Genomic DNA, 109407 nt, shown 5'->3' with positions numbered 1-109407 from the left:
CATTATCAAAAAACAAATCAGGTCGGAACTCAAATGCTTCAAAATTGTAAAAAGTTTGGTATACAAGTAGTATCGGTTCTCAATTCTCATTCGATAATGGCAACACACAATAAATGCTTGAAAATTTAATGGAAACGGTTACTTGATAATTCTGCAACGTATCCCGCAGATTTTAATTACAGTTATCCGTTAACATGTACAGTGGAAGAAAAGGACAAGGCAACGACATTAATAAAACAAACAGTATTTGTTTTTATTTTCTTACAAATTCCGTGTACCTCAATAATACTAAATGCATGTTGTGATACAATTTTGAAATAGACACTTATCTTAACATATGAATTCATGACATGCTGACAAAGTCCTGGAATATACCCCATGACATATATTATCTTTATCGTATTTGAGTTTGCTTTCTAAGTGTTGTTATTCAAGCGCCAGTGAAAAGTCTATTACAAAAGAAACACGGGTTTGGCCTAGAACTTCTAATGTTTGGTTTTTGTCATTCTGCCACGCGCACGTATTTATGTGCTGGTCAACAGTTTACAATCACGACAGTTGTTATCTTTTGGCAACGTGTTTTATGTATTTGTTACATGTCTTTTTTTTTGCCGTAATTTTAAAACAAAATTAAATATATATCTTTTTCAGCTTTAATTGTTTTGTACAAAAGGACTATCATGGGGGTACATGAACAAAATTAAAATATCTTGTATAGAAAAACGATATAGGCAAGTCAGTATAATTACATTTGAAAGTGCATTTTTCAAGTATCAGCAGTAAAGTTGTTAATGACTATATCATGTATATTTTAAAATGCATCACAAGGAAACTACGCAAATATATTATAAGCAAAATATAACAAAATCACAAAGAAATCACAAAATTTAGCACATATGCAAATAGAATGTAATGTATTACTTGTTTTCTTGAATGACAATTTTACAAGGCATTCTACTTTGTTCGCTATAAAGCTCATTGTTTTCGTCATATGGGGTTGATTGCATTCATTATTTCTGTTTATTCAAAATTCAGTCATATGACGTATGTAGGTTACATCAATGTCTCATTTATCACCTTTAATTATTTCAATGAAATCATAAATTTCAAATGTATAAGACCTCTTTAAAAGGTCATGGATTTTATCATTATAATACAGCATGCATATTTGCACATATGTAATTTTACTCTTACACATTTGTAGTACATATTGATAGCACTTGGATACATCGTCAATTACAAAATCTTATCCAATATATTACATATAAACAGACAGTTATTATACAAAACAGCGGTGTAGGTTTTAAAGAATATTCGTGCATAACTTGTATTTTGGTTACTCCAGTTTCTGAAAAATAAATAGTGATTAAAAAGAAACAAAATGACTACAAAATAAAATGAATAATCAAAAGAGGTTAAAAGTACCCAATTAACATAAAGAATAAAATATATTTGAATAATAATGGTAGTCAGCGATTATACCACACTCTTCTTCTTGTGTTTTTTATGTTGTTCTGAATTTGCTTAAAATAATTTCAACTTGATCATGTTGATGTTAAGGAAACAACAATCAACTAATCCGTGAATTGATCAAATGAAATAACTTGTTTGTTCAGCCAATTTTGTCTTTCGGGATCGTGTTATTTTTTATTGAATCTTCTATTGCAACTTCAGACCTCCTAATTACCTAACTAGCTTTTATCATTTTTGGTATATTCAGATATAATCCACATTTAAACATTATTAAATTTTAGAAAAATTGTTTTGTCAAATATTGATATAACTAAATTTTCAAAATTTGCAAAATAATGAATTGTCAAATATTTCAAAGTTCTTTTATTTGTATAATGTTTTGTCCAATATTTTATTATTACTTACCCATATAAGCTGTTTCAATATCCATGAATCAATCAATATTGTTCAAGTCTGTAAATTCAAGTAAAAAATACAAGCTACATAAAAGTAATATATTTATCATTTAAACTATGAAATTTTGTCTTATTTCATAACTTAGAAATTCATATTCATCTTTTTTTAATAAATAAAACATAACCCGACATCGTTGGTCAGCGACAGAATTAAAGTACTTATGCTTATTCTTATCCCCGATGTTTAGTATTCGTCTCGTCATCTGATAAAGTCATGCTGATTATGAGGTGCAGCACAGTTTTTTCTGCTTCAGATACTTTCTGTTTGAAACCGACCTCGTTATCTCACTACGACCGACAACTGCATGTGGCATTGATTGCATTTATTAGTGTCAATCCCTGTATAATGACTAAGTTCATGTCCGATTAAGACCCGTGTGTATATAGGACATCCATTATCCACAACTTTGGTTGGGAGGCGGAACGTAACAGGCAACATAATTCAAACAAAAACAAAAATGCCTTGAATGGTGTAATATTTAATCGTGATCTTTGTCCTTTGTTATCTTTATATAAAGTTTAATTCTATAATTCGTCGCTTTTACGTCATACCGGTTAACAAATTGAACCTTGTTATATAAGAAGTATAGATACTTGCAGATAAAGAAATACAATTTGTTTATTTGTTACGATACCCGATTACATGTTATTAGATGCAGTTTTTTTCTCTCGAGGTTCGTGCAATGCAATGGTTTAATATTTTCTAATTTTATAGTCAATTAACATACTCATCATATCTGAAATGGTGAATAGTAAGAAAAAATACAGAACCACTTACATTTTGTCAAGTTTATATGTGGCTTCCCAATTAACACGGTTCCTCTGACCACTGAAAGCTAGTCCTGTTGAGCAGTAACTGGCAAAATGATCACAATTAAATTCTCTTAGGTTATACTTTACACCGGATTTGACAAAAAGAGAAACCAGCGCTTCGGCTCTATTCTTAATATTTACATCCTTATCAGATAAGTGGTTGTAATCAAAGTAGAACAGATCTTTTGATGTAAACTTAATGCTAGTGGTCTCAATTACTGGTTCAATATTTTTTCCTATAAGTGAGGGTATTGTTTTGTGACCCCCGGTCAACGCAACCATTTCAAATGTCTTGTTTATCTTGGAAATCGTTATGACAATACCATGATGTATGTACGTATACTTGTTTTTGTAAATTGGTATTTTTCCAACTCCTACTTCCAGTCCAATCTTCAAATGTTTCTCAACATCAAGGTTGAATTTTCTTTTGTAATTCTGGTGATATGAAAAAAAAAGTAATGACATTATACAGTTACCACTTTTACTATTTTGATATTTTGTAGCAACCAAGCTTTTGAAATTACATTTGACATGTTTCCCCCTGGTAATTACAGACTGTATGATTGTCTATTTATATCATGTGGTTGTTTTTATCGGACGTTGGCAGTGGCATTCCTCGTTATCTCAAAGAGAGACGAAAGATACCAGAGGGAGAGTCAAATTCATAGATTGAAAACAAACAGACAACGCCATGGTTTAAAATAAAAAGACATTCAGACAAATTAGAGTAAAGAAGACACAACATAGAAAACTATAGACTAAGCAACACGAACCCCACTAAAAAGTTGTGGTGATCTCAAGTGCTCCGGAAGAGTAAGCAGATCCTGCTCCACATGTGGCACCCGTCGTGTTGCTTATGTTATTACAAATCCGGTAAATAGACTAATTCAGTAGGTCACATTCGTGAAAAGGGAAGGGTATTGTAGTTACGACATAAGGAACATATCCGATATCATGTGTGAAACGGTTATTCCATAACGGTCTACCAACTCGTGATGGCGTCCGTAAAATTTACGAAAGGATGATTTCAACTTTCCCCCTTTGGAACTCTTGGTTTAATAACTTCATGGTGAGTAGCAATCCCCTAGCAAGGAAATCATGATAGGAAATACAAGCCCGGGAATATCGTATCAATTGGGAGATATATACTCCGTATGCAGGCGCTGCTGGAATGTTGCTACATAGAAATGGAAAGTTCAAAATTGAGAAGCTGAAATCATCTCTTTTGTCGTAAAGTTTTGTTTTCAACCGACCCTCATTGTCAATTTCTAGATGTAAGTCAAGATATGAGGCAGACGTAACTGTATCTGTAGTATCTTTTATCTCTAGTTCGATGGGATAGATTCGTTCAACATAGTCACCAAATTTTGTATTATTTGGTGAGAGAACATCATCTATATAGCGGAACGTAAAGGTAAAGGATATTGCTAACTTCTTATCTTTCTTCCTAAGAAGTTCCTGTATGAAGTTAGCCTCATAACAATAAAGAAACAAGTCGGCAAGAAGAGGGGCACAATTGGTTCCCATTGGAATTCCGACAGTCTGTTGAAAAACACGTCCTCCAAACGTAACAAATATGTTGTCAATCAAGAAATCAAGCATCTTTTTCAGAGAGTTTTTTGTTTGAATCAGAGTGAGGGAATACAAGCCCGGGAATATCGTATCAATTGGGATATATATACTCCGTATGCAGGCGCTGCTGCTGGAATGTTGCTACATAGAAATGTTGATATATCCTAGAATGTACAAAATAGTGAAGTACTGGTTAAAATTATTATCCACAAGCAACTGTATTCTTCAAAACTGTTAAAGGGAACAAATACGTTCAATCTTCCAGGTGTAATTGAGAACAGTATTGAATTGAATTGTTTGTAGGATTTGTTTTTCTTTAAAGAAAATATATGTCTTTGTCGTATCCCTATGTGGATATTTAAAGCTTGACTTATGATAGAATCAAATAGGTCGATAAAATATTCCAAGTAGCCACATTTGAATTCCGGCACTACATCATCACTGAAAATAGAATAACTCGGTATAACCATATGATCGGGTTGTTAACACTGCCAACTATCGATAGGACCATAACCCATTTTTCGACATGATTCGTACATGTAGGCGTGAATTTTATAACAGGTATGAAATTTTATTGATATTCAGCCTTTAACATTAAACCTGGCATGAAATATAATTGTGAATTATGGTTCAGGTTTGCTTGACATACATTGTGACTTGTTATCGTAATAATAAATCGTGCCTTTATGTGTCATTTAATCAACATATCGATTTTCTTGTATTAATACAAGTTGCTTGTTATTAATTTACACAATTTATGAAAAATATACAGGCATACGTTTGTCGTGTTGAATGGTACTCTGTTTGAAAAATATTAGGCCATTACTTACCAAGAAATCTTCCTTTCTTCATAAAAATGTAAACATTCGTCTGAGATTTCCCACAATGCAACTCGTTCATAATTGACAATATCGCTATTTGATATTAAGAAACTTTTTTATCGATTCACTTCCTCCATAGACTGTGCAACATTTGAAACAATGTCACAATTACAGATTGTTCTTTTTTTTAAATGATAAGGTTCGATAGAATCGACCTAACAAAAAAAAAAATGAAAATATTGAATCGGCTTTGAATCAATTAAATTTTGTAATGTAAATTACAAATAAATTACCAATTTGACTTTATAAAACTATACATGTATTATGTATATTCATGTTGCTTAACATCCATTTTTAATACCAACAAAACATACAGATCTATTAAGCAATAGAACTATCCCATACATAAGTTCTCTATATCAATGTTATCAAAATACAACTATTTTGTAGGATGCGTTTAAGGATTCAATACACAGCATTTATTCAGTTACTTAAACCAACACTACCTTATATGCATGATGCATCATCCAAGGAGAATAAATCAGTTCAGATTGGTGTGCTTCTTTATGGTCAGCACAGAAAAATTCCCGTTTCTTTATCAACTGCATATATGATTTAGTATCTGTATGATAATGCCCTTTGCTGCATTTAAAATGAATCTCAAAATCAAGGGTCAACTGATATCTCTTTGTTATGTCTTTAACTTTTGTAATCAGTTCTTGGCAGAGAATACTACAAGTGCTTCCGAATTCTGGCGTTTCTGTAGAAAACGACAACAGCTGAATAGCAATTGTGTTGCTTGACATTGCAAGAAAAACCTTTTCACATTCAGACCTATCTGTATCAAAAACACAAATTCCCCGGTATAATGCAGGAGGAGATTCGTTAACGTCCCTTTTGTATTTTTGTATCAACCACGCAGATAGATGATTAAAGAAGGCAGGGGGGAGAAATTCGAATTTCAGACAGAGCCAAGAAGTCCTATTGCAGTTTGGTCTTTCAACCCCAATGGCAGCGCAGACTTTGTCGAATGAAAGAGATGGCATTTTGCTTGGCATTATGTAGTAAGATGTTTCCTCAATTTTGATCAATATGTCAAACTTTACCATTACTTTCAGTAAATCTTCTTTTTGATTGAAAAACTGCCTTTTAGTTTCACTTTGAAAGAGTCGCGATATCAAATAATCACTCGCTTTCCCTGATCGCGTCAAAATTGACCAATCATCTAGGTGCTGCAGTGTGGCATCAATTTTATCTGACACTAAACATCGAAATGCATCTACCAACCATTTAGGATTTAAAATGATTAAATCCTGTATATCGTCAAAAAAAATAATGTTTCCTTCCTTATGCTGAAACCGAAGAAATGTTAATACTATATTGATATCCACTATGTTAATTTCACGATGTTTAGCCATCTTAACAATGCCAGATAAGTTAGTGAAGTTCATGCCATTTTTCTTATTAATGTCAATTAAATGTTCTAACAGAATCCAAACTACAGGCATGGGTTCGCCCCAATTATTCATTAACTCGACAGCTCCAAAAATATCTTGTCGTAATTGTTCAAATTGATTATCAGATTTGTCCATATTTGACACAAAATGAATATTTCGTAAGTGGTGATATTTTCCCTGTCGTTCTAAAACGTCGTGAAGTTTATTTTGAAGTTCCTTTTCTCTTTTTTTCTCCAAAAGTTCCTTAAAACATAACAAATATGTCAACAAAACACAACATAATTTGTATTGTTACCAGTTTCATTGTTATGTCTAGTAAAAATTGACTGGTCAAACTGCATAACACAAATGACCTTTTAACATTAAGTCCTAGTAAACTAACTACTAGTAGACAACCAAGTAATCATGTGCCATTTTGAAATACATGTTATTCTAATATTCAATCAAATAATTCTTCTAATCAAAATATTTGGTGATAGAAAACGTATTTATAATGAGTTAAGTAAACCCACAGCCGATGATGCAATAGTTTGTCTGTGCCTCAAACATCTAATCATACGTTATATTAGCCTAGCTATCAGGTTTTACTCTAATATTAACAAAACTTCACTTATTGTTCCTCCTCTCTCTTCCCTAAGTCAGGCATTTGCTTTACTTAACAGTCCTGCTTATATAACCGATCAGTGACATGGTGTTTTAAAAAAAACTGAAGTGTCCATCAACTTGAAAACTCCAGGAATCGTTCGATTGATATAATATGACAGTACGTCTTTCATTTCATGATTGTACTATATAAACCTTTGGAACTTTCTGAATATTATAGATAATAAAAAATACGTATGTTCACCGATTTAGTTCCAGCTTAAAGTAAACAAAAACATAGAGTACATTCTTCAATGTTTACATACTTATTAAATGTAATTTCGGAATTAAATTAATTTATTTGTTTCAAAGATAAAGGCCAAATTTTTTAGAAATTTTCGTCCTCAATGCTCAACTCCGTACTTTATTTGTTTTGTTCTTTTTTAACTTTTTGGGATTTGAACGTCACTGATGAGTCTTTTGTAGACGAAACGCGCGTCTGGCGAATATTCAAAATTTAATCATGGTATACATAATGACTTTTTTTTAAAACCACTGGGTCTATGCCACTGCTGGTAGAGTTTTAATTCCCCAAGGGTATCACCAGCCCAGTAGTCAGCACTTCTGTGCTGACATGAATTATCATTGATATGGTCATATTTATAAATTAACTGTTAACAAATCTTTTGAGTTTTTAAAATACTCAGGCTTTTCTACCTCAGGAATATATTACCTTAGTTATATTTGGCAAAACTATTAGGAGTTTTGGTACTCAATGCTCAACTTCGTACTTTATTTGGCCTTTTTAACTTTTTGGGATTTGAGCGTCACTGATGAGTCTTTTTTAGACGAAACGCGCATTTGGCGTAAATAAAAAATTTAATTGTGGTATCTATGATGAGTTTATTAACAACCACTGGGTCGATGCTTTTGCTGGTTGAGTTTTAATTTCCCGAGGGTTTTAGCAGCCCAGTAGTTAGCACTTCTGTGCTGACATGAAATATCATTGATATGGTCATATTTATAAATAAACGGTTTACAAAACTTTTGAATTTTTAAAATACTAAGGCTTTTCTACCTCAGGAATAGAATACCTTAGCTGCATTTGGCAAAACTTTTAGGAATGTTGGTCCTCAATGTTCAACTTCGTACTTTATTTGGCCTTTTTAACTTTTTGGGATTTGAGCGTCACCGATGAGTCTTTTGTAGACGAAACGCGCGTCTGGCGTAAATACGAAGTTTAAATCTGGTATCTATGATGAGTTTATTTACAACCACTGGGTTGATGCAATTGCTGGTGGAGTGTAACTAATACGTTATTTTGGTCTCTAGTGGATACATGCCTCGTTAGCAATCATATCATATATTCAAATTCTATATCGTACTATAATGAAAAAAATTACGCATTGTTCGTTTACAAATAAATAATCACTATTGGTATACATCCTAGTTAACTAATGCCATTGTCGAATTAAAGAAACCATTGCAGCTATAAAAAACCTAAAATAAAATGCAAGCGATCGATCTATTCCTTATCATAATACTTATGATTTTTGTCATTGTTTAAATCATTTTCTATAAAATAGTTACCTCTTTATATTTATCTTTACAAGTAAAGACAACGATAATTGGAGGGTCCAACGAAAAGTCCTTTTGTATGTTTGTAGTTTCGCCGACATGGCAATGTATCGAATCAAACCAAAAATCAACATACTCTAAAACAAAGTTATATGTTGATGTTAAATCAGCTTTTTATTCTTTAAAGACTTATATTGAGAGGTAAACTCAACAACATATTTTAAAGTATTACAAAATATATGACAACTAATGTTTAGAAGTTTGTACACAATTTCAAGGTTGACACGCTGGAGTATTTTAGAATATAATCTATTTAGCAATACACAATAATTTATTTGTGTTTACAGTAGATACACAGCTTGTACATGTAATGCTGCCACAATAAGACGCTCAAGTATTGTACCTTTTTGTTAAAACAAGGTACAGGAAAAGAAAAAAAAGGTTTAGATTTATAAATGTGTTGCGTCAGAAGCTTTTGTTATTCATCAAGTATGCTCATAAACAAACAAAATATAAAGAAGTATAATAAAGATTTCAGGTGGGGTTAAGTATCTTGTTAATTTTATCAATTTAACAAGTGAAAACTGAAGTGCAACAAGTTGTAGCGGTATTACTATGCATCATCCAATAACCAATGAACATACCAATCGTTTATCAGCATTTGTTTTATGACATAATAATAAGCAACCAAAAAAAATCTAAACAGTCTACAAAACAATGTGTTATACTCAATTTGAGGTATACTTGTTCAACATTTACAATAAATCTCGACTAATTTGTGTCCGTAGGAATTTTTGTGCGACCGAAAAATAAAGTAACGGTTTTCATGATACAGATTTTAATTTTTAAGTATTAAAAGAGTATACTTGTAATTGCTATTTTTCATCTACTTGCAATGTTGTATGTTTTGTTCTGTTGTTTGTCTTTTATTCGTTTTTTTTTTTGCCAGGACGTTTTGAGATTATTTTCAACTGATGAGTTTAAATATTCATTTGGTATACTTTACCTGTCTTTTACTCTATATGTTGTTTCCCTGGTTTTATAGAATGTTGATGTTAAAAGCATGACGGGTGCTGAATATATAACTGAAGTGTTTACCATGTTGTTTCATCCGGTATTTCGTTGTTCGAAAATCATGTAATGGTTTAAGGTTTTGTGTATTTTAATTTTGATTTTCAAATTAAATTTGAACAATGAAGGTCGATATCAGCTGTTGCTTCTGATTTAAAAACACAATACTGTTTATTTGTTGTGAGCTCTTTTTTTTTTATTCTTTTGACCAACATTATTCGCTAATATATATTAAGTTTCTTTTTTTTAAACCTTTTGCCTTAATTTTTTTTATTTATGTTGACTATATGTATACTTGAATAATGCTCGATTACCTCCAATATCGGGAAAATCAGCAAAACATTGCTTAACGCCTTGCTTGCAAATATCCTCCTCCATATTTGCAACCACGAGGTATACTGCGTTTTTTGTCAGAAATGCCTGATGTGTAGCATAGAATTCCCTTTGTCCCGCAAAGTCCCATAATCCACAGAGTGCATGTAAGTTGGCAGGATCATTTGAGTTTGGCGTCTCGGAAAATACATTAGACATCAAATCATCTGGCATTATCAAGGATGATGGTTTTTTCTCATGTTCATTTTCATTAAAATGATTCTCTCTGTTTGCTAACCTTGAATTGACTTTAGTGTCAAAATCCATTTGATCAACAGTGTCTAATGATACCTTAATACCGTTGGAACTGGTGGACACATTATCAATAGGATTTACATTTCTTCCGTTTGTCACATATTCAGACGGGTTGTCAGCCATAAGGATGCTAGATTTTAAATCAGAGTCATTGCCTCTACTTAAATCAGAATGATATAAATCATCGTCGTCAGTAATTTTAGTGTCTGCAGACTGTTTATGAGTTTCTGCTCTCTTTATACGGTCTGCCTTGTTATCTGAAATATCTACAATACGAAAATCCAATTATTTCAAAAGTATTAATTTCTTGTTCAATTTAAAAGTCATCGATACTGGTTACACTTTCTTTCAAAATAAAATAAATAGGGTTTACAAATCCATAGAATACATTCAGAATATTGCTTCCACTGTATTGTAAAAGCGAATTATGTAACTCGTTTGTTTACACTTATACATAATAAGAGTCATTCCACGTCTGCTTGTTGTGATGTTGTATTTTGCGGCATATAAGGATTTTCTTCTCTTAGTGCGATATCATCATTCTACTGAAGTTGATACTGAAATATGATAATCCTTGAATAATAATTTTATTAGAGAGACATGCATTTTCTTCATGTTTAGTGCTAGAAATAATTCTCCGACTTGGAAGTTGGAACAGTGTCTTATCCTTTTATTATAGTATTTGTTACATCGAAATTAATAATGGTGTGAACGGTATATTTTCGATATGAAATATATTAAATATTGAATACTCAACAATACAAATGAACACTGTGAAAACATTCCAATAAAATGCACATATATAATAACATATGCATTTGATACACATCATTTTGTAGAAATTATAGAAAGTCCTATTGTTTTCAAATGAATAAAGCGTAAACAGCGTTATTGGATACTGTTTGTTTATTCGAAATTGACAATTAAAATGTGTTTGTGATGTTACGCTGCAAAACAGGACTGGTATATTTTGAAGTTTCCTCATCAACCTAAAATATCTTTAGAAAAACTTTTAACTTTTATAGTCGATATAGTACATTCACAATACTGACGATACAACTCTACATATAAAAATGTCTCTTGTAGCTTTCAATTACTGTAAACCTACTTATTTTCGAGGATACTTTATCAAACCTAGGAATTACTTCTGATAACTTATACAAAATCTCTGGTGACAATGTTTCTTTACTTGGGAATAACAAGTGCACACACTCAAAACAGATGGAATTGCGTACAAGGATGGTTGATTTATATAATATCAAATAACTTAACCCAACTAAATTTAACTTAACTTAACTGAACTTACATTTCAAGTAAAAAAACAACATGATGATTTAATAACTTAAATTTCAATTTACAAAAACACCAGATGACTTTTTTTTTTTTTGCATTTCCTCATCCGTTTAACGTCTTCTTTTTTTAAACATAGGTAGGAATTGTAAAATAAATGTTGACTTTGTGACTCTAAAGTGTTTTTATGGTTAAGTTGCTGTTCAGTAAAGCACTGTTCCGGATAACACATAGGATTTAACACTTGCTTAAGTACAAAAATAAAGATATTTCTAAGTCTTTTTCCGTTTCAATTGACATTTTCGAGACATAATTGACATTATTTTAAATACTAACATTAATGTCAAATGTTTCTGATAAAACCGTGTTTCAAAAACATTTTTATGAACTTTAACATAATAAATTAACACGTTATTAATTTATTGTATTTAAAGCGCTTTTCTCTCGATTTAGATTCACCAGGAACGCTTAAAGCTGTGTCCAGTAAAGTTTATCAAATAAACTGTTTGTACCTTTTCGCTTAGACTGTCTCAATGTGAAATCACTTGACGTGACTAACAACTGTCAGAACTTACAAATACCTTTTTATGGTATGAATCAACGTTGATATTTATAAAACAATAGTGATTGTAATGAATATCTTTTAACGCACAGGATCTAATTAACATGCATTGTGTCAAAGTGCATTTTATATATTTGAAGGAACAATGCATTGGTTTTTGATTTCCATCATGATAATTAACCACTGAAATGTCAAGTAACATATGAAGTGAAAAATTAAGTCAGATTTGTTTCCAAGGTCAACGTGCTTCTTGCAATTCTTGATATTGCCCACGAAACTCTGCGATTCATTAAATCATTGAAAAATCCTGCTATCCGATTTGTTTTCCTCTTTTTTTATAACTATAATTTATTTGTTAATGCTGCGATTGATTGTATGTTTTTCTTTGCCTTGGAATCAGATTTTTTCCCTCTGAAAAGCATATATCCCGCTTTAAGTAGCAGGTTTTCAGCACATACACTACCTTTACATCCTAAAATTTTACTTATTTAATATGAACTGATTGTCAATCTGAACTTTTTACGCAAAGTCTGTTTTGAATCCTAAAACTTAAATTTATTTTCAAACTGGATTGTTTTGAACGGTAAAATGCATTTGGATAACTTGATTGTTAGTAGTATTTGTCACAAGATTATGCAATTGAACAACATTTCCAAAAAAATGTATCGTTTAACATTTATTTTTCAAACTAGTTCTCTCTAGAACTCAATTTAAACACAGCTTAATTTATTCCAATGATGTTTGCTATGGTAAATAACAAAATACACTGTTAATTCAGTATTTACATAGAAGAAAAATAACAGGACAGTAAAGTTGCAAGGATCATTAACATTTTCATTAAAACAGGTATCAAAGGTTGAATATTTACATGTTCATTTAAATAAAAGAAATGTATGACACAGATGTTCAGGCTCGTTAGCCAAAACGTTTTTTAGGAACACCTTTGGAAGAAAACTTGGATTTTTTCGCAATAGGCTCGATTCAATTTATTTATTTTTGTATCACCTTGCAATATAAATTTAAAGGGGTAGTTATTCTAAATTAACTGTTGGTTGACAATCAATTAAGAGGTAATTTGGGTTATCTGATAGGTAGACTCATATATCAATAGCAAAATAGTATCCAAGCATGACCAAAATATGTCTGCACTACATAACCCTGAAATATAACATCGATTATGGTGACAGGTCATTATATTATAGTTAGAAATTATAGTCTTCCTCGACTTGGTAAATCAATGAAACTCATAGCATTTTTTTTATTGATGTCAATAACTTTTTCAATGAGAGATTTGTGGTGGTCGAGCTAACAAGATTTATCTGTTGAACTGTACCGTGTAATGACACATGTACCAGCTTGTATGTTTATGTTTAACTCAAACCCAAACGTTGGCATTGTTTTCCCCAACTTATTACAAATTATGCTGTGAATGTGTTCATATATGCAGATGATCTTTAGTCGTGAATCTTTATGTTGATCTTTGTTGCCCGGATATTGCAACATCATTTGTAGACTTACGAAGTAGTTTTTTTAACCACGTTAACAGCATTTTGTAATATAGTGCACACATAAACATGTTTTGGTGACACAAGGTAATATATGAAATTCCCCATTAGTTACCCACCTTTGCCGATTGTCCATTTACCATTTTCAATATCAATTTTGCATCGATTAATAGCGATGTCAACACCATCGGTACTTGACACACCAGCAGTACTATCCTTTAGTAATCTCCTCAATAAGGTAGTCTTTCCCACCTTGTCCTGACCTACAATCATTATTCTGGCAAAATACCGCTTTTCAGTTTTTGTACTTTGCATCAGTTGATTATATCTTTTCTTATCCGCATCTGTTAATCGTTTCAAAGCTTCTGGTAAATATCCATCTAGCAAAAATGAATTAACACTTTTTCTAACAAATTATTTGTCAAAATTGACAGGATGAGTTTGAATGAATGAATATATGCAGAATAATGAAAAAACACAGTGTCACTCTGATTAATACATTTGCTAAAGTCATTATCAAGATTTGTTGACAACATATACTTTGAAAATATTGGGGACGTGTTTGTTCACAAAGATCAAAATAGGAACCAACTTTCCTTCTTATCTTGTCGACTTGAGTCTTTATTCACAAGGCTCTCTTCATACCAAAACATGTCATGAAAATGAAAAAAAAAAGAAGCTAGTACTATCCGTTAACTTCACGTTCTGCTATATAGATATATCCTATCATTAAATTATTATAGTATTGAACGCCTTTTGTAAGGAGTTTATTGGTGTATACACTAGACAAATTCACTCACAAACAAATAAAAGTCTTTCGGACATTGAGAGTTTCAGAGAAGTGAGCTTTAATTTAGCACAAGTTACACATACCGACGGATTTTTTTTTTTTGCTTTTGATAGCAGTACCGAATATCATCTGTACAATGGGTTAAACGGTAGATATACTAAATGGTATCGTATACCTCATATTATCTTCTTAATACAATAGTAGCACGATTTCAGTCTGAAACGGTTATTTTGGTATGATCATATCTTAATCGACTGGATTTATCGGTAGAGAAAAACGTCAAGACTTTTAAAAACTTTTCAGACGCCGTTCCGATCGATAGTCCCATCAAGTAAATCAGTCCGTTAAGGCATGTCAAGATAAACAAGACTGCTAGCAAGCTGTTTAAATCCGTTACGACCTCTAATGACTGATTCACTCGAAATCAGACCATGGATACAAAATTACGTCAAGATGTTGTCAGACCATGTTCAGTCGTGTTCAGATTTTAATAATTTGGACACAAAACGGGTGAAACTTTCCAAGTGTGTATCAGGGGTTGCTCCCCTTTAAGAATAAAATAAAAATAAGAAAGAAGACGGTTTATGTTACTTTGTCTACTTAATTAAATAAAAAAATGAACAATTTTAATTCTTACTTTTTCCTAAGTAATTATTTAACATTTTTTATATTAAATAAATTATTGTTGTTTTTTATTTAATTATTTTGCGATCGTATTTGACTTGTGCGTTCGACTTTCCTTAATTTAAAAAATAGAGTTTATATATTATTGGAGATGATGACTTATGAATTCATGAATTCAAATTTATATTTGAAATAGTTTTGATAAATTATCATGATTATGCGGAAGTGAAAATGTTGCGTCGGTGTATCTGAAGTAAATTTAAAGAATATGACTAAGTTACATATATACTATACAACATAATAAAACTGGTTTAATATGAATTACTATCTATTAGGGACATTTCCGATAATAATAAACCAAATATGTCAAGTTTATTTAAAAACGGAAAACAATTCTTCACCCGTAAACGATTTAACGTTACTGTACCCTCTTTATTTTTTGTTGCATTTTTGTCGGCAGAACGGGTCGACAACCTATATTTTACACAAAATCGTAAAAGGGAAACTTACAGTACAATGTAAGATGAGCAGAATATTGCAATCGGTGAGTAGAAATGAACAATATTTTAAAACATGTCTATCAGAATAATCATTGATCCAAGATTTTGAAGGAAAATGAGCACATTTGTCATGTGTGACATTTGTTCCTACAGGTATGAATCAACGTTCTATATCATCGCACTCGTGCATAGTGGCATGTTCGAAGGCAAAGTTAGGATTTAGGCTTTTAAAAAGTTTATGCATCGTTGAAATTCATGTGTGACACCATTCCCCTCCCCTTTATCATGTTTATGAAATTATGTCATTTAATCCCTTCCCAGGAGACATTTGACGTTGTATAAACATCAGTTTGACGTCAGACCCTAACGTCGCGACAACGTTAGATTTTGGTTGTATATGAAATTTTTTAGACGTCAAAAACTGACGTCTACCCAACGTCTTGACATACACGTCCGTTCAACGTCTGTACAACGTGGTTACAATATCAGTACAACGTCGGCATAACATCCGACCAACCAACAGGATGAACCTGAATAAAGATGTTCAACGTCTGTACAACGTCCTAACAACCACATCAAACCTCTTTAAATATCCTCTAATGTCTGTACAACGTCTTAACAACGTCCTTACAACCAACAGTAACCCTCTTTAAATATCCTCAGTTGTCTGTACAACGTCTAATCAACTTCTTAACAACCAACATTAAACCTCTTTAAATATCTGCAGATGTCTTCAGAGCTGATTAAAGACGAAAGTAAATCCTTATCAACGTTCTTAAATTGGACAACTTTAGGTAATAAAACAATAAATAAAGATAACGTCCTGAAAAAGTGCTTCAACATCTTCTTTTAACTTGGTGTGCTGAGCCTGAAGTGGACATACATGTATAAGGTTTTGTTTAGTAGGAGAAACAAACAAATATCAATTAGCTAGGTTCTAAAAAAAGAGAACTATAAGATTGATCACTTGTAATTGTGTTGAAACAAAACAATAAATAATTGAAAGAATCTACATATTTTAATGTGGTATTTTTAAAAACATCAATGTCAATTTTCTGCTCCATTTCTTTTGATGTCTGTTGCTCCATCGGTTGATGATGCAGCTTTTGTCTTCCGACCACTCCTCCTAATCTGTCCGGTGGATACTTCAGGTAAGCTACTGTTACCTGTATGTCATGTTCTGTTTCTAAAATAAAAAATATATAATTTTATATGTGAAAACCAAACAGTTTAGAGGCAAAGAGTTAAACCCTAGGTATATTTAAAATATTCTTTTTATTTGTTTAAAAAAAGCATTGATCATACATTGCAAACACAGATCAGTGATGGAAAATATGAAGTAATTTGTTTTCAAATTATCTTGAAAGGAGTAGGTCCGGTAAGGGCCGATTTCGGCCTCAAAATTCAAGTTCATCTGATGAAAGATTTTGGACACTTTTTAAACACTTAAGTGTCTACTTCAGTCGATTCAATCAGTTCATGTGAAAGATTTGAACTGATTAAGTCATTAAAGGCGCTCAAATTCAAGCTTAAATATGAAAAATTTATCAAATATGCCATAATATGTCACTTTTCAGATGGTTTTTGTCAAAAACGAAAGTAGCCGCATCCGTGTTCATTCTCAACCTTTATATATATTATGTATTATCATCAAATACAACTTACATTTAAATACTAAGAATGAACACAAATGCGGCCACTTCCATTCCATACGGAAACCGTCCAAAATTAATCAAAATGCTAAAATTTCGAAGATTTCAGTAATGTAGCATGACTTAATGATGCTAGTACCCGATACATGTGCATTGTATTGTCAAAAACAGCCTATTTTTATGTAACAGAAGTATTCCTCTTTCCAATAAATAGCTAAAAATTTACATTTAAACAATTTTGTAAAACTGCTATATTTTGGGGCCAAAAAGGGGTCTTACTGGGTCTACTCCTTTCACCGAGATCTTGACAGTCATTCACTCAACTAGTGACTCAATTAGAGAAACAATAATTAATGCACCGCAAGCACCGAGAATTTTACAGTCACACATCTTGGGGAAACAATAATTCACTGCAAGCACTAGATCTTGACAGCTATTCATCTTTAGAAACAATAATCCCCCCCCCCCCCCCCCCCCCCCAAATCATGGATATCTTGCCAGTCACTCATCTTGGGAAACAATAATGCATCAGAAGCACCGAGAACTTGTCACTCATCCTGTGAAACAGTAACGATCCACAAACACCAAGATCTTTGCAGTCACTCATCTTGGGAAACAATAATTTATGCACCGCAAGTACCAAGATCTTTACAGTCACCTAAATGCACCACAAGCACCGACATCCTGACAAACACTCATATTGTAAAATAAAACACCAATAAACAAGAATGTGTCCATATAGTCCAGTCAATCTAACATAAATTTGACCCTAACCTTAAAGTAATTGCAAAAGAAGATTTTTAAGTTTTAATCTTTAGCATTATACCCCAAATATACACAGAAAAAAAGTACCATAAAATCTTACAAAAGGAAGACTAAACAAAATCTGATTTAAAATTCCTATGGAGATTTGCATTGAAAAGGGAGATAACTCTGCAAAAAAAGGCACAAATATCAATAAAAATTGATACAAAGTTATAACTTTACCGCTTCTATTCAACATAATGTATTGATTCTTGATATTTTAGCCGTCTTTAGAGTATAACAAACAACTCTAAAGGTGTTTTCATATCTTTTATCAAGCTACCATCTGGATTTCATAATTCATTAGTTGACCATTTATTGAATTTTTCAACATGTCAAGGTAAAGAATCTCAAATTTGATAAAAATAATTAAGCATATATTCTTCTTTTTGTTGTTTAAATTTTCTTTAAACAAGGTAGATGCTGAACAACTATAATATACAGATATAAACAATACCAATTTAACATTATTTTTTCAAAATGGTCACAAAGCCACAAATTTGCAATTTCTTTAATGAAAAATGCACAAAAAAAAATATACCCATAACACTTGGGTTTTGCACATTTCATGAGCAGAAGATTATATAATATAGTCAAATATAAACTTATAACCCCATCAAAGTATCATCCTTTACATAGATTTTAATAAAAAATCAACCAAAAACTGACAAAAGAAGACTCATTTTTGCGGAGTTATCTCCCCTTCCAATGTTAATTTCCATAGAAAATTTAAAATGCTGATTTTGAGTTTTCCTCAAGTTAGATTTTATGGGACTTTTTTCTGTGTATATTTAGGGCTTAATGCTATAGATTAGAACTAAAACATTTTCTGTTGCAATTAGTTTAAGGTTAAAACTTAGTTTGACTGGACTAATAGTACACGGATGCCGCAATCCCACTATCCTTTTCTATGTTCGGTGGACCGTTAAATTGGGGTCAAAACATTATTTGGCATTGAAATTAGAAAGATCATATCATAGGGAACATGTGTACTAAGTTTCAAGTTGATCGGACTTCATCTTCATCAAAAACTAACTTGACCAATCACTTTAACCCGAAGCGGGACAGATAGACGGACGAACGGACGGACGCACAGACCAGAAAACATAATGCCGATAAATGGGGAATAAAAATGTATCCTACATTGCCAGATTGACCCCTATAATTTTAATATAATTCGAAGTAAATATTATTCATGTATAATAAATTATATTGATATATTTTATTATATTTATATTCTTCATCAAAAGAAAATTTTTGCATGTTTACTATACGCAAGAAATAGATAAACAATGAAACTGTGTTTACTTTTTTTTTCAAACTGTAATAAATCCCAGTCTTTTTTTATACTTCTTTTGTCTATGTTTAGATATCTAAACTATAGGAATATTTGCGTTTTCCTTGAATTGTTAGTGGTGTAATAATTAAGTATGGTCAATTGATAAAGCATCAGTATCAAATACATCATTTATTTCGACGTTATCATATATACCACTTTGAAATTGGTCAGGATTGTGTATTAATTTGCTACGGTCACACGGGTTCCTTATCTGCACATTACTTTACTAATAACATGTTGGAATACATGCTGTGAGTGACAGCTAGTGTCGAGAAGAATTTGTTTGTTCTACATGTATTTCAAGCTCAGGAATGTCATGTGTTGTAAATCTTTGACTTTTAATTACATTAAAATATAAGAACGAAATTTTATCGTCCGAGATTACATACTAGGTGAACTTCAGTAAGGTGTTATAAATAACTACTTACCAGACAAGTACATTTTTCTATTTCATCCGATGTTCCATGATAATTTATGAATCAATCCTCCCTGTATCTGCAATGATGGAAATTTTGAGAAGGCGTAACAATTTAGTTGCAAAACATGTGTCTTATTCATTCGTCCATTTTTAAAAATTAAAAATATTTTTACTAATGATGGAATTATATACGTTGGCAAACGCCTATATGTAATTAATTATTATCAAATCATTATTCATATTTATTTGAAAAAGTTAATTAGTTCTTTTACCCATTATTTAATGTATAAGTCAAATATATCTTAAGGTCAACATAATACTGCCATGGGTCAACCTTTCTGCAGGAATATGACAGACTACGTGCATAATTGTAAACCATATTTAATCGGAGATCTGATCTACACAAATCACTTAACTCAAACTTGCGGGGACAGTGAATAGTTACAGCTACAATATTAATACTGTTTACACTAAATCAATATATATTTATTATTAAAGCAAACAATAAAAGAAAATTGCACTTACTTTGCACGTTTTACAGCTATGATAATGTACATCAAACGTCGTAGAAGTTGTTGTTGTAATCAAACTGGTCGCACAAAAATTCAAAGCCTCGTACGCATGCGCAAATTGAAATCAAATCTGTATGTGTAATTGAAATATTTTACTTTTAAAAAAGTGATTCATTCACTTTAATCGTGTCAATGAGAAGATTTATATATAAAAGCAGAAGTAACTATTGAGTCGATTTGAAAAAAAAATCAGTAAATCAATATAAATAAAAAGTTGCGTGCCTGCAGAAAATATTTGTCTGTGTACGTGTGCTTTCAATATTTTAGATTAATTAAGACGTATAACTGACATTTGGAATCCGACGTTGTTTTGACGTTGTATAAGGTCGCGACCAAAAAACAATGTTATTAGACGTTATTCTATAACGTCCAACAGACGTTTGCCAGTTGACGTTGAGCCGACGTTGAATTTAGGTCGCCGACGTTGCGACCTATTTTCAACCAAATATCGACGTCTGTACAACATCGGGTGCCTGCTGGGTTATAACTTATGTACTTTACATAGATCCGAAAGGTGACATTGGAATACAAAAAAGGTTACTCTTGGTACTCATCCAGTGGCGGATCCAGGGGCCGGAGGTTCCTTGGATTGGAGCTCCCTTTTTTTGAGGATCAATGCATTTGAAAGGGTACATATTGTTTGAACCCCCCTTTATCCTGGGTCTGGACCCTAACCCCCTTTTAAAAATGGCTGGATGTTCATCGTCTTACTGTTAGACCCTAACATGTGGTGCATTGGTTTGGTTGTGCGGGATGGGCTAGGCTATTACAGAACCTATACATATTGTATGTTAATGTATTGATAACTGTCTCGTTTTAAATTTGCATAAATATGTTGTCACTGGATTTTTTTATAACCAACAACCAACCAATCTTTACATGTCCATATACATATAATAACTTTGCTAACGCTGGTTTATAAGCATGTCGTTGTTTTCCCTAATTACCTTGTGCCCGTTGTGGGTGTTGTACAATAATTACTATTATAAAATTATTAAATAGAATTTGAGAAAATTTTACTACAAATCAAATATCTATATATAAAATGTTGTGAAAATTATAAATTTTAGTGACTTATTTAGAAAAAATGAATTGTATAATTTTCAAATAATTCCTGAGTCATGGACAACGAAATGTGAATATATTTGATAATAGAAAGCATTGAAAGTGAATATCTATTAGATAGTTCAAAATAATATTAATCATCAAAATAAAACAATGTTATCAAATTAATATTCCTGAAACAATGTAACAGAGTCATAACAGTTGTAATTTAGAAAATAGTTGATAAAACAAACTGAGTTAATTGTTTCATCATGTACAGTACCCCAGCATGTACCTAAGGATTCTTATCGCACTGCGCGTAAATTGTCACGTTTTGATAGGTTTAAAGCCGTCACGTGGTGACCCTTATGGATCAGTAGGGGTTAGTTAATTTTATAGGGGGTTCATGACGTCATATCTGCTGTTTATGGTGACGTCATTTATTACTGTTGTTGTTTTTTCATTGTTTATTTTTCAACAAAACGCAGCAGAAAAAGTAAATTCGTTATTCGGTTCGCCACTGACCTCCTACGGACCATAGAGGCTGGATAAAATCCATAGGAGATTCGGCCTCCGGTCTCACCCCCTATGGATTTTACTAAACCTCTATGGATCCGTAGGGAGCAGTAGCGAACTATATAACTTATAGTATTGAATAAGTGTTGTGGAGGTTTCATCTTTTCTCAAAATGAATGATTACATTGAACATGATGAAAACAATATCTGTAAATATTTTATCATGTTATAATGGAGGGATGACACTCTGCACACGGCACATGTACACTAAATTTGTTTTATATTATCAATCTTAAGAACTATTTATCAAATAAGTGTGGCCTAAACTATATAGTGTCATGTGAACGTTGTCAGTTATTACATTAATTTTGCCCTGTTAGTATGGTTAATAAGAATTCATTCATGCCTTTTTTTTGTCTTGGTTTGGGGACTGTTGTCTCTTTGACATATACCCAACATCTCCTTTTAATCATGTTTTGGAATTGGCATGAACATCAACAAATATGTTACATGTGAATAAATGTTAACTTCATGTTATTGTAACATTCAAGTGTCTTTTAATTTATTCCACCATTAACATGATTAAAGGACTTCCTATTCACCAGTCATATTTTTCTACATGTGTTAAATCACACACGTATTTTGGTTACTTTATTATTGGGTTGATGTATCATTGATATTTATTCCACATCTCCTTTCATCGTGCTCATTCACATTTGACTGCAGATTTTGTGCCTTTTCGAAATTATTTAAATATCTTATTTATATTTATTTTATGTTTAACATTCAGTGTGTAGGGAAAACAAATAAAAAAACATCTATCTTTAAGCATATTTTTTTATGTAAGCATGGTCTAAACTTAGATATTTTATGAAGCTTATAATATTTTTTAAGTTGTCACAAATTGACCTAGTTAACTACATGGTATGTCTCACAATTTAAAAAAAAACTGTACTTCAACTTCGAAATCAATTACTATAAAAATATAATTTTATTAAACATGAATTCATGACCATGTGATTTAAGAATAGGTAATAATCAGGATGTCGCACTGAAAAAGTTAATTATCAAGACTTCTAATGTACATGTTATATGTAATAAAAAGATTGAGACACAACAGTTTGTTGCCTTGAGGGATGAATATTAAACTATCATGGGTATTGAGATGATTTTATAATGATGTTCACAAATCTTAAATGTCCTCTCCAAATTGTGGATAAAGTCATAATCAATTGAAAATTTAAGAAAAATATGACACAACAGGATATTATTGTATTCTGGTATTTTGGATATACATGATATATATAATATATAAAAAATACAGGTTTTAAAAGTTATGTAAGCATCCATTTATCAACATAAAAATGAGTAAATAACTAATATAAAATAAAGAAAAGGTGTGGTCTGGGGAATATAAACTGCAAAGCACTATTGTATGATGTACACCTCTGAGGTGCCAAAAATTTCTAGAATTAAACTTTTTTTCTAAATCTGATTTATGGGATTATATGACTGTAAAAAAATAATTGGTGAAGAAAACATCATATGGTGGTGCACTTCTTTTTTTGCTACGGCCCTTTGAAAGTATCCAATTATGGTTTTCACATTTTTCATCAATTTTTTCCTATTTTTGAGCTATTATCATGAAAAAAATCACAATTCCACAATTAAACTTTTTATCATACTTTCAATAAAGATGAAGGGGACCAATCTGAATAAATTTGAACTAAAAAAACTATAAGTAGGTGTTAATATAAGAAAGTGTTATCATATTTTGATGCTTTTTTGTGTCAAATTTACCATGTTGTCAATTTTTTTTCAATTTGTGATTTTTCTCCGTTTAAAGTTCAATTTCCATATTTTTTCAACTTCTTTGTTATAAATGATTGAAAAAATACATATCTAAGAAATTTGAAAACAAAAAAGTGATGTGGGATGTACATGTTTCTAAAAAAATCATTTTGTATCACTCACCCATTTCCTCAAAATTTTGCCTAAACAGACTGACTTGATTGGTAAAAAAATTTGAAAAATTTATTACTCAAAATTTACTCATTGGAACTACCCAAATTTAAGTTTGATTATAACATTTTTTAAATTCATTGATATTTTCCACTTGAATCACATATTTTAGAAATAATTCCAGAACGAGATTTCAACGAGACTGAAACGTCAGAAGAATACATCCTTAATAAAAACTGTAATAAGTAAAAAGTATACCGGGTAACTTTGAGTATGTCAAATTAAGCTTAAGGTTTAATATAAAATATAATATGGAAATATAATCCTTTTTCAGTTTTCTTAAAATGTTAAAATAGAGGGTTAACCTTTGGATAATGATTCTACATTTACATGATTTACCTATAAAAAGATTTATTCATTTATGACACAAAATTCTTTACCATAAAGTTTCTTTTACCATTTTTGATTAAGCACTGTTAAAGTCACAATGTACAACATAAACCTACCTACCTACCCTATTGTCAGCACGTGACAGTAAACACACATACTTTTTTGTTTGGCCTTTATGCACTTGACAAAAGAAAAGTCTGTAACTAAGGTAACAACAGTGCATTTAGTTCTGGTTTTTGTTTTATCATTCTTTAAACTTATATTTGTAGTGATTTTATTCCTATCAAAATGATCAAAATGTGTTTTAGAGAGAAATAATCATGTCAGACTTTAAAGAATTGATCAAAACAAATATAAAGTGCTAGCCTCAACTAGACAGTAACCCTTTAATGAAGTACACACATTAGAAAACATTAATGTAGAAAGAGAAACAATATCTGTTAGGGAATAAAACCCCAAAGAAAGATTTTATTCTTCTTGTTATATGGGACTTATATATAAGTTCAATTGCATAAGTCATAAATACAATTTTAATAGTCATAGAACTATGTTATCAAGCAAATTAGACTTGCGGGTTTTCTTCAAGATAAATGCAAGTAAATATAAACAACATTAGATTCGTTTCAGTAATTAATTCTTAATTTATATATTTTTTTGTAGAATTCACATTGGTTGGAGCATGATTCCCAGCCAGATTATGAAGCCGGTATATACATGATATAGGAAATATATATATTTGTCACTAAGTAACTCCCATAGCTGCTAATTGTTAAACAGTTGATTAATTCATAATTTTGTGCTTACTTATTGCTTTTGGAAATAACAAATAGGGCTTACAGCATTATGCCATGATATTGATGGGATGTTCGATTAGATTGGACAAGAAGAAAATTGTACATTGAACAAATAGCAAACTTACAATTTGTAAGAAAGACTACATTACTTGATGACAGTGAATATCTTTGATATATTATTCATTTGAAATAACAATTTTAAATAAAGAGAATTCATAGTTTTCTGGGATATTAATATTACATCGTATCTGAATTCCATGAAAATTGTGGATAGATATACATTTAGAGTAGCAAATTGGAATAATGAAAATTCAAAGTTTCAGTGATTACTAATTGTGCATCATATTTGAATTCATGAATACCTTGGATAATTATTCATTTAAAATCAGAATTGGGATAATGAGAATTTCTGGTTTCTGTGAAATTTATAGTACATTACATCTAAAGTTAATTCTGTCATTACTATTATGAGCCATATGTACCACCAGGGGTGTTAAACAACATTGACTGCCCGTGAGGGTCTGTCACAACTCTATCACGCGTGTGATATGAAATGAAATGAAACGTAAGGTAAAATGATTGAAACATATTGCATTATCTATAACAACTGTCAACTACTGAAGCAATAAATGTTTTCTTTAATTGTTCACAGAAATTAAAGGATTTAATTTTCATTTGAACCTAACATTCTTAAAAATAGAGAATGGAAATGGGGAAGGTGTCAAAGAGACAATAACCCGACAAAAGAGCAGAAAGCAGAAGAAGGCCACCAATGGGTCTTCAACAAAGCGAGATGGATTGGAAATGTTCTTAGAAGACCAGATGAGAACTTGACCAGAGTCACCCTTAAGATGGGCACCAGGGGGAAAAGGGACAAAAGATGCCACGAAACAGCTTAGAGAAGAACGGTTGAAGCTGAAATGAAAGACCATGGAATCAAATGGGACAAGTTCAGAAAGCAAATAACAGAGGTGAGTGGAAATATTTAGTCATTATTCAATGTGCACCCGGGCATACAAAGTACAATGTAGTGAGGTAGGTAGGTATGATAATGTTACAAAATAAGTTCTATAAGTTGACAGAACATGTATATGTAAAATACACAAAACAGTCTACATGTCATGTGTTGTCTTCTCTAGTTCTTGCTAGAGACCAGAAATTAATTCAAAATATATATTATCTCAAAACTAAAAAGAATTGTAGCTATACTTCTGGAGCAGTAAATTTAATAACTTAACTTTGAAAAAAAATCATGTTAATGCATGTGATGCACCGGCTAGCTGCAACGACTCTCAACACAGATATCGCATGAGTGGAGATGAATAAATGATTTCCTATATTAACTTCACTAAACATTAATTTCAGTATGTGAACTTAATGCGTGTAGTAGGAAACGTCAAGTACATAAGTTTTGTTTTTGCTTTTTGTTTATATTTTTCGTGTGGTCCATTGTACCTTTCTTTGCTTCATTGTTATAGTCTAGGTTACCCCACAACAACAAGTTATATCTATTCATTTTTAATAATTATTCCTTGTAAAACATGAACTAAATTTACTGCTTAAAAAATAATGGACACTATTTAAACAGAACTTGTGTAGGCGATTGTATTTGGCCAAACATCTTCCTTTTCATTTTTCGAAGGTATAAGGTGTCGATATTCAACGCATATCACACGTATTTGTTATTTCAATAACATTTGAACCTAGTCTGTGTCTAAAATACTTGAGTTACTCCTTCGGCCTTTGACGTACTGTTCTCATTCAGTTTAATGTTTATATAATCGTGACCGTTCAGACTCCACAATGTATTCTTAGACCACAAATGTTAAAGGGGAGAATTCAATGTTTTCTGTGCTGGACATGTTTGCTCCGGTATAATTTCCTTGTTGAAAAGGATGTCCGTTTAAGTGTGATGGATTTGATAATTCAGAGCCAAGTCGAAATGGGGACTTTCAACTACTGCATCATATAATGAGAATGCAACGATATCTGCACGTTTGGCAACAAAAATCGAAACAACTCTCTGAGGTGTCCGTAGGTGGCATGTTAAAAAGCAAAATGTCTGGCATTATTTAACATATCATTATTTACAATGATAATCGGAACTACCACCTGTTGACTAAGCTTGTAGATCCTGTTTATTGTATAAAATTGGGAATTTGTTATTGCACCAAATATCAATCAACATTTGAATGGTTTCTGGACAACGTTAAGCAAGCTACAATCAATCAGTATATCATATACTTAGTATGAATTTCAGACGATCATGTCTACGGTTGTAGAGATTTGGTTTTGTTAAAAGTAAAATTAAACTGAGTTTATGTTTTAAAATAAGCAAAACAATCGACATAATGTTAACATGTTTCTTTTGTTACTGCATCAGTTAAGAATAAGCAATACTATGTGAAAATGTCCACCCTTGATCGGCTATTTTTAAGAAATGATTTTTAGACAGTGTAGACTGTATATGCATTTGTGAAAACTCGGTTTGCACAATCAATAAGGATAAATATTTAGCGTAGGTATTTCACTTACAACAAATTTGGAACCATTGCCTTGACAGTCTTCTCAGTAGAATATAAAGCCCCGTTAAAACTACTGAAAAGAGATCATATTGTTTTATGTAAGGAATGCATGTTGACTCAGAATAAATGTCTACAGTAACTACAATGGTATATATAAATGACAGCAACTCAAAACCTCCCAAACAAAACATTAAATCTAGAGGGTAACGTTTACAAACCAAATAAAAACAAAATGGTTATTATACAAATTACTGTCAAGTTTGGTAAAATCAGTTAAATAGTTTTGGAAAATCTAGTTTATTGTTAGACCACATCTACAGAGATATAACATAACTTCTTCGAAAAATTCAAATTAAGCCGCATCATGATAGAATATTGTATGACCAATAAATGATTAAATATCTATCTCATCTGCCTACAAACAGTTGAATATGATACGAAAGGTGACTCTTTGATGATAAAAATCTCTCTCATTTCTTTCAAATTTCAACTTTGTAGGCCAATAAATAAATATTTTAGGGTAACTTTCACTCTGAAAGAAATGTTATAATAAATAACTAATTGAAGTGTTCAAGCTGAATAAACTAACCATTAAAAGGTTTACTGAATCCATGGAAGTTTCATTTAGTCCATACGTAAAACTTAAATGTACGCCGGACTTCAGAGAAAGATATAACAAGCCTGGCATTTGGTGCATAATTTGTTTTTTCTGCTTCAACAATAATTTGATTTACTTCAAACTGTATATTTATATTAGTGTTACTTACAAAAAAAATGTTCTATTATAGCAAAATTTGAGACATTAGGAGAAAAGTCAGCAAAGAATATCCCCAAATCAATGAGCATGGCTTGCTCGGTCGACAATTGTTCATTGTAGAGTCCTATTTTAAGGGAACCTTCTCATAAATGTGTTTTCGAGACTCAAGAAAGTATTTTTCAATTTTTGTAATATTTCATTTAAATAGCAAGATGCATTCACAAATGAGAGTTCCGCAAGAATCAAATGTGCACATGCAGTTCCGTATAATTGGTGTTATACCACCATTTTGTCCTATAAGTCTAAGTAAAATTTGCTCTTTTAAAAAAACTGTGCAGATTTTATGTGTGTTTCAAATAAAGAAATACTTGGCATGCGTAAAGAAGTACCTTGTCCAGGACCATAATCAAAATTTCAAAAAAAATGCATTGGTTGTAAGAAAATAACCAGTACTTAAAGTTAACCCATCAAATGTTCATCCCGTCTTCCTGTTTACTATACATACCAATATGTTTACTTATTCTTGGAAGCCGTACGGTCGCTTGTGATTGCTTAAATCCAGCGTATTTCAACACTGATTGATTGTTTTCTCATTTAACATCAAAGTACATTTTCTTATTCTTATAGCAATAAGAGATGCATATCTATTGGTAAATAGTAGATTATTTGGCATTCTTTGACATTTAACTGTTTACTTTTTAAACAAAGTGATTTAGATGGCGATTTATCTCATTTGCACACATAACATATCTTCTTATTTCTACATATTATTCAAACGTCTATTTTGTGTACAGCAATGAATTGCGTATTTGAACTTTGTATGCAATCGGAGTTATAGTTCACCTACCGGTGTTAAAGTGACAATCATCACAGTTTCAATATACTAAGATATTTACGCTTCTTATCAGTGACTGAAAGAATACTATAATTTGGTATTGATGGTTTTATTTTCTTACTATTGCCTGGTGTTTTTTTGTTTTTGTTTATTGTATTAGTTTTATTGAGTATATTTAATTAAAATTTATTGGTATTCTTTTTTTTTTTTCATTTCTAGTGAAGATAAAATAAAAAGGCGAGGTTTGCGGTTTGTTTCTTTCTTTATAACTGTTTGTGTTTATACACGTAAACTGCTATTCCCTGCTGAGTTTATATCTATAGAAGGGTTTAACTATCGTAACTTCAATACAGAAGTAAAATTAATTAATTCACACTTTTTTCAGATTTTGACCTTGACGAATTGTACAGACAGTTTCTATTGTTGAAGATGACTTACGCATTTATTTTCTTTTTCTTATTTTGTTTTATTCTTAACAAAAAAAAAACCAATAATTTTGAATAGGATAAACCAAAAAATTAATATGAATTAATTGGAATTCTTTAACTTGATATTTAAGTGAATTAGACTTTAGTGTTAGACGAGAGACTTAACAGATTGTATATAACGATTCGAATTATTAACGTTAAATAAACATATAATTATTTGGTATTAAATGTTGTATATAGATAAACATATTTTCTATATTTTACTTACGGGGGTATGATAATACCAATGTAAAAACTAGTCTGATTGCTTTGGTACGATACTCATCTGTAATAATACAAAAATACAAACATGCACAGCAATATTGTATGTCTCTGTAACAAACAGGTAGGTGTAGTCCTCACCTGTACAAAAGTGAACTTGGAGCAGACTTTTTAACGGCTTTCCAAGTTAACTTGAGAAATTTAAAGCAGACATGCAAATTGACTTCGTCGTTCGTAGACCCCAGTTTTCTGGTAAATATTTCATTGATCGAAATGTTCAGCCAATCTTTGTTTGCCTCTGTTTGAAAGTTATCTTTTTGACAATCATAGCATACAAGCTGTTTAGACAAGACAGCGGATGCATAATAGGGATCAGGGTCTGTTTACCATTTGTACTTCGTTTTTTTGTATCGTTCCTGTTGCTCAGTCTTAATTCATCCATGTTATGTTGTTTTTTTATATAGCTGTTTGTATTTTGTTTCCTTTTGTGTCATTGCCTTTGCATGTCCTTGTGATGTCTTTTGTCTCTCTTTTTATACTTAGAAACAAAAATACAAAACAAACGTAATGTCTCTATCCCTTTCCTATCTACATTACACGATAAAGATATACACCCATTATACATAGTAAATTTGATTGTTATTTTTTTTTATTTCACTTAAGTTTTAAACAATGATTTCTTCAAGTAAAACAAACAAATATTGCAATGAGATGAAAACATGTTGATTTAAAATAGGACTATAAATAAACTCATCATAGACATCAGGATTAAAATTGTAAACGGCAAAAGACACACCAATAACGCTGGAATAAAAACAAATTTAAAAGGCCAAAAACATGTACAAACTTTGGTAGCATCGAGGACCCAAAACACCTTAAAGTTTTGACAAATTTATTTAAGTTGAGTTATGCCCTGGTTACAAAATTAAAAGTATTTTGAAATTTTCTAGAAAATTCAAGGTTTTGTGAACATGTCGTTTATAATAAAGACCTTATCAATGATTTTTTATGTCAACACCAAAGATGCCGACTTGTAATCTTATGACACCATCGGGTTGAAAATCAACCAGCGATTTATTGACCCAGTGGCTGTAAGTTAACCCATCATAGACGCCAAGATTGAAATTTTGTGTGCCAGATGAATAGATGCAAATAGCTGCAATTTATATTAAACTTGCCCATTTCACTACAATGATAATATTCTAGATCAATTATTTGTTTGCTATCCATACAAGTAACGAAGACTCCAACAAAATTGTTAAACAGGTTAAAATATAGAAAAATACTTTAAGGATTTACGATAATTAGCCTGTTATAACATTCAATAAGTTCTTGTAACTCAAGTCAATAAATGACCAATGCTTGATTTGAAAAAAATAAATAAGAAATGCGCAGGGTATATCGTATAATTATATGCATATATACGTGTATATACAGTTATGTTGATGGGGCTACGTTTTCAATGTATAATGCTTTGAATGTTGGTCATTGAGTTTTGCGGAAGATTATCTCATCCATTTCAATCCACACTACATTCATCAAGTTCATAATGTAACCTAAAATCTATTTTAGAGTATTTGGCTACATGTCTTTAAGTTGATTTTTTTGGGGATTTCCCCCCTTTTATCAAGTGTAAACTTACCTGTAGGAAGACAAGCTATGTTGTATTTAAAGTTGTCGAAAAGAATTGTCTGTATTTCTTGTGATATATTAAACCTATTAATACAAAATTATTTTTTTAACTATCTTGTACAGATAAAATCCTGTTACTGCAATAAACGTTTTTTAAACTATTTTAAAGTCTACCAAAAGGGACAACCTGGATCAGGTATTTAACTTGGATGTCACAGATACAAGATTATACATTGTAGAAGAATTTGAATATGGCCTAGTAGTAGGTCTTTCTGCTGTTTAGCTGCATTGCAAAAATAAACATAGTCTTTCTGTTAAAATTTAAGCTTCTTAAGGCAATATTGGTTTGGGTATTCTAGATTTTGTTGTTGCAGCTGGTTGGTTTAAACATTGTGGTTTTCAATTTCTCTATTTGTTTATCATGGCTTTTCAGATTTCTCTTAAACTTATATGACAATAAAGATTAAGTATCAATCCATGACACAAAATCAATAAATGAACAGCAAAAAAGGCAAAAGAACAGGGCTTCGATTAAATGTTCTCCTTGTGTCTTTCGCATCTTATTTTCATATACGATGTCATTGTTTTATTTAAGCGTATTACACGTTATAAAATGGAGATTTTCCAATGACTGATAAACTATCTATTGATAATTAAGATATACCAACTAGGAAAATCAAACATAACAAGACATACCTTTCATCCGTTGAAAATCTACGATTCATACTGAATTCCCTATTGCGTTTCGAATCTGAAAAAAAAAATTGGCTTGTTTTTCAAGAAATTATCTGTGGTATTTTGTCTTTTTCATTTTATCCGGCTTTTAATAAAATAAAAACACTTTTCCTTTCTTTTATGATAAATGTGAATATATTTTGTAGGCACTATTGATACAATGATGTACTCAAGAATTTACTGAAAAACGTTTAATTGTATTATGTACATATAGAGTCTGAAGTTTTGGATTAGACATAATCCCCGAATGTTTTTATAGCATACATGTAAAAAAAAAACTGTTCTAGGGCAGATCTGTCAAATGTCAGATCTGGACGAGACATGTCAACAGATCTTTCTGGAGCTGACTTGTGAATAGATCTGCAGCAGTCCTAAAAAATGCAGTTTCCACATCTCTCTTAACTTGATATTCTCTCAAAGATTCAGCTTGTTTTGTATATTATTTGACTTTTGGTCGTTTTTCGGGTGTTTTTTTTTTTTGTGCCATGGCCTACATGAAATTTATAAAACAATAATCAATATATTTTATGTTCGATACCGATTTTAAATACATTTAATATAAAATATGGTGCTCTTATAAACTAGTTTTAACTAAAGAAATTAAAAATAAAAATCAATGTATTCAAACTGTTTGCTTTTAAGGATGTTCGCTCCTCTTGTTTTTAAATTTTTGCCAGATCTTTGGAATCCTCTGGTTTTATCCATGCTTTGCCATTAAATAATTTTGTCCACTAACCCCTACTTTTCTTTTCATAATTTTATTTCATATAGTTTTAAAAGTCATATTTGAAAATCTTATAATATCCTTGTTATTTTTTCATAGTTTTTAAAAGAGAAAAGCGGACAATGTTAAAAGTATGAAAAATCTAGAGAGAATCATTTCCCGCCAAATTTTCAATGGCTTATATCTCAAAAACAAGCACACAGACCCTTCATTTTTTTCTGCTTTTTTAGTTCCTTTATTTATATACTATCAATTTATAACCTACTTTTAAAAAGCTTGTTATTTTGAAACAGAGTAGCGAACATCCTTAAGGAAGGGAGGGTAACATACTTGTTTGTATGTTTTAATTGGGTTGTTTTATATTATGATGGTAATGAATATCAAATAGTTATAGTGATTGATTAAACAATATCACGTTAGGTCCGCTTAATTGATTTTTTTCTTTCTTTCAAGTGTAATAATCATACAATTTAAAAAGATATTGAAACTGCTGGAATTTACCTTACTCTTAATTTTAGAGCGATCACATAATAAGACTAAGTCCTTTACATGCGAATTAATAAAAGTTATGGAAATATTTTCAAACAGGCAAATAAATACTATATAAGATTACAAATAATATTGTTTTTTCTATTTTCAATTATGCTTTAAATTGATGGGGATTTTGGTTATATCTCTACATTACAGCTGTACAAGTCTGGTTAAAAATAACTCGCCATGCTACAAAAAAATACGAAAAAATTTGTTCTTACATTTTTATCTCAGGGCTATAACATGTATGGCATTTCTTTCGAAAAAAGAGTGACGAAAGATACCAGAGGGACAGTCAAACTCATAGATCGAAAATAAACTGACAAAGCCATAGCTAAAAAAAGACAAACAGACAAATAATAGAACACAATACACAACATAGAAAACAAAAGACTAAGCAACGAGAACCCCACCAAAAACAAGGGATGATCTCAGGTGCTCTGGAAGATTAAGCAGATCCTGCTCCTCATGTGGCATCCGTCCTGTTGCTCATGTTATTACAAACCCGGTAAATAGGCTGATTCGCTAGGTCATATTCGTGAAAAGGAAAGGGGATTGTAGGTACGACATAAGTAACATATGATGTCATCTGTGAAAAGGTTATTCAATAACGGTGAAACAACTCGTGATGCCGTCCGTAATATTCACGAAGGGATGGTTTCAACTTCACCATTTGGAACTCTTGGTTTAATGGCTTCCTTGTGAGCAGCAACCCTCTATCAAGTAAATCATGATAGGACATACAAGCCCGGGAATGTCGTATCAATTGGGAGATATATACTCCGTATTCAGGCGCTGCTGGAATGTTGCTACATAGAAATGAAAAGTTCGCGATTGGGAAGCTGGAATCATCTCTTTTGTCGTAAAGTTTTGTTTTAAATCGACCCTCATACTATACGTTAAACTATATTCCATATTTAATACATTTTACGAAAGAGATGTACTGACCAATTCACACAGTAATTTCAATGATGAATTAACTTTGTATTTGAAGAATGGTAGAGTATTTAAATTTCTCTTTACTGTCTTACTATTGTTTGATGATTTAAAGTCATATGCAACTTCAAATTAAACAAAATTGATGCATATGTTTCTTTTTTATAACAAAATGGGTAGTTTTTATTATAAAACTTATGTACGTATACTTTTTCCCGAAATCAAATATCCACGAAAATGCAAGTTTTCCTCCAAATTGATACCCACGAAAAAAAATGTATCCACAGCTTATTGTACATGTTATAAACGTGACGACCTAATTATCCATGCTTCTTTATTGATTGCTTACAGTACTTGCAACCTTAGGCGTTACTGTTTGACGTGAACTTGACTGATCGGTGAATGATCGGTGACGGATGTTTGACTGATCGATGACTGATCGGTGATCGATGACCCATAGAATCCGTCAGATACGTCAAATAGGCTATGTGAGAGTTACCGTGACAACGGTCAGCGATCGATCAGTAAATTAATTGTATGTACGGATCGGACGGATACGTATATAATTAACATTCTTATGTAAAACGAACTCCACAGTATTTACAATCGATTAACGCGGACCTCTACGAAGACACCTTTACTCGTTAATTATGTACCACTAAACAGCGATAAAATGTTATCATTTAAAATAAGTACTCTATTTGTTGTCGTTAGATGATGAATATAGTAGAACAGTAAAGATACATACAGCTTTGTTTGGATTAATTAATTTAGAGTGTTGTTTTAATTTTTGTTCTAGATTACTAATATTTCTTAATCTTATAACATATAATGCAATGTTATTTCTTATTAGTTATTTAAAAGGCCTCAAGAAAAGTTTCTTTGATAGAATTTACAAAAAAATAAGTATTAAAATACTTAAACTTTAATTTGTGTTGATTAAAGATGCAATCATTTCCTTATTTTGTACTTTTTGTACATCAGGTTTGGTCGTTTTTCATAAAATATGCTGAATTTTAGGAAAAAGATACTAAATTTTTGTTCGAGTTGCTTAAAAATGCAAATATTTCTTCTTTTATATCAGAAATAATGCACGTCAATTGCAACCAGTCATAATTAATGCATTCAGATAATTAATTTTGTATAAGATATGAATAATTTAAGGATAAATATACATACACTTTTGTTTTTATTAAATATTAATTCAATAATTTCTCTTTTTTAATGGAAATTATTGGAATGCCTATGGTTTTTTGTACTTTTTAAGGTTTAGGATTGGTTGTTTTTTATAAAACAAAATAATATCTGAGAAAATATACTAAAATGTTGTTTGCATTGTTTAAAATTACCAATTTTTCTTCTTTTGATAAAAAATAATGCACTGTTATCTGGAACTATTTATTTCAAAGTTCTCCAATAAGATTTTTTTTGTAAGAATTTTGATAATGTAATGAGAATTTTACTTAAACTTTTGTTTTGTGTTCAATACAAATTAAAATAATTTCTTTATTTTGACAGTAATTATGTACCTTCATTTGATTTAGGTACATTTTGTACATCAGGATTAGTTGTTTTTCATAAAATATGCTGAATTTTAAGGAAAAGATACTAAATTTTTGTTCGCTTTCTTTAAAAATGCAAATATTTCTTCTTTTATATCAGAATAAATGCAACGTCAATTGCAATCAGTCATTATAAATGCCTTTAGATAAGTAATTTTGTATAAAATGTGAATCATTGAAGGTTAAATATGCATAAAGATAAGATTAGATAAGAATGCAATAATTTCTTTATTTTGATAGAAGTTATGAACCGTCATTTGATTTTGGTTCTTTTTGTACATCAGGATTGATTGTTTTTCATAAAATATTCTGAATTTCAGGGAAAAGATACTAAATTTTTGTTTGCATTGCTTAAATATGCAAATATTTCTTTTATATCAGAAATAATTCAATGTCAATTGCAATCAGTCATATTTAATGCATTCAGATAAGTACTTTTGTATAAGATATGAATAATTTACTGATAAATATACATAAACTTTTGTTTTTGTTTGATAAAAATTAAAAATTCCTCTATTTCAATTTAAATTATTGACTGCCTATGGCTTTTTGTACTTTTTAAGGTTTAGGATTGGTTTTTTTGTTTACAAAACAAAATAATATCTGAGAAAATATACTAAAATGTTGTTCTCATTGATTAAAATTACCAATTTTTCTTCTTTTGATTAAAAATAATGCAATGTTACTTGTAACTTGTTATTTCAAAGTCTTCCAATAAGATTTTTTTTGTAAGAATTTTGATAATGTAAGGAGAATAAAACTTAAACTTTTGTTTTGTGTTGAATACGAATGCAATACTTTCTTTTTTTTTATGGAAATCATGAACCGTCATTTGATTTTTGGTACATTTTGCACATCAGGATTGGTTTTTTTTTATAAAATATGCTGAATTTCAGGGAAAAGATACTAAATTTTTGTTCGCATTGCTTAAATATGCAAATATTTCTTCTTTTATATCAGAAATAATTCAACATTAATTGCAATCAGTCATAAGTAATGCATTCAGATAAGTACTTTTAAATAAGATATGAATAATTGAAGGATAAAGATGCATAAACTTTTGTTTTTGTTGGAAAAAAAAAGCAATAATTTCTTAATTTTGATAGAAATTATGAACCATCATTTGATTTTGGTTCTTTTTGTACATCAGGATTGGTTGTTTTTCATAAAATATTCTGAATTTCAGGGAAAAAATACTAAATTTTTGTTCGTATTGCTTGAAAATGTAAGTATGTCTTCTTTCGTATCAGAATTAATTCAACGTCAATTGCAATCAGTCATAATTAATGCATTCAGATAAGTTCTTTTGTAAAAGATATGAATAATTTACTGATAAATAAACATAAACTTTTGTTTTTTTTTAAATAAGAATTCAAAACTCCTCTATTTCAATTTAAATTATTGACTGCCTATTGCTTTTTTGTACTTTTTATGGTTTAGGATTGGTTGTTTTTTATAAAACAAAAAAATATCTGAGAAAATATACTTAAATGTTGTTCACATTATTTAAAACTACCAATTTTTCTTCTTTGATAAAAAATAATGCAATGTTATTTGTAACTTGTTATTTCAAAGTCTTCCAATAAGATTTTTTTTTTGTAAGAATTTTGATAATGTAAGGAGAATAAAACTTAAACTTTTGTTTTGTGTTGAATACGAATGCAATAATTTCTTTATATTGATAGAAATTATGAACCGTCATTTGATTTCGGTACATTTTGTACATCAGGATTGGTTGTTTTTCATAAGAAATGCTGAATTTCAGGGAAAAGATGGTAAATTTTTGTTCGCGTTGCTTAAATATGCAAATATTTCTTCTTTTATATCAGAAATAATGCATCTTCAATTGCAATCAGTCATTATAAATGCCTTTAGATAAGTAATTTTGTATAAAATGTGAATCATTGAAGGAAAAATATTCATAAACTTTTGTTTTTGTTAGATAAGAATGCAATAATTTCTTTATTTTGATAGAAATTATGAACAGTCATTTGATTTCGGTACATTTTGTACATCAGGATTGGCTGTTTTTCATAAAATATGCTGAATTTCAGGGAAAAGATACTAAATTTTTGTTAGCATTGCTTAAATATGCAAATATTTCTTCTTTTATATCAGAAATAATGCAACTTCAATTGCAATCAGTCATTATCAATGCCTTTAGATAAGTAATTTTGTATAAAATGTGAATCATTGAAGGATAAATATGCATAAACTTTTGTTTTTGTTAGATAAGAATGCAATAATTTCTTTATTTTGATAGAAATTATGAACCGTCATTTGATTTTTGGTCTTTTTGTACATCAGGATTGGTTGTTTTTCATAAAATATTCTGAATTTCAGGGAAAAGATACTAAATTTTTGTTCTTGTTGCTTGAAAATATAAATATGTCTTCTTTTGTATCAGAAATAATTCAACGCCAATTGCAATCAGTCATAATTAATGTATTCAGATAAGTACTTTTATATAAGATATGAATAATTTAAGGATAAATATACATTAACTTTTGTTTTTTTTAAATAAGATTTCAATAATTTCTCTTTTTTTAATGGAAATTATTGAAAGCCTATGGCTTTTTGTACTTTTTATGTGTCAGGATTTGTTGTATTTCATAAAATATGTTGAATTTAAGGGAAAAGATTCTAAATGTAATGTTCGCATTGCTTAAAAATACAAATATTTCTTCTTTTATATCAGAAATAATGCAACGTCAATTGCTATCAGTCATTATAAATGCCTTTATATAAGTATTTCCTAATAAAATGTGAATAAATGAAGGATAAATATGCATAAACTTTTGTTTTTGTTGAACAAGAATGCAATAATTTCTTTATTTGAAAGGAAATTATTGACTGTCATTAGATGTTTGCACTTTTCATAGTTTAGTATTGGTTGTTTTTCATAAAAGTAAAAGAAGATCATAGAAAATATCCTTAAATGTTGTTCGCATTGTTTAAAATGACCAGTTTCTCTTGTTTTGTTAAAAAATAATGCAATGTTATTTGTAACTAGTTATTTCAAATGCTTCAAGATTATTTTTTTTATAAGAATTTTAATATTGTAAGTGGAATAAGGCTTAAACTTTTGTTGGTGTTCAACTGTTGAAAATGAATGCATTAGTATCTTCATTTTGATAGAAATAATGAATCACCATTTGATTTCAGTACTTTTTGTACATCAGGATTGGTTGCATTTCATAAAATATGTTGAATTTCAGGGATCAGATACTAAATTTAATATTCGCATTGCATAAAAATACAAATATTTTTTCTTTTATATCAGAAATAGTGCAATGCAATTGCTATCAGTCATTATAAATGCCTTTAGATAAGTAATTTTTTAATAAAATGTGAATAAAGAAGGATAGATATATACATAAACTTTTGTTTTTGTTGAAATAGAATGCAATAATTCCTTTATTTGAATAGAGATTATTGACCGTCATTGGATTTTTGTACTTTTTATAGCTTAGGATTGATTATTTTTTATTAAGTTAAAAGACTATCAGAAAAAATATACTATAATGTTGTTCTCGTTGTTAAACATTACCAATATTTTTTATTTTTAAGAGAACTTGCAGAATTTTTATTTTTATTTGTGATTTGTTATTTTAATGGCCTCGAGATAAGTTTGTTTAAAGAATTTTAAGATTATAAGGATAAAATACTTAAAGATATTTAAAAATAATACATCGAAATTTGCAATAAATGATCATTTCATTTTATTTTCAAGAGCATTTTCGGAAAATAATAAAATCACTGAAAATCGCGATCAACACCGTTTTAGAAATGTCTGGGTTTGAAAAAATAAAACCTAAATTAAAACGAAAATGGCCATTCTTTAATAGTAATATTTAAATTTAGTTTTATATGCATATTTATTTTCTTTTTAAATTCTTAAAACTGTGCTAAATAATTAATAAAAAAAGATGTTGATCATTTGTACTTGAATGTTTCGTATTTTCCATGTCGCCATTTTAATTAAATGAAACGAAACTAAGATTTCGTAATTTGTATTAGTTTATCATGTGACGTAGTAGAGTTCAATCCGTCAGAAAGGTCGATCGGTCATATCCGTCCGATCAGTCAAATACTTTTACTATAAGTCTGACGGATTGGTGACGTGAGTTTGACGCGAACTTGACTGATCGGTGACTGATCGATGACCGCTGATTGATCGCTAAAACAGTAACGTCTAAGGTTGCAAGTACTGTACAAAGGTGGCAATCGGTAAGCTTCGGCTTCAAAACAAGACCAAGTGAAATATTTTTTTTTTACAATTATACGAAATGAATGCATACAAAATGATCAAATCGTGAACAGAAGACTAGATTTATGATATTTACATGCATTGGTTCATGAATTAGATTAACATTACTGTTTACCGGTCACTCGTTTCATATGACTTTAAACCTAGCAAGTCAAATTAACTGGAGCGGGATGCTATTTTTCTTTTTTTTTTAGCTGGGAGGGAAGACAACTTATACACTTCACACATGTCTTAATGTTAACATGTTAACAAATAATGTTTCGTCAAATTTGGTTTTCATTTACCCAAGAAGTCTTTATAAATGAAAATAATAAACAAATTAGGCCTTTGAATTATGTACGAGCATAGTCACATATGGAAATCAGTCCAAACAATCTTTATTACATTTTCCCTCCATTTGAACAGTAAATTCATATAGAAAACAAAAGTTCTAGCTCACCCATCAGGTCTTTTGTTTTGTTTGTTAAATCAATGGCAATATAGCAGGAGCAGTCTTCTGTTGAAGGATTGCAGAACAATGAGTTTTGTTGGTCCTTGACCAAAAAATAACCCTTTTCTGTATTGCAAAAACATGTTCTGTCGGACTTAGTTGTGCCATTATGGACAGTTTGTTGGCCTTCACTGCTACATAGTGACTTCAAGAAGGCACACCGACTGTAACCAGTTGTGTTAAATCTGAAAGGTTGATATCGGGACGGACTGCAAACATCTCTGTTTAGATTAGGTTCAAAGACGTATTTATAACCTAAAATCATAAATAAATGTCAATTGCTCCATATGAATAAAAAAGTCATAAACCAGAAAAAAGCATATAATTAGTATTGGTATTAAACATTTATGTATACTACTTAACAATTCAAATAATGTAACTATACTTTTAGTGCAACAAATGTTTTTTCGTTAATCACAATATTCACCATTTTGAATATAAGAGCACATAAAACGAAAAAAAACAACACCCAACCCCTACAGACTGACTCTTGTTCGTGTTCTTTTTTCTAAAACATGCAACAATGGAAAAAAAGACTGTACAGTGTGGAAGTACTCGGATCCACTAAACATTACATTGAAAGAGATATCATAATAAATGTGCATGTTAATGTTTTAAGATAACATCTAGAGCATAGTTAAAATATTAACCTGGTCCAACAATTTCAGATTTGTAACATTTATCTTTGTATACATTAACTTGACGATTCACGTCAAATAAGCAAATGTATCTTTCTTTAGTTGTGCACATAGATATTGCACGAAGCTTCCAGTGTGCTTGGGATGGGCAGGAAAAGTCATAGGCTTCATTTAGAGCCAACACCTGAAAAAAAGAACACATGTTTTGCTATTCAAATCATATTATGTATTTTAAGTATATAAAACTGATTGTAAAGCACGTATGGGCGCTATACATTTCCAGAACTAGTTTATTTATGAATATGACTGTTGCTATCTTTTCGTTTGATGTTTTTGAGCTTTTGATTTGGCCATAAGGGACTTTCCGTTTTGAATTTTCTTCGTTGTTTAGTACTTTTGTGATTTTACTATGCTATCTGCTTTCGTTGTATGCCTTTTGTGTATAGAGAAATAACAAAATACATGACATTGGCACCTCTAAGGTTTCGATTTCAATCAAGATTATCTAATACCCTCGTACTGAATGGTACTTGAATCGATGAAATTGTCATATATATATATATATATTAATACTCCTAAAAGAATTCCTAAAATAATAAAGAATATAAAGGAATAGATATATAAAGGCCATTTTGAACATTTTTTTAATTTTGAACATTTTTTTAACGCAAAGTATAAAATATGTAAAAACCTCTAACAAACGTTCTTGCCATATTTATATGAAATGCTCCTTATTTGCATTCCTGCATGAATTATCTGATAGCCAAATATAATAATTTAATTCTTTTCGGCAAGATTAATTTGGTGAAAAAGCCTGAGGGAATTACAATTTATCTTCAAGGGATGCGAAGGGGAGCCAGGCTATGTTTTTTTTATAAATAAAATATTCTTATCCCCAATTTGATGGAAACAATATATTTTGGTCAGCAGATAACAAGAAGATTATTCTGAATCCAGAGTTTCTACATACTTTATAGTGTTAATTATTGTAAAAAAATTTGATTGATAATGTTGACAAAAAAAACATATCCCCCACTTTTTGAAGTAAAAATGTTGCTCCCTAAATCACCTTGTTCTCCAAATCCTACTTAATGTATTAATAGATCTACTTAGTAGGAAGAAGTTTTATGTGCACAAGTTTTGAGTCATTCTTTAGTAGTTAGAGAGCACTCAAAAGAAATAAGGTGCACTCGAATCTGGAAATTTCATTTTGTTCTGATTTCTATATTTAAATATCATTTTTTTGGTAGATATTTTCAGTAACTTAAAGCTTTCAATTTTTAAGAATTATAGTCTTTTATTGAACTTTCAAAATTTCGTCGTGACAAAAAATTATACATTAACATTAAATTTTATAAAGACATACACACATTGTCCTGAACATGCATGAAATATTTGCCACTGGACGTTAATCAATCACATATGTGAAATGAAGAAACCTGAATATTTCCGAATATATTTTTCAGGTATATCTGGAATATCTGGTCTATCGTTTTCTTGATGGAGAAAAACAAACATTATTTCATATACTGTGAGTTAATTTATCAAAAAAAAAATGTATTTATCGAAGAGTTTCGTGCAAGATCACAAAAATATTATATACATACAGGAATATAAAAATACAAAAATTGCGGACTCTAAAATTATAATTGAAATAAAAGAATTGAAGGGGGGTATTGATAATTTTATTAATTGTCATTAAACATTTACAATGTTTGTGGCACTACAAGTTTAAACAAACATTCTAATATGACGTGCTTCTTTTGCTTTATGAATTAACCCATGCTCTAAATCTTATAATTTTGTTTTGCACATGCGTATATTGACTACTGCAGAATAATGAATTTATCAAATTGGCATACATTTAATATATTTCATTAACTTAAAACACTTCCAAACTTTTAAATGATGAACATGTTGTTACTAATTCATTCATAATGACTGTAATGTGTTGCATTCCGAAATTAACATATTTGACCTAGATACGACAACCGTTCAGGCTGGCTGTTCCAAAACTCCTCCCTCTGAAAAACCACAGTGCCAGCTGTTTGCTACTTTACAAACAAAAAAGGGAGGTTCATGGAAGAGCCTACAAAATCGCTTTACCCTTATACACATCAGACATAGAAATTACCTCAATTGTCCTAATCAGAATCGAATTAATTGATGCAAGCTATACTTTATTGTAGTTTTAACATGGGTAGGCATTATATTTGTGTTATTTTAGCCCTCACTATCGCTCTACAATAAAGTATAGCTTGCATAAATTATTTCTTAAATAAACAACAAAATAATATACGAAAGTTATTCCAATAAACACAAAAACATAAGTGATAAATTTATTATATTACAATATTCAATATCCATTTTACAATAAGAACTTTGTCCTCAATTCTAATGACCTTTTAATAAAAAAAAGCCAATAATTCTAACATGTCTAAAGGAAGCGGGGTTTCATATATAAAATAATGTTTGATCATCAGGTAAATGAATAAAATGTTCATCATCTAATTGTATATCATTATATAAATTTTGTCTGATATTTTCGTTTACCTTGCAATGGAGAATAAAATGAAATTCCTCTTCGATGACTTTGCAGGTTTTACACAGTCTTTGTTATCGAGGAATTTTAATGAAACGACCATTTTCTATTTCAAGACCATATGGTCACTTATACGAAGTTTAGTAAATATATTCCTGATAGAAAAATCATTAAACAATAAGTAATTATTTGCTTCAAGTGAAGGTTTTAAGTTACTTTACAGAAAAAGTTTGCTACTTTTGTCAATTTTTTCTATTTTACTTTTATAAACATCTTTATAATAGTTATTTATTTCATTTTTAATTTCTGATTTTAAATGAGTTACATCTGTAATATTCTTACAATTGGCAGCTTTGTCTGGGAGGCTATTGTCTGGTAAGACATTTTTAACATGTGTATACCAAGAATATACACCTCTTAAATCAAGGGATTTTGAAAGTTCAAAGGCCTCTTTCATTTATGGGTTTAAATTATCAATATTTAGTCTAGCAAGGTATAAAATATATTGGGTTAACATAAAATTTTCAAATGGAAGTCTACTTAGTTCCAATCTCACTCCTATATTTGATGAGGTTATGTATTTCTTTTTATATTTTTAGAACAATTATGAATTACTAAAGCAAATATTTTAATGTCACAGCCTTTTCCATTGTCAGTTTTTATGAATATATTGTAAAAAAACTTTTTCACGTAAAATTAAACTCTTCGTCGAACATTTTTTTTTTCAATTTACAATTCAAACAATTTCTTTATCCCAATTTACACATACCTTTTAAATAAACATCTATTTTATTTATTGATAATTTTTGATCAACCTGAACATGAAATATTTGGCACGACATTAAACAAACAATAATCAATCAACATATATAGACATCTCTGTACACAGTGGGATGTCTTGATTTTAAAGGTTCGGTAATGAATGTATATATATACTTGCTGTTGAATTCACGGCTTGCGCTTTAAGGATGTACTTAGGTGTTCTAAGGTAAAATTAAATAAATTAAGAATTCAAAATTGATACTTTAAGCTGGAAGAGTATAAGTTAAGGATCAAAATAAACTAAAAATATTGATAGGTCATGGAGCTCCTTTTCGAGATATTTGATTTATAAAATATGGTGGGAAAAGGGTGACTCGGACTTTTACCTTATATTTGCATTGGTATTATTTGTGACTCAAATCAAAAGAAAGAAAATCAAGTATCTGTTTAAATTTTGTCAAATGATCTTTTATTAGCTATTTTGTTTTATGTTAAAAGATAAATAGGTGTTATGGGGCAAACTATTTTACCTTGTATCGTATGGAAAAACACCAAGGAGTCCGATTATTTGACACTTATTCCAAAACCTCACATAAGTACATCCGTAAGTTGTGCTGAAAAGGAGCAAATATTGTTGGCCCTTCTTATCATAGAGAGTTTTGAATGTTACATATCTGGAACACCACCCCATGTTCCGTTGTCTGTGTTTTTACATTTATTAAAATATTGCCCTCCCTTAAAAAAACACTCTTTAAAGCGGTTCATGCTGATTTTAACAGCCCTTTAGTTACACTCACTTCAGAGATTGGTTTATACGTCAAATACAGCTTGGGAACATTCCATTTAACTCATCGTTCGATGTATAACGTTTGCTTGGTTGAGTTAAACCTTAAACTTCGTAAGTACATCGGATACGTTGGGGGAACATTCCATTTCACTACACTTTCGATGTACAACATATGATTGGTGGATTTAAACAGCATTCATTCCATTTGTGATGCTGTTTTTAATTGGCTGTTCGATACGTTTAGAAGCTTCACAAGAAGGTTCAATTTTACTTGTGCTTATCAAACGGACCTTGCTCAAACTTTGGTGTAGTCTCATCTAATTGGTTTAGTCAACATATATTGGTTTAAAGAAAGTTTTCTGTAATATTCTGTTTTAAGTCTCTATGGAGTGATATTCAATCATTCTTGGTTTATGATTCTCAATTTTTTAAGGTTCATCATAACAAACGGACAAATATGGATGTATTTACATGCCAAAAACTACTCTGAGTACAGACTTACCTGTGAAGTTGGAAAAGTTTTAATCCACTAGATATATTAAAATTAATTTTTTCCTTCATTTTCCGGTTTGTATTGCTTTGATTGTCCTCAATTGACATGGACAAGAGGTATCTTCACAACTATAGGTGAGTTAAAGAGTGTATCTGAGTCAGTGAGTGGACAGTATCAAAGTAATTCAGGTGTTTGTTTATTTTTACACCTTCTTCAGAAAGGAAAACAAAATGCCCATCAATATCCAAAAAAGATTTTATCTTTCTTAAACACAAAATGCATTTAACTTTTATATATCTAGTGGATGCTAGGCCTTAAAACTTTCCAAACAGCACAGGTAAGTCTGTACACAGAGTAGTGTTTGAGGTGAAAATACGGCCATATTTGTCCATTTGTTATGTTGAACCTGGACCAAATGACCCAGGTGGTTTAAGTTATTGAACTTTTTAAATTGAGGCCCAAAGTTGGGGTATGGCGGCCCTATCACCTCCCTATTCAAATTCATAAAAAAATCCCTTCGGCAAAGCTTTTGTCCATACTAGGACCAAATTATAGGCAATTTCCTAAGGTTGCCTGGACCTAAAGACCCAGGTGGTTAAAGTTATGGATTTTTTTTAATTGAGGTCCAAAGTTGGGGTAGGGGGCCTTGCCATCTCCCTTCTTTAAATTATAAAAAAAAAAACCTACGGCAAAGCTTTTGTCCACACTAGGTACAAATGATAGGCAATTGCCTACGGTTGCCTTGACCCAAAGACCCAGGTGGGTAAAGTTATTGAACTTTTTTAATTGACATCCAAAGTTAGTTTAGGGGACCCTAACCACCTCACTTCTTTAATTCATAAAAAATCACTATGGCAAAACTTTTGACCATTCCAGGAACAATTTAGTAGAAATTTCCTAAGGTTGTCTAGAATCAAAGACCCAGGTGGTTAAAGTTATGGAACTTTTTTAATTGCGGGCCAAAGTTGGGGTAGGAGGCCCTACCATCTCCCTTTTCAAATTCATCAAAAAATCCCTATGGCAAAGCTTTTGTCCACATTAGGTGCAAATAATAGGCAATCGCCTAAGGTTGCCAAGACCCAAAGACCTAGGTATGTAAAGCTATGGAGCTTTTTAATTTATGTCCAAAGATTGGGTAGGGGTACTCTACCATCTCCCTTCTTTAATTGCCTACGGTTGCCTAGACCAAAAGACCCAGGTGGTTATGGTTATGGAACTTTTTTTATTGAGGTCCAAATTTGTGATAGGGGGGCCCTATCACCTCCCTACTTTAATTTATAAAAAAAAAATCCTATGGCAAAGCTTTTGTCCATACTAGGAAAAAATGATAAGCAAATATCTACGGTTGTCTAGACCCAAAGACACAGTTGAGGTCCAAACCCTACCACCTCCCTTCTTCAATTCATAAAAAATTCCTACGACAAACCTTTTTTCCACACAAGGTACAAATGATAGGCAATTGCCTAAGTTTCCCTTGACATAAACAGACCCTGATTGGTAAATGTATGGAACCTTTTGAATTGAGGTCCAAAGTTTGGGTAGGGGGACCCTATAACCTCCCTTCTTAAATTCATAAAAAAAAACCTAGAGCAAAGCTTTTGTCCACACTAGGTACAAATGATGGGCAATTGTCTTCGGTTGCCTGGACCCAAAGACCCTGATTGGTAAAGTTATGGAACTTTATCGATCGTGGTCCAAAGTTGGGATAGGGGACCCTACCACCTCCCTTCTTCAATCTATAAAAAAATTCCTACGGCAACGCTTTTGGCCACACAAGGTACAAATGATAGGCAATTGCCTACGGTTGCCTGGACCCAAAGACCAAGGTGGGAAAAGTTATGGAACTTTTTTAATTGAGGTCAAAAGTTGGGATAGGGGGACCCTACCGCCTCCCTGCTTTAATTCATAAAAAATTCCCTACGGCAGAGCTTTTGTCCACACTAGGTACAAACGATAGGCAATCGCCTAAGGTTGCCTGGACCCAAAGACCCAGATGGAAGTTATGGAACTTTTTTAATTGAGGTCGAAAATGGGTAAGGGGAACATACCACCTCACTTCTTTTATTCATATAAAATTCCTACGGCAAAGCTTTTGTTTATACTAAGAACAAATTATAGGCAATTTCCTAGGGTTGCCTGCACCTAAAAACCCAGGCGGTTAAAGTTATGCAACTGTTTTAATTGAGTTCCAAAGATGGGGTAGGGGGCCCTATCATCTCATTTCTTTTATATATAAAAAAAATTCCTGCGTCAAAGCTTTTGTCCTCACTAGGTACAAATAATAGGCAATTCCCTACGGATGTCTTGACCCAAAGACCCAGGTGGGTAAAGTTATAGAACTTTTTTAATTGAGGTCCAAAGTTGGGGTAGGGTGACCCTACCACCTCCCTTTTTAAATTCATATAAAATTCCCTACGTCAAAGCTTTTGTCCAAAATAGGTACAAATGAAATGCAATTGACTAAGGTTGCCAGGACACGAAAGACCCAGGTGGTTGAAGCTAATAAACTTTTTCAATTGAGGCCCAAAGTTGGGGTATGGGGACCCTACGACCTCCCTTCATTAATTCATAAAAAAATCCCTACAGCAAATCTTTTGTCCATACTAGGAACAATTTATTAGTAATTTCCTAAAGTAGCCTGGACCAAAAGACCCAGGTGATTAAAGTTATGGAACTTTTTTAATTGAGGTCCAAAGTTGGTATAGGGGGCCCTACCATCTCCCTTTTCAAATTCATTAAAAAAATCCCTATGGCAAAGCTTTTGTCCACACTAGGTGCAAATATTAGGCAATCGCCTAAGGTTGCCTAGACCCAAGGACCTAGGTATGTAAAGCTATGAAACTTTTTATTTAGGTCCAAACTTTGGGTACGGGTACCCTACCACCTCCCTTCTTTAATTCATAAAAAAATCCCTACAGCAAATCTTTTGTCCATACTAGGAACAATTTATTAGTAATTGCCTAAGGTAGCCTGGACCAAAAGACCCAGGTGGTTAAAGTTATGGAACTTTTTTAATTGAGGCCAAAAGTTGAGGTATAGTGACCCTACCACCTCCCTTCCTCAATTCATAAAAAAATCCCTACAGCAAAGTTTTTGTCCATACTAGGAACAAATTATAGGTATTTCCCTAAGGTTGTCTGGACCCAAAGATCCAGGTGGTTAAAGTCATGGAACTTTTTTAATTGAGGTTAAAAGTTGGGGTATGGGGACCCTACCACCTCCCTTCTTTAATTCATAAAAAATCCCTACAGCAAAGCTTTTGTCCATACTAGGAACAAACTATAGGTAATTTCCTAAGGTTGTCTGGACCCAAAGACCCAGGTGGTTAAAATCATGGAACTTTTTTAATTGAGGTCCAAAGTTATGGTAGGGGTCCTACCATCTCACTTCTTTAATCTATAAAAAAAAATCCTACGGCAAAGCTTTTTTCCACACTAGGTACAAATGATAGGCAATTGCCTACGGTTGATTGGACCCAAAGGCCCAGGTGGGTAAAGTTATGGAACTTTTTTATTTGAGGTCCAAAATTGGTTTAGGAGGACCCTACCACCTCCCTACTTTAATTCATAAAAAAAATCTCTACGGCAAAGCTTTTGTCCACACTAGATACAAATGATAGGCAATTGCCTAACGTTGCCTGGACCGAAAGACCCAGCTAGGTTAAGTTATGGAACCATTTTAATTGAGGTCCAAAGCTAGGTTGGGAGACCCTACCACCTTCTTTTTTAGATTCATAAAAAATTCCCTACGAAAAATATTTTGTCCACACTAGGTACAAATGATCGGCAATCGCCTAAGGTTGCATGGACCCAAATACCTAGGTATGTAAAGCTATGAAACTTTTTAGCTTAGGTCCAAAGTTGGGGTAGGGGTACCCAGCATCTCCCTTCTTTTATTACAAAAAAAATAACTATCGCAAAGTTTTTGTTCACAAAAGATACATATAATAGGCAATTGCCTTAGGTTGCGTGAACCCAAAGACCCAGGTGGTTAAAATTATAGGACTTTTTAAATTGAGGTCCAAAGTTGGCGTATGGGGACCCTACCACCTCCTTACTTTAATTCTTAAAAAAAAACACGGAAACGCTTTTGCCCACACTAGGTACACATGATAAGCAATCACCTAAGGTTACCTGGACTCAAAGACCCAGGTGGAAAAAAGTTATTGAACTTTTTTAATTGAGGTTCAAAGTTAGGGTATGGGGATCCTACCACCTCCCTTCTTTAATTCATAAAAAAATCCCTACAGCAAAGTTTTTGTCCACACTAGGTACAAATAAAATGCAATTGCCTAAGGTTGCCAGGACACAAAAGACCCAGGGGGTTAAAGTTATGGAACTTTTTTAATTGAGGCCCAAAGTTGGGGTAAGGGGACCCTACCACCTCCCTTCTTTAATTCATTAAAAAATCCCTACAGCAAAGCTTTTGTCCATACTAGGAACAAATTATAGGTAATTTCCTAAGGTTGCATGGACCCAATGACCGAGGAGGTTAACAAAATGGAACTTTTTTAATTTAGGTCAAAAGTTGGGGTAGGGGGACCCTACCACTTCCCTTCTTTAATTCATAAAAAAATCACTACAGCAAATCTTTTGTCCATACTAGGAACAATTTATTAGTAATTTCCTAAGGTAGCCTGGACCAAAAGACCCAGGTGGTTAAAGTTATGGAACTTTTTTAATTGAGGTCCAAAGTTGGGGTAGGAGGCCCTACCATCTCCCTTTTCAAATTCATTTGAAAAATCCCTATGACAAAGCTTTTGTCCACACTAGGTGCAAATATTAGGCAATCGCCTAACGTTGCCTAGACCCAAAGACCTATTTATGTAAAGCTACGGAACTTTTTATTTAGGTCCACACTTTGGATACGGGTACCTTGTCATCTCTCTTCTTTAATTGCCTACGGTTGCCTGGACCAAAAGACCCAGGTGGGTCCACAGTCGAGATTGGGGGCCCTTTCACCTCCCTTCTTCAATTGATAAAAAATTTCCTACGGCAAAGCTTTTGTTTATACTAGGTACAAATGACATGCAAATGTCCACGGTTGCCTTGACCCAAAGACCCAGGTGGTTAAAGTTATGGGACTTTTTTAAATTGAGGTATAAAGTTGGCGTATGGGGACCATACCACCTCCCTTTTTTTAATTCATAAAAAATACCCTACAGTAAAGTCTTTGTCCACACTAGGTACAAATGAAATGCAGTTGCCTAAGGTTGCCAGGACACGAAAGACCCAGGTGGTTAAAGTTATTTAACTTTTTTAATTGAGGCCAAAATTTGAGGTATGGGGACCCTACCACCTCCCTTCTTTAATTCATAAAAAAATCCCTACAGCAAAGCTTTTGTCCACACTAGGTACAAATGAAATGCAATTGACTAAGGTTGCCAGGACATCAAAGACCCAGGTAGTTAAAGTTATGAAACTTTTTTAAATTGAGGCCCAAAGTTGGGGTATGGGGACCCTACCACCTCCTTGAAATTAATTCATAAAAAAATCCCTACAGCAAAGCTTTTGTCCATACTAGGAACAATTTATGAGTAATTTCATAAGGTTGCCTGGAACAAAAGACTCAGGGGGTTAAAGTTATGGAACTTTTTTAATTGAGGTCCAAAGTTGGGGTAAGGGCCCTGCCATCTCTCTTTTCAAATTCATAAAAAAATCCCTATGGCAAATCTTGTGTCCACACTAGGTGCAAATAATAGGCAATCCCCTAAGGTTGCCTAGACCCAAAGACCTAGGTATGTAAAGCTATGGAACTTTTTTATTCAAGTCCAAGTTTGGGAAGGGGTACCCTATCATCTCCTTTCCTTAATTGGCTACGGTTGCCTAGCCCAAAAGACCCAGGTGGTTAAGGTTATGGAACTTTTCATATTGAGGTCCAATGTCGGGGTAGGGGGTCCCTATCACTTCCCTTCTTTAATTTATAAAAAAATTCCTAGGGCAAAGCTTATGTCTATACTAGGTAAAAACGATAAGCAAATGTCTACGGTTGCCTTGATTCAAAGATCCAGGATGTTTAAAATTATAGGTCTTTTTAAATTGAGGTATAAAGGTGGCGTATGGGAACCCTACCACCTCCCTTCTTTAATTCATAAAAAAATCCCTACAGCAAAGTATTTGTCCACACTAGGTACAAATGAAATGCAATTGACTAAGGTTGCCAGGACATCAAAGACCCAGGTAGTTAAAGTTGTGAAACTTTTTTAAATTGAGGCCCAAAGTTGGGGTATGGGGACCCTACCACCTCCTTGAAATTAATTCATAAAAAAATCCCTACAGCAAAGCTTTTGTCCATACTAGGAACAATTTATGAGTAATTTCATAAGGTTGCCTGGAACAAAAGACTCAGGGGGTTAAAGTTATGGAACTTTTTTAATTGAGGTCCAAAGTTGGGGTAAGGGCCCTACCATCTCTCTTTTCAAATTCATAAAAAAATCCCTATGGCAAATCTTGTGTCCACACTAGGTGCAAATAATAGGCAATCCCCTAAGGTTGCCTAGACCCAAAGACCTAGGTATGTAAAGCTATGGAACTTTTTTATTCAAGTCCAAGTTTGGGAAGGGGTACCCTATCATCTCCTTTCCTTAATTGGTTACGGTTGCCTAGCCCAAAAGACCCAGGTGGTTAAGGTTATGGAACTTTTCATATTGAGGTCCAATGTCGGGGTAGGGGGTCCCTATCACTTCCCTTCTTTAATTTATAAAAAAATTCCTAGGGCAAAGCTTATGTCTATACTAGGTAAAAACGATAAGCAAATGTCTACGGTTGCCTTGATTCAAAGATCCAGGATGTTTAAAATTATAGGTCTTTTTAAATTGAGGTATAAAGGTGGCGTATGGGAACCCTACCACCTCCCTTCTTTAATTCATAAAAAAATCCCTACAGCAAAGCTTTTGTCCACACTAGGTACAAATGAAATGCAATTGACTAAGGTTGCCAGGACATCAAAGACCCAGGTAGTTAAAGTTATGAAACTTTTTTAAATTGAGGCCCAAAGTTGGGGTATGGGGACCCTACCACCTCCTTGAAATTAATTCATAAAAAAATCCCTACAGCAAAGCTTTTGTCCATACTAGGAACAATTTATGAGTAATTTCATAAGGTTGCCTGGAACAAAAGACTCAGGGGGTTAAAGTTATGGAACTTTTTTAATTGAGGTCCAAAGTTGGGGTAAGGGCCCTACCATCTCTCTCTTCAAATTCATAAAAAAATCCCTATGGCAAATCTTGTGTCCACACTAGGTGCAAATAATAGGCAATCCCCTAAGGTTGCCTAGACCCAAAGACCTAGGTATGTAAAGCTATGGAACTTTTTTATTCAAGTCCTAGTTTGGGAAGGGGTACCCTATCATCTCCTTTCCTTAATTGGCTACGGTTGCCTAGCCCAAAAGACCCAGGTGGTTAAGGTTATGGAACTTTTCATATTGAGGTCCAATGTCGGGGTAGGGGGTCCCTATCACTTCCCTTCTTTAATTTATAAAAAAATTCCTAGGGCAAAGCTTATGTCTATACTAGATAAAAACGATAAGCAAATGTCTACGGTTGCCTTGATTCAAAGATCCAGGATGTTTAAAATTATAGGTCTTTTTAAATTGAGGTATAAAGGTGGCGTATGGGAACCCTACCACCTCTCTTCTTTAATTCATAAAAATATCCCTACGGAAAAGCTTTTGTCCACACTAGGTACAAATGATAGGCAATTGCCTAACGTTGCCTGGACCTAACAAACCAGGTGGTTAAAGTTATGGATCTTTTTTAAATGAGGTCCAAAGTTGGGGTATGGTGACCCTGCCACCTACCTTCTTTAATTCATAAAAAAATCCATACGGTAAATCTTTTGTTCACACTAGGAACAAATGATACGCAACTGCCTCAGGTTGCCTGGACCCCAGACCCAAGTGGGTAAAGTTATGGATCTTTTTTAATTGAGGTCGAAAGTTTGGATAAGGGGACCCTACCATCTCCCTACTTTAATTCAGAAAAAAATCCCTTCGGCAAAGCTTTTGTCCACACTAGGTACAAATGATAGGCAATTGCCTACGGTTACTTGGCCCCCAAAGCCCAGGTGGGTAAAGTTATGGAACTTTTTTAATTGAGGTCCAAAGTTGGTTTAGGGGGACCCTACCACCTCCCTCCTTTAATTAATAAAAAGATTCCTACAGCAAAGCTTTTGTCCACACTAGATACAAATGATAGGCAATTACCTAAGGTTACCTGGACCGAAAAACCCAGCTGGGTTAAGTTATGGAACTATTTTAATTGAGGTCCAAAGCTAGGTTGGGAGACCCTACCACCTCCTTTTTAAATTCATAAAAAAAATCCCTACGGCAAATCTTTTGTCCACACTAGGTACAAATGATCGGCAATCGCCTAAGGTTGCCTGGATCCAAAGACCTAGGTATGTAAAGCTATGGATTTTTTTAATTTAGGTCCAAAGTTGGGGTAGGGGTACCCTACCATCTCCTTTCTTTAATTACAAAAAAAATTCACAGCAAAGTTTTTGTTCACAAACGGTACATATCGAGGGGTTATTGCCACAACCCAGTAACAGAAAAAAATAAAAAAAATGATTTTGTTTGCAACATATTTGCCATCGCGATTCTTGAATTCTCTCAATTTCTTGTTTGATTTGGCCATTTAAAAGTATTTTTAATTACTAAAACATCAATCATGTATCTTATTATAATCAGAGTAAAAAATGCATCAATCATTTATCTAATAATAGCATATTGAGCCAACACAATTATAATTATTTAATTATAAATTGTATTGCCACATTATATTTTCTCAAGATACCTTGTGTTGAAAATTTTTTTCCTAATTATTATTGTAAAAATGATATGCAACAACATGGTAATAAACGATATATGTTTGATGCTTTAATGATAATAATTTGTAAATTTCTTATCATGCCACAATCTGTGTAACTACAGTTAAGTGGTTGCAGATGTTTTGTTAATCATGAAATGCAGTGTATGACATCCAATAAATCTTGATAATATTTTGAGTCTTTATCACATATGTAAACAAAAATACTTTCTAGAGCTGAAACAAAGTATCATCTTTCAAAATCTACTGTAATTTCCCAAGAACGTGTACACGAGGAAAAGAAAACAATAGTATAAATGTGTATCTTATTTGATATTCATGATATGGTAAGTGAATTTATTTTATTATTAATTAAAAGATCAATTATAATTATTTTCATGCTAAGTTTTTAACTTTTAATATCATTAGTTATTTTCATATATATTTAGCGATAATTATTGAAACAAATTACCCCTTTTCTAGAATAACAAACCTGAGACATTGTAAGAAACTGTTTCTATATTTCTGAATAATTTTAAACTTGTATGAAAAACATATAGTAGCTTTTAGATCTAATTTTTCAGGTGATATTCAGCAGCGCATGACAATTATTTCTGGCAGTATAAACAAGAAGTCTCTCAAGGTAGGCACATTTTGAAAATCAAATATTTATGCCTCTATTTTTTTAAAGGATAATAGCCTGATACTAATTTATTTCTTCTAAACCATGAACATTTTAGCAAAAAAAACTTTTGTGCAGTACTTCCCCCTTTACAGACACACTACATTCAATACAACTTGATAACAATTGCATGAATGTTTTGGTACACTTAATCAATATATATCTTAGACAAAGGCATGAAACGAGTGAACCTCTGATCAATGTACAGAAAAGGGAATGGAAATAAATGTAAATGAAAAAAAACTTAACACATTCTGATACATTTAAGAATTGGAACAGCGCTTTGGTGCCATAATATGCAAACATGAAATGAAATGCAACACATAGAAAATATTGACAACATCTTAAAACGAAAGTTTATGTAAAAGTATATATTGTGTTTTATGTTTTCCTGCCTTTGTGACCACTAGGTAGTTTTATAGTACATGTTAATGGAGGAGAGTATAGTAAATGTAATGATATTTTATTTCAGAATGGATTATGAATGGTCTTCAGATGAAGATTGGTTAGACAAAACAGACGAGCAAAATCAGAATACACATCCAGAGAGGACAGTACAGAAAACCCCTGGAGCAGAGACCAATACAGAGATGGCAGAACAAAACAACTCTGAAACAGAGACACATACAGAGTCGTCAATAAATGATATCACAGAGACAGAGATACAAACAGAGGTGGAAGTACCTGCGAACCTGGAAACAGAGACACACAGCGAGTCAGCAGTACAAGAAAAAACAAAGACACATACAAAGGTTGCACTTCATGATAACCCCGAAATAAAGACAAATACAGATATAGTAGAACATGAAACCTCTGAAATAGAAGCACATACAGAAGAGGTAAGTCATGATAATGTCAAAACAGAAACACATACAGAGGTGACAATTAATGACAACGCCGTAACAGAGACACACACAGAGGTGGCAATAAATGATAACGCCAAAACAGAGACACATACAGAGGTGGCAATCAATGATAACGCCGTAACAGATGCACACACAGAGGTGTCAATAAATGATAACGCCGAAACAGAGACACACACAGAGGTGGCAATCAATGATAACGCAGAAAAAGAGACACAGTCAGAGGTGGTAATACATGATAACGCAGAAAAAGAGACACATACAGAGGTACCAATAAATGATAACGCAGAAAAAGAGACACAGTCAGAGGTGGTAATACATGATAACGCTGAAACAGAGATACATACAGAGGTGGTTATTCATGATAACGCCGTAACAGAGACACACACAGAGGTGGCAATCAATGATAACGCCGTAACAGAGACACAGTCAGAGGTGCCAATAAATGATAACGCCGAAAAAGAGACACATACAGAGGTGGCAATAAATGATAACGCCGTAACAGATGCACACACAGAGGTGTCAATAAATGATAACGCCGAAACAGAGACACACACAGAGGTGGCAATCAATGATAACGCAGAAAAAAGGACACAGTCAGAGGTGGTAATACATGATAACGCAGAAAAAGAGACACATACAGAGGTACCAATAAATGATAACGCAGAAAAAGAGACACAGTCAGAGGTGGTAATACATGATAACGCTGAAACAGAGATACATACAGAGGTGGTTATTCATGATAACGCCGTAACAGAGACACACACAGAGGTGGCAATCAATGATAACGCCGTAACAGAGACACAGTCAGAGGTGCCAATAAATGATAACGCCGAAAAAGAGACACATACAGAGGTGGCAATAAATGATAACGCCGAAATAGAGGCACACACAGAGGTGGCAATCAATGATAACGCCGTAACAGAGACACAGTCAGAGGTACCAATAAATGATAATGCAGAAAAAGAGACACATACAGAGGTGGCATTAAATGATAACGCCGAAACAGAGGCACACACAGAGGTGGCAATAAATGATAACACCGTAACAGAGACACATACAGAGGTGGCAATTAATGATAACGCCGTAACAGAGACACACACAGAAGTAGTAATAAATGATAAATCCGTAACAGAGACACATACAGAGGTGCCAATAAATGATAACGCCGAAACAGAGACGCATACAGAGGTGGTTATTCATGATAACGCCGAAACAGAGACAGATAAAGAGGCACTGGTTGAGGCAGAGGTAAACTATAAGCCTGATATAAACAAACATATCAAACAAATATATCAGAATATTTATAAAAGAAACGAGCTTGATGATGAGAGCAGTGATGATGACAAACCGCTTGCGTACATTCAGAAAAAAGGCCTGGGCGTCAGGTTTGATGTTGATGGCGATTTAGAATCCATAGTAGACAGCGAAGAATCCTACAAATTTACAAAGGAAGATATGAATTCTTCAGACTCCAACCTGTCTCATTTTACATCTGAGGAGGACAATACTGATTCAGACAATTCAATCTTTAACAAAACTTCAGTCAAATCAAAGCTAGGAAAGAGAAACATATCAAAGAAAGAAAAAGGTCAGAAGACAAATAAGATAAAAAAACGGAAGAAAGAAGTAAAGGTCAGTAGTATTACCATTGAGAATGAAGGAGTTACAACGACAAGGACAGCCAATATTGTCCATCAAATTCCTATAATAGACACAAGAGGAACTGAGCAGGATATCGTACAAGCAGTAAAGGATGTCAGTGAACAACAGTCCCATGTTATGGCAGTTGAGAAATTGCATTATGAAGAAAAGCTTGATACTTTACTTGCTGCAAATGGGTTAATGCGAAAAGAAGTATTAGCCGATGGAGATTGTTTTTTTTAGAGCTGCTATGTTGCATTTTCCATATTTCAGCAATGCAAATGACCTGAGACAAATATTATGTAATCATATCGTGGACAATGCCAATGCATACATTTTCTTCTTCTCTGCCAGCGATATAAATGAATCATATGAGGAAGATATTATATGGATAGATTTCAGGACAGAAGTTGAAGAACTGAAATGCCATGGTAAATGGACAAATCGTGCTGCTGATCTTTTGCCGCTGGCCTTGGCAAACTGGAGTAGAAAAAAAATCAACATTTTCTCAAGTCGTACAGAAAAACCAGTTATAGATGTTGAACCAACCATTTGTTCACCGGATTCATTCGAAACAATTTCTCTTGCGTATTTGACAGCTGATGACAACACATTTCCTTCACATTATGATGGTTGTATTAAAATAGGAACAACACAAAATGATTTTAACATAACAGATCAAACGACAATGAACAAAGATGATGCAAACATAACAGATCAAACGGCAATGAACAAAGATGATGCAAACATTGATGTCAGTGAAAATATTGAGCATGTTGAGAACATACAAGATACAACAACAACACCAGTAAAGTCTAGAAGAAAACCTGGACGTCCAAAAGGAACACCCCCTCGTAAATCACACACGTTCATTACACCTCCGAAAAAAAAATTATTTCGTAAAAGAAAGTCTAAGCCTGATGAATGGAAAAAAAATATAAGGAAGAAATTACGATTGACTGGTAAAGAATATGTATCCCAGAGAGGAAAGGTTGTGGCAGAGAGAGTTGTCAAACCAGTTGACTGCAGTAAATGCAAATACAAATGTAATGAAAAGGTCAATGAAGAGGAACGAGAGAATATATTTCATACTTTCTGGTCACTGGATTCTTACGAAAGAAAAAAAGATTTCATTATATCTAAAATTCAAGAAAAACAGACAAGAAAGTACATTATTCTAAATGAGTCCGAGAATAAGAGAAAACGAGATATTTATAGGTCTTACTCTTTTGAAGTTGAAGGAAGCAATAAAGTAGTCTGCAAAAAGTTTTTCAGGAATACTTTGGATGTCGGTGATGCGTACATAGACAATGCTATGGCTAATGTGACAGGAGGGGTGTTTGTAGGAATGGATAAACGTGGGAAACACAGTCCCCACAATAAAACTAAGGAAGAAGATCTTGAGAGAGTCAGAAGGCATATTGAATCCTTTCCCGTAGTAGAAGGGCATTATACACGAAAAGAGTCTAATAGACAATATCTAGGAGCCGAACTTAATTTACAAAAGATGTATCAACTCTATCAAGAGCATTACAAAGGTATAAATGCTGACAATGTAAAACTTGTAAGTCTGGTAACCTATCGAAAAGTCTTTAATGAGGAATATAATTACTCGTTTCATGTACCAAAAAAGGATCAATGTAGTACATGTGTAACCTATAACAAAGGAATTGCAGATAATACCGTAACTGAGGTTGAAAAGAAAATATATGAAGAACATCAACAAATGAAAATGCGAGCTAGAGAGGAAAAAAAGAATGACAAGGAGTCTGCCAAGTTGTCTAAAGATACATTTGTAGCAACATTTGATCTACAAGCTGTGCTACAAACGCCATGTTCCCTAGTAAGCCAGATTTATTATATGAGAAAACTCAACTGTTACAATTTGTCCATATACAATCTTGACACTCAAAATGCTACTTGTTACTTATGGTCAGAAATTGACGCAAAACGTGGAGCATGTGAGATAGCAACTTGCTTGTATCTACAGCTTTTAGCACTGCCAAGTAACTTTAAGAATGCCATACTATACTCAGATGCATGCTCCGGACAGAACAGGAATCAGTTTACGGCAACATCTTTATTGCATGCCGTAACTAATCTCCCTAATCTAGAAACAATTGACCACAAATTTCTTGAGAGTGGACATACCCAAATGGAATGCGATAGCATGCATTCAGCCATAGAATTTGCTAAGAAAAAGACGGAAATTTATGTGCCAAGTCAATGGGCAACAGTTGTCAGGATGGCAAGAAGAAAAAATCCATACTTGGTTGTTCCCGTTCAGTATGAAGACATTTATGACTTTAAAGAAGTTACAAAATCAACAGTTAAATATAGCAAGGTTGATACTGAGGGTGAAAAGGTTAATTGGTTAAAAATTAAATGGTTGAGGTTTTCAAAGAAAGAACCAGAACATGTCCAATTTAAATTTTCGTACGACGGAGAATTTCATAAAATGAAAGTGATAGATGTTGACAAGAAAGGGAAGGCTCTGACAACTTTGCGGGGAAAGGAATTGCCTAAAAGGTACAAGTGTAAGCAGGCGATTTCACTTGCTAAGAAGAAAGATTTATTAAATCTATGTAAAACCCGTGTAATTCCAACAGAATATCACGAATTCTTCAAGGGCCTTACTGCAAACAACAAAATACAAGATACACTGCCATCTCCTGACGTACAAGAAGATGACCAGGATTCAGACAAGGACTAAAATGGTTATGAAAAGGACATTTGGTGACATTTTTTATTTACTATGTTGAACATTTGGAACAAACGTTTGAAATTGTATATTTGACAAGAAATAGTTTATATTGTTCATCATCGTACATTTTTTTGAATTCTTTTAATAAGATTTGAAATCAAACTTCTTTTGCCAAAACCAAATGTTTAGATTTACTTTGTTGCAGTATGAAAAAAATATGTATATTTTATATTTTGAATGTGCCTTAAAGAGATTACTAGAAATAACGGATTTTAGAAATAAAAATCAACAATAAAGAAATACATTTTTTAGAAGCCAAAACCAATTATTAGTTGCTGACGGCATATGGCACTCATTGAAATTGGAGTTAAATTCATATTTACAAACGCAATAAACAATTATCTCTTATTACCATATTGTGTACAACTGATTTTCCATTTATAAATACATCATATGAACTGCAACAACAAATTAACGTCTGGTACCTTTTTGTGGCAATTTGATTTTGAAATTGTGTATAAGTTGAGTAGAGTGCAACAAAGGCTTATCATAAGTTAATAGTTTGTGGAAATTTGTTTTTCATTTAATAAAATGCATTTTTTATGTCAAAACCAATCTTGAAGTTTATCATCAAATAAATCAATAATTGAAACATATCTTGAGATTTTGGTTTTTATTATATATAATTACGATAATGATTGACCAAAAAACACTGGGATAGCAGCAATTGGTTTTCAAACAGCGATAAAAATAATAAAAAATCGTTTCCTGAAAACACGCACATTTTACGTTACTGGGTTGTGGCAATAACCCCTCGATATGATAGGCAATTGCCTAAGGTTGCGTGAACCCAAAGACCCTGGTGGGTAAAGTTATGGAACTTTTATAATTGAGGTCCAATGTTGGGGTAGGGGGACCCTACCACCTGCCTTCTTCAATTCATAAAAAAATCCCTACGGCAATGCTTTTGTGCACAGTGGGTACAAATGATAAGCAATTGCCTAAGGTTGCCTGGACCCAAAAAGGCCCTGGTTGGTACAGTTATGGAACTTTTTTAATTGATGTCCAAAGTCGGGGTAGGGGAACCCTACCACCTCCCTTCTTTAATTCATAAAAAAATTCTTAGGGCAAAGCTTTTGTCCATACTAGGTACAAATAATAAGCAAATGTCGAAAGTTGCCTTGACCCAAAGACCCAGGTGGTTTAAGTTATGGGACTTTTTAAAATGAGGTATAAAGTTGGCGTATGGGGACCCTACCACCTCCATTATTTAATTCATAAAAAAATCCCTACAGCAAAGCTTTTGTCCACACTAGGTACAAATAAAATGCAATTGCCTAAGATTGTCAGGACACCAACGACCCAGGGGTTAAAGTGATGGAACTTTTTTAATTGAGGCCCAAAGTTGGAGTAAGGGGACCCTAACACCGCCCTTCTTTAATTCATCAAACAAATCCCTACAGCAAAGCCTCTGCCCATACTAGGAACAATCTATTAGTAATTTCCTAAGGTTGTCTTGACCAAAAGACCCAGGTGGTTAAAGTAATGGAACTTTTTTGATTGAGGTCCAAAGTTGGGGTAGGGGGCCCTACAATTTCCCTTTTCATACAAAAAATCCCTATGGCAAAGCTTTTGTCCACACTATGTGCAAAGAATAGGCAATCGTCTAAGGTTGCCTGGACCCAAAGACCGAGGTATGTAAAGCTATGGAACTTTCTAATTTAGGTCAAACGTTTTGGGTAGGGGTATCCTACCATCTCCCTTCTTTAATTGCCTACGGTTGCCTGGACCAAAAGACCTAGGTGGTTAAGGTTATGGAATTTTTTTTATTGAGGTCCAAAGTCGGGGTAGGGGGGGCTATCACCTCCCTTCTTTAATTTAAAAAAATCCGTAGGGAAAAGCTTTTGTCCATACTAGGTACAAATGATAAGCAAATGTCTACGATTGCCTTGACCAAAAGACCCAGGTGGTTAAATTTATGGGACTTTTCAAATTGAGGTATAAAGTTGGGGTAGGGGGACCATACCATCTTCCTTCTTTAATTCTTGAAAAAATCCCTACTGAAAAGCTTTTGTCCACACTATGTACACATGATAGGCAATCAACTAGGGTTGCCTGGGCTCAAAGACCCAGTTGGTAAAAGTTATGGATCTTTTTTAATTGAGGTCCAAAGTTGGGGTATGGGGACCCTACCACCTCCCTTCTTTAATTCATAAAAAATCCCTACAGCCAAGCTTTTGTTCACACTAGGTACAAATAAAATGCAATTGCCTAAGGTTGCCAGGACACCAAAGACCCAGGTGGTTAGAGTTATGACACTTTTTTTAATTGAGGCCCAAAGTTGGGGTAAGGGGACCCCTTCACCCAACTTCTTTAATTCATAAAAAAATTCCCACAGCAAAGCTTTTGTCCATACTAGGAACAAATCATAGATAATTTCCTAAGGTTGCCTGGACCCAATGATCCATGTGGTTAAAGTTATGGAACTTTTTTAATAGAGGTCAAAAGTTGCAGTAGGGGGCCCAACCATCTCACTTCTTTAATTTATAAAAAAAAATCCTACGGCAAAGCTTTTGTCCACACTGGGAACAAATGATAGGCAATTGCCTACGGTAGCTTGGACCCAAAGGCCCAGGTGGGTTAAGTTATGGAACATTTTAAATTGAGGTCCAAAGTTGGTTTAGGGGACCCTACAACCTCCCAACTTTAATTCATCAAAAAAATACCTACGGCAAAGCTTTTGTCTACACTAGGTGCAAATGATAGGCAATTGCCTAAGGTTGCCTGGACCCAAAGACCTAGGTATGTAAAGCTATGGAACTTTTAAATTTAGGTCCAAAGTTGGGGTAGGGGTACCCTACCATCTCCCTTCTTTAATTACAAAAAAAATCACTACAGCAAAGTTTTTGTTCACACTAGGTACATATGATAGGCAATTGCCTAAGGTTGCGTGAACCCAAAGACCCTGGTGGGTAAAGTTATTGAACTTTTTTAATTGAGGTCCAAAGATTGTTTAGGGGGACCCTACCACCTCCTTACTTTAATTCATAGAAAAATCTCTACTGCAAATCTTTTGTCCACACTAGATACAAATTATAGGTAATTGCCTAATGTTACCTGGACCGAAAGACCCAGCTGGGTTAAGTTAGGAAAATTTTTTAATTTAGGTCCAAAGCTAGGTTGGGAGACCCTACCACCTTCTTTTCTAAATTCATAAAAAATTCCCTACGGCAAAACTTTTGTCCACACTAGGTACAAATGATGGGCAATCGCCTAAGGTTGCCTGGACAAAAAGATCTAGGTATGTAAAGTTATGGAACTTTTATAATTGAGGTCCAAAGTTGGGTGTAGGAGGGCCCTACCACCTGCCTTCTTCAATTCATAAAAACTTCCCTACGGCAAAGCTTTTGTCCATACTGGGTACAAATGATAGGCAATTGCCTACGGTAGCTTGGACCCAAAGGCCCAGATGGGTTAAGTTATGGAACTTTTTAAATTGAGGTCCAAAGTTGGTTTAGGGGACCCTACAACCTCCCTACTTTAATTCATAAAAAAAAATACATACGGCAAAGCTTTTGTCTACACTAGGTGCATATGATAGGCAATTGCCTAAGGTTGCCTAGACCGAAAGACCCAGCTGGATTAATTTATTGAACTATTTTAATTGAGGTCCAAAGCTAGGTTGGGAGACCCTACCACCTCCCTTTTTAAATTGATAAAAAATTCCCTACGGCAAATCTTTTGTTCACACTAGGTACAAATGATAGGCAATCGCCTAAGGTTGCCTGGACCCAAAGACCTAGGTATGTAAAGCTATGGAACTTTTTAACTTAGGTCCAAAGTTGGCGTAGGGGTACCCTACCATCTGCCTACTTTAATTACAAAAAAATCACTAAAGCAAAGTTTTTGTTCACACTAGGTACATATGATAGGCAATTGCCTAAGGTTGCGTGAACCCAAAGACCCAGGTTGTTAAAGTTATGGAACTTTTTTAATTGAGGCCCAAAGTTGGGGTAAGGGGACCCTACTACCTTCCTTCTTTAATTCATAAAAAAATCCCTACAGCAAAACTTTTGTCAATACTAGGAAAAAATTATAGGTAATTTCCTAAGATTGCCTGGACCCTATGACCCAGGTGGTTAAAGTTATGGGACTTTTCTAATTGAGGTCAAAAGTTGGAGTAGGGGGCCCAACCATCTCACTTCTTTAATTTATAAAAAAAAATCCAAAGGCAAAGCTTGTGTCCACACTAGGTACAAATGAAAGGCAATTGCCTACGGTTGCTTGGACCCAAAGCCCAAGGTGGGTAAAGTTATTGAACTTTTTTAATTGAGGTCCAAAGTTGGTTTAGGGGGACCCTACCACCTCCTTACTTTAATTCATAAAAAAAATCCCTACTGCAAAGCTTGTGTCCACACTAGATACAAATTATAGGTAATTGCCTAAGGTTGCCTGGACCGAAAGACCCAGCTGGGTTAAGTTAGGAAACTTTTTTAATTGAGGTCCAAAGCTAGGTTGGGAGACCCTACCACCTTCTTTTCTAAATTCATAAAAAATTCCCTACGGCAAAACTTTTGTCCACACTAGGTACAAATGATCGGCAATCGCCTAAGGTTGCCTGGACCAAAAGATCAAGGTATGTAAAGCTATGGAACTTTTTAATTTAGGTCCAAAGTTTGGGTAGGGGTACCCTACCATCTCCCTTTTTTAATTACAAAAAAAATCACTAAAGCAAAGTTTTTGTTCACACTAGGTACATATGATAGGCAATTGCCTAAGGTTGCGTGAACCCAAAGACTTTGTGGGTAAAGTTATGGAACTTTTATAATTGAGGTCCAAAGTTGGGGTAGGAGGACCCTACCACCTACTTTCTTCAATTCATAAAAAATTCCCTACGGCAAAGCTTTTGTCCACAGTAGGAGCAAATGAAATGCAATTGACTAACGTTGCCAGGACACCAAAAACCCAGGTGGTTGGAACTTTTTAAATTGAGGCCCAAAGTTGGGGTAAGGGGACCCTACCACCTCCTTGAAATTAATTCATAAAAAAAATCCCTACAGCAAAGCTTTTGTCCATACTGGGAATAATTTATGAGTTATTTCATAAGGTTGCCTGGACCAAAAGACTTAGGTGGTTAAAATTATGGAACTTTTTTAATTGAGGTCTAAAGTTGGGATAGGGGGCCCTACCGCCTTCCTTCTATAATTCATAAAAAAATTCACTACTGAAAAGCTTTTGTCCACACTAGGTACAAATGATAGGCAATTGCCTAAGGTTTTCTGGACCCAAAGATCCAGGTATGTAAATTAAATGAACCTTTTTAATTGAGGTCAAAAGTTGGGGTAGGGGGCCCTACCAAATCCCTTCTTTAATTCATAAAAAAAAGTCCCTACGGCAAAGATTTGTCCAATCAAGGTACAAATGATAGGCAATTGCCTAAGGTTGCCTGGACCCAAAGACCCCGGTCGGTAAAGGAATTGAACTTTTTAAATTGAGGTAAAAAGTTGGGGTTTCGGGACCCTACCACTTCCCTCCTTTAATTCATGAAAAATTAAAAATTAATTATGAATTAAAGAAGGGAGGTTATAGGGTCCACGTACCCCAACTTTAGACCTCAGTTAGAAAAGTTGCATAACTTTACCCACCTGGGTGGTAGGGTCCCTATACCAAAACTTTTGACCTCAATTTAAAATAAAATCCTTAACTTTACCCACCAAGGTCTTTGGGTTCAGACAACCGGTGGCAATTGCCTATCATTTCTCCCTAGTGGGACAAAAGCTTTGCCGTAGGGAATTTTGTATGAATTAAAGTTGGGAGGTTATATGGTCACTCTACCCCAACTTTGGACCTCAATTAAAAAAAAGTAACTTCACCCACCTGGGTCTTTAGGTCCCCGAAACCTTTGGCAATTGCCTATCAATTGAACCTAATTGGGACAAAAGCTTTGCCTTAGAGTCTTTTTTATGAATTAAAGTTTTCTTGAAAGCTAGATTTTGATACACATTTTTCAGGTTTCTTGTAATATATTTAGACCAAGTATGACTTTCTTTCCAAAAAAAGAACCATTTCTGTTATTTGATTAACCATATATATACGATTGAAATTTGACAAGTTTACTTGTTTAGGCAATCACAACCGACAGATTATTTTCCTATATGCAATTACTGACAACAGATAATGGCAATTCATCATAGTACCAATTATGCGAATTGAATGAAAAGCATTTCACTATTGGATTTAGAGGGCGTAAATAGGTTTTTTGAATCATTGCCTCGCTTTGAAATGTGAATGAAATGAGTAGAAATATGAGTGCAGGTGGAGAGATGATAGATTGATAAACTTTATTTATCTAAAAAATGGCTTGCAACAAAATCGAGATGCCCAATATAGTGGAGTGACAAATCGGAAAAGTCGCTTATTTAAAGATTTTAATGGATTGAAATACCTCACGGCTGAAAATTCGCATGAAGATAGGGTAAACACTATACTTTCATTTAAGCCCTGACGTAGAGTTTTCCCACGGTGCAGTTTTTTGTAAAATCGCGTTAAAGTGTGATTTTCGGTTTTTTTTTTCTTTTTCATTTTCAAACACTGGAACGCTTATAATAAATTCCCAAATGAAGATATCATCAAAAAATTGGTATCAGATGAAAGAGTGATATATCAGCTTTTATTTGACATAAAACTTTAGTATCATATGAACATACAATTGAGTGAATTGGACGATTTTCAAATGTATGTAACATTTTTTTCAATCTTACCGTCTGTCAAAGTATATTACATTTCTTATATAATTATATCACCAATAGTAAATTTTCACACAAAAAAATGGAACAACCAATACTTAAGAAGTTTTGATAAATAAAAGTTTGATAGAACATAAAAATTAACGTTTACAAGCATTTTTATAAAACTCATCACATAGTAATATTACTTCTCAATTTTCACCCCAACAAGCCATGTAACGTTCCCCTTTCCTATTTCCCCTGCCATATAAAATGCAATGAATTTAAAATGCATTTTCTTCAGTTTTATAAAAAATAAATTTATATTTGTAACAATAGTTGTGTCTATTTGCTTGAATAAGTACAGATGCTAAGGTTTGATAACTTTTGAGGTGCTTTTATTCTTGTTTTTCGAAAAGACTAATCTTAAACCACATTGGAACAACTCCGAAAAAAATCCGGAAAATTATTGTCAGTGCTTATTCCATAATAAAGCCACCTGGAAGAGCTAATAGACAGTTTGCGTACGACTTACTTAATCTCAAAGAAGAGAACATGTTCATACATTTGAATTAGTGAGAAAAAAACCATGCGTTTAACGATGAATCAACTTTAGTTAAAACACGCTTCATGGCATTACCATGATTACCATGACTGGTACAAAATGTCTATCCTGGAGGCAAAAGTCATAAGCAATTAAGGCATGTCGAGTCATTTGAGCGTACCGATATTGTTTTTGAATAACGCAAATTATCAGGCAGGCCATCCAGTGGTGAGTTTACGCTTCATAAATAACTTCAAGCACAATCCGCTTCAACATTCAGCATGCAATGTTAACTACTTGATGAAATTAAAAATAATTTGCTTCTGATGCTTCAAATTAATCGTGGCACGATTTTGCTTTTCAAATACTAATAGAAAGTCTACATGATGATCTGTTTGCAAAAAAAAAAAAAAACAAGACTGTTCGTTGTCGTATAGTTTGCCAGTTACATTTGTTTACAGATATTGCATTTTGCAAAACAAATTGTGAAAGCTGTTAACGATCGTTTGAAGTTTCAAATTGTTTCTTTCTTTACAATGTATTCCAAAGTCTCTGATAAATATTTTGCCTGGTTAGAAGATGACAATTATTTTCAAATGGATAATGATTACAATGCACTCTCATTTGATACTGGACGGAAATGTATACTTTAGCTGAGTTTGTGATATTCCATTATGAAAAACTAGTACACCCCTGATCATATAGATGGTATTGGTATTGTCCAAAGTCTTTATGTAAAATGGTACAAAAGTTATTAAGATTTGGCCAATGACTGCTTTAAAACCATAATAAAAAAGTATGTGGTATGATTGCCAATTAGAAAAATCTCCACAAAAGATCAAATATTACACATGCATTTACAACTATAGGTCACAATACGGCCTTCAACAATAAGCAAGGCCCTTACCGCATAGTCAGCAATAAAGGGCCCGAATTGACCAATGTAAAACAATTCAAACGAGAAAGACAACGGCATAATTAATGTACAAAATAATATACGAACAACAAAAATGTAACAGCAACAAATGACAACAACTGAATAACAGGCTCCTGACTTAGGACAGTCACATACAGAATGTGGAGAGGTTTAAGATGTCAGCGGGCGCCCAACCCTCCCCTTACATCGGACATTGGTGTATATAAAATGAAGATGTGGTATGCTTGCCAATGGAACAACTCTTCACAAGAGACAAAATGACAAAGATATTTACAACTATAGGTTACCGCACGACCTTCAACAATGATCAAATTCCATACCACATAGTCAGCTATTAAAGGCGTCAAAGGGACAATAAGGTTTATTTCAAATGGTGGTAGATCGAAATTGTTCTTCAAGTCATTGAATGCAGATCACTTAGAGATTAGAAGAAGTGTATTTGTGCACCGTAAAATAAACATGGGTTGATAAGATTTGTAGGTACATTGTAACTATGCACTATCGCACTACAATGATTTTGATTTGCAAGAACATGACGAAATGTTTCTAGCGGGATCTTTTCAAAACCTATAGACTGTGAAGTAATTTTGTGTAGGGTCTGTAAGTGACTTAAAAGACAGATAAAAGAATTATTCTGCCGTCTCTTTTTTCCAATGAACATATATTGAAAAGTTATTCCAGGGGTTGCATCATATTAAAGTCATGACAGTTATGTTTTATTTCTAATAAGGGCTTTTCTTCAGCTGTCAAACATGATGAATTGTGATTTTAGACTGGAGGCGTTTCTTCAACCAAAGCCACAAGACAGTTTTTACCTATTCACGACATATGCAACTGTTTAGTTAATGGACCTCTGATGTCTGGCACACCAACAGCAGTTCGTGCTCTTACAGGATGCGACACGTCTTCTCTAATCGAAATTAGCAAAGGACAACAATTACAAGGGGTCGGAAAAAACATGCATGTATCAAAATTTGTCATTCTAGCTGGTTCTTATATTCACACATATGATGCAGTGAAAATCAATTCACCGCGGATCAAAATGACCCAAGAAACAATGGTCAATCAGTACATGGTGGTCTGAATAAATCCATGATTATTGTCGGCGTCATACAATGACATCCATCTTTTTGTTTCTAGTATTCCGTTACCTTTTCAAATTAATGGGCATATTGATGTCTAGTGTTAGTGTTTTATGATTATACATAGACAGCAACCTTTGAAGTGTAATATCCCTGTGAATCTTTGTTTTGTAGTTAACATATATATCGGGCTTTCAAGTCTGCTACTATTATGTATTCCATTGTTTATAGATATTAGAAGATGTGGTATGAGTTCCAATGAGACAACTCTCCATCCAAGTCATAATTTGTAAAAGTTAACCATTATAGGTCAAAGTACGGTTTTTTAAACGAAGCCTTAGCTCACACCGAACAGTAAGGGCTCCAAAAAATTATTAGTGTAAAACCATTGCAACGGTCTAATCAATATAAAAACGAGAAACGAGAAACATTTATGAACAACATCAACAAACGACAACCATGTCTGTCGTTGTAATAAAGAAGGGGACACATCTTCTCAATGTGATATTGGTCTAGAACTGATATATTTATTGATATAAAAACAAACTTCATATACTATAGTGTCATGAACACGAAGACTAATTTTTATAGTTCTAACATCATTTTAAGTTTAAAAAATCAGCCAAGAGTTTTCATCATTTTTTTTACAACATCATGGACCGGGTGTTAACTTTGCAGTTCTTATTTCTCCTCTGTTCTTTATGGCACTTTAATAAAACTTTCCCAAAAAACATCTTTATAGGTGGACATGTATTATTGCATAGCTAAATCTTAATTATGAATATTTTTTGTCGATAATTTTCGTAGATATTTTCTTATATGTTGCAAGCGAGGGTATGTATATATGGTAATCAGACATAAATATGACTAGCTGTATTTGTGGAGCATTCCTAGCACATGCTTCCATCGAAAAAAATTCTAATTTAACATGAGAGACTACCGAGAAATGTCCAAAATGTCTAAAACTTTCGATTTTTTCAAATCCCCCCTTTTGAACTTTGACCGCAGTTTTCAAAAATCTGCACCACTTTGACACTCTACGACATGCATTAATCAAAGGATATTATATATATCTACAAAATAAGACCAAAATTAGCCGTGAGCTATTTCGGTCAATTAAATTTTCAAATTTACCTTATTTGTCACCGTCTTGTATTTTTTTCCGTTCACTCATTTTTCACTCATTTCCAATTAAGATTAATATTTTATTTGTATTCATTAAATATATTTATATTTAGAAAAGAAAGAGACATCGTTCACTCCCTATCCCTTAATTCTTTATCAAATATCGTCGACGACAGACTTTATTTTGGAATTATAAATTGCAAGACTTAAAAATCTTACTTCTGTTAATCTGTGTTATTTCGTTTTCATACTCTGAAATATTCTAGTCTGCCCATCTATAAAATGGTGAAAAAAAATTTAAGTGTTCTATCGAACTTTGGGGTAAAAAATACAGACAACCGTTGAGACAAAAATTTTATTATGTTGAATAAATTTTTAAGATACAGCAAGTGATGTTTAAAAGCTAAAAGATACATTTTTTTTTAAAGTAAAACTTTTAAATTTTACGGGACACTCCCTTCCACTCTTGGAAAATGTTTTTATGGTAAAATTATCATCTGCAGCAAGAAAATCGTTCTTGAACATCTGCATCATATCATTTTTTATTAACAATTTTAGAATTTCAAAACTATTCCAATTCCAAGCTTAGAAACTTTCACTGTGACCTCTTCTTTACACCCCCCCCCCCCCCCCCCACCCACCCCCCCTCCCCCCTCTCCTAAGAAAAAGCAATTCTATTGGCATCCTCTTAGTAAGCACCAAATTGCACAAATTTGTCAGAGAAACAATATTCAGGATGCTGAGGACACTGAATGTATTATTTAAACTCATCTAAGAAGTTTTCAGACTCACTTGATTGTTTGTGCCTGATTCTTACAAAACATGTTTAATCCCTACGCATTGTAGCGCCTGGCCCAAGTCAGGAGCCACTTGCCTTTGTTAGTCTTGTAAGTTTTTTCTTTTATTTTAGTTCATTTATATGTTATGAAGTTGAGTGTGACATCCATTTCCATTGAACTTGATTACATTTTATTTTAGGGCCGGCTGTATCCCGCCCATTGGTGGCCGTCAGCTGTTATCTGCTCTTTGGTCAAGTTGTTGTCCCTGACACATTCCCCGTTTCCATTATCAATTTTATTAGAAAAGGTCCTTTGTTCTATATTTATGCTTTCCATTTTTATGCAAAACCTTTTACATTTTGATTTTTTGGGTTATTGTTGAAGGTCGTACGATGACGTATGGTTGTTAACACATCCTTCCTTTGGTTTCTTATTGAAATGTCCATTGACAAACATTCCACATCATCTTTTTTATATAGGTATTGTATATTTTACACCCGTATTTTGGTGATCATGCAAAAGGATCGTAATCCCGAAAATGGCAAACATATTTTCTTATCTTAAAAGGAGACAGGAGGGGTTCCATTAACAGGTCAATAAAAAAGATTACAGTTAATTTAAAATATGGATAACCGATAACAGCATTTTAAATAATCTTAAATGAGAAAACAGAAAACAGTAAAATAAAAAATTAGGGGTATTTTTTTTCATAATAACAGTAAACAGATTCACAACAATGTCAATTCTAAGAAAACAGATAACAGCTAATTAGTCAATCACAGTTAAGCCTCAATGATCTTGAATATTTGCCACTTTTTACTAAAATATAAAGGCACAGAACCAGGACCCACCAGCACAGTTTCAGGACCATTTTCTAATCACCAGCACATCGTCAGGACAATTTCATTTTGCGAACTTGCACGACTTTTGCAATAAAAAATTGTTGTAGTATTCTTTGCATGGTACTTATGACGTATCAGAGAAAAATTAAGCAACAACACAGTTGTTTTATTGCCGTTCTGATACAATGTAAACAAACCCACCAACACTGAATCAGGACCCACCAGCACCCGTCAGGACCGAATCACCAGCACAGAACGTTCTCTCGCAGGACAACCTTACCCACCGTGGACTGCCTAAACAATTATACTCCATATACAAGATTTCAAACCATATGACTTTAAAAGCAAACCAGAAGTGACCTTGTGTATATATGGTTGCAAGCCATATTACAATGTACATTAAAAAAATTCCAACCGAAAATGACCTTGTGTTAACCGGAAGTAGCTAAATTTTGTATAAAAGTACACATAACTATACATTTTTTGAATCAGTGTGAAGTAAAATTTAAATAATACCGGAAGTGACATTTTTCAGACCGGAAGTAACAAAATATATTTCTTTTTTGAAACAAAAGTGTAGAGGAACCGTATATATTTTTTTTTAAATCAGCATAATATAGGCTATCATTTGACATTGAAAATGACATTTTAAACTGGATTTCAATATGATCGGATCAAAAGATATCCTTTCGAGTGGAAAGGTCTTAATTTGTGTATACCAGGCTTACAATTTATTTCGCCAGACGTGTGTTCCGACTACATTACGCTAAGCAGTGGCACTTGAATCATACAAAATTGAAATCAAATTAAAAACAAAGTTAGAGAACTTTTCAAGTAAAACAAAATATAAAAAAGTTGTGCAATTTAGACCTTAGGTTGTACCTTAGTTGACTTTGCGACACGGATATAAACACAGACTAAACATAAGATATTAAATATTCTGTTTTATTCTTACCATAGGAATAGTAATGCAACTGTATTAGTATGCACATTGCTCAAGCAGGACTTCTAATGACTTAGGAAGATAAATTTCTTTCAAGAAATATAAATAATGACAGATCCAATACAAGTGTATACGAGAAAACGTTTCAGAGAATGGGAATATATTGTGTCTCCAAACGATATTCTAGATAATTTCTCGTCAGGAATGTTCACTAGTCTACGACCACTCGTACGTTCATTGTAAATTACATTAGAGAATGGAGTATACATACCTTAACCAAAGAAAGAAGGGCAAACATATGCATCACCATCATCATCTTTTAAATATGTGTGTTGTATATCTCATCTGCAAACAATATAACCAAAAATTAATAGAAAGTTCTGAACAAAAGCGTTTTTTTTTTTATCCAACTATTACGTCCTAATTATCTGAAAACACCTTCCTTTTGAGGGGATTCTAGATGAATGTAATAGGCAAATTTCCTGATTTTATTTGTAATGTTAATCAATCATAACGTTGACGTGTATCTGTGTTGTTTGTACATGAGTCATGTTTGACCACCTGACGAAAGTAAGAAGAAAGAAAGACCAGAACAATGACAACGTGAAAAATTGTGTCAAGTCTTACAAACATATTCTTACTTTAGAGACTCTCCTGATGAACACTGTTCCAGATCCTGCATATATAAACTGAGATCAATATCAGTCTTTAATATTGTTTTCTGTACAAGAAGGTACTAATACGCTCACATCTAAAATAAAGTTTTCGAATATTTACTGTTCTCTCTGGATTTGCCTTTTAATGTAATATACTCGAAAGAAATTCAATTTGTAACAGATGCAAACAATAACCCATCGAAATATGACGTTTGGTTTTCGATGTTGCTCATGAAGGACATTCATATGATCTTAAAAAAACTGACAACACTAGAAATGTTACTTCAATTTTAATAACATTAAAAGGGAAATAGATCGTTTGTGGAAGAATGCAAGTTCTAAAGCAAATGAAGCAAAACAATGGGTAACTATTGTTTTGAGTATTTTCTGTTCTTTCACCACATCAAAATTATTTCCTAAATCTGTTTCTGGTAGATGATATGTTATTCAATACATGCGGAAATATACTATTGATCTTTTAAAACACCGAGGGTGTCAGGATTGATCAAATGAATGACCGACCGTATGGCAGTCTTTCTTTGGGTAATTCTGACAACCCGAGATGTGTTCTACGACTAGAAAAACCTTAAAATATGCATTATCTGACTTTTGTATACCTATATGGAGTTATTTTCTTTCAGAACAATAGGTTATTCTTTCGAAGAATCAACCCGGACGATACCATGTGTCAATGAAATATGCTCCAAGGCATAAAATAATGACCTGTATGAGGTCAATATTTTCCTTCATAAAAATGCAAACTATAATTTACTTCAAAATTATATTCGTCTGATAATTGTTTGTAAAAATGTGAAGTTTTGTTAATTTATCGCTTCAATACAGATACATTATCATTTATGTGAGATGAATTTTAATGTAAAACTTTGATAACACTCTTTAAATAAACGCAAGAATTATCTTACTCGTGTGTGATTCACACTGAAAAGGAAATCATACTGTGACCTACATATATTGATATTCGTTTTCGTGTTACGTGTACATGCTCCCTTCGTGTCAGTTCTTAACTTTGTTTACATTTATGTATACCTTTTACTCTATCAAATGATCAACTAATAAAATATTCTTTATGACAGAACCAGAGGGGATTACTTTAGACAATTGAAAATCCTCGTGTGCGCAGTGTAGTTGACTACTTATAGTACCAGAGGAACTATTAGATAAAGTTGCATTTTTAAAGTTCATGACTTTTTAGCCGATCTTTTTTATCACAGTCAGGTCTCTGTTTTGTTAAAAATTGATATGAAAGTTCCTGTACTAAACACTCTCATATAACCCCTCCTAAATAGGGGAAATTTCCTGAAAGATAGGCTAAAGGATTTATTGTCCCAATACATAAAAGTGGATCTAAAGATGACCCCTCAAATTTTACAGGCATCTCGATAGGTAGTTGTGTAGGAACACTCTTTTTAAAAATACTTAATAATAGATTAGAAAAGTTTATAGCTAAAAGAAATATAGTTAGTCCAGAGCAAATAGGATTTTGGAAAGGAAAAAGAACTAGTGACCACGTGTTTGTACTTAAAACGTTGATTGATAAATACACTTAGCCTAGACATAAACGCCCCCATACCTGTTTTGTTGATTTTGAAAAGGCTTTCGACAAGGTTTGGGATTTAGGCTTATTTTTTAAATTGAGGAAGCTCGGATTGAGCGATTTGTTTTATATGTACTTAAAGATATGTATAAAACACATACTAGTATTTGTTTGTAAAAACTAATTGTAATACGCTAACTGAAAACTTCCCATCAGATATTGGTGTCTGTCAAGGGGACAATTTGAGCCCTACATTGTTTAAACTCTTTATAAATGATTTACTAGAATTTTTTATATTCTAACTGTTTTGTTAAACAACAGTATCCTTAACTGTTTGATTTATGCAGATGCCCTCATTATGATTTCTGAAACTTCATCTGGATTACAAAATTGTGGACAATTTAATGGATTGTTGTATTAAATGGGGACTAGAAATTAACATGAAATAACCAAAGTGTTAATTTCTAATAACACAGGAAGGATATCAAAGGAAAACTTAACATTTAATGGTAAGCTTAATCATAATGAGAAACAATTTAATTATCTTGACATTGTATTTACCGTCTCTGACATATTTACAGATGCTAAGTTCAATCTATATAATAAAGCATTAAAAGCCTTTTTCAAATTAAAAAGTTATTTTACTCATTTTAAACCTAAAATTAAAACACTTTTACATCTTTTTGACCACACATTGAGGCCAATTTTATCATATGGCTCAGACATTTGAGGCAAATTCTCTTCCAAATAAGTTACAATCAAAAGGAGATAACTATTTTTTCCAGATGTACACAGGTCTAGTTATTGGAAAATTACATGTTGAATTTTGTAAATATTCTCTACGGGTACCTTGAAGATCAACTAACCTTGCAGTGATGGGAGAATTGGGGCGCAACCACCTATCTTTTGAGGTTATTTTTAATATGACTAAATTTTGGGTCGGACTTTTAGAACAAAATAACTCCCTAATTAAAGAGGCATTTGAAGAGTCCAACATTTTATCTAAAAAATGTAACGACAATTGGTTGGGAAGCATTTATTCATTATCTAAATATCTTAGTTTAACCCCAGAATATTTATTAAATCACAAAATCTAATATGAATCAATTATCATTAAAACAAATCTCCGAATTAAATATGATGAAATTTGGCGTAACCAATTAAATAATGACAAACCTAGCATGGCGCAAGGAAATAAATTAAAAACCTTTAGACTATTAATAAATAATATTGGCATAGGAAAATATATACTATTAAGTAATTATAAAACAATAAATGAGTTAACCAAATTTAGAATCAGTGCCAATGAACTTGAAATAGAAAATGAAATACATAAAGGAATACCCCCAGACAAAAGATGTGGTCAATTATGTAATAATGACATGGTTGAACAATGTTGAAGATGAAATTCATGTTCTTGCTCAATGTCCATCACTTAATAATGAAAGGTCAAGTTTCATTTTAAATTTATCCTCTAAATTTACTAATTTATAATTTCTAAATAACCAATCAAAATTTGTATAGATAATGATAAAATACTAGAAGAGCAAAATTAAGTGATAAAACATAAGTATATACAAATTATATATTTTTGGGATCAGTGCGAATAAATCTACCAGTTGAGGAATAAAGGGAAACAACTGTCATATGGAATCTATATATCCCTCTTATCAACATTATTCTTGACAACCGGAGTATAAAACGAGTAATGTGATAAAACAACTTTTTCGTAATCTTTCACGGTTGCAAAGACGTAGTCCTCACAAGAAAAACAGTGTTTGGGGAGACAACTATTACAAAGTAAAGTGTCTTGTTCAACAGGGGCAGTTTTAAAAGCGTATAAATTGTTCGATATCATATACCAAAAAGTTAAGCGAAAATATTTAAAACAACAATACAACGCAATGAAATAATAAGAACAAAATCAAAAGGTTTTTCTAGAAAAAGGTGGAAATATCTTTTAATAAATTATTCAATGTGAGGGTATCTGATAAAGACTATACTGTGTTGTGAATGTTATACGTTTATGTAACTACCAATGGACCATACCTTTGTGTATAGGGATTTTGAATCAGATCGTACAATACGAATTATCAACGTTCAACACAAACAGATGATAAAGGAGTCTACAAATATTTAAATGAAGGTATATAGATTGCATAAATAACCTGTATCTCTTTTATTAAAATGCGAAGAGTGAAATACAATATGTCAGAAAAAAAATGAAAACAACACGTTTAATAATTTATTGCGTCCGGAGCGCTTTTCTGGATTAACCTTCATCAGGAACGCTCAAAGCCAAACATTTGAAATCCGACATGTCAGCCTAGGGAAGTGATAAATGATTATGTTTTATATTCATATACTAACATAATATAGTTATGATAATATCGGAAAAGAAAAACACTTAAGTCAGGGAAAGTGAGGAAATTCATTTATTCGGATCTACGATCAGTCAACTACATTACACGTTCGTATTAATTTCATCATAATTTTTGTAGAAAAAAAAATCCATCTTTCGACCTTAAATTTTGTGAATACCACATTTAAAAGATGAAAGTTAATACATTCAATTGTACGAGAACAATCATATCATTAACAACCCACAGGTTTGCCAAGACATGTCAACTTTTATCTTTTAACCATTTGTTTTACTCGAGTACAATACCTACATGCATTCACAAATGAATGTACATCAGGTATATAGAAATTCTGAAACAATATTTGTTTGAATGATACCATTGTATACTATCCTGGAAAGGAGTAGCCCCAGAATGTGCGGGACAATTATCGACAGATGACGTTTTTTTAGTACATCAACTTCAACAATTTTAAAGTTGTCGTTTCTCAATAAAAGGCATATGTCATAAGCATGCCTGAAAATCAAATGATCTTCTTCTTTTATATAATTATCCGAAAAAATACCTTACTTTGAAATAACTAAATTTGAATATCATATCCAATTTCAACGATGTTTTACGGTTATATAAAAATTCCCATGTACTCATCTGGCTATTAGAGGATACATTCTATCACAGATGAGTAATAAAAAAAGATAAACCATCAAAGTTGAAAAGCAAAATATGAACATGAAAATGAAAAGATGTGTTTACTTATAAAATTCATGATTTCAAAGTTATGAAACATTTATTAAGAGTGTATATTTTATGAGAGCAGTAGATCTCGAATATAAAACAAATAAGATATCAGACATTTAACCTTTAATGTTAAAATCTGCGGTCCTGCGATGAATGCGTGTCCGTTTACCATTTGAATGTTTACTAAATGATCAATAACTATTTCGCTATTGATCTTATATTGTAATATTGTATACAAGCATGTAAAATTAAAAAAAAAGTTTATATTGAATGGCAACGACGGTCTATTTTTTTTATTATATAAGCGGGATCTCAACCCTCTCCAAATCTGAAACAATGGTGTAACAGTACAACATAAGAACGAACTATAAAAATCAGTTGAAAAAGGCTTAACTCATTAGATGGATACAAATAGAAATACAGCCAATAAAACACAGAGTGAACGTGGACGGATACTTGTACATCCCAACAACAAACGGACCCTAAGTACAGATTTGTGAGTACTCGCGGTTGATGACAGCTAGTTGAAAGCCACTAACAGCTAATCAAAAAATCATGCTGACTAAATTAACAATCAGTACATATCCAACATTCAAAGTGTGTATCAATAGCACATGTAGCAGGCACCCTAATCTTATTTATTCTGGTTTACTACTAGTGTTGAGTTTTAATTGTTGTTTATTCCCGTCTTTTCCATCAAGTGCCTCTTAATCGATGACTGAATTGATTTCAGGCAGTCCGGCTCATACTCCTCATTTTTCCGAGACCGTACAGACAAGTAAAATCTGGCTAAGTACTGATTGAGTTCAGGTACAGATATATCCTCTACTGCTCGTAATTCGTTGTTCTCCTTTAACCATTCAGTTAATAATTTTACGTCACTTTTAGTTTTTCTCTTTGTGTTAACATTTTTCATTTCTTCAATGAAATTACTGGTATCATCATTCGATACTGTGAGAAACCTCTCATCGTCTGCTTCAGCTGCCATTTTGTTAACAAATAGTATTTGATTGACAGGTTACCGGAAATCAAACTCGGGGGCACGATATGGGTTTTTGAGGGCTGATAACCAACCTTGACTTCCGGCTATTATTGGCCATGCAAAAACGTACATAGCAGTACAAAATATGTGATAATATACATTATATGATGCTTTGTGTCTTGATAAGGGGTTAATAAAGCTACGTTAAGTGTTTTATAACAAATAGATATATCACGTTTATACAAATATTTCTGCAAAAACTTTATTAATAATTGTTATAAATATCGACTTTATTCAAAAATCGTTTCTTCTTTAAATATACATGGTAAAAAAATGTTCTACATGCCTAGTTTTGTGTACACTTAACTTACACAAGGCCTACATTGACTATCGACTGCATGTAGACAAAACATGATTTAAACTACATGTAAACATTGAGTTATATCAATGGGAACGTAATTTTGTTTAGTTTATGTGTGAGTTACACTAACACAACACCGAGTTTAGGTAAATATGAACACGGTCTTAGTCATTACGAAATTAAGTGGACATTTTACAAACACAGGTAATTAAAATACTCAATTAAATATACATACAAATCTACGTCGATAGCATATTTCCTTGGTTACAACAGATATAAAAGTAACCTTGATATACGTGTCAATCGACGACAGAGAGTCACGTGATTTGAAATTATTAAGGTATGGTAGAAAAATATATCGTAATGGATTAAATGGTCTCAAGATAATAAGCGAAGCAGAACATAAACACAATGTAAATTACGAAAAATTCGTATATTGCAAGATGAACTTATATTTGTATGGTGAAAATTATGTATATGCTTGATCTAAAGACCAAGAACATGATGTTTATTTCTGCTAACACTGTAGAGGTGATAATATAAATGTTCCAAATACCAGTTGCATGAATTCTAGTTAAGACAAACAAATACTACTTTGCATGAATGCTAATTAAGACAAACAACTACTACTTTGAATTGAGTTTTATTCGTTGGTTTTCGTGGCTATAGGTGAACCACAAAAAAAATATTCAACGAATGACAAATTTTCTATAGGCTTGTATGAAGACTTTGTCAAAACCACGAAATTAAAAGACCACGAACACGCAAGTTTTCCTTCATCCACAAAAATTGGTACCCGCGAAAATAAATCAATCCATAGTTATCAATAAAATATGTTAGCTAGTGCTTGACACATGTCAGATCTTCTGAATCCTAAGATTTTATCAATGACATGCCATTAGAAATTATGTCAACCCCTACTTTTCTGTTCATAAAAAATTGCATATATAACTGTCAGAGTAAGTTTCGGTGAATGTCGGGTGTGTTTTGTACGTTAACCCATACGTCCAAGTAAAAGTCTAAGTAACAGTCAAACGGTCTTTCGGAGTACACAACGTGCCCTAATCGTGTCTCAAACGTTTTTGCAGCCTTTTCCAACGCGCTTGTAACATATGAACATGCATAACGTACGTGTAGCGAAGTCGGGATAAAGTTAATCGTATGTATATTAGAAATAATGTAGCATGATTAGATTTTTGTAAAAAACTTTAAAAAATACTATGAATTTAAACAAATTACGTGTCTGTCTTTGTTGATTATAGGTGCCAATATTTCTTTTAATGGAAATCCTTTATAATTAGAAAGAAGTATTGGGTGTACCTTTGTCTTGTTTTGATTTATTTATTAATTCTTTTTTTAATAAAATATTTAAAGTTATAGAGAAAAATTAGGTTTAATAATATAAGAGTCATATTCATAGTGGAAGAACTGTATAACTGTTAACTTCTACCAGGTTGCTATTCTTAGTGCTCCATGAATTGGAAAATCGTGCTATTTTACATGTTTAACATAAAGCTTAAAATTGTTATAATATAATCAATCAATTACGCTACGTTTTGAGAAGATATTGCCCTTTTTATTGGACATTAAAAATCATGATTATCGTTTTCGTTTTCGATTGTATTTCTATTTTTTCAATTTTTTTTTTTGTTTAACCATTTACAATCCAGTTTATTGTATATTTATGACAAATGGAAGTGAAATATATTGATTAATTTCCAATTTCACGAACACATTTTTGATATTCAGCAGAATAACTTTTTCCTATAGCCATCCTGAAATTATCAAACGAAGCAACGATTCCGTTATACTGTAAATTTTGAAATTATTGCAATGTTTTTATCATAGCGCAAAATGCGACAGGGTTATAATCGCAATAATCAAAACTCGCGTTTTTAGTCTAAAATGACAAAATCGCAATAATGAATGAACGCAACAATTTCTGAATTTCCAGTATATAAATGATCAATTGTGACGTTACGTATTTCAATTCATTAAGACGGGTTTATTGGTGTAATCAATCTGACGATTTAAAGATTACTATTTAAAGTTAATTCGTGACGTTAACATGAAAACATCGTGACTGATCGATTACGGATAAGGAAGCAAAAAAAAAATGAAGTATTATCTTAATATTGCATAATATATGGTATTAATTTCAAATGAAATTTAAGATAATGCAGGTTTTTCTTTGAGTGTCCGTTGCATTTTAGTAGTTTTCGACTTAAAGGGGCATTAGCTACGATTTAAACAAAAATTCAAACTTTTTCGACTTTTTATAGAAGCGATATTCCAAAATATCATTCCGTTTTATACAATTCAATATGGACCATATTCTAATGTTTATCCCGTTAAGCCAGACACAACACTGTTGTATTAGTTACTTCCACGTCAATTATTAAACCTAACTGAATCCGTTTTCAAGTGACCTTCAATTTAATCCCTTAACTTGATTGGTTACACATGTATAAGGAGTGTTGAGCTATCAAAAAGACAATGAACATTGAAAACGTAACAAGGGTGAAAAATTTGTTGAACGATTCGATCCACAAGAAAACATTCTTATACAAGTAAAAAAATGTAAAATGGATGATTAACATATTTTAATCTATAAATAAATAAGAAATTCAACACACCTAGAAACCATTTGAATGTGCTGAATTTCTACTTTTATTTATAATTATGTTTTTATCAAGTAATCTGATCGTCGTTAGACTTCGGTGGACATCTCGATAGTAAATCATTTGGCGTCAAGAATTTAATACACACGAAATGCTTATAAAGAGTCCATGCATTGTTGATTTTTTATTTTATACTTTTTGTAAATTGGATATGCGTTTTAATCTTAGTAAATCAGATATGAGAATTTGCTTCAAATCGGTGAACATGAACTTAACAGATGGCATGATTATGTTATATATTCGATAAAAATACTACTACATGTATTCACATGCCTCAATGAAAACTTCTTAAATATAAGAGTTTATACTAACTGAATAGATTCAAAATGTTTCGATTTTTATTGCGTCCTGAATGTCAGCAACACCAAGGATGATTTGATGTGAAACACCTTGATTTGAATGGGGTTATTTATAACAAACAATATGAAAATTAAATAGTGTCTTGAAAGTCGTCAGTTTCGTAATAGCGCTTAACTTATATTTGTGAAAAAGTGATTCTTTCCTACATGTAACAGATTAAAGAAAGAGTCATAAAAAACGAAATTCTAGACTTGATGAGCCTAGCAATAATGTCGCAATTGACAAATCAAGTTTTTCATATGAATAATGCTCCACAGATAAGTCATTCAATCCAATTTTTTTTAATTCTTAAATAACACAGATATGTTGATCTAAAAAAGCACACACCTTTATAAAGTGATCAGAAATTTATTTTGTTCTTGTGTCGTCTTGATCACACCTGACATATCAGAATCTCTTGATAAAAAATTAAATGACTTCCACTTGATCATGCCTCTGCTTAATAACTGTGCATCAATTATTACCAAATAAATTCGATTTGTTGTTTTGTGTCATACGTTCTTTAAACTGAAGAATATTTACCGATCAAGGTGTCTACAGCTTTTTCATCAAAATCATATCAATTGCTAGAACAACCTTTCCAAATCAAAAATTGAAGTACAACATACAATATGTGATTTGAGGTAAAATATATATTAATATATTCCTATTTATAAAAAAACATTCATATGATATTGTGAAGTAACACAATACAGCGCATTGAAAAACTATCATAAGTCGTTGAAATTGTTGATTTTGATGATGTAATTTAATTATGCAAGTGCGTTTAAATTATAATTGTTGAACGTTTTAAACAAGTGTGTCTATACGTTTTAAAAGAAGGTTGAAAAAACGACTCTTTACTTTGAAAGACTTTAAGGGCATTTTAGCTGCGAAAAGAAATAAGGTTATCGTTAAGATCTCCATTATGATAATAAAATAAGAATGTCATTTTAACTATATTTTTTCCACCAAAGACATATATATCGGTTTTCTGAAATTCGTAAGTGAATTTAGAGGATCTAGTAGACAGAGGCGTGGAGCTGTCTTGGTTAAAAAAACTATAAAATTTGTACTATGTGGAATTTTTTTACCCTATTAATTGATTTATTTTTGTTTGGAATATTCAAAGCTCGTAACAGCTTTAACATGCGGGAAACAATTCACTTTAAAATAATGAGTAAATTTTGATATATGCACTTCCGGCGTTTTTTGAGGTTTTAAGGGTAAGCAGCTGAGACATGGATCAATGTTGAATGCTACATCCTTAAATATTAACTAAACCTCTAATTATTTCTGATCACACTATGTCATGAAGCGATCAACACATTTGACAAATCGTGGATGCATTTAAGACTCATTAAATGATTTTACGTATTGTTTTCATTTTTTACAAAACTGGATCTATACCTCTGCCGGTGCACTATCAGTCTCCGGTATCATCAGCTCAATAGACAGTACTTGGGTACTGACATGATTTATAACATTTTTTTTCTAAAATAGTCTGTTTTTATTTTGAAATGACATAGAAACGAAAGTTTCAACCCTTTTAGGCAAGTTGAACTTAGATGAATTTGGCTTTTTTTTAGGTTGATTTTTTTGGTCAAATATCCCTTCATTCGTTTCGGCTTTATTATGTTCGACTTTGAAATTCCTTCCTTACGAAGGTCAATGCAAGAAGATGCTACAGATATGTGCAATTAGTTAACGTGTTTTTTAATCTATGTTTTTTTTATCGCATATATGAGTAAAAAGTAAAATCACAAAAAAACACTGAACCCCGAGGAAAATTCAAAACGGAAGTCCCTAATCAAACGAATGACAAGTAAAGAACAAAGCCTATTTAAACTAACTATTTGGGATTGTTTGGGAATGAAAAGAAACATTCAGCTAAGTTTCATGAAATTCCCAATTTTAATGAATAAAGTCCCAAAACTCGTTTACTTATTTTTTTATTTTTTTAATGGGTAGGAAACTGATGTCAATAAATATAAACAATTCACTATAAAACAGACGATAGCATGTCTTAACTATTAAATCGTTAAACATGATTTCATAACAAAATATTGACACGTTTAAAGTTACTTTATATCGCATTGTAATATAGGATAGTCACATAAATTCGTTTGGGTATTACCTGCCGAATAGTGTCCGTGTATGTAGTATTGAAAGGTTTTAGGATTATTATACTGAAACACCAACGTTGTAAACGCAGAGTTTAATTTTTGAAACAAATAATCTTTATTTTTAAAAATGTATCTATACAATAAATGAACATTATATTATAGATAATAAATAAGGTTTTGTTGTCTGATAGCACACTGAGTTAAGGATCTAGAACTGTAGGTAAATCACTTTTCTCTGTTTTGGCATTGTTTTGGTCTTGTTCAATTGTTTAGAAATGTTTGATTTTGCTTTATGTAAAATCTTCTTAGTTTAGGTTGATTCAAATCACAATTACTTTGAAGCTGATACATGTTCTTCAGTGCATTTGTAACTCGTGTTGAGAAACTCCTTGTTTGAACTGTAATAAGACCTAAACAAAATGATACTCATGTACTAGGAAATTGATTTACATTCATTCTTCCCAATAAATAATGATCACCAAATCCTACAATTTTATTGGTCGAAACCACTCTGCTAGATTCTAAAATTTGGATAGTCTTTGCTTGTGCGTTTATGCATGAATACAATCTACAGCTTATTGAAATAAAACTCTCTGTGTAATCCAGATATGAACTATAATAATAACTAGCCGGTTACAATAAATATAATACTGTTTTACATGAAGAAAGGAACATGATGATTTGGTTAATTGTTTTTATAAAGTTGCACAAGTCATCGTTTTATACCTTAAATCACATGTTATTGAGTGTTGGTAACGTCGGGGCTAATGTAATACTTTTTTTAGAGAAAATGTTGGAGTTTTTTTCCTTCACTCATAAAAATCTTTTTTATGAATTAAACGTTGAAATCTTATTCCACCATACCTATAATTTGGTGTTGCAATCATATTTGTGTTATAGTTTAGATGCGTGTCGTACGTCAAATTCTTTTGTCCTGTCAAAAATTGACGAGTTGTAATTCAATATTGTGAAACTACTTTTAACACTAAATTTCTTTTAAACATTCATATAGTTGTACCTTATAGCTTTTATTTAATTTGTCAACAGGAAATGATCATTAAACAAGGTATACAAATGTGTATTATTTGTCTCATATTTATTTTATATATATGAACTGTTTCACCTCAGACATTTTCAACCGTTATATTTTTCTCCGTTGTAGTCACTGAGAAGGGCGAGACTTCATATTTTGATTATCAACTATGAAATTGTATACATGACGTTATTTAACAATATATCATTTAATTGAAACAGATGTATTTTTTAGATTAATGAAATATTATCCCCGGCTTAGTATATTTCTAGGATTTTGATTGGTTAACGCACGTCCTTACAAAACCCATAGCCCCTGTGTGTTGCTAACCCATATACCCGGACGTTGCTAACCATTATCCCGGGAAACTTCACGCAAGTTTTCCTTAGTTCATGGTTTCTCCTAGTGAAATATTGAATTCTGTAGATTATCCATGATGTCTGTAACTAAATATTTAATTCATTAACGATTTTGTCCTATTATGCCGATCATTTACACTAATTTCATTAAATGCATCACTTGAGTGCCACATTGAAGGAATGGGACTACTGACCTAGCTATATCAAATGACCCACGTTGACGTCACACCATCTATGACGTAACTCTCACAACATTGAGCGCCAAATTTGACTCAATCCAGTTTTTCTGTCTCCGGATTAAAAAACGTCTTATATTTGACTACCTCTAGGGTTCTACCAAAGGTAGTACCCTACACCTTGTAAAAAATATGTCAAATTTCCAAATTTCAATTAAACTTTTTTAGATAATGAAAAAAACGTTGTTTTCACGTTACTCTTTGTACCCGCGCCTCAGGGTGTACTGGGGTACTTTAGGGTGTTAAAATACCCATATCTACGGATATGAACGTAGATAACTTATAATATCTTCTAACTAGCAGAAGGCAACAAATGGTTTTGTACTCAGTATAAAAATATGCGGATATGCAAATGATATGTTGATCATGCATGGATGAAGAACACAAACAAGATATTTTAGAAATTTCTTTGTTGTACTTTTTTTTTATTATTCTCGAACCATTAAAAACAAATTCATGAATTGCGCAGGAAATTACATGAAGTGCTTTCCAATTGCGTATCCTATCATTGCAAATGAACAAAAAATCTCAACTGTTGTCAACGCGGACCTAGCCCTTTGCTTTATTTATTTAGCTTTCACATTGTGATGCAATATCAGCCAGTTACAATGAACATATTTCTGTTATTACACGAAGAAAGGAACAAGTGAATGGTTTTGTTTTATGAAAATTAAAGGCACTTAGTTAGTTATATATTATTGTTTTTGCAAAAGACGGTGCTTTGGATGTGTTTTTGTCTTATCTTGTGCCATTTTAACGCGGATTGTTTTTTTTCTACATCTTTTATCAATTTTTAACATCACTGGGTCGATACCTCTGCTGGTGGACTATCAGTCCGCGAGGGTATCATCAGCTCACTAGTCAGTACTTCGGTACTGACATGGTTTAACAAACTTTTCTAAAATTGTCCATTTATAAATTTGGAAATTTTAAGAAACTAAGGTTTCAACTCCCTCAGGCAAAGTTGACTTTAGATGAATTTGGCTATCAATTTTAGGTATTTTTGTCATATAGCTCTTCAACGGTTTCGGTACTTATACATCCTCGGATTTCAAATGTTTTGGCTTTGAGCGTTCTTGATGAAGGTAAATCCAGAAAAGCGCTTCGGACGCATTGCAATTATTAAACGTGTTGTTTTCAATTTTTTATCAAACTATTTAGAATTATTGTTTACTAACTCTTAACTGACTTACCATGGTGTTCTTCAATAAATGTAAATCAGAAAAAAAATATTATAATCTATTCCTTCCCAAATATATGGAGTACATGGCTGTTTCGTTATACACAAATATAAAACTTTCGGTCATTTTATAGACTTAAAGGTAAACAAATCAAAAACAGACACGAAAAGAGCACAACATCGGAATATAGTGTATAACAAACAACGGAGAAAAGAACGATTTCTAGTACAGTATAAACAAATCAGAATGTATATAAAACGTAATAATGTCCGCATTTAGCCTATTGAAATCTACTTCAAGGCGATAAGATTTCGAGATTTTCAGATAATTTGACATAATTTAATTGTAACCAATACCTTTGCGGCGATTTATATTCGCTTTATATTTCTAAAAATAAACCGATCGCGAAAATAAATTTGTTTACAGTTTCCAAAAAAAAGCAAAACTACAATAACCATTTATCTAAAGTGTTAAGCGCTAATTTCAAGATTCAACATCACCTGAATTTACTTCCTACAGAAAAACTCATCAAAACTTATCTGTTTGTTCTTTCTTTAGCAAAGTTGCGTGTTTATTTTGTTGTAGCCTCTGACGTTGCAAAAGAAGGAACATGGGAATGGAATACGAGCAGGGAGATATTTGATTTTACTGACTGGTTCACCAATTAACCAGGGGGTACTCATGCAGAAAATTGTTTAGCTGTGGAAGGGGACGACGGATTGCAAAGGAATGATTACCCTTGTCATGAACAACATGAGTCCATTTGTACTACTGAGAATACTTAACACTTGTTGAGTTAAAATGTAGTTGGTAATAAATAATATCTGAATTGAACAACTATCTAAGAAACTTAATTGAAAAATTGGAAATTAAATGTGATGTTGACTTTCCTCTGTTGCACGTTTATATATGGTGTTGTTTGTCTTTTTCATTTTCTGCGATCGACGGTTATCATATTCGCTACAGTGGTAACTGTCATGATAAATATGGAAATGTGATATGAGTGTCATTGAAAAAACACTCCATTTAAGACACTATGTATAAAAAATATCAATTAAAGGTCAACAAACGGTCTTTAACACAGAATCTTGGCTCATCTAGTTATAAAACTTTAAAGGTCCCAACAGCTTACGACAGTTGCATATGTTTGTTAACAAAATGTGACAAACTTAGGTTTAATTCCATAGCTACAATAACTTTCTTTATCACGAATTGTTAATAACATTGGTTAAAAATAGGCACAGATTGAATAAAACAATCACATAACATAACAAAACGATTAATGGGCATGTAAAAGGGAGAAGGTTTGGTACCATTAAAACGTTTAATCCCGCTGCAAATGTTTGCACCTGTCCTAAGTCAGGAATCTTATGTACAGTAGTTGTCGTTTGTTTATGTTGTTTATACATGTTTCTCGATTCTCCTTTCTTTTTATACAGATTAGACCGTTGGCTTTCCCGTTTGAATGGTTTTACACTTGTAATTTTGGGGCCCTTTATAGCTTGTTGTTCGATGTGAGCCAAGGCTCCGTGTTGAAGGCCGTTCCTTGACCTATAATGGTTTACTTTTATAAATTGTTATTTGGATGGAGAGTTGTCTCATTGACATTCATACCACATCTTCCTATACCTATATTAAATGTGATAACTTAGTAATATATATTGGGAACTGCCAAATAAGAAGGTATTTTGTATTCTTACCAGTGTTCAACAAATTATGTGCGAAATTTGTAGTACTTTTTCTTTGTGTAAACTTGGAAAAACATTACCATTTGTCCCTTGTATTTTAATATTTACTTTAATCTAATTCTGGATAATATTTTGTCGTATCAGAAAGTCAATATCTGAATTTCTTAAATTGGAAATTCTAAAACCTATCAATATTGGAAGCAAAGGAGATAAAGTAATGATATAAATTAAAGAAACAACAGATACGGCTTCCTTCGCTTCATTTTTAGAATTGTTACTCGAATTTGACATACGCAGTCATCATTATACTAAACTCCATGACAGGCATGACGCCTTTAATTTTTAGATATAGATTGTAGGTACTGACGTTGTGAATAATATTACTTACGTGCTAAGGTTCCCTGTGTTATGTCCGTGTATGTGTTGTTTGCCTTTACTGTTTAGTTCATTTTCATTTTATACTTATAACGTGGCTTGTCATTGTGTTGTTGTTCTATGGTCAATTTTGAAGTCTTCTCTTTCATTTTATTATGATGCACCCTGTCTATATGCCATTTTGTGTACTTTTGATAAAACAGTTATTTGTTATTTAAGGAATGACTAATATTTTTTCTGTCTATGAAGAAATAACATAAAAAATGTAGTGCACACTTAATAACTCGAGTAGCGGGTAATTCTAAAGTGTCCACTAAATTTTTTATGTTTTTTCTAATAGTCAGAAGAAATATTACAGTTTTTTCTTATAATTTATTTCTAAATTCCGTTTTAAACAGGAGAAAATCATGAAAAAATGGTGACGACGTCACGGTCACATGACTAAATTAAACTATGAGCTGATAAACAAAACCACGTCAGCCAATCAGAAGACGCGTTACATCCAAAATTAAAATATATAGTTATTAAGATTGTAATACAAATTTAACTGCTGTACATCAATTTTTGACGTTTGTACAGGATACAAATTTGGGAATAGAATATGAGGAATGTGTCAAAGAGTCAACAAAGAGACCTGAGCATAAAACAGCCCAAAGCCGACAGAGAGTCTAACGCACAGCGCCAAAATCCGGGAAATGGTTTCAACCGGCCCCTAAACACTACTATACAACACAATTAAATACATGTTTTTACAACATATCAGTTCATGCGTAGTCATTTTATACTAAATATATATTACAAAATATACGATCAAGACAAAATAGGCAGAAGACAGTATTAAATACACATAAACATAAATACATGTAAATAGCAAATATATGTAACAAATGTTTTACAAATCAACTAACTGAAAAGAGTCATTGCTGAACTTTAGTGCTCTAAATACATATTTAAAGTTTGCACAAGTCATTTACATTCATAGTGCTTAATAATATAAAAAAGTTTATTAACAGATGGCTTACGTCAATAATATGGTTTTATCAAACATTCACGCAAATTTGAATACAAAGGAAATGATAAAATAAAATGCCTTTTATCTTCAATATTCTCAATACACAATGTACAGGTTCTAAGGTTACTATTTACATTTGAATATCGTCCCTTTTCTATAGCTAGATTATGTGATAACAAACTAAATTTAACAATACACTTTTTGTAAATTTCGGGTATTGGTTTACATAACTATGTCTGCAAAGAAACAATTGATACTATGTATCTATACATAAAAGCATTTTTATGAGTTTTTTGAAGTATCATCAAATTCTTGTTTGACAATATCACATGGTCTCTGTTTAATTAATAACCATGATATAATCTTTACATAAAGTTTTTTTTTTTTTTATCTCAATGAGATTATGGGGATGTCTGTTTGTTTTGCTCCCACATTGTTATCAATATAATGGAAATACATGCGCCTGTCACACAATTGAGAGGTTTAGATTTCGTCAATTTATAATGAACTTTCCGTTTTTTAATACGTCTTGGGATTTTGTATTTTTACTTAAATCTAACTTTTTACAATGATGTCATCTTAAATTAAAGTTCAGACACCTAAATTATATGTTTTATTTTAACCAGAAAACCCTTGCTGTTATAATAGTGCCAACATAATTTTGTATATATTTGATCAGAAACATAGTGGACACCTATAAATATCCTTTAACTGTGAAAAACTACAGTAAATTTGTACGGAATATCGCCAACATCCTACCGGTAATCGACTCACGACTTACATAATCCTATCCGGTTCATGTACTAGGTTTACAGGAAATATATTTTTGTTAGATTCATCTTGATCACCAAATATATCATGTTTATTGACAGTGGTAGAGCCATAGTAAGTTCACATATTTTTAGACGTGATGGTCTGATAACATAATGTATTAAAACAGTCATAGAGTAACTACATGTGGACTCTAAAATAACTGAAATTTGTATTTAAAAATTGCGTTCGAATTGAAATAATTCATTTATAGAAAATCATACACAGAATAAACACCTAAAGTATGTTAAAATAAAACGTCCTTCAATTATTGATTTAACAGTGTCCATTGTTAAATCCAAATCACATTTGGACAATTCCATACACACTGTGTACCTTGTTTGTTTATTTGTTGATCAAAGACATAGGTCACTAAGTAGTACGCTTCATAAAGCAGTCTAGACATACACCACATGACAACAACAAAATGTATGTTTGCATCCATAGCATTTGAAATTGAAATTTGGCACATGTTATTATTCACATTGGATACGTTTGAAATATGTGTGTTACTTTGGTCGAGTTGTTGTCTCCTCTACATATTTTCAATTTTTATTCTCGATTCTATACCACATGGTTCTTTGATATCGATTTTGTATCAAAATACATACATCATACAGATTTTTTTTAATCAAAGGAAAGCATCACTCAATGATATATCAATACATCATGACGCGATCAAGGAATTGATACATGGACAGCTTTTCCTTGGCAGGTTAAGAACAACAACGTTATCCAAAATGGATATGGACACATATACAATCAAAACTATAGTTTCTAGTCAGTTGAAATAACCACCGTTGTTTTGTTTTAAACGAAATTGAAGTTTACGTCGACTGCTTAGTAATTCCTACTTGTAACTGGTACCATCATTTCGTTTGTCATTACGTGATACTGGTACCATCAATTAATTTTTGATAAATTCCGATGAAACACCTCTGGAACACTAGTAGACATTTGCTCAGAGGCTTTTGTAAGATCAAAAAAAGTCATGACAATATTCATAGTAATATTGGAAGGCACCAACACTTTTGATTAGTTTTATGAAATTGTTATAAACTTTGGCAGAATCGTTTTTATGCTTAAGAGAAAAAGCAACACTTAAAATATATTTGTTTGTCTTTTCCTGATTATTACTGGAAGTTCTTTATAAGGCTCTACGCATTGGTAATACCTTTATGTCGCTTCGAAAAGCAGATTCGATCAAACAATATTTAACTATATTAGAAAAGCGTATTACTTTAAATGAATGTGTACCTAAATACAACACAATAATGGATATGGACCGAAAAGAATAAATATTATTCAAAATTCATTGTAGATGACTTGACTCGAATAAATATAATTTCCATTCCTTCTTGACTGACTGAATGTTAAAAGGGTCGCAAAACAACAGCTATCCACAAAAACCCATCAATCGATGAAAAACTGGTATTGCTCAGACAACAAAAGAAAACGACGAATGAGACTGCATAGAATTCTAAAGAATTAACAAAACGAACCTTTATAATGATCACAGGTTAACTAAGGTCTTCCGGAAGAGTAAACAAATTTAGTGTCATATACCAATCCACAGTCGAGGAAACGAAGAAGCGGTTATGGTTACGAACATTATAATATATCCGTCGTTATCTGTTATAAAATGTTTCCTCATTTATCAACCAATTCATTAAGTTATCAATAATTACTTTCGAAGACGACTTCAAACTACCAATTTTAACCCTTGACAAGTATTTTCATTTGGACGCAAAACATATGTTTTACTTTTTGATTCATCAAAGATAACATCTAAAATAGTAGGTTAAACATGTTAAATAGCACAATCAAAATTTTCTTCTTTCGCTTGAGATGGTTGTCACACCAACCAACGTTTTGATGTAAAAACATATTTTGTTTACTTTTTTATTTCAAGTCTACATGTAAAACAAATATTGTTTGATGACAAACAGACGATTTCAATCGGTCCTATGATCATCCCATCTGACCTAAATATCACAATAAGTTTGACACTAAAATTGTTAAGTTGGAGTATGAAAATTTTATAAAATGGGAAGAATTGCCAATTATATTCCACTGAAATCGGATTTCAGTTATTCAAAGACTAAATCTGATATCGTTCCTAACATTGATTTTTTTTAATTTTTGGTGTTTTGACGCCACTTTTAAGCACCGCATTCAGGCTATTTCATGGCGGTCAGTGTTTAATGGTGGAGGGAGCTGGAGTGCTTGGAGAAAACCACCGACCTTCGACAGGAAAACTGACAATCCTAGTCAATGAAGATTTGAGTAGAGTGCACCCGCACGAGCTGGGTTCGAACTCACAACCACAGCGTTGACTGTCTGGTGATTACAGTAGTAACTACTTAGACCACTCGGCCACCGATACCCATTGTTTCTAACTGAAAATTAGTGAACTTAAGTTATAGCATGAAATGTACTGATTTTGTGTCGTTGATGGATGAACCTTACAGTTCCTGCATATGTTCACGTTGTTTATTGGAACATGTTTTGTTTGACTTCTTAAATGTTTGGTGTTTTGAAATCTCAAACATACTCCTTATGCTTGTTATGTAAAATAATTGAGACAATATAGATTTTATTTATGTGAAACTAAATCTTATCTTTTTTTTGCAGGGCTAATAATGCATAGCACATAATCATGGGACTGAACGATGTAAGTAACTTTAATAAATTCTATCTAATGTTTCGTATGCATTAATTGTGCTGTTATGGTTGAAAAAAAAAATAGAAAATTTATCTGCGTTAACAGTTCATGTTGATTAAATCATATGAATGAAAATAAAATAACATCGTATTGTCAGGAGTTCAGCCTCGCAATATGTTTAAACCTTTACACGAGTTTAAACATTGGTCAAATCCTAATCGGCCACAATAGCGGCGTAGTTTTGTTTCAAAACTAAAGTTAAAACAAGTCCTTCCAATGAGCAAACAAACAAGATAAACAAAAAGATGAATTTTAGTTTTGTTCTGATGTGTCTTTGTTTAATACAAACAGGTTGATACTGATCAACATACTGAAGATTTGTTGCTACAAATATGATGTTGTATTCTAGTCTTGATTTCATTAAATTAACTTTCGAGTTGACCTCCATAACCCCCTGATGGTTATATTGGCGATATAAACATAAGTAAAGATATAAATAGAACGCGAACTAGTGCAATTGGATTTTTTTCTAGGTCTGTTTAATATCATATCATAGATTATAAATGTAAGAATAATCGAATCAGTCAATCACATGATTCACCTATATCACTTTCAATATTGCATTTCTTTGCCTTTGATTAACCGAATACGCACAATGTATGTGATATTATTTTCCTTAAGTTACAATTCATGCGTTAATCATCTTAAGCTAAGGGGTTTTATTGAAGTCACATTAGTACGGATTCAATGAGGTCGAATGATTCACTTGCAAATGAAAAGTTCATCATCAGTGTTGCTTAGCTTAATTTGTCAAAATTGAACCATATTTGCGGCTAATAGCGAATTATTATTTCGCTTTTCACTTGCATTTATATTTGAACGAAAAAACACATACTTTAGATTATTCTGTATACATGTCGGAGCTAATTTATGTCAGACTATGGGGATGTGGAATTTGAAATCTGATTTGTATGTATTATTTTTCATTGATAGACTAGCTAAAAATGTGTATTTTCAAATTTGTTATGTTATTTTGATTACGAGTTCAGTCTTGCCGCAAAATTAGACACCAGTAATCAGATAAGAATATCAGATGATATATTTGTTCAATTCCTTGATTGTAAAGGGGTTTCTGAAAGTTTAAATTTCCTTAATGAAGATACCATCGAAAGTTATACATCACGAATCAATTTGAACTTCCGTAGTACACATTTAAATGTATCTTTACAAGATATTTAAATAGTATTAAGATCAGCATGTTCCAAATTTATAATTAATGTTATGGTCAATATTTGAAATCATATTGTATACGAATATCATTTAAAATTAGTTCTGCATTTTTTTTAAAATGCTATAAAAAATCACGTGAAATTTGTACAGGTATAAACACTGGGCAAATAAATAAATTAAATACAATTTTGACTTATGATATATTATAAATGCGCTGACAGACGGACATATATACTTACAGTGATTACTATAGAACACGACTTAGAAGTAGAATTGATATCATTAAAAAAAACACAGATATAATGGCGTTGAACTAAGTTCTATTTAAAAACAAGGTCATGCAGGCTAGTATTTGGTATTGCAATTATAATGGCAAATGGCGTTACAGTATGACATAATCACTTTCGTGAATTTTGCCAAAAACAAATCAGCGGCGTCTGTTTTATCATTATCCTTCTCGTGATCATCAACAATTGCTACGTTATCTATGAAACAACACATTTTCTCACTGATTGTTGTTTTAAACTGCAATAATTTTAAATCACGATATACCAGATACATACGTTGATGATATTTATCTTCCATAACAGGGCCTTTACAGCGCAATTCAAAAGGGTGATGTCAAAGAAGTTGAAACATGGTTAGATAGAGGTGCCGCCATAAATGCGATTTTAAATGAGAATGTGAGTTAATGTTTCATCTGAAATATTTGAAAAATATTTAAGAGGAATTGATATATGGTTCGTTTAATTGTTGTCGAGACTAATGTTTAAACAAATATATACCAGTGTTATTATTAGCTTAATATAGAATACAGGTTTGATATTTCTTACATTCAAAGGAACTTTGCATAGCACCTGTGTGTTTTAAATAATGTACGCTGTCCTATCAATGTTTTTGTTTGATTTTATCGTTGTGTTACTTTTAATGGACACATACTCAACATCTTGATGAAATTTAAAGTATTATTTTGATTAGAAATTAACACTAACCGCAAATAAAGTGTTAAAGTTTCCTCCTTATTTGGTTTTTTTTTTTTGCTTACGCATAATTTCTGTCAATTTTACTTGCTTTGTTTGTTTCTTTACTATAGTTTATCATTGTCCATTATATTTGAAATCCTTTGAGAAAGCTCTCTGTAACAGATTCATTTATAGAAAATCTTGTTTAAACTGTAAGTAAACGATCGGATAATTTGACAATTTATGCAAAAATAAGAAGGATGTTAGGGAGAGCTCATACGTCACCTTTCAGGCAACTACATTTACGAATAGTTCGTAGGATTCATATTTTGCAAGTTCTAATACACTCACTCTAGAAAAAAGCCAACATTTCGACCAGGTTTGGTTTTTCAATTGGGGTGTTTATGCTAGAACTCCGAGTGGTTTACAGTTGAAAATTGGAATGTATGATGACATTAACTTGAGAATAAGACATGGATATTAAACTTGCTGTACATTCGTCTATATTGTCATGCTATACATGGACATATATCTTACATTCAATTATACTCAAGATTATAGAAAATCAAGTAGGTCAATTTCAATTTGTATTTTGTAAAAAGAAAAATCAGAATATGTACAAATGTAGTTTTTTGCAAAAAATGTACTTTGCACTTCTTTTCAAGGTAGGTGTATGCCTGTTTTCTTTAATCGTTACTTATATTTTTATTCAAGTTTTTTTTTCTTTTCTGATATTTTGCTTTTAAACTACTGTTTTATGAATATGACTTATCTATTATGTCAAATCTTTGTTTGCCAGATGAATTTGTATTTGTCACACATTTCATTTGTGTACATACTGATGGGAAATATTTCTTACTATAATGAATTCACTTAAAGTTTTGACATTTAATTGTCAGGATTTAGGAAATACTAACAAGAGAAAAGACGTTTTAATTTTTTGAAATCTAAAAATTATAATATTTATTGCATACATGATACTCATTTTACCACAGACATCGAGAGAAGTATAAGATCGATGTGGGGATATGAATGCTTTTCATCTTACCTATCAAATTCAAGAGGAGTTGCAGTTTTATTAAATAATAATTCTGAATTTAAAGTATTAAACGAAAAGAGAGATTTAAATGGTAATTACATAGCATTAGATATTGTGATTGGTGACGAAAAGATAACTCTTGTCTCAGTTTATGGTCCTAATACAGATAGTCCTAATTTTTATGACAAGATTATAAACACTGTTGAAGATTTTGGATATGAAAGTTTTATACTTTGTGGTGATTTTAATTTAGCGTTATAATTATTTACATGTAAATAATCTTAATGCTAGAGATAAAGTGTAAGAACTTATAGACCAATGGTCACTTGTAGATCCCTTCAGAGAACTTTTTCCAGAATTAAGAAAATACACCTGGCGAAAAAAAAAAACACCTTTTATACAAGCTAGACTAGATTTTTTTCTAATTTCGGATTCTCTGTTATCAAATTTATCAAATTGTAAAATATATTCTAGCTACCGTTCAGACCACTCCATTTTGGTTCTAGAACTAGAATTTAACCCTTTTATACGTGGTAAAAGACTGTGGAAGTTCAACAATTCTTTATTATAACACAAGGAATATATTGATATTATTAATGAAAAAATTTTAGAAGTGAAAACACAATATGGTGCATTGTTCTATAATTTTGAAAGTATACGGGAAGTTTGTAATGATCATCTCCATTTAACTATTTATAACCAATTATTTCTTGAGATATTATTATTAGAAATTAGAGGTAAAACTATCTCGTATTCTAGTTACTATTCTATTAAATACTGTTTACAAAATTGGTTCAGGAGTTATAGCTAGTAGATTTAAAAATGTGTTATGTAAACTGATTGATCTTGATCAGACTGGTTTTATTAGTGGGCGTTATATTGGGGATAATATCAGATTAATCTATGACATTTTACAATTTACTGAAGAAAATGGCATACCTGGTTTATTACTTTTGATTGACTTTGAAAAAGCTTTTGATACTATTTCTTGGGATTTTCTTTATAGTGTTTTAGAATTTTTTAATTTTGGAGAATACATTATAAACTGTGCTAAAGTGTTCTACAAAAATATTTCATCTGCTGTATTAAAGGAGGTAACCGTTCAGATTTTTTTAAGGTAGGACGTGGTTGCCGTCAAGGTGATCCTTTATCACCGTATCTATTTATACTGTGTGCAGAAATTTTAGCAATCAGAATTCGGGGAAATAAAAGAAATTGTGGAATAAATGTGAATAGAGTAGTTTGCCGATGATACATCATTAATTTTAGACGGAAGTGAACAGTCTCTTAATAAGGCATTAATTGAATTAGATTGGTATGCTAAAATTTCTGGGCTTAATATTAATTTCACAAAAACGCAAGTAGTTTGGATTGGGAACAAAAAATATAGTAATGATGTTTTATGTCCTGAAAGAAAATTATCCTGGGGTAAAACAGATTTTACTTTACTGGGAATTCATTTTGATGTAGATTTAGATAAAATTGTTGATATAAATTATGAGCAGAGACTTCTGGTCATAAAGAAATTAATTAAAACTTGGTCTAGAAGAAATCTTACTGTTATTGGTAAAATAACTGTGGGAAAAACTTTAATTCAACCTGTCTTAAATCATTTAATAATCTCATTACCAAATCCTAGTGATGCGATTATAAAAAAGATTAATGAAATTTGTTACACCTTTATTACGGATTCACCTGTACACAGTATAAAGAAAGAAATATTACAAAAAAAATATTGTGAGGGAGGTTTAAAAATGATCAATCTTAACCTATTTATCATAGCTTTGAAGTCAACATTGGTTAGAAAACTTTTTCGTTCAGAATGTAAATGGAAAAATGTATTTTTGTCAACAGTAAATAGAGATAGACTATTCAAATGTGGAAACGGATATTTATCCCAAATTAAAAATAATGTAAAAAACAAATTTTGGAAGGATGTTATTGATGCATGGAATATGATTATTACTAAAGAAAAAAACCCATACATGGGATCATTTTTTGTCAAGTTCATTGTGGTTTAATAGATGTATAAAAATTGGTAATAAACCAGCTTTTTATGTAGAATGGTTTAACAAAGGTATTTGTTCCATAAATGACATTATGTCTGAAACTGGAAAATTTCTCTCCATTGCCCAGTTAAAGGAAAATTTTTATATTGAAGAACATGCTATGAAATATAACAGTATTATTTCTGCTGTTAAAAAAACAGCAAAAAATGCTGTTGATGATTATAAGTTATTGACTCCATTTATTCCATCCTTTTTGAAAATTCTGTTGAGAAGCTCAAGGGGAACAAAAGATATGTATTCAATACTAATCAAGAATAATATTATATCAAATGGGCAAAGAAAATGGGATGAAATTATAAATTGTGAAAAAGGGGAATGGAAAGAAATTTTTAGACTACCTTTTGTAGTGACAAATAAAACCAAATTGCAATGATTACAGTATAGAATCAATCAGCGTATTTTAGGAACAAACAAATTATTGTATAAAATAGAAATAACCCAAATTGTACATTTTGTCAAAAAGAAGATGAAACAATTGAACACTTGTTTTGGAATTGTGAGATTGTACACATATTTTTAAATGAAAATAAAAATTGGTTTCTTTCAAATGGTATAAGTATTCCCTTTACTACTCAAAATTGTATTTTTGGAGATATCTCAAAAGCTTTTAGTAGAAATGTGACCAACCTGATTTTTCTGCATATCAGACATTATATTTTTAGTTGTAAATACTTTAAGAGAAGACTTACATTATTTGGAGTGCAGAAGAAAATACAGGATCTTTACTGTATTGAGAAACACATTGCTGTTAAAAACAAGAAACTGGAAATTTTCGATGAAATGTGGAATACTTTCACTATATTATTTGACAGTTAAATAAATAAATGTATTTATATATATATAGAAGCAACTTTTATGTTAAAATTTGACAGAAATAGGATAGGATGTTAAATTAAAATTCATCTAGGCAAAACTTTAATTTTTTGTTTTCTCTAATTATCAGTTCTCTTTAATATCTGGTCTATAATGCAGAACTCACTATGAGTTTTTGTATCTTTTCTTTTTTTTTTCTACTTCAAACATATTTTTTTTATATATATATCTGTATGTTTTGTTATTTAAAGTAAAGTTAATTTTAAGCTATTTAGATTGTTAAGGAACATCCAAATTGTTATTTCTGTTATGGTATATATTTTTATTTTATTATGTCATTATAATGTGTAAATTACTAACAAATACTAATATTTGCATATATATGTTATTTACTAATGTTAACGAGGCCGGGATAAGGTACCGGTATTCGATATATTCAACTAACAAATGTACAGATTTCAATAAAATATGATAACATTAAAAAAAAAAAAAAAAAAAAAATACACTCATGGCGTACAAACTTTCGTTAAAGTATCGTTTGAAAATGTCACAGTATCTCATTTTAACAAAAATTCGAGGACTATGTAATATTTGCCATGCTCGTCATTTTAAGAGCTTTATATGGTAATTTTCAACAAATATTTTTTTTAAACATGCAAGCAAGTCCAATAGACATACACAAATTACAGATTTCGAACATTCTGCTGTTTTATTGTTAAGAATGAAAGTAGTCGGTAGGCGGTATGTACGATTATACTAGCAGGCTTTGTTTGTTACTTATAGAAATGGAGTCTACTTCATCTTGCAACATTTATGAAACGAATTGATGTCGTAGAACTACTCCTAAAAAGAAAAGCTGATGTTAGCTTAGTTGACGCAGAAGTAGGTATTTGTTTAAATGGTTGTACTGGTGGGTAATGACTTGATTAGTTAAAAACTATTGAATAAAGGAAACTACAAAAAAATACCGAACTTCGAAGAAAATTCAAAAACAGAAAGTCTATATTCAAATGGCAAAATCAAAAGATCAAACACATCAAACGAATGGATAACAACTGTCATATTCCTGATTTGGTACATGCATTTTCTTATGTAGAAATGGTGGATTAATCCTGGTTTAATAGCTTGCGAAACCTCTCACTTGTATGACAGCGCATCAAATTCCAATACATTGACAACGATTGGTGAACAAAACAAACAGACATAATGACGGGATGTATACGTACAGAGCCTCGTCATATTTATCAAAGAAACACAAAAAGGCATATAGACAATGCTCATTAGCAAAATTGAAAAACAAAATACTTTTCGTGTTGATTGCATCATATACGATGTTTTCTGTTGGACGTCTGTCTACGCCGGGTTAACTCATACCAACCTGGTAAAATATGTCATAATTGTTTTTTAAAGCACCAGTTTTTGACAAAATTAGTAAATGTTAAAATATTTCTTTAAAATAAACAAGAAAGATCCAAACTGGTAAGTAAAGCATAACCGTAAGATTATTTTCCACTTGATGTTAAGCATCCACGTTTTAATACTAACCAACAGTTTATCTGAACAACCAACTATTTAGGTTTTAAACTTTATTCATTTGTGAATTAAAAGTTTGGTCGGAATTTTAAGTTTAACTTGTCCCAAAACATCGCACGAGAAGCTATGTTTTTCCTTCGAGATTTGAAAAAAATAAACATACATGTAGCTGACTATTTATCTTGACTTTTTTCCTGTCCTTTCTCTATGAGTTTTGTTTTTCAACATTAACTAATACCTAATATGTTGTAGGGAAATACAGCTTTACATCTTGCAGTTTCCTGTGGATCTCTACCTGTTACTGTCATTTTGGTAGAGCATGGATCGAGTCTTGAAGCTAGAAATACTAAGGTCAGAATAATTATCATTTGCTACCTTCGTACCAAATAAGAATTGCAAACTAGTGACTGTACATACAATATATTGCTTATTGATTTTATATATGTTTCGTTGACTCACAACATCAGCATCGGTGGAAGATTCTTTGGTTAACATTTTGAGAATATAAAAAATGAAATATGTAACTTCAATTTTTTTATTTTTTTTCATATCAATCAAGAACTTTGAACGCAAGCCGACTTTTAATAAAAGGAAAAAAAAACATTCATATTTGGCTGACCAGGCCCGAAGACAATGTGAGATTTTCCACCACCAGCTTCCATTGTCTTTTGTCCCTTAACTAACAAAAATATCATCTAAAACTACTTCGTCAATCAGCGGGAAACTGGTCTTTGGTGTATTCAGTTTTACAATATGTCTTATGATTATTTTGCCAACGAAGACGGCTACCATAAACATGAGGTATTCTCTATCATATTATAAAAAAAGCATTTATGGTAAGGTATGTATCAAGCATCTATAGACAAACATCTTAATAAGATAGTTTTCCTGAAAATGACAGTCATATTTGTTTTTGCCGGATACTGTGGGTTCATTTATTACCGTGGGAAACAATTTTCTTGGATTAAGAAAAAATTTATATGTTCGGGGATATTTAATTTTGTGGTTTTACCAAAGTCTACTTACACTTGTATAGACATTTTTATTGTATTTGTTGAATATTTAATTTCGAGGTTCACCTGTACCAACGAAATCCACAAAATTTGGTATCCAACGAATAATAATGAATCCACAGTATTTTAATCACCGTAATAACCTGTACCAACGAAATCAACAAAATTTGGTATCCAACGAATAATAATGAATCCACAGTATTTTAATCACCGTAATAACCTGTACCAACGAAATCAACAAAATTTGGTATCCAACGAATAATAATGAATCCACAGTATTTTAATCACCGTAATAACTAGACATACACTTTTAAAGCTGATATGATCAAAAAGAGAAGACATAAAAAACAAGATAACTGGGCGAAATCATCGTCTTGCCTCTAAACGTCGATTTTTACCAATGGTGTTGTTTTTTGTCTATCATCATGAAATACGCAACACAGAAATGATTAGTTGTACAAAAGATTATTAGTTTCATAGTGTGCTAGTGATCTAATACGGAATATATGGGGTCAGTTAATTCCATATGGGGTGAGAGTGAAGCTCGAATCCCCATATGGAATTTACTGACCCCATATATACTGTATTACGTCACTAGCACACTATGTAACGAATTTATCTTACCGACTTTCTTAACGTGTGAAATAAACTCATCATAGATACCAGGACTAAAATTTACACTTCTGCCAGACGCGCGTTTCGTCTTCAAAAGTCTCATCAGTGACGCTCGAATCAAAAAATGTTTAAAAGGCCAAATAAAGTACGAAGTTTAGAAATTTAGGCTAGTGACCTATCAAAATGAGCAAGTCTTCAATAGTGGTAGCATTATTAAAGAAACTACTTCCATTGATCCTACAAAAACACATGCCAACAATAACAACTTGATAGGTTTAAATGTGTTTTATGAATTTATTTCAATCTTAATCATCAATTTCTTCGTCTGTTGAAACCTTTAAGATTTTTTCTTTATACTGTTTTGTTTTTATAAAGGTATGTAACACCACTACTAACCGTGTATGAAATAAGCCCCGCATCCCTTCTAACCTGAAATGGAATATAAAGGGACTTAACACCACTATTAACCGTGTATAAAATAAGCCCCGCCTCCCTACTAGCCTAATATGAAATATACACAGTGGACGCTTTTAACCAATCATATTCCTAACAATGTATGGGAGGTAAGATAAATTCAAATACGTTTATTTCCCTTGTATGACCATTTTCACCTTTAATTGTGTTTTGGGCAGAAAGTACAGAAAAACTAAAACGAAACTGACAAAGGCCAAACTGGTTTTCTCTATAAACTCAAGCATCCCTGACAAGAACGAAAACGAACTAAAATATACCATACATATAACGAAGCGGATGGCCTACGTTTGCGCAGTTTTCCCCTGGTATCTTTCGTCCCTCTTTCACTGCCGTTGGAAAAAGACTAATGTAGCCATTAATTCATAAACAAGTATGCGTTTGTAGTGTGTATCATGGGCGATGGTTTAGACCCATGTTGACCCGAAAAGAATTAACCTTAACCATGCAATAAAACAGAAAACATGACTAGGCAAACACACACAGTAGACAACACTACCATATTCTCTTTTTGCGTATTTTACAAACATCAATATTTGTGTTGGGGTTAAACAGATAAAGTGCAACATTTGGGTCAGGATATCCTACCCAATGTCCTTTACAGACCTAACTTACCATTGGAATTAAACTATAACTGAATCATTGGATAAATATTATATGGTTCAGGGGACAGATAGTCTAATAAGGCAAATGCCGACCAGGTGGAAACGAAAACGTACAAAAGAGACGACATATACAAAATAGACAATCAAACTCATAAATCGATAATAAACTGACAACGCCATGGAAGGATTGAAGACAAAAAACAGTGTATTACATATTACATAGAAAACTAAACATCTTATTGTAAAAAGCAATGGTTAAATCAATCGTTTCACGGTTTGAGAACTAAAGAAATAAAGATTAGATACATTGTTTGTACAAAATAGTTCAAACAATGGAAAATTGAAAAAGGATGTTTTTAAAAAGAGATCACTAACTCTCCTCTGTCTTATTTATATTGTAGGGTAATACAGCCTATGTTGAAGCTAAAGCTGAAGATAAAAACAGACAGAAAAAACGCAAAAGAATAGGTCACTATGAAGGGGTAGTAAGTTACAAACAAACCTGTATGATTAGTGTTTACAAAGTAAATAAGTAAAAAAAGGGAGGTTACATGTATCACTTTCATAGGCAGATATAGGTGGGGGCCCTGGGGCGACCTTTGATCAAATGAGTGACACATATCTTATGCAGACAACGACCTCATCCTATAACGTTTAATGGTAAAAATATTCTACTTTTTTACGATAGTTATCTTTGTTTTTTATATTTGTTTTTTTTACATTAGCATAACCAGATATCTGATCAAAATTATGTCTTCTAACTTTTTACATAGTGCAAGCATATCTTTCTATATGTCAATCAAAGTTATTTTTGCTTACAAGTTCGTCCATTGTTCCTTTCTTGGAAACAGGAGAAAATTATTCTATACTACCCAATGACGCAAACGTGTTACACTGTATCTCTTATTAAGCAATTGATATTGAATTACATGCAATTGTGCATTGTTTACCATATTTCAAGGCTTACGGTATTCTGTCTTAACCTTTCTGTTCATGTTACTATTCTTCATTATGACGGAATAGTGTTAGTGGTGCACTTAACTGACATTCAGTCTTTTTATTAAAACTACTGAACACGACATTGTTCAATATACATTACAGAGCGTCCTTATTAAGAAAAATTTATATTTGATTTGGAACATTAAAACGTTATTTGATTTCCTTTAAACGATTTTCATATCTACTGACCAGTTGTTTGTCAAAACACAATGTGTAATCTTATTATACCAATCGAAGAAATATATCCATTGCTTACTAAAAATTAGGTATACTTGGCACAGTTATAAATGAAAGTCAATCTTCATTTTTAAATAACTTCGCGTGAAGATATCTGACATTTATGCAATTAAGATTACTTTAAAACTTAGTTTAATAACTTTTTTGATTTTTTTAAAGTTTCGTTTCATTTTTCAAGATCACATCACTGTTTAGGATACATCATTGTTTTGTCCAAAGTATATCAATGAAAATGTGTTATTTACATTTTTCAAGAGCTCATCACTGTTTAGCATGAGTCATTGTTTTGTTAAAACTCTATCAATGAATTATATGTTATTAATTTTTAGTAAAGTACTACCTTTTTAACATTTAATTATCAAATATAAATTGCATAAATTGTTTAACTTCTTTAAACGCCACCTAAATGAAGATAAGTAGAACATAGACCAATCATAATATACACCATTACTACTGGTATAATGACTGATAATACATTGAAACACGGAAAGAATATTGGCGGCATAAACGTTTGTTGATGAGCGTTATACAAAACCCAAAATGACAAAAAGAAGCAAGAGTAATAAATGTATGAAATAATTAACATTTTCAGGATATTTAAAATTAAATCTTGTGAACCACTTGATTTGGAATATGGGATACTTGTCAACATGTCTTAATAAAGGACAAAATTACGCAATGGCATGCCATTTGAAAATGTAAAGAAATTACGTACTATACAAAATGCAAAAAAATACTTATATTACAGGATAAGGGAAACTACCTTTATTCAAGCACGAAATTAGTAGAGTATCTGAAGGTAAGCCTGACACTATATAGAGTTGTTTAAATCGCCTTGTAACTCATATGTCAAAAATCACACATAATAATAAATTAAGAGGAAGCTTAACTTTGACAGCATTAATACATTACAATTCTTACGTTAAAGTATATGTTTTACTTTAAAGATAGTTGGTCACATAGATTTCTTTAAAGACAATTACACTTCTGACCTATGATTCAAATGATATTCAACATAATGCTTCATCTAACATGTCCGAAACAAAACTATAGTTTGATTTTCAATCGAAAACTGCAAAATAATCATAATAATTGCTTCTAAACATGTTAGTACCTACAGAATGTTTGTTGGTTTGGTAAAAGTAAAAAAGTCATCTTGATTTTGTAAATCATTTTTCTAGAAATGCTTAATGACAACAACAAAGAAATGCTTGTAAAAAAAAACAGATTTCTCGACACATCTTTTTTGCTTGAGAATTTGAGAAACTTAGTTATATTAATTTTATAGGTCGTTTTAGAAAATAAGGCACTACTCTACCATTAAATACTATGAATAGAAAATATACACTACAAAATGCATCATCATACTTATATTATAGAATGTAACAGATAATCCACAATACAGCTATAAGGTCCTCACACAGAAAGAAGAGAATCTTCAGGTAAGATGGACACTATACACAACAAAGTATTTTAAAGCGTCATGGGTGAACAATAGTAAGATATATTTTGCACAAAAAATCACTGTAATGTATAAAGAAAGATTTTTTATATACGGATAAAGTAGTATGGTCTGATTATTTTACTTACTGAAAAGATGGTATTTCGAGAAAACAAGCTCGTAGCTACATGTAGACATGTGGTAGTATACGGTATTGCTGCCGATATAAAGGCAGTCCGGGATATTGCCGACACCTTTTAACAATAGGTGTGTATTTCTTTATTTGAAAAGAAAACAAATTGGTAAAAAAGATGTATACAATGTGTTACTTTTAGAAAATTGAAAACCTTTAAAAAACAAGTATTTTCATAATATTCTAAATGAAAAAAGAAGAACATTCCATTTTTATAATGATATATTATCAATACTTATTAAAAGAATTGGTTAACCTTCCATTAAGAAAATTAAGATAATCATGATAATAGTAATTTAGAATGTTTGAATCTGAACATATAAGCATGTTTGGATGTTAATTTCAATGAAGGGCTTATTAGTTTGTACGCCTTAATGCAATGGCAACATAGAATTTGTTAACTATTTACATTTAACATGCTTACAAACAAAACTAAAACCAGATTGCTAGATAATTGAGCTTAACCTGCGTTTATTGCTAATGATTACAAAGGCATACGATATTTGTCTGAAGACATTACTAATAAGTAAATTGTCTGTATTGTAATAAGTAAAAAGTTCCCAAATTGTATTTTTAGAAAGTAAAATAAAACTTGTTTTTACAATACGTTTTACAATACTTTATCCTTTACATATTATGGCAATAGTTATCAAAGGTAGATAAGTCTAATTTTATAATTTCTAAAACAGCTCGATCAATATTACCGAATGTCAGCAGAATTATTTTATCGTGAAAGCAACGAGGTTTAAAACAGCAGTATCATTCCAATATGCTTATGTTCGATAAAAAGGTAGCTATATCTTCAAAAGTTTAATATTCACTACAGTGTGTTCACATTGAATTGAAATAAGAATAAGAATCATCGAATTCAGTTTATAATTTTTTTTAAGGTGGTACCTAACACTTCAGGGAGATAACTCTGTAAAAATCAGCTAAACGTTTTAATTACGTTGTATTGTTAAGGAAATATTAAGCTTCTCAATGATCAAAATTAGTGTTTGTCAAACTGCTATATAACCAATAAAATTTTTCTGATAAAGTGGATGGTTCAAATTTTTTGAAATTTTTATATTTTTGTCAAAGGGTCAAAGTAAACATTTTGTCAAATTTTTATGAAAATTAAACGAGCCAAATTAATATTAGTCAAGGTGTTGGGTACCACCTTAAGTTGATTTTTTCTCTGCAACACAATTTAGAAAATTACTTAACTGATCAATGGCTATTGAATTCTTGTT

The 109407-nt window shown here is 32.0% G+C and overlaps 2 protein-coding genes across 5 annotated transcripts; one reads left to right on the top strand and one right to left on the bottom strand.

Annotated features, from left to right (window-relative positions):
* Nucleotides 1–597: 597 nt before the first annotated feature.
* Nucleotides 598–80750, bottom strand: LOC127721233 (uncharacterized). Of its 4 annotated transcripts, XM_052227911.1 has the most exons (16): nucleotides 80683–80750; nucleotides 74437–74546; nucleotides 74067–74140; nucleotides 41548–41719; nucleotides 40847–41152; nucleotides 32346–32400; nucleotides 31660–31733; nucleotides 30025–30081; nucleotides 27747–27809; nucleotides 13926–14186; nucleotides 10137–10715; nucleotides 8764–8888; nucleotides 5641–6834; nucleotides 2707–3176; nucleotides 1879–1926; nucleotides 598–1348 (listed from the first exon to the last, which is right to left on the bottom strand). In XM_052227911.1, the coding sequence occupies exons 3-15, from the start codon at nucleotides 74109–74111 to the stop codon at nucleotides 1911–1913; spliced, it is 3417 nt and encodes a 1138-aa protein (XP_052083871.1). In that variant the 5' UTR covers nucleotides 74112–74140; nucleotides 74437–74546; nucleotides 80683–80750; the 3' UTR covers nucleotides 598–1348; nucleotides 1879–1910. The 4 variants fall into 4 exon arrangements, with proteins under 4 accessions (XP_052083871.1, XP_052083873.1, XP_052083874.1 ...); XM_052227913.1 differs by lacking the exon at nucleotides 74437–74546; XM_052227915.1 differs by lacking the exons at nucleotides 598–1348; nucleotides 1879–1926; nucleotides 2707–3176; nucleotides 5641–6834; nucleotides 8764–8888 and having other exon boundaries at nucleotides 9642–10715.
* Nucleotides 80751–101854: 21104 nt separating this feature from the next.
* LOC127722246 (ankyrin repeat domain-containing protein 46-like) lies at nucleotides 101855–107536 on the top strand. Its single transcript, XM_052229142.1, has 4 exons — nucleotides 101855–101947; nucleotides 102851–102949; nucleotides 105704–105787; nucleotides 107486–107536. The coding sequence occupies exons 1-4, from the start codon at nucleotides 101879–101881 to the stop codon at nucleotides 107534–107536; spliced, it is 303 nt and encodes a 100-aa protein (XP_052085102.1). The 5' UTR covers nucleotides 101855–101878.
* Nucleotides 107537–109407: the final 1871 nt, after the last annotated feature.

The sequence above is a fragment of the Mytilus californianus genome, unplaced genomic scaffold (assembly GCF_021869535.1).
Source record: "Mytilus californianus isolate M0D057914Y unplaced genomic scaffold, xbMytCali1.0.p SCAF_12, whole genome shotgun sequence".
Classification (NCBI taxonomy): Eukaryota; Metazoa; Mollusca; class Bivalvia; order Mytilida; family Mytilidae; genus Mytilus; species Mytilus californianus.
This window is presented reverse-complemented; position numbering and strand designations above follow the sequence as displayed.

What these genes read in the sequence shown, in the direction of transcription:
- LOC127722246 (XM_052229142.1), top strand. Translation starts at nt 101,879, where the DNA reads ATGAAACGAATTGATGTCGTAGAACTACTCCTAAAAAGAAAAGCTGAT. An exon ending in TTAGCTTAGTTGACGCAGAA is followed by an intron (nt 101,948 to 102,850) that starts GTAGGTATTTGT and finishes AATATGTTGTAG; the next exon opens with GGAAATACAGCTTTACATCT. An exon ending in TTGAAGCTAGAAATACTAAG is followed by an intron (nt 102,950 to 105,703) that starts GTCAGAATAATT and finishes TTTATATTGTAG; the next exon opens with GGTAATACAGCCTATGTTGA.
- LOC127721233 (XM_052227911.1), bottom strand. Translation starts at nt 74,111, where the DNA reads ATGATGATGGTGATGCATATGTTTGCCCTTCTTTCTTTGGTTAAG. An exon ending in AGATTTTCAACGGATGAAAG is followed by an intron (nt 31,734 to 32,345) that starts GTATGTCTTGTT and finishes TTGTATTAATAG; the next exon opens with GTTTAATATATCACAAGAAA. An exon ending in ATTGGTATTATCATACCCCC is followed by an intron (nt 27,810 to 30,024) that starts GTAAGTAAAATA and finishes ATCTCTTTTCAG; the next exon opens with TAGTTTTAACGGGGCTTTAT.